Source organism: Lutjanus erythropterus, chromosome 2 (genome assembly GCF_056507025.1).
Source record: "Lutjanus erythropterus isolate fLutEry1 chromosome 2, fLutEry1.hap2, whole genome shotgun sequence".
NCBI lineage: Eukaryota > Metazoa > Chordata > Actinopteri > Lutjaniformes > Lutjanidae > Lutjanus > Lutjanus erythropterus.
This window is the reverse complement of record NC_139318.1, coordinates 25557663-25696032: the sequence shown is the minus strand read 5'-3', so window position 1 is coordinate 25696032 and position 138370 is coordinate 25557663. Positions and strand designations below refer to the sequence as shown.

Here is a 138370-nt window from a genome sequence, read left to right as displayed (position 1 = left end):
TCTGACTGGGTGCTGTGCATTATTAATCATCTCAAGAGCCGCTGCTCTTTAATCCAAACCCTGTGCTTCCTTTTCCAATGCCTACAAGTGTATTTCGTGTAAGTTTTTAAGTTATTAAGTGTAAGTCATAGGTGATACATGTTTCAGCAATAAAGACAAAAAAAATTAAAGATTAAAGGAGAAAGGTAGCAACATTTGAAGGAGCTACCAGTCTGGATATAATATGTCCTTCATGTACAGAGCAACAATAATGTTCAACATGACATCGGTGGGTGCCTCAAAGGCTAAATTCAAGTTCCTCTAAACTCCAACATATTTGCAGGGTAATGCCTTCTGTTGGTCTGGTACCTCTTTAGTCTTTGCTCTCCATCTTGTCCATGTGCTTCTACTTGACTCCCTCCCTGTCCCTTCCACAGAGAGCTCAGTCAGGAGAGCCTGTTGCTGAGAGGGCAGCTGGAACAGCAGCAGCCCCTGAAGAGGCTCTGGTAGACTCCTGTCACTGTGTGGCTCAAATGTCACCAGCAGAAAACGTTCTCCAGCTCTGCCCAGCTGCTGGTCCGCCTGGATGAGGCACAGAGATGCCATGAACACATCGGAGTAAGGGGACCCCATCTGAGGGAGGCCCCTGTCTTCTCCCTTCATTTTGATGACCTCCTTGTGCTGATGAGCCCACTCCTCCGCTCTCTCCAACGCTTTGTGGTTTAAGACAAGCACAACTCGGCCTCCCTGGCTGTTCAGCCCCAGCAGCTGGGAGTGCAGCCACGGCAGAGGCCCAAGAGTGCACTGCTCCTTCCTGCTCCACTGGTCCACAGACACACTGAAGCCCCGGTTAGAGAGCGAGGAACCGAGCCGACATACCGACTCTGAGACAGCGTCATCCACATCTGGGGGGCTCAGCAACACCACATGAGGTCTTCTGCAAACTTTAGAGGGGAAAAACAAAGGGATGAATGTCAAACAGTTGGCTTGTTCCATCATGAATTCATGAATTTTTTATTATAAGAAGAAAACACTCACTCTTTACAAATCCGCCATGATTCCAGCTCCACACCCATTCTATGAAGTAAAAATGTCAGAAAATTAGATTTAATACACACAAGTTCACTCAAAGCAGCATCTTTTGCTCATTAAACTTAACATTGCTATTAAGTTGCTATTTACTTAAGTTAAGAAAACTTAAATTATTACATTTGAAATGAAGTGGAAAAGTGGATGTTCTTACAGATTGAAAACATACATCAAAATTACTTCCTAAAAATTTCACTAACACTGTATACATATGGTATATATATGTGTGTGTGTGTGTGTGTGACGTATAAGCTTTGGATATTGATCTGAGACATACACTAACTTATCCTGTACGATGTAACTAAAAAAGAACATCTGTTAATCAAATGTAATCATTTTAATTTCTTCTAACTTCAGTACATAAGTAAATCTTGACAGTAATGCTATGTTAAGTAAGACAAACTTAAAATAGCACTTTGAGTTAACGTGAGTACATGCATGAGCAGATTTAAATAGTAATGTGACAAATATAAGACAGCACTGTAAGTAAACTAAAGTACATGTGTAGATCTGAGCAGTAATGTTATGTTTGACAAACTTATGAAAGCACTTTGAGTGAACTTCTTACTCCAAGTTGACACAACAAATTGGGCCTTTTAGGGAAGTAAACACAAAAAGGCTTGTGGCTGATTGCTTTACTTTTTAAAGTTTCTCAGCTTTTGTTTTTTATGGTGAACCAAAAGTACATAGCAGAAATACACTACAGGGATATTTATCATTTTAGTGACACAAATAATTGATTGATCAAATCGTATGTGGGAGTGCAGACGTTATGAATAATTCCCAGATCTAGTAAACAAGATTTGGTCTTTGAGGCAAATGAAAGGCGCCCTTGTGGGAAGTGCCTGACGAAATTCTCCAGACGCTCAAGTTGGACAATGCATATTTTATCATGGGTTGATTACAGTACAAATTCCAGAGCAGAGAAATTAGACACTGCTCTGTCTTCTTCATTTACAATGTGGTTTCTTCTGGTATTCTATATAACACTGGTAATACAAAGAGGAAAACTTACTCTTGACAAAGTTATGAAGAAGACAGAATATGAGCACAGTCAGGAAGACCAGCAGCAAAACACCAACAACCAGGAGACTCCAGCGATACCTGTCAGCTGCAAGTAGAACAAAACAACACCACATTTATTACAAGCCCAAGAAACAGGTGCTGTATGTTATTTTAGCTACACATATCATGTTCCAACCAGCATCACTTTCTGTTATTATAAGGTGTGTCAGACTCACTGTTATTAAAACAGAATGGACCCAGCTCATATCCCATTCCATTTAGTTTCACCTGCACAAATGAATAAACATAAATGCCTCAATTTCACCAAGTACACTTTTGAGTTTGAATGTTAAATGCATATAATACAACTTTTTTGCCTCGACAGTTTGTGGTGTGGTTCATCCTATGGTGTGCAAACAAGAATCCCAATCATTTCAGTAGATTTATAACAGGATTCCCCAGAATTAATCTAAAATATATTATAAGATTCAGTACAGATGTATTACTTTGTGCAATGATTCTAGAATTGAATTTGCACAGGGAAATGCTGAATATAGAAATAATGAAGAATTGTGATAAAGTTAGTTACTTGAGAAAAGGATATTCATTTAAATATAATAACTTTCATGTCACCCCATATAACATTTTTTTTTTCTAATTCAACAAACTGGTGAGTAAATTCAGATTTCAATGGAAAATCTTGAAGATCACATATATTTTTGGAAATCTAAGAGTCACTGCAAAAAAAGGTAAATCAATAACTTTCATGCCTTAGATTTGAAGCTTAAAACATATATATATGTCAAACATCTGTGATGCTCAGGAGGACGACTGCGGATACTTTACCATCACACATGGTGAGAGCTGAAGGTTGATGTCTTCAAACACCCCTAAATGTTCCTATAAGACACAATTATAAATCTCGGGTCAGTCAATAAAAAGTCAGGCATCACTAAATCCCACAGCAACTGCTTAAAAATTGTAGCAGAGATCCAAAAGATTGCAACGAAATCAAACATGTCTCAAGACATCTCAAATATTTCCATTTGATTTAATGGTGCAGCCATAAAAACATGGATAGTTCACTCAGTGTCAGAAAATGTATGTGACAGTGTGGTAGAACATATCTTTTAAAAATTAAAGTGTGATAAAATATTTGATGTTAACAGGCTTAAACTGAGGGTTTTTCTTACCCAGTGGTCTTTGCTGTTTTGTCTCCATGTAACATTTGTCAGCTGTTGCCTGAAGCCCTTCATCTCCGTGCAGCCGCTCACTCTGTGACAGAGCCAGGCTTCACCCTGCAGCCTGCAGGGGGCAGACAGGTTCCACCAAAGCATTGAGCGGTGGTTCATTTGGCCCTGGATTACAGACACTGACACGTTCTGCCACACGTTCCTTTGGAACAAATCTGGAACGGATAATAAGAAACATCAGCACACCATAGTTGAAATGCCCAGCCTTCAATTTCATTGAGACCAGAGAGAAAGTGATGACTTGTTTAGTCACCTGCGTTGCTGAAGGGGCAGCTGGGAGAGCGTGTTGAAACCTGATCATCCTCGTACCACATCTGAAAGAATACACATGTCAGTCATATAGGCCTTTATAGACACAGTGCTGCTGGTCATATGCAGTCATGACGTTAAAGTAATAGTACCTGGAAACACATGCAGGGGGTCACAGAGTACAGCGGGATATTCGTCCTGTTCAGACTCTATAAAGTAAAATATAACACATCATGGCATTAGAGCAACAAACTAGTACTGGGAAGTAACTCACAACATTTACTGAAGTACTAAGTTTTGGATACAATTTTGAAGTAGTTGTCCTTTGCTTCAGTATTTCTATATGCTGTGCTATACGCTTTCAGATTATTACTACGAAATATAATCAGCAAGTTCATTGTAACATAAGCTGTATAAAGTAGTTAAAATTAGTCCCTCCTTTGCAAAATGAATGTATCAATAATTATGATTAAATGATATATTCTAAAATGGGTGATGATTCTGCTCAGTGGGTGAGATACTGCTGGGTACTGCTCTATCAAACTACCCAGTATACTACAGTTAAAGCTGCACCTCCACCAGCTACAACTTAAAATCCTGCTTAGCCTATATAATAATTGATTTGTAATAGTAATGAAATAAGTATAACAAGTAAAAGGGGCGTTCGGCATAATGAGCACTTTTTGCTGATAACTGCTGCTGTACTTCACCTTACGTAACATTTTGACTGCATGACTTTTTTAAATCGCTGTATTGCTACTTTTACTTCTGAACATTTTATTTCAGAACAAACAAACAAACAAAAACAGTAACAATGACAAAAGCAAAACACAGTGGCTGCTACCTAATTTTGGCACTAATAAACAACACTGACCCGACATCTTCCATCCTCCTGATTCTGGACACACACAGAGGGAAGGCTCTCATTGCTGTCAGCAAACTGCAGCTCTATCTGATTCCTCTTTTCATTAATCACCCAGTCACACAGTCTGGGAACTGAAGGGCCAGAACAAAAAAAAAAAAACTGGTTTATTTAATTACATGTATTCTCCATACAGGCACAAAACAGCACAAAGAAAACCAACACATTAATCATGTGTGGATTATTTACCTTTACAGTCTTCTATACGTTCCCGCAGCTCGCTGTGGCAAACTGAAAACACATAGTACAGTGTGTGTGAAGCACTGTTGCTTTAATGTGTAGTAAAACTCATGACTTCAACTGGTGCTTTGCAGTTAAAACTCTGATAGACCAAACTTTACCATCTTTTAGAGAAGGAGCAGAAACTTGTCGCAGATGTGATGGTTTAGAATGACAGAATACACGATCACTGAAGGCCACCCTTACTGGATTGATCACCATGGAGAGCTAAGACACAAACAAACACACGGTTTATAAGACAAGATGATGTGAAGAAGAGAGCATACAGTAAAGCATTTGAGTTAACTGAAACAATACCATCTACTAAATGAAACTATACATGACTCTGAGTCAGTGGCCTTCACAAAGTGTCTGTCTATTCTGAACTTCTTAAATCTTGCCCCTGTCAAATATGCCTTTAGTATAATAATAAAAAAAACTAAAACTAATAAAAACTAACCTAAACTAATAAATTTTAAACAATAAAACTAAACTGAGCAAACCCACTCTGGAGACTACATGAAACTAAATTAAACTCAACTAAAATCAAAAAACTAATGAAGAATACAAAACTGTACTATTTCTGACTGACAGTATAGTGCAGCACACGCAGTCTACTGTACCTTGGCTCGGTTTTGCTGAGTAAGAGCTGTGTGATTAACCGTAAACTCCACCTTCTTGCATGTGGGAATGGTTGGTACTGTATTGTAACACACCGTCACAGACGCTGTTGCAACAGAGAGAGGACAACAAGGGCGTGGCTGAGAAATCACTGAAACGGTAACAGAAAACTGTAAGACAAGCAGTAAAAAGACCAGACCAGTGGTGTAGTGTTTTTATGTTTTAACCCATTACAGACACTATGTATACTTCAAATTGTTCTCAGTAAAAATTTGTCCATGTTTGTGGATCAACAGTGACAGTGAAGCTAACTATCATGCGTCCATAGTAGTCTGTAAGTTACATTGTTGTTGTGCTTTCAAAGAAAAGCATTGACATGAGAGCAGTACATCGACCGTTTATACAAAAAACACCAGACAACCATTAATTTCACACAAACCTTTTAGCAACTTCCATGTTTGCTCATTCACTCTTCCAGCAATGATTTCCCAACATCCCACAGCGCACTGCTCAGCAGCTGTCTGTCAAATCTTGGATGTTGTTCAGAACAGTTTCCAGTTGCCATGTAAGGGAATAATGTGCAGTGAGCAGGCCATTATTGCAAAACCCGACAGGGTGGTACAGGATCTTGTGTCTTGTATCACCCTGACGCGATTTATTTTGCAATAATGACCTGCTCACTGTGCATCATCCACTCCTTACTTTAAAAAAACACTAATTTGACACAAAGTATTAATTTTAAATGTGATTTTAAAGTGACTGATTGATTTAAAAATGGCTTTACTGATCATCCAGAGTCTATGATGAGAGACGTAACAGTCTGTTTTTCATAGCAACAGCCTGCTATACAAAAATAACAGACCTTATAATGCTGTAATTAACCAATCAGAGTATTTAACAAAGCTGTGTTATAAGTGATGATAATATTACTTATTTAAAGGGATAGTTTGGATTTTTTTTAAGTGGGGTTCTGTCCATCACGCCCCCAGTTTGGAAAACCAGCAGGAGTAGCAGTGTATGAAACAATGCACCGCTGTGAACAGGGTCACCAGTAAATGTATTTAAGTCATATAAAAAAATCAATATCAGGTGAAGAGTATGTTATTTATTTAGAAAATTTTCACCGCTTTTACTCTGCTGTCAGACAGCCTTTTCCAAGCGGAAACTGCTGTTATATAAGCCAAATACCACTCTTTCTAAAAAAACCAGACCGCTTTGCCAAAACCAATAATTTTACCTTGCAGAACTGGTCTACCACTTCCTCAGTCTATTAGTTGTTTGTGTTATTGTGGGACTCACTCGAGGGAGCAGTGATTCAGCAACTTTTGTGTTCTGTGAGGTAAAATAATCAATTTAGCCAATGGAGGCTGGTTGCTCTGAAGAGAGCAATATCTGGCTTATATTACAGCGGTTACCCGTCGGAAAAGGCTGTCTGATAGCAAGGTAAATCAGTGAAAACTGTATACACATGATATTAATTGTTTTAGGTGGCTAAAATATCCTGTCTACATCAGGCCATTGTTTAGCTTTCCACATCACTACTCCTCTTATCTGACTCTGGATAAGTACATCATACAACCCATCTTCAAATAATCTGAACTGACCCTTTAAAAACTTGTGGTACACTTTGTGGGACTGTAATGTCAAGGTAAATTGGCAGGCTGGTGAATGGATTTAAACATGCAAAACAGCTGGTATGGTCCTTTAATAATAAGGAATAATCAGTGGGTTGCATGTAGTTCATACCTTTAGGCTTCCTCGTCTCCTCGCCATAATCCTCCTCATCAAGCCCAGAGGAGCCGTCATCTGCCACATTTGTATCTGGGTAGATGTTGATTTCTGTGTCGATCACCAGACATAATGTACACGGCGCTTTGTCCTTACAGCAGAGCTGGAAATTCGGCGTCATGTTACGGATATCCACAGTGTCGTCTTTTGCTACAGTGAGAGGCATCTCATCCATCATGGTGCAGTCAGAGAGACCCTAAAAGGAGCAAAATTTGAAATGGTAACTAAGAAAGACATGTTTCTAATGTGTATTATCTGGATGGTAAATATTTTCTGAGGCCATTGTGATTCACGTACATACAGGAGCTCCATATTGTGACAAACAGGCAGATGGTTATAACCATTTGTCTGATTTTAATTGAATATTTGAGAATGAAACACTTCATCAGTGAAAAAGGAAATTAAAATGTCAGAGCAGGCTACAGCAGCACTAAAAGGAAATTAAAAGTGTAACCTGTCAACAAAAGACTGTATGTTTGTACTGCAGCACAGGAAATGTCTGCCTCAGTGTGTCCAAGCAGTGAATCTTACAGCAGTGATTCCCAACCAGGGTACTTCTGCTCGTACATGGAAAGATTATATAGTAGATCAACTAATTTGAAATCAATTAATTATTTGATTAAAAGAAGACAAAAGAAAAAAAAAGTCAAAGAACATCCTCATACATACAGTAGTGTTACTGCAGTTAAGAGTGTGTGAATACTAGTTAGTAGGCAAGCAGAGAAGATGGAAAAGTCAGCTAAAAGTAATGGACAAACTGTTGAAATAGATCACTTATATATAGTAATGGATAAATAATTGACATAGCCAACAAAATGCATCGTCGCTACTACTGTATGTATATGTGCATCATGCACTTTGTACAGGGCACGGCCTCTCGCATCTCGTCTTCTGCTGACATTACTGTGTTTCAGTGGCTGTAGCAGCTGTTTTAAAGGTAGACTGAGATACTACTGTTATATGAAACTAGATGACCAAAGACGTCCATTGGTACCAGCCAATGTCATGCCAGTTTATAGTGAAGGCGGGGGGGAATAACACTTCAAAGTGAGGCTAAATTTCAGGCATGAAGTGTGGGGTCCCTTGACCTAGGGAGCCCAAGAGTCTCCCCTTTACACACATGCCCACTTTTTGTTAATCCCATGCAGTTGTGGGCAAAAACTATTTTTTTTATGTGCGCAGTATAAATATGTTATTTTCACCCAATCCAGAAATTGCATCACCATATTTTCCGCATGCTGGTGTCCCTAAATAGTGCTGGAATTGCATAAATTGGGTCTGACTGGAAAGCAGAGACGCTTATGGATTCAGTTTTCCCAACTGTATTCATGCATGATGATATTAGTCCCCAGAGCAGCCACTTTATTGTAGTGAGACCAGTTTTTGAAACTTGATCACACTTTTCTGTATAAAATGATGTTATATAACTTCTAGTCTCATGAAATTGAAACTGCAAAGTTGAGTCATCAGGCATTCAGAGGACATATCTGCCTTATTTTTCTGTTTTTTTCTGAAATATTGACAATAAGAGGGTCTCTGAGCAATTCCCAAAACAGAAAAAAGTGAAATTCTTAGAAGTCTCCAAATGTCAAAAGTTTCTGACACTAAATCACAGCATGAATGTGTTACGGTGTTCCTTGAGGTCTTGGTGTCTTAATACAGTAGCTTTCAAAATTTGAATAGACACCAAAACAAAAAACAATGTATATTACAGATGTTTGTTGGGAGGCACAAAGCAATTACTCTTACAGCACCCAAATACCACCAGCAGCCCTGAAAGTAAAGAAAAAAAGGTTGGAACGTTCAGATTTTGCCACTCCATATGGTTGTAGTGCGAAGGCAAACTTGACAAAACCAAACTAAATATCGACAGTTCAATTATATGTCCTGTATGTCCACTTGTTAATGATTAATGATTAAATAACGCACAGTTTGAAATTAGTTCTAATGAACACATTTGGAACATAAGTGGTGGTGCTGATGAAAGGGTACTTGAGTTGATCAGACGGGGCAGTAGAGGTACATCTGAAAAAAAAAAAAAGATTTGGAACCGGTGTCCTACACAGTACCTGTGAGCAGATGACTTCATCACTGCCATATTGAGAGATCTCCAAACCGCAGGCTGACACAGGTAGAGTCAGTAAAACACACCAGATGGACAATCCAGAGAGGAACATTTTGCCCGAGGACACTTTGATTGAAAGCTCTCAGTCCTACTGCGTGTTTCTCCAGATTTCTCTCTCCAGGAGGGACATGAAGACCTTGTGAAACCAGTCCAGTGTCTTCTTCCTCATTATGACTGTAAGTTGGAGATTAACTTGATGTCCTGACTGAAACTGCACTCTGGCATTGAAGGCAGTGACCCAAGACCAAACTGTTTGAGCAGAGCCGTGGGTGATTCACATTTGTTATGACCTGGGAAGGAAGGAGACGAGGCAGAAATGAATGCAGGTATAGATGTTTATCTTTTTCATACAAACTCAAAATAACAACAGGAAACAGGATTATACTTTCTTATAACACCTTCAGTCATTCAACCAACAAACAGTGCTAAGACACAAGGTAAGTGTACATATAATTAACATTAGAAGTTATATCAAATTACACTAATAATCTCAAACATCTGGGTCACTTACAGTGTAAGTAGTCCACTCAGAGTTATCCAAATGATCCTCTCAGAGGTGTGTTTTCCCCTCCTCTGATTCTTCGACTGCACACCTTCCCAAAGCTACCAAGAAATGTTTGAGTCACTGAACAACGTCACTGCCTTGACTCAGGAGTCGTCCCTCCCCCCCTTCCTCCCACTGCCTCTGTCTGTCTCACTCTGTCTCTCTCTCTGTTTGTCTCTGATTCACTCTCTCCATGGTGACTTGCATGTCAAAATGCACATAATCCTGATGCTTCTTGCACTGTTAAAATAGAGAAGTTGTTTCAACTTAAGTTACTGCAAGGAACTTTAATATTGTACTGATTTTGGAGCTCTCTGAGGAGAAAAATGGTGGTGTTTGCACCATAATAACCACAAAATATGATGTAAGAGATACAATTATCTGAATAAAAATCTCCTCCTGCCTCTTTTTAACTGGCTAATGCACAACTCACTGTAACATTGGCTGGGAAAATGTAAACACAGGCTTATTTCAGCTGATTTCAAAAATGAATCTAATTTCTGTGGCAGGCACTAAGAACAACTAAATAAAAACAGCCAATCTTCTCACTGATGGTCTCTTTTGTTTATGTAGGCCAGATAGAGGCATCAGTATTAAATTAAGAATGTTTTATAACCATTAACCAACAGGTCTTCAGCCACACTGACATCAACTTCATTACACATAAAGATTTTAAAGTTGTCTAAATATTTAACCATTTTGCCAGGTTTGGGACACACACAGTTATACCACTAGGAGGAGCTTGATTTATATTCATTTTTATACTGAAGTGGTGTAGCAATGGGTCAGATTAAATTATTATCTCATATACTGTTGAGATGTGGTGTGGCAGGATCCACACATTTTGAGTATTTACATTGCTCTTCTCTCATTGTGTTGTATATAGTGTCTGTTATATTCTGTTTAGTGTGTTTTTGATGGTATGAGCTGTCCCATTTAATCAAGAAGGATGTGTTATCCTTGATAATTCTTTGAAATCAATCACTTTAAATTTCTCTTGTTTCTGTTGGAGTTACTTTCAGTTTCAGTATTAGCACAAAGACAGTATATGAAACTGCTCCCAGTGATTTTATTACATTTTAAGGACAGGGGGACTGAATTAAGTTCAAATCTTCATTGAAGTGAAATTTTCATTACCGTGAAAGCAAGCAACTATGACTTATCTTACAACGTATCAGACAGCACATTTTCATCATATATGTTTTGAACAACTATAAAACAGAAGGGTCTCAGGAGAGTTTTAACTCCCACACAGTACATGCTTAGTAATCTGATAATATGCTGATCATATTTCTTAAGAAACCTAATTTAATGTGTGGATTGAACTCTATACAATATATTCATTTAACACATCATTTCAAGTCAAAAGACCTCAAGTTAAAGGAACTCATGTTTAGTCAAGTTCTGAAATGTTCTGAAAGTCTGAATATATAAATATATAAATCTTGTATATTTATGTTAAGTTAATGAGAAAAGATTAGTCGATTACACTAAATGCCAGTACGATTTTTACAGTGTGCTGAGATTTCCTCGTTACAGTGTAACCAGCATGATCTCAATAGGTCGAAGTCTATTAAACTATAAACTTAATGTCTACTAAACTATAAACCATTTTTAGTCAAAACCAGACTCAACCTTGAACACTGGCGTTGTACAAAGAGCTGCATTTAAAACACAGTTAACACCTCTTAACTGATGTGTTTGTTCTTTGACTTGTTATGTGGATTTGGCAGAGATCCTTTCTCTCACAGTTCTAAGTAAACTGTGCCTTGACAAACAAGTTTTATCACCTCCGCTCATAAGAATGCGCATACCTTTGACCCACACTAATGATGCTGTTCATTGAGAGAGGACAATCGCACGCAACACAAAGACACATGGCTGACACAGCAGCTCAACTGGTTTGACCACATTATGTTGAACTAAATTCAAAACGTTGGCCTGACTGTCACTCTCTGGAGATATGTAAATCAAAGTAAGAACAACAACCACCTGTCGTGTACTTTTTAAAGTGACGCAGATAAACGAGATATTTTGACAGTAAATTTACTCAGGTTTATTTACTGCAACTCTGACTGATCCTTTTATAAGGGTTTATTCATTTATTCTGCAATATTTCAGACTGAAATGTCTCTCTCCACAACACTTATCTGCTTGCTGCATTTGTTAGTTTACAGATTCAGATAAGATCACCTTTGTTTTAACTTCCAGTAAATGAGCTGTAAGCGCCACCCATTTGAACCAGATCTGTTGTAGAAAATTTACCCCATATATTGTTAATTTTATTTAAATAAAGTTTTGATTGCAGGACATTTTATCGCTCCTGTTTTTATGTAGTGATTTTTGCCAGTACTATAGCCCACTTTTCACAACTCTATATATCTTTTTTTCTTTTTTTGAGGGGTTATGGGTTTCCTATCCATATTCAGTGTAGTAGCTACAGTAGATTGCGGTCAGCAGTTTGGAAAAGCAGCAAACACATCAGCACAGAAGCTAAGCAATGATTTAACTTAAGTGATTTAACTTCAGTTTCCTGTCAGAAAAAGCTGTCTGACATTGTAAATACAACATACACTTTGAATGATATTGACTTTTTCTTCTTCTTTTTTTTGTTTTACATTTTGCTGCTGACACTCTTGACAAGTACCTCATACAACCCCCACTTCAAATAATCAGAACTATCCCTTTAAATCAACTTCTATTTGCTTTCAAGTGGAAAACACCACTGTCAGCCAGGTTGCTGAAATGACATGGGACGTGTAAACAAAAGAAAAATAGATCAATTTGAAGTCTGACTGTTTCTCCTGTACAAATATTAGGTTATATAAACAGTGGAGTGCTTTCACTTTAGGATTTACAGTGAGGATGAACAGAGATATGCAAGGTTACAGGTTAATATTGATGAATTCTTTGCCTATGATGTACTAGTGCGCTTAGCAGAAGTACGAGCTAGGTCAACAAGACACTGTGGGACTGTGGCAGTAAGCTTTTAACTAGGCTGTTACAAACCCTGTGGCAATGTTTCAGTGTTTGACCATGAGTCTGTTCTTCTCTACTGTCGGTGATTAGCAAACATGAAACAGTATACCTCTTCTTTAGCTACAACAACAGCATGTTTGGATTATCATGTTTAACAATGTAATTTGTAAATAAAGTCTGTTTTTAATTACATGACTTTAATCTTTTAATTTCATGTGATAATAAAAGTAGAATTGATGCTTATTAACAGCTCTGTACATTCAGGACATTTTGAAAGGTAATTCATTTCACGCAGGTCTGTTGTGCTGGTGAAAAACACCACTATAAAGTATTTTTAGAAGGAAATTCTTAGATTGACAAATTATGAAACATGTGACAGATCTGGTAAATATTAAATAATTAAGTTGATTCAAGACAACCAAAGATCTGAGATACTATTTATTTGTTTATATCAGAAACAGGTGGAAAGTCTTTTTCCACGATGTTTCCCAGTTAAAGTTGCGTGACGATGAAATTGTCAAGGGGACTCCGCAGGGCAGACTCAGCAGACATGAGCCAGCAGTCCAGAGTCGGAGAAGAGACAATACTGTAGTCAACAGCATTCGACCTAGAAAATTGAGACAAAAATAGTCATCAGTTGCCATAAACATTTTTGTGTATCAGAGTAATAATAATTATAGCACTAATGTGTACCTGGTAACATCAATCTCCTGGTTGTTGATCTTCAGTTTTGGTGAAGGAGTTTGCTGCACCTCCTCATAATCTGCAGGCTTTAGGGCTGGACACACAGAGGACAAACAAAATAGTAATGAGACTGAAAAGCTGGCATGTAAAGAGACACAGGTGGATGCAAACATTGCTTCAACATATTATTGACGTGATATTAAATCATACAAGCAAATCCAGCCCACCTAAAAGTCCTGTAACGTTGGGGTCCGATGGCTGCTGTCTTAAAACCGGCCAGAGGAACGATGCTGTACCTTTATCTTGAATTAAGATGACCATGCGCACATCTGCAGCTGCAACATCTACTTCCTTGTTCCGCCTTATCACTGTCATACTAGAAAAATATGCACATCATCATAACTTGCATAACTTTTGCACTCTTTTTAAAGGCCCTGCACACCTCTGCTAAGGTGATTTCACTTCTCTTGGCTTATTACACCCCTGCTCAGGCTGAAGAGATACACAGCTACACTGAGCATTACCTGAGTCCACCAATAAGAATGATGTTATTTATCCCACCTTGACAGGTGCAACAAAGCTAACAGGAGAGTGAGGAAGAAGATGGTCTGCACACTGATGTTGCAGAAAGATAAAGATGTTCCTTATGTTGAAATGTGGTTTGATAATCATCAGTTGTTGTTGTTGTTGTTGTTGGGTGTACCATGGGTGTGCAGGGCCTTAAATGTAAGCATCAGTTATGAATAGTATTTTACATTTATTTATACAAGAGATTTAATGACAAATTCAACATCATGAATATTATCAGTGACCTTTTTTCCCCTCAGTGCTGAAAGCCTCTTTTTTAGGGGGCACTTGTTTCAAAGGTTCAGTGTGTTAAGATTTATGCAAACCTCGTAGCAGAGTGTGGCAGAAATGGAATAAAATATTTATAAGGATGTTTTTATTAGTGTATAATCGCGTGAAAATAAGAATTGTTGCATTTTTGTTACCTTAGAACAGGGCTAAATAGCAAATAGATTAAACAGGAAAATCACTGAGGGTTTGTTAATTAATGGCTACAAATAGATTTTACTTTATAATGTTAACAGATAAAATTCAGCAAGTGGCAGAGGACCAGCCATGATTTGATTTGAAGTGTCTCATCATGTTGTATTCTTTCACCAGAGCTAGGCATTCATTGCACAATAAACACACCAGAATAAACTCTGTGCAAACAGTGCAGACTCACCTTCCAACAGTGATGAGATCCTGTCCAGTGTGCTGTGTCTCTGTCTGTCCCGTCCGTACAGTGATTCCCTGTGGGGAAACCTCAACGTGCTGGTTGGTTGCGAAATGGATGACAATCTTTTTGAAGCCTCCGCGCTCTACTGAATCAAGCTCACCGTTCACAGACAGTGCTGGACAAAACAAAACAAATGCAACCACACTTACACAAGTAAAACGATCATTTACAGAAGTAGAAATAGCAGTACAACAATGTAAAAAGATCTGATTACAAATGAAAGTACTTCATTCAAAATCCTACTTCAGTAAGTATACAGAAGCATCATAAGCAAATTCTACTATCCAAAGTATCAAAGATCATGCTGACAGGATGTTGTCAGAGGTGGCAGGTAACAAAGTACAAACAAAGTACAAATACTTTGTTATTCTACTTAAGTAGAGTATTCAGATATCTGTACTTCCAAAAGAATTCTATAAGAATGTTTTTTTCCTGACAAATTTTCACTTTTTCACCCTACATTTTAACAGAAAAATCTGTACTTTCTACTTCATATGTTCAAAACAGGCTTGTTACTTTAGGTTTTTTATGCATATACGGGGAACTATTGATTATTTTTATTTTTTATCATTATGCGCCACCTCCCCAACATCAAGACTGTTTAAACTCAGTGGATGGGAAAAAAACAGACATACAATGCCGCAGTGTTCATTACACACCACAGATGTAACAGGATGAAAACAACATAAAAGACATAACAAGAGGAAAATTACATAAAATATGCAATAAGACGAAAACAACATAAGACACGCAACAAGATAAAAAAAAGTAGAAGACATAACAAGAAACAACAAGATGTAACAAGACAAAACAAAAAAGACGTAACAAGATGTAAAAGATGCAACAAGAGATAAAAATGACAGATATGGTGTATTTGTATGTGGTAACAAGTCATAAATGTTGGGAATTAATCTTTAACAATGCATTGTGTTTAATATGCTAATCATATGCAGTAAGCGTAGGTGACAAATTATTATAGTGGAGTAAAAAGAAATAGTACGTCAGTCATGATTACTGTGGCCAAAAGAATTCATAACAGCAAATATATATTGGCAAATATATTTTTTACATTTTATAATCACATTTTTTTTTATTTATAACAACAATATTTTATTTTTAAATATTCACAGTTATTGTCAATATTGGTATATTGTTCCACCTCTATCTGAAATGTTAAAGCAGCATTACATTTTAATACCCAAGTAAAGTAGTAGTACTTCAAAACTGGACTCAAGTACAGAGTAAATGTACTGATTCAGGGCCTTCTTTCCACCAGTGTAATGTGGAGATATTTATGGATTGAAGCATACTATATAACTGACACAAAGATCCTGAGGAGAAAAGCAGAAAAACATCTATTTATTCTATTTTACTTTATTCCTTACATACGGAGAGCAAACGGCAAAATAGCAGGGGTTCACTGACTAGGCTGTTTAAGGGACTGAGGTGAAACAGCGATGGCACAAAGAGGAACATTACTGACCCCCGCTGGGATGGTGGAGTAGTTTAAGGAGGACATTTCCGGTGACATCGTAGCACAGTGGAAGAGACTGATTCTCAGCTTTCAGCAAAAACCTGTGGGAAAGAGGAGCTGCAGAGGGACAGAGTCACACACAGGAAAGGAAACACCTGGAAATAAACTTTGCTTTTGCTCTCAACACCGATTAAACAGAAGATGGATTGTAGCTTGTTTGATAATGACTTTGATGAAGATCATCTGAGATTTAGACATATTAACAAGGTAAAAGCATGGCTGTGATTGTGTGAGACTCATGTAAGAATTACAGAAATTTATTATTAAGTTTTGAGGAAAATTTCAGTCATTACAATATTATGTTCTTAAAATCAAATTGTGTTCACTATAATGTGCAATATCAGCATGGACAATGTTATGTTTAATGTTACGCACTATTACATAGCTTTGTTAAATACTTGATTTTGATTGGTCAGTTACAGCAGTCTAAGGTCTGTTATGTTTGTATAACTTTGCTTTGAAGAGCAGACTGTTGCTGAATTGTATGCAGCTCCGATCATAGACTCTGGATTAGCAATACAATCATTTTTATATCCATAAGATGTTTTTAAACTGTCAGTTTGTTTCAAAAATGTTTTTATTTATTTAGGTAGATAACCATGTAATAAGCAGGATAATTCGAGACCTGTCCACTTCACATTAAGGTATATTATTGTTTACCTAGTACATTCACTATCATGTGCAACATTATGTTCATTATCAGGTGCTATATTACATTACATTACTTTTCCATATCACCGCCAGTACTACTTTCAATGTCACTGCCAATACTACATTTCTATTTTTATTTGCTGTATTTTTTTACCTAACTATGTTGCTTCTATTGTCTATTGTCTTCTATTATTCTTGTTCTATTAGGCATTGTTGTTCTGCAATGACTCCTTACAGTTTATATTTTGTATTTCACTTTATATCTACTCTTTATCCTATTTTAATACTATTGTTTTCTATTTTTTCTTTATTGCTTTGGGAGTTACAGGCACACCTGTCTAAAAATGGAACATGTCCATGTTTTTATTTATTTGGTAACAATAGCATTATAAACATGTTTATTAGATCATAAGACATTTTTAGGCAGTCTTATAAACTTGTTAACAGTATATAGACTGCTTAAGAATGTTAATAGAAGCCTTATGACTTCCTTCCTGAGTTTAACTAACTTACCTACTATAGCATTGTTAATCCTTTTGTTGATTCTTTTTAAAGATTTCTACATACTTCATTATGCATTTATTAGCAGAAGGAAAAACCTAGTATAGATTTTAATTAGTAATGTAAAAAAGAATAAAAAATATAAATTAAAAAATAAATAGTAATACTAAAAAGACTGTTAAAAACTGTTAATAAGTGCATAATAAAGGATTAATTAACCTTAGTAAGCATTGTTCACACTTTAGAGCTGGTGCTTCCAAAATTTCCTAATTAACTGTTAATAAATGCATAATTAACTGCTGATAAAGGCATAATTTATTATGCAGGTATCTTAATAGAGCAATTACACAAGCTTAGTAAAGCTTTAACAATTACATATTGGAAGAAACTCATAAGACTTTTATTATCATTCTAAAGCACTCAATGAACTGTTAACAAGTTTCTTATGAAACTGCTTATAAATGTCTTATAATGTAACAATAAACATGTTTAATTCTTATATAGTCTTAGTAAGATATTAATGTTAATAAGCATCTTATATGGGTCTTTTTCCACTTATAACAAGCAACCTTAATATATAGTGATACCATTTTTTTTATTTTGGACCTAATTTGCTTATTTTACATGTGTTTTATTGTGTATTACTTAACGCATAAAGTGTTAATTAACTATGTCTGGAATGAGGGGAAAGACAGAAAACTAGCTTAGTATGTTTGTAATTAATTAATTAATGCAATAATGCCTGATACAATAAAAGACAGTGTAGCTTGGTTTTCAAATTGTTTCTCCCTGACCACAGGGCTTTTGTGTTGAACACAACATGGTGATAATGACAAGCAGTTAAAGTAAGGTCTTTACAGAACTACTTGCTTGTATATATACCACAACAAAATACTTTAAGTGTACTATGCACACGTGTGTTATAAACTCATTTATGATACTTTTTTGTACTTTTTGTGACGTTTTCTTATGCAACAGAAATAGACAGATTTCATAGAAATGATACCATTACATCGATGACGTAAATACTCACGATCAGTTGCAGCTTGTGGCCTATGGGTGGCTGGAAAATCGTCATAATCTGCTTCTACAGGATAATCGAACGCTAAATCAGGAAAATCTGTCAGTATGGTTACATAATGCCAGTTACACACACATATATTACAAAGCTTCAGAGGACATTGGATTAATTGACATCAATATTCTGACACCTAACTTCACCTTCAAAACACACCACTAAATATACATTATTCTAATCCTCACCAGTTAAAGTGAACCACAAGATTAAAGGGATAGTTCACCCAGAAATGAAAATTCAGTCATCAACTGCTCAACTTTATCCAGATTTGAAAACGGTGTTGCAGAATCTCCCAAACAATTAAAGTGATTAGTCACTTGTTTTCAAATGTTAAAAAAAAAAAACAACATAAAATGCCTTCATACTGCTTGTCTGGTGTAATCCAAGTGACCTAAAGCCCCAACATGCTGTTCATTTACATACACACACACCGTCACACCACACACACAGTTCAGATCTGCAGTGGAGATTTAGTCTTTAAAAAACATGGTATAAATGGCATATTTTAAGTCAACTTGTAATTTTGGGGCTTTAGGAGACTTGGATTACACCAGATGAGCAGTATGGAGGCATTTTAGGTTTTTTGTTTTGTTTTTTGTTGTTGTTGTTTTTACATTTGAAAACTGGTTGCCATTAACTTAAATTGTTTGGGAAATTCTGCAGTGCTAATTTTCTGTGAAACTCAGTGTTTTGTGGACTGAAAAACTAAACCCAAACTTCAGTCAGCATGAGGGTGAGTAGATAATAATTTTAATTTTTGGATGAACTATCCCTTTAATCTAATACTGATTTAAACAACCACAAAAATATGATAAGAGCTGTAAACACTATGGAGGGTTCTATATTTAAGATTTATCATAGATATCAGATTATTGTTATAAAACAGTGTGTGCACACTGATGAATTGTCTGACCTGTTGCATTTACTGTATTATGTGCAGAAAAAGGTTTAGGTACTAGGTACAGAAAATACATTTACCTGGAAATCGACCTGCATGTTGGACAGAACCGTCTGGCACCAGATAACCTGGAAAATGAACAGTCACATTTAAGAATTAAAAACTTGTTATTGTCGTTCATGTACATTTTCTGTTAAAAATATTCAAGTACCCAAAATAATTAGCCTCTGACTATTACACTTTTCAGGTTGCGAGTATCACTGAATTGCTTTGCATCCATCAAAGAAAACAGTTCAGAGATTATAACTTTAAGTTTTGTAATCACGAGAAAACATTTTAAAAATTACAAGACTTTTATTCTGAAATTGTAGGTAAACTATCTCATATCATTTAAGATAGTTTTATTGTAGCAATTTATTGTATCATTTAAGTCTTTTATAATCTGGGTTTTTTCTTTTCTGTTGATCAACAGAGTGACCTTTTTATGCAAGCTTAGGTGTAGGCAAAATAACTCCCTCAACATGTTAGCATACAATAGTTAGCCAGTTTTGATGACCTGTTTCTAAACAATGGCTAAAGAAAATCAGATTTTTTCTGTGTCTATGGTTACTCACTCTCCAGGACCACAAGTGTTACTTGAAAAATAATAATAATTAACCTGGTAGACCTGTACATGCTCACTCCATGGATGGACCATCTTTCTGCAGTTGCCACAGGGTTGGCTGACTGGATAGATATATTTGCTGTTTTTCAATTTACTGGGGGCAAGTTTTTGTGATTTTATTTTGCAAATTTAATTGTCTGCACAAGTGACAGGTGCCCCTCCATGACGGCACAGTACACATCCATTGGACTGGAGGATGAAGCCAGACCATTTTCACATCTATCGCAGTGAATTAAGGATTTATTTCGACCAAACCGGATTTGGTGATTGTTATAACAGTGGAAAGACTGAACAAGATGGTTTTGTGGAGTTTTATTTTGTTTCTGTCTGTCAAGTTTACAGAGTTAAGGGAAGAACTCAAATTCAGAGGGCACTGGGTTGTACTTTTGTGTTTAGTAAGGAATATAGGTGTGAGAACATTCCCTCTCTTGACACTTTCATTTTGTTTATTTTGTCATGGCTTGCACGTCTCCCAGCTTTCGTGTTTTGGGGTTTAACCATGGTTGTCTTTGTGTGTTTTTTTACTGGTCGAGACAAACTTCAATTTTTGAATTAAAAAGATTACAATTTTTTGTTTAGTTTTATTTAGTTCTTTATTTAGAATGATTTATAACTACTAAACAATCCCACATTAATGATGACTTTTCTAACATAAATGTGTATTTGTGTATGTAATTAAGTTTTTTTTTTTTTATGTATGAGGCAATTATTCTTTCGCCGGCTGTGGATTAAACTTTTGTCACACTTCAACAAACTGAGGTGTCAAAATGTGAACATGGCCAAAAAAAAATTGTATTTCAAAAATTGTTGTTAAACGCATTGAAGGGAAAGTGAATAATGGTTAATAATTTAATATTTTCAGTTGCAACTTTTAATTTCCAAGCATCCAAATAACGACATATCAGGTTCACAGCCTACTGGGAAGAATTTTTGAAATACAATATTTTTAGGGGGTTCTAAAAGTCAAAGATTCAAGTTTATCTAAAGAGCATAAGCAAATTATTTATTATTTATTTTTATTTCATTTTCATCTAGAATTATTTATAACTGCTAAACAATCCTGCATTGATAATAACATTTCCAGTATAAATGTGTATTTTTGTGTATATTTGTGTGTATGTGTGTACAGTATGAGGGAATAATTATCCTCTTGCCAGATGTGGATTCAACCTTAGTCATAGTTCAGCAAACTCAGATGTCAAAATATGAACCTTTCTTTTGAGCTGCAAAATCTCCACATATAGTTCAATAAATAACATTATTGACCAGTCATATCAAAAAAGTGATTATGCCATACCTGATGAAGAGGGACTGCCAAGAAGAGGATGTCTGTGTGCTGTTGACAAATCAAAAATGATATAAAGAAGAAATATAAATTATCACTGTAATATTAACTTAATGGCAAAACTTTTATTAAGTGAAGGCAGTTGCCTTGAGTTTTCTCAACTTTTTCTTCTTCTTCTTTTTTGACATTGTAGTAATGATGTTCTTGAACATGCTAAACCTTAGTCACACTTCAGCAAACTCAAGTGTCAAAATGTGAAATGTGAGACCATACTTTTAAGCTGCAAAATCTCCATATATAGTTAAATACATCTGGTGTGATCATTAGAACAGTGCATGAGTACCTAAATCATGGTAGGAGCCACCGACACGTCCTGCTGAAAAGAAAAAGATGATAACATGAAATTAAGACAGATAAATAAAAAAAGATTTTTGTATTTAGTTTTCAGTATTTTTTATTTTGTATGTACGAGGTATTCTGAATTTTGAGGCAAGTTAGGCAAAAATAGATTTTTGAGTTTTGTGCCCGACCCAAAATTTTGATAAAGTTTTACAACTAATAATCTTTTGTTGAGATGACATACATTTCTTCTTTAGAAAAACTTGAATCTTTGAGTTTTAGAAAAAAAAATTGTATTTCAAAAATTGTTGGTAAACGCATTGAAGGGAAAGTGAATAATGGTTAATAATTTAATATTTTCAGTTGCAACTTTTAATTTCCAAGCATCCAAATAATGACATATCAGGTTCACAGCCTGCTGGGAAGAATTTTTGAAATACAATATTTTTAGGGGGTTCTAAAAGTCAAAGATTCAAGTTTATCTAAAGAGCATAAGCAAATTATCTCTATTATTTATTTTTATTTCATTGTCATCTAGAATTATTTATAACTGCTAAACAATCCTGCATTGATAATAACATTTCCAGTATAAATGTGTATTTTTGTGTATATTTGTGTGTATGTGTGTACAGTATGAGGGAATAATTATCCTCTTGCCAGATGTGGATTCAACCTTAGTCATAGTTCAGCAAACTCAGATGTCAAAATATGAACCTTTCTTTTGAGCTGCAAAATCTCCACATATAGTTCAATAAATAACATTATTGACCAGTCATATCAAAAAAGTGATTATGCCATACCTGATTTAGGGTAACTGCCAAGAAGAGGAGGGCTGTGTGCTGTTGACAAATCAAAAATGATATAAAGAAGAAATATAAATTATCACTGTAATATTAACTTAATGGCAAAACTGTTATTAAGTGAAGGCAGTTGCCTTGAGTTTTCTCAACTTGTTCTTCTTCTTCTTTTTTTGACATTGTAGTAATGATGTTCTTGAACATGCTAAACCTTAGTCACACTTCAGCAAACTCAAGTGTCAAAATGTGAAATGTGAGACCATACTTTTAAGCTGCAAAATCTCCATATATAGTTAAATACATCTGGTGTGATCATTAGAACAGTGCATGAGTACCTAAATCATGGTAGAAGCCACCGAAACCACCTCCTGCTGAAAAGAAAAAGATGATAACATGAAATAAAAATATATTCGTTAATTCAAATAATTCATTTATAAATTAGCTTGCACCCTCCCAGGTGTGTCTCAGGGAGGCCCCCACCCCCCCCACCCCCCCAATCCCCCCCCCCCCATTTGATCCATTGAGGTCGGTAAAGCACAGTAAAAGTTGAATTGCCACTGAGCATCTAGATACACATGATGCAATTGATTATATTGAGAATAAATTTGGCTTTTTTTTTTTTTTTTTTTAGTTAAACGTATAAGTTTTATTAAAATCTTGCAAAGATGCAACATCTGTTTTCATATTATTTTTTGGTTGTGTTGCAAACTTATCTGATCCATCTTTGGATTTAAGAAGTTACAGTGTAAAAAAAATGTACAGGGAAAACAGTTCATTTTTGAATCGAAAGGATTCTATTTTTTATTTGACATGTATAAGGAAATAATTATCTTCTTGCAGATCTGTAATAAACCTTAGTCACACTTTGATCTGAACAAGGTCATTTTTTAAGCTTTTTAAATCTTCATATACTGTTGAATACATATACAGTGTAGTCATATTAATGCACGAGTACGTACTCGTCATACACCTACACTCTCATACCTTTTCTTCGGGAGCTTCTGCTAGTACTATCAAAACGACGACTTCCTGTCAAAAATAAAAAGATGTTAACATGAATTTAAGATGCAGTTGTTAACGTACTTTGAAATTCTCAAGGAGGTACCCCTGTGTCATAAAATAACATTTTGGCTAGGCAATGGCTTCGTAGTCTCGTATACTGGAATTAGGGGGGGGGGGGGGAGACTATTTCAACAAGACTTTTATTTTGTAAATGTGGGTAAACACACACTGTGAAAATGAAAAGGTTGAGAAAACTCAAAATTTCAAGGAAACTTATTTCAGTGGATTTTGAGTTTTGAGCCCAACTCAAACTTTTAAGTTGAATAGTTGAACCAACTAATAAAGTTTTGTTGAGATGATTTAATTTTATTTTTAGAAAAACTTTATTTCAAAACATTTTAAGTAAACTCAGTGAAGTGAAAGTGAATAATGGTTGATAATTTAACATTTTCAGCAGCGACTATTTAATTTTTAATCACCCAAATAATGACATATCAAGTTCACAGCTCACTGTGAACAGTTTTTGAAAATCTTTTTTTTTTTCTAAAACTAAAGGATTCAAGTTCATTTAAAAAAGAAAAGCAAATTACCTCAAGAAAAGAAAATAGGCCAGAGAAACTTTGTTTAATTTATTTCAAAATTTAGGAGTTTGAGTTTGATTCAAAACTCAAAAAGAGTTTTCTCAACTTTTTTTTTTTTTTTTTTTTTTTACAGTGCATAAATATATTGTTCAAGGCATTTTTTGTCATATTATATAAAAGTACCAAATTAAATTATTAAGGGCAGAATGGAGGATTTAGTAAGTCTCTGAAGCAAATTAATTACATTACTTTATATTGACTGTATGTTTTGCAGCTTTTCTTAAGAAAGAAAAGTATAGACTCATATAAAAAAAGAAATCCCTCTCAATCTTTGCCTATGAAGTGTATGGTGGTCTCTGTATCTGCATCGACCCTGCCTTTTGCCTGTTTTTTTTATCTCTACAAAGGAGGTTACATTTTCAGTTCCTATTATTTTGCTGTGTTTGGGATGTTTCTAGGTGTCAGCCTTTGGGCAGAACCTGTAGCCTCCCGTGAGGTTGTCTCACGAGGTTGAGACTCATAAAAACACTGCTGTCTCTGTCTTTCTTCTAATCTGTGTCTGTATTGTGGAAATATAATAAGCTGCAGGTTTGTGGTCTGTTGCATCTTTTTAAATAGTTTTGTTTATAGACTTTTGTATAAATTGTGATTTTTATTTATGTGCATAGCTTATTTTGACAGCTTCAGAGCAGACAAAGCCTTGGGGACCCTCTGTGATTCCTGGTGCTGCCACCAAAGGGTACCCGGGCCTCAGATTGCAAACCAGTGGTGTACACTATCAAACAGCAGGCTGCTGTCAGCTAGCAGGTGGTTGAAAGCTAACGCTAGTTGTTGTCTCAGTGTAGCTAATGTGTTATGAAATATGTTGTTTGAGCTTTAAATATGATCTACTGTCCTTCTGGATTTTCACTATCCATGTCTTTTCAGTTGCTGATCAGTCAGGAAGCAGTTTGTCAGATTCCCTATGTTTATATGACTTACAACCTGGAACACAACAGTATGACAACCCGAGTGTAACGTCAGATATGGTAATTTCAAGCAGTCCCAGTAGGAAGTCATCCTAAACAACACATAAAACAGTACACAAGTGTCATAAGGCTTCTCTATACTCTTATAATCAGACAGTTCCCCAGTACCCTTGCAAAAGGTTTTTAGCTCAGACTGTCAAGACCCCGGCCGTCACCTGCTGTCCAACTGCCAAGGCACCACACCCCCATACCTAAATCTTGCAGGTTGCAAGTGTGCATGACTGTAGCCTCATGATAATTCTTCTGGAGACAATGCATAGAGGCCTGGCTGCAAGGAGCTTGCAATATCACTCCTCCTCTATTTGATTCATTGAGATTAAACACTTTTGGTAAAACACGATAAAATTGCAAAACTGCCATTTAGCATTACGAGTGACCAGATTGTGACTGGTTAAATCTGGCAGATTTTTTTGTCGAGCATGAATTAGTCTTATTAAAATATAGCAAAGATGCAACTGTTTCATGTTATTTTTTGGTCGTAGTTAAAACTTATCTGATGCATCTTTGGATTTAAAGAGTTACAATATAAGTGTAAAAAAAAGGTATGGGGAAGCATCACAGAGAGAAGTGTGATGAAGTTTTTAATCCAAACAGTTTTTTATTCAGTTTGGTCTCAACAAAGGAGCCAATATTCTAAGCACAAAAACAACCACTCACTGTTACAAAGAGGATCGTTGAATTACCTTAGTGCATTTACCTCTATAAAATGTATAAAATACACTGATAAATTTTTCCTTAAGCGTCAGTTAGTTTAAATGCAAAGATGCACGTTTATTTTTGCGTTATTTTCTGGGTTGTATTTTAAACCTATGATGCATATTAGCATTTAAGATTTTATAATATGATATAATGTAATGTTTTATAATATCAATGTAAGAAAATTACTGCATTAATGCGTTTTCAAATCAAAAAGATTCTCGTTGTTTAGTTTTATTTAGAGTATTTTTCAGTTAGTTTATGAGGTAGTAATAATGTTCCTACAGATGTGGAATAAATTTTAGTCACACCTCAGGTTCCAGTCAGGAAACATGAACAAGGTCTATTATTTTAAGCTTCTAAGCTGTTTAGTTTAATACATTACTGTGTGGTCATGTCAGAATAGTGCACATGAGTATCTATGTCATACCTCTAGAGGGTGGTCCTGGAAGGGCTAAAAAGAAAAAGATGATAACGTTAAGAAGAAATTAAGGTACAGTTGTAAATTTACAATTGATATTGAGAATGAGAAGATTTACCCATGAGAAGGAATGTATACTGTCTGTATTCTACATGCCATACTATAAGCTATGTAGTGTAAAATAAAATATATTGTTAATTAATTAATAGTACATTGGTAATGTCAGAAAGATCCAGATGTGTGTATCATGCCTAGTAACACTCCTGCTGTCAGGATGAAAAACAAAGAAACAATAATTTATTTACTCTTACTCATGATGTTGACAAATTAGCTTGTATTGATGCAAAATTTTATGTCATGTCAGTGTTTAACCAGGACCATTAATCAGTTCTACAACTGCTCTACTGATGTTGCATGACACTTAGGTATTGGCAATTAATGTCAAGTGAATGTTAAAAAACTATTTGTTCTTAATTATCTAATTACAAACTGTGAATTTGTTTTTAATTTGTTTAGAAAAACAAATTAACCACTGTGTTGATTATTATCGATTAATTAACCATATCTCCATATTTATATATAGGAAAAAATGCAAATAAATAAATAAATAAAGTCCCACACTTGAAATTAGAAGTGCCACTGACAAATTTCAGACAGGGAATCTATAGTTATTATTAATGTAATAACTAAGTGAAAAAGGCTCCTAATTTCCCTGATATGAACATTCAATGGCTTTTTTGGGGGGTGAACTTTCCCTTAAACTTAATCTTAATCAGATTATGTTCATGTGGCCATTGTATAGATTTTATTTATTTTAGGCTGAGTATGCTTGCTTTGTAGTTTTGCTTCTGTTCCATGAATAGAACCTCATACTGTTATCATTCTGTGTGTGGGGACAGGATTCAATAAATTTAATGTTTCATCCCTGATCAGACGTCTGTGGCTATAATATAGTGAATCAGAACTTTTTTAATAAGCAGTCAGTACCTTATACAATCTCACAAACTACAGTGTAATTACACCATTAGCTTGCGCAGATGTGTCTTACCTGGAAAACTACGTGGCCTTGCTAAGAGAGAAATGATGACAAAGAGCTGCTGAACACTGATGATTTGACACTGTGTTTGTGTTTTGCTCAGATTTATGGTTCTTACCTCCTACACCAAACCGGGGTGGAGATTGTCCTACAGGAGGGTTCCTTGCAAGTGGTGTTTCACCTTCTTTGGGTTTATGGAGCACATCTGTATTCTCCCCCAGAGGTTTGGTGACCACCATGGATGTGAGTGGGGTCACAAAGTTGTACTTCAGCGACAGCCTCATGGCCTCCTCTTTCACATTCTGCTTCTCAGGTCCAGATAACTGCAGTCTGTGTCACAAATTGTTTATGCACATGTGTCCTGTCTTGTCCTTTACATGTGTTCTTAACCAGACAGTTGAAAAATGAACAAATCTGTTTGTTTGAGTGGTTCTTGCATGATACCTAATGAATCAAATACACAACACTGGTCTAAATATTACTTTTAACTTATTTTTAGACTTAGATTACTCATAATTTTCCGTTTTCAGTCATTGTTCGGTTAGGTTTAGGTACAAAAACTACTTGGCTACGTTTACAAAAAGATCATGGTTTATGGTTAAAATAGATCCTTTCACAACATTAAAAAGGGTCTATGGTAATCACATGGACACATCGTCAAGGCAACAAGAACTAGCCAATCACAGCTCAGTATCAGTAGCCAATCACAACACAGTAGGCTAGGAATAGGCAGAACAGTCTTGAGGGAAAAAATAATGCAGCAAGTTTCCTCTTAGATTGCCAATAGATTAGTGCTGAAATGATCAGATGATAAGTAATGGTTTTAGCATTAGCATTGACGTCATCTTAAGCTAACTAGCTATGGCTGATAAAATCTGTTAATCTGCTCAGGGACAGTTTTCTGCCACCAAAGTCAGTCGGTCATCAGCTCGAAATGAGAAGTCTCCATTGTTTACTTCTGTGTGAAATAAAAGATAAAAAAATAAATAAAGCAAAAATAAAGTACATAGAGAGTACAGATATTTGTGTTAAAATGTAAGGAATAAAAGTCAAAACTTTGTCTGACGAATAATCAAGTTAAGTACAGATACTTGAAATCTCTACTTAAGTACAGTAACAAAGTATTTGTACTTAGTTACTTTGGGGCTCACCTTTGATGTTTAGAGAATGATTTGTGGGTCAACTAGCTGGCTGATGTAGATTAGTCAGCCAGTTAGCTAGCATTTTGCTAACATTAGCTATCAGATGTAACTAGCTAGCTATTGATTGATGTAGCTAGCTAGTTAGCTAGTCTTCACAGAACACCCTAATGATACAATACAATGATACAATAGTTAGCTACTGTTTTGCTATAGTTGGTTAAGGGTCTATTGATTAAAACAGTTTAAGTCACAGTGAAACTGCTAAACATTCTCTGGTTCAAGCTTCTTGAATGTCAGTTTTTTAAAGAAAGCAATTTACAGACACCACCTTGGCCTCTGGAAAATGAATGAGCCTTTTCCACCTCTTGATTATATTTCCGCTCAACAATTAATTAATTAATTAATTAGAAAAATGAGTGCTGTGGCTCTTGAATTATTGATTGGAAACAAGAGGAAAGATATAATATGATTGACACCACACTCACTCTTTCTCCAGGAGCTGTTTGACTGTGAGGTAGGCCCAAACCCTCTGAATGCGGCTGTCAGACGCTGTTCCAGTGGTCTCCACGGTCTCATTTGTTTCAGAAAACACCATCTTTTTAGTGCTCTGCCATTGTCCAAACGAATTGTCATGTGAGTGTACACAGGGACTTTCAGAAGCCTTTCAGAATATTACGGCAGATGAGCAGTTTGGATCAACCCTTACCGAAATGGCCACAACTTGTGGAGTGAAGGTTTCAATGTCGTTGTCAGTGATCTGACCTGCCACCACAATCTCAGAGCCATTATAATACTGGCTGAAGTTGGTCTGGGTTAGGTTGGTCCCACCGATATAGATCATTGTCACGTCTGTCAACAGAGGAGTTGCCACCTCTTCATAGAAACCCTGCAGACAAACAATATGGATACTGTGTAAATGTTTAAAAGAGAAATATGTAAGACCCCAGACTGAGTACTGCAGTCCAAATTGTGAATTGGAGCCACAGTCCATATAATAAATAGGCTGAATCCTATTTAATACATGGTTTATGGTTGAAGGAGTTGTTTCCCTCCTCCTCCCCCACTCAAAGCCAGGCACGTGGTTATATTTTGACTATGACAAGTGATGACAAGTCCTACACTGTAAGTTGATCAGCTATTTATAACTGTCAATTGCCTGTCAATATAAAGCTACGCCTGTTATCCTGGAAACAAAAGCCCAATGCTCTGAAAATACACACAGTTTAGTGACTGCCTGCGAGGCTCCATTAACCTATTGTTTTTTGGGTTTTTTTTCTTTGTTTTTTTTAAAGATGATTTCTTTAGCTTTTTTGCCTTTAATCATAGTGACAGCTGAAGGTATGACAGGAAAGGGGAGTGAAGGACTCGTAACCGGTGGCCGCTGCAGAGGACTAACAGCCTCAATACATGGCGCGCACGCCCCACTAACCGAGCCACAGGGGTGCCCCTAACATATTGTTTAATTTAACCATTATAAGTTTAATAATGATTTCTTATGACTCATAAACAGAAACTTACTTATTTGGCGAACAGTTGGCATTAATCTTAACTCAAATAAATGGGAAACAAGTGATTTAAAATACCTTCAGCTGCAAATCAGCATCAGAGTCTTCATAAATCCGCCGTGCCGCGCCGTTGTTCTGCAGTGCCATCTTCTCAAGGAACTCAAAATTGACATCAAAACCAAAACCGAGACAGTAGAGTGGGAATTTATCCGCAATAGCCCGTCTTACATTTGAATGTATTCTTTCAAGATTTGTCTCTCCTGAAAAGACACAAGACGTGTGAATAAAAAAAAAAAATTAAGCTCAAATTCCTTTACACAATGCAATCAAACAACTATCCTGTGATCAGTAGAGGTTACAGTGAGTACATATACAAATTTTATAGACTTAACTGTAAATTTTGTTAAAGGTGTATTAATTTCAATGTCCATGCTCTTTGAAGTTCAAGAGGAGAAAGACTAATCCCATTTTTCTGGTGAAAAGTTATTCTTTAAACATTTGTGTATGTAATTTATAAAATGGTTTAGTTTGCTTTAAAAACACTTGTCCTAGACAAGAATTCACTTCAAACAGTTAAGAAATGTGTTAAAAGCCCTCTAAATCTAAACCTGTAATACAGTAATGCCTACTGATAACATAGGTGCCATTATAATCACTTTTGTTTTGTGAAATTGATTTTTATGAAAATGCTGGCCCTTTAAAGTTGTGTCCCAGATTTACTTCAACTCGGTCAGATTTTTACAAAAACATGATTTAATCAGACATAAAAATGTTTAGCTCTACCCCATGAACCCTTGTCTCACTTCCTGTTTTTAAAAAGGCATGAATTCTACTCAAGCACCAGTAAACTTTCTAAATTATTTGAGCACTTATAAATAAAAGCTGAAAAAGAATTTTTATTAGCATGTAGAAAACTCTGAGCAACTTCTAAATAAGTAAAACAAAATGGGTACTCGCTACAACTATGCCGTGAAATTCAATTATTTTGTTAGTTGTTGTATTTATTGTTGTTTGCCTATAAGCCATACAGATTCAGCTAAAAGACAGAAAAACTTGCTGGAACAGAAATAAAATCTTCAAAAAGTTTGTCCGGTTCTCAGTAATGACTAATGGTATTTGTGCACATGTTTGTGTGAATGTGTGTTGTCTCGTAACCTGTGGTTGGGTCTCCATCAGTGAGAAGTATAAGGATAGATGCTGAACCCTCTCGGGGATGTGCATTCAGCATACGTGCTCCTTCCAACACTGCTCTGTTAATGTCAGTGGCTGAAATGACCAAACGAAAAAATGTTTCTGTACTGCCTTTCTGCTGCCAGATCCTCACATGCCTTAATAAAATATTTACCAAAAATCTCACCTCCTCTATCCATAATTTGCCGTGCAAATTTCTTGGCACTGTCCAAGTTTTCCTGGTCGGCTTGAACAAGTTCTCGTTTCCAGTGAAAAATGTTACTATCAAAAGTGATGAGACCAAAGTGGTCATCTGCTGCCAGGTCATTCAAGATATGGATTAATGCTGTGCGGGTCTGGGCAAAAGCATCATTCACACATTAGAACTTTTATTCAAATAAGAAGCAATGTGATATTTGTGTTCCTACATTGTGTAGTTAATAAAATAGTCTGTGAAATAAATCAAGTGACAAAAATTAAAATGCAAACACTTCAGAAACTGTACCTGTTGGATTTTCTTGCCATGCATGGAGCCACTTTGATCAATAATGAAGACAACATTTTTTGGTATGCGGGGAAGACTGGATGGAGCAAAGTGATGAACAAAGTACCCATCTGATGTCTTGGAGGGAGTGAGAAGAAAGTGTGATTAGTTAACAAAGATTGCTGAAAAGACGAAATATACATTTCAGTAAATATTTTTTTGTTTTAGCTCTTATAGATTATTCATGTTCAGTGCTAAGAGACTATTCAAAAACAACAGCCTTGCTGTACCTTGATGTCCCCCAGTGAGGTGTCCCTTTTGACATCATAAACAATAACCAGATCTCCATTCATACCCTGCTCTCCACAGCTGTCACATGTTTTCTGTTGGTCCTCAGTTGGGTAGAAATACACCCACGCCTGGAAACAGGATGAATCATTTTTATAGACATGGAAGTCAATAAAAGAGTTGCATTGGTCAAAGGAAATGCACTAGAATAAGGAATAAACCAGAGTGAAAAATGTCCACTGTTAACGAATATAAATTTGGTATGCACATTGTAAACAGTCCAGTGTCCAGTGCCATATTGATGCCATTATGTGTAGTACAGGTGATCAGTTGCATATAGATGAGAATAAGGTTGCAACTGAGTTACATACAGATCATAACTTTGCACCACTGCATGCTGTACCTCTTTGTCTATATGTGTTTTGGTGATGGCATTAGCCAGGGCTTTGGTACTCAGTCCTCCTTTAACCTCCATGAAATTGATGCCAGCTTTCTCGTTAATGTACACATCAACCTGGCATTAAGGAGGAAATAAAAATAGAATAGTAGTTAGACTCTCTGACCATACAGGATGTTATTACCCAAATATTATTTTTTTCTGGATGATCAATGAATAGATTTTTTGAAAACAGGAAAGACTGACCTTGAAGTCTTTGACAGGCTGCATGGGTCGAGCGTGGATTTGCAGCTCGTACTTGCCAAGCGTACGTTTCAGCAGTTCCTCGTATGTGAGCTCAAAGGTGACTTTTTTGTGAGCAGCTATAGTCACAGAGGTCTTAAACTCCTCAAGGGTCCTCCCTACAGAACTGCAACAGAGAAGATCATTTGCTGGGTGATATGGATAACCCTTTAAAATGACCCCTCATTACCCTCAGTGTGGGTATGGGCAGTGAGTAGTTTGAACAAGGGTGACTTTTCCACCACAGATTCATTAACAGAACTGGGTTTTACAATCCCTGAAGATTCAGGCATTGTAACACCCAGATTGTTTCATCTGAAGGATTTTAAAGACCTGAGGATGTGAAAGTAGCCAGCATTGTGCAAGAAAATAAACAACATTTTGTGCAACAGAGAATTACAACATAAAAAACACTTATATAAGCCCTGGCAAGAAACTGATTCATTGATCGATGTACCTGACAATCCCAGCACTTTGGCCACGGGACACGGCCTCAGTGTACTGTTGCTGAGCTTGCTCCTTAGCTTTCACAACACCATCATACACTTGGCCGTCTATTGTCCTGAGGAAGACCACGGAAAAGTCTTTATTTATACACAAATACATGTGTACCCCATGATTTATTTTCCTTATTCTTTGATGTACAATTATTTATGTGCAAATTCCTGTAAATATTCCAAGATAATTCACACACATTGCAAATTTACTGATGAAGGCATTCTTGGGAATCCGGACATGGAATTCTATTTCCTTTGACGAGTCCATACGATTGGCCACTCGGCTTGTGATGACAGTGGTGGCATAACGACTGTTCACTGTGGAGTTGATGTGAAAGCTGTAGATGTCCCAGTCATCCTGAGCAAATACAAGAGGCAAATTTCACAATTAAAAATAAAGTTTGATCTCGCTGGCTCAAAACCAAACCTGACCAAAGATCAGATGATAGTGAAAAACAAAGTGTTGGTGGGTGGCATCAGTGAAATCTCATTGGTCTAACTGCAGAAACACCCCTTCCATAATCACATGGCAGTGACTTGCACACTCTCTATTCCCAAACCTTAACATCAAGTCTTGAAACTACTCCCTACAACATGGGTTATACACATTCAAATTCACAATGCTTTCTCACTTAGGAGTATATTGCATTGTTGACCTAAAGTGTAAAGCAGTGATAAATGTGTGTTACACCACAGAAAGTGGTATTAACCACCCAGTCAGATTTGTTATTAGTTGTTGGTTCCTGCATGTAAGTGCTCACAACAAGCTCTGTGTATTATCTTGATTAACTGGGTCATGGTTTCTGGAAAGAGACAGTGGTTTTGCATTTTTCAAATGACTTTTTGGTGCTTGGAGCAAAACAGGATTTGTGCCATTTAATCCCATTTTATTTGAGAGAAGGCAGAAATCTCTACAGCTGATGTCTCCAAAACTCAGCTACTCACATCGAAACTGTATGCCTTTAACAGTCTAACACCACAATTCAGTACTACATAGTTCTCAGTCTTTTCAAAAATTTCTAACTATTTCTTTAATGTGCTAAACTTTCCTTTCCTTTACACAGACTTTAAAATAATCCACTGGAATTTTCCATAAAGTAACCCTAACATTTACCAACACCGTCCAATTACTAAAATTTAATGTATTATCTTCAAGTGACTTTGTCCCCATGACAACATTAATCACACACAAAACAACACCAAAGGTAGAGAGCCAGCAGGTCCTTCAACCTGTTCTTTTTTATGTTTATCAGAGGCAAAGTTCAATGAATTGCAGCAGCTGGCGAAACTCAAGCACAATCCTCAATTATCTGTTAACTAACCAATGGTAAGATATAGATATATTCAATAAATCAACTTTTCTTGCAATGTAGTGCTCTGTCCTTTAGGTTCGGTGACCTTACCTTGTTTGGTAGTGTGGTAACCAAAGCCAGCAGCAGCCCAAAGAGGGTGATTTGCACCACAGTTCTCCCCATGATGGCTCCCACCAGAGTGCAACTCAGGCAGCTGAAACTGTCTTTTGAACTCAAACAGACAAGGACAGCATTAGTGTGTACATATTTCTTTAAAAGGGCAAACTCTTCTTTTTCTCTCTCTGCTCATGTGACAAAAACACACACACCCACACGTAAACATCACACTGCCATCCACCAACCCACATGCCTACACGTACACACAGACTTTGCTGCCAAAAAATCACAGATTAAGTTAACAGGAATCATCATGACAGGAAGAAAAAAAACAGACACTTATCAGGAATTCAACTGCTTATTTGAGATTTACTGTTAACAATGTGGGTCCTGCAAGTCACAAGTCTCACGAGTCACAAGTTTGCACTCAAGTCTCAAGTCAAGTCCCAAGACTGATAAGTCCCAAGTCTTGAGTTTCGAGTCCTAAAAAGTAAAAATGTAACAGTGAGTTTCCAGCCTTGTTGATTTACAAATTATTTGGTTGTTAGCTAAATGTTAGTTGAGCACTAACTCACTAAATTTTGTTATTATTTGCCTCAACTTAACATTCTTTGTGCATCTTCAAATTTAAAAGTTGGAAGTCACTGCAACTTGTTTTACATTAGACCACAGACCTTCTTCATGTCAGCCATATTGATATGAAGTAATAGGAGGGGAAAATGATGGGTGTCACAATATGCAACTAAGGTCTGAAACCCAAAAACATTTGACTTGCCTCTCAAAGGATTAGTTTAGCATTTATAAATTTATATTGACAACCTCGATACTACCTGTAAATCTCAGTGTTCATTCGTTTTTTGTTGTCTTCCTGTGAGAGATGTTCCAACTGAATCTCTGGAGGTGAAATACTTTGATATTTACAACTATTCGATCAAATCACCAGCTAAAATCATCATTTAACCTAACAAAGTAAAACCAGGCCTTCTATAGCTTAGTTTGTTCAACTTCTACAGTTTGTCTGGACAAATTAGCGACTGTAACTGTCAGGATCCCACAGTTTTCCCATTCATCCTGATGATGCCTCATATCTGTATCAACTTTTACCTTCTTAAATGCTCAGTTTTTCAACAAAATTATCTTTTGCATCATTTTTTCAGTTCAGTAACGTAATATTAGTACTTCATGGTTCTGTCCTGTGATTTGACTGGATGCTGCTGAGATGGAAGCATCAACTTGCTGGGACTGGATATGGTTAATGTTAGTCAATTCAGGAAATAAAGAGAAATTAATTGATTCATGGCACCCTTTTAAATAACATACTTTTACATCTTGGGGGCTTGGGGGAAAGTATCAAGAATTTTTAAGTCAAAAGGCTCAAGTCCAGGTGAAGTCAAGAGTCAATGGTGTTGTCCAAGTCATGAAATTTGTGACTCAAGTCCAAGTCATGTGACTCAAGTCCACACCTCTGAAAGCTTTTCATGCAAACAGCCAGTCTTGGTTTGAAAACGTAAAGAGATACACAGAGACAATTTGGCTTTGTATGTTCAGAGCGCACCGTTAATGAAACACATACATGACTAATATTGTATGGTGTCAAGCAAAAATGAATTTATTATTTCTGTCTTCAAGTATGTACAGCTTTTGTGAAAGAGTACCGATTGGACGAGGTCAGGAAATGGCGGGAAAACAGGTGGTACAGCAGGCAAAAGCAATCATACACCTAGCTTTCATTGCAAGCGTTAAAGAGGTCAAAGACAGGAGTTACTGTGTAAAGCACAAAGTAAATAGCTGCATAGGAAATGATCTCAAGAAAAGAAAATCTATATCATGGTAGAATCTTTTAAGACAAATATTTAAAATATTGTCACATTGTGCAAACATGGAAAGATTTTAAAGGGGCACTCCACCGATTTTACACATAAAGTTCAGTTTACTCATCACAAGGAGCACTACCTCGCCTGTTAAGACTGTTATAATTAATGTATAATGTCTTCTGTGGCTCTGCAAAGAGCTTAAATATATATATCATTGTGGGAAATGTAGGTCCCAGTTTTTCTGGAGCTTGACCAATACTTGGCCTCTGCTATATACTTTTGAGCATTCCTTTTAAAATCTGCCACATGTGCTTCACCAGCAGTGTGGAAGTGCAATATTAATCGTTGGATTACCCTTTTAACCGTAATGAGCATGTTAGAATTGAAGCCGTTACGAGTTAAGAAACAGGCCACGAAGAGACTGATATAGCTGTTTCAGTAACTTCAGTCTGCAGTCAGTGCAAACTGCACTAAGATGTTTGTCTATAATAGCTCTCTCAGTTTTGAACATCTGTCTCCTCACACCCACCCGTCTACAGCTTTGTTTTTGCAGAATACATAAAACATTAGCCGTGTTTCCATCCAAAACTATCACAAATTTCAAGTAAATCCACTAAAGAAAATGTGAATGAATGTTTCCATCCACTACCATTATGCAATTATTTGGAGTTTGTTCATCAAAATCAGCAGTAGATGGTGCCAATGTTTCACTCAGAAAACCATTGTATTGCAGAACGAGAGGGCACAAGAAGACATTGTAATTGAGCCTCCTCAAGTCCCGCCCCATTTCGCTCAGTGCCCCAGTGACAGTTGAGCAAGCTTGGTACATCAGTCAGCTTTGTCCTTCCCTGCTTTGTGTTAGGGTCGTCTACATTGACAAGTAAACACAATTTTGAAGATGATTGAATGACGTTTCTGGAGAAGCTTTAAAAGTGACATACCACGTTTTAACTTAGCTAATATTAGCAAAATACTAGCTAACAAACCAGCTAGCTAATCTACATCTGTCATTAGGTAACAAGTTGGCTTGAGTTTTGTTAACATTATCTAGCTAGTTAGCTAGTGTTTTGCTAACATTAGCTAACTTAAGATGTGACCCTATATATTGCTTTTACAGGAACAGGAGAAAGTCGACTTAAGTACCAAGTTTGCTGAATTGTATTTCGCTGTCAGAACTGTCTTCATTTCCCATTAGGGGAATTAACTCAACGACTTCAAGCAAGAGTACAAACTTTTTTTTGCAAAATTTTGAATTTTCCTCCCCAGATGTTGCTGTTTATGTCAATCTTTTCTAATGCACATAAAAATATGTTAATGGAAGCACGGCTATTGATGCATTCAACAAACTATTCCTCAGAGAGAATTGTAGAAGTTACAAAAGAGGAGAAGTATTGAAAGTTAAGGTGTTGTTTTTGAGTCCGCACTATTGATATAACTGAAACCGTGTTAGACGGTTAGACCTTTGATTTAAGCCATAATACACACAATTAGCTGCATGACGATCTAGTGAAGCCAGCATCTAATAAACATAATTTAGAAAAACCTACGCATTGTACAAATACTGTGTCAAACAGTTGTGGCTTCTCAATAATTCACATTCTGCCTGTGCCTCTAACATCATCATATCATCAACATTTATCAAACAACAAACCAACCACACAGTAATCTCTTTAAAAACCACAAAGGCAACAATATGTAAAGCTACAGATTGCATTAGTAGAGGTATGATTATGATTATGATTTTGACTCGTACGTCGAGTCCTTCAGCCCTCCTGGTCGTACGTATGGTATTCTGAACTATATCCTCCTGTGACCCACCACGTCAACCTGTGCACATTCAGAATATCAGTGTATTCATGCAGGCGGTGGTGCAGGTGGCAGAGCAATCCCACAAGAAAACTTCAGTGAACAAGATTTCTTCTTACAATCTGTGATATTTTATGAACTGCAACATGACCAGATTATTGTTTAGTTGTGTTTTTGTTGCTAAATTAAATATGTTTTAATCCACATTCATTATTCAAATCACATAATTTACCTTTAAAGGTGAAAGCATATATAGAATATCTAGTGTTTGCTTTGAACCTAAATGCTTTTCTTCATAAAATTGAAACTGCAATTCAAGGCACTCTCACAGGTGTTTTTTCCACCTGAAGATAAAGTTCAAGTTCATTCAAATCTCTTAAGGATATTTCAAGCGCTTGTGCTGGAAGCATTTCATCGATGATGAATGAAACCTATCCTTGGACTGAGAGAGAGCAGAGTAAAGCAACCGGTCCTAGTGACCAGGATGTCAAGTCTTCACAGTGACGGCATGATGGTGGCTAATAAGGTGTTGCATTAAGACACATATCTGCAGCACCAACCTATGGATCATCTAATGTTAACTGTACAAACACAGGAGCTATGTACAGACTAACAAGAATTCATATATACACACGGCAGCTTATATATATATAGGGGTGATATGAGCAACACAAACATGAAATATTTATAGAAACACAGCATGAATGAACAGTGCATTATGTACATTCAATGGGTGGTAAGGTACATACATAAGCAATGACAAAAATCTGCACTTTTGAGCCTGGTTGGGCTAATTATACATCTTTTAATGTACTACTACCATTACACTGCACTCGAGGATTATGTACTGCAAAATGGACATGAGGTATGTTGATGCAAATGAAACAAATAACACGAAACTCAAGAAGAATGGAGACGAGTATGTACATATGGTTAAATTCATGCTGGTTAAATATATACAGTATATGCACATAAGATTGACTAGACCTATCATGAGTTTTCTTTTTGGTAACAGAATTGGAAGACACAATGCTACTCAGATTAGAGAGTCCTAGCTTTGGGGTCCGGCGGCTGATATGATGGAGCTGTGATGGGGCTGGGGGTGTCCTGGGCTGAGGGCACAGCAGGAAAGGCAAAGACTCCTGTGGTAAAGGGGAAGAGGAACCCAGGCCACTGGCTAACAGAGAGAGGGGAGGAGGACAAGGCCCTGAAGGGAGCGTGTGGCTGATAAGTGGGATGGGGCCCTGTGGAGGGGGTGCTCATCATTGTTGACCCGGGGCTGTCAGGCCACGATATGGGAAGACCACAGGCCTCTGGACCTGGGGCTGTCCATGATGATACCTAGAAAGGTTATATAACAGGCAGATTATAAACTCCACAACAATCATTAACTGCATTTATACAACACAATAAATAAACAGGGGAAATATACAAGATATATGTACTCTGTGGTGTGGAACTGCTGCCAGATAGCCTGTAGCACACTCAAAAATACTTTTTTTTATTTTTTTTATTGTTTGTTGCCATTTATTTATAATTTATTTGGATCTCCATTAGCTGTTATAAGGCAACAGCCACTCCTCCTGAGGTCCATGCAGTATTGTGCACTTTGCACAAGTTAAGTTCACCCTTAAAAAGAGCTAGCTCATAGTTCAGTTCACAGACCCACAGATGAACTAGCTCATGTTTGTTTCTTCCATTTTTTTTCATTGGTTTTAGTTATTTTAGCTAGAGCCTCCTCTTACAAGGGACCCTGGAGCGTCTATATAATGACATCTTACTAAATGGTGTGCAATATTCATGTTTTTGTAATGAATATTGAATGGCCATTTGAATATGTTCAGATATTAAATAAAATTAACAACAATTTCAGAATGTTTTACACTACAGCAGACAGCAAAGTTAGAACACCAACATACTATTGAAATTTTCAGCTGGCATGTCGAAATTTTGACTTTCAAGTTCAAACTGAACACACCATGATGCATGAGAACTGCAGGGAGATGAAGACGGAGGAGACAAGCTGATATGATGTGGATCTATCTGTCCTTTTCTTATTGTATCACAAACTCCATTCTGCAGTGTAGTCTATACACTTCATGCTTTTTATTAGCTGATAACGTGAGCGCAGTTGAACGCCGCCCACGTTCATTGATTGCAAATTGATCCGCACTGTTCACCAAAAATATGAGCATGCTCGATGAATGCTGCACTTTTAGTGCAAACATAGAACATAATGTATATGCATGCTTTCGTTTACATGGATCATTGTTGCCCTTGTGTGTTTGTGTCTTTATCTGTGTTTGTGGTTTATGTCTGTAAAGTGGATGAACTGTAGGTATTAGGGGTGTAACAATTTCAATATTACATCAAAAATCTATCAAAATGAGCTTTCAATTTCAATAATCGAGATCAATGCCACCCCTCCTTACTTGAGGTGTCTGGCACACGTTGGAAAAATACATTTCAAGAACGACACAGTGTACCTCACCACCCATAATATCACTCTTGATAACATTGTCTGACTGTCATTTTACAGGAGGACTGGAAAATATAAATGGCAGTGGTCAAGGCATAAAACCAATACCAATACAATCTCCAACTGGGAATGCAACTTCTGACAGAAAAAAACAGCAAAAAACTGTATTTCTGCTGGCAGCTGTCATCTGACAGGGTATATGATATGATATGAATGTAATTTAAGACAGGTGTGTAATCTTAATTCATTCTATTTTTTAAAATTTGCAATCTGGCTTAATTCTAGGCAAATAAAAGGGTTTTTGTTTTCTCCTGATTTGAAGGCTTTGCAAGCCCACAAACCTCCACTTCAGATCGCATTATTTAAGCACTGTGGGTGTATGCAGTAGGTGATTTGTTAATTTTTAACAGGGGGACGGACGCAGTTTGTTTCATTTAGCTGCAACTAGCAAACCAACCGATGAAAAACCCTTTTGGTTCTGTATTTTTAAATATCACACTTTGGCACCACAGACAGCACCACAGATTTATCAATAAACAACACAGTTAGGCTACTGATATTTCAGAGCCATGGTCGGGGCCATAGATTCTAACTCACACAAACTTCAGTCAGATAAAAGATCAATGAGCCGATTAGACTTACATATTCAACTAAGCTATCCCTCTGTTCCCTTGAATTGCCTACTGGGTATGTGTAAGACTTCCACTCATTTTGTTTCTTATGATCACAGGGTTAATTTAACACAAACTAATAATAACCACCATGACAGTCACAACCGAAGCACTCACCTGTTGTCCGTGTGTTCGAGGCACAACCTGATTCCAGAACTGCTGCCCACTGATGCTCAGAGAGTTGGTGCGCGGCCTTTGGGTGACAATAAGAACCTCCTGGGCCCAGTCGTCCATCAGCCGCTGCAAGTCTTCAGGCAGGTTGTTTTCATTAGATGTGCCAGTGTATGTGCCTCTCTTGTTGTTGCTGTTATTGGCCTGAGCCTGGGCCAGTCCCATCACAGGCTGATGAGAGGGAGGTGTGGCGCTAGCAGGCGGCTGCTGTGATGGATTGACAATCCCTGGCCCGGCTCCAGACCCTGAGAGGACACACATAACGTGAGACCATGACTAGAGTTATATAATAATGACATGATTTTGAATAAATTCATTTTTAGTGAGATTCTACGTACTGCTGCCACGCTCTTTCCCAAGACACAGTCGTTTCAGTGTTGACCCTGTAAGACAAAAAAGACTTAATACAAATAATCATTCCTATTAGCTGGTAATAATGTTCAATAACAAGATGCAGTGCAAAAAATCTGCTGAATACAGCCACAAAACAAAGAAACAAACTAAAAACAAACATAATGAAACATCAGTTCCCTGAAACAAGACATTGTTTACTTATTAGCAAAATCATGCAAGCAGTCCATGTCCAAGTGCAGTGTTAGAGTGTTAGTGTTAGAGAGACAGAGAAAAGACAGAGGAGAAAGAGAAGTTAGGAGAAGATGAGAGATTAGAAGTATTATAGCAGACTGGAGTGCATGTGGCATGCAGAAGCCCACTGCCTATTAATGCAGGATGGATAAATTACAAAAACCACAAGGTGGATAAATAGCATGAAAATCAGTAGGAGACACTTGAAATGTAAGATAATGGTTGTTACTATTAAAATTAACCTTGATTATTCAAACCTTAAACTTCTGAAACAATGCCATTTTGTTCCAATAAACAAGAAGAAGTAAAAATGGTTAAATAACATACTGAGCCAAATTTGTGGTCTTTCTTTGTTTAGAGAAAAATGTAGAAACAGAAAATAGAAATAGAAAAAAAACCCATTTGAATCAAATTTCACAGGGGTTTGAATAAGCAATATATTTCTGTGTGAGCAAAAATACAAGCTAAAGTGATGAGGATGAGGACAAAGCAAAAGAAAACCCTACAGCGCTGCAGAAAGGTTTGGAAAAGAGAAAAAAACAATACCAGTGAGCTGAAAGTGGAGAAATACAAAATATGGAAAACAAAAAAGTGAAGCTATGCCGGAAGAGAGGAGATACAAACAGATAGACAAAGACACAGGCCCACTGAGAAATCTAGCTCGTGGCTTGCTACTCGATTTATAGGTCACTCTCTCAGATGTTTGAGGGTAATTAGACCAGCCTGTAGAGGAGTATAATCAAAGAGGAAAGAAGGGTAAGAAGAGCACACGTTGAAATATCCAACCTTATTTATCAAAATACCACAAACAGTGTTAGCTATTAAATGGATAGTTTAGATTAGTTGAAGTGGGGTTTTATAAGGTACTTGTCAATAGTGTATTACCTGGGCTTATAAAGGTATTATGGTATATCAAGGTATTAAAGGGATAGTTCACCCAAAAATGAAATTCAGTCATTATCTTCTCACCCTCATGTTGACTGAAGGTTGAGTCTAGTTTTTCAGTTCACAAAATACTCCAGCATACAGCATTGCAGAATAACCCAAACCGTTTCAGTGAATAGTGACTGGTTTTTAAATGTAAAAAAAAAATAAAATAACTCGTCTGGTGTAATCCAAGTCTCCTCAAGCCCCAACATGCCAAGTTGACTGGAAAAATGTTATTCACACCATGTTATTAGCATGAATTATCACTGCAGATCCTTGGCTTGGAGCCATGTTCATGTGCTCCTGCACACTGTCTGAACTGGGTGTGTGAGGTGTGACTGTGTGAAAACAGCATGTCCGGACTTTGTATGAGGTGATGTACTGTAGTCTGCAGTATGTGCCACCAGAGGTCAGTCTGTCTCTTGGTGGACAAGGTGGCGCAGCTGAGCCAAGAAACATGGCGTCTGGGGGATAAAATTGCAAGACTAATTAGTAAGAAAGAGACATGCCTTTGTCCCTGTTTGGGAGTATTTTGGAGTCTAGATGATAAGGGAAAACCAGAAACCACTGCAGACCACTGACTGGTCAGTGTAGTGTAGTGTTTGCAACAAGTGGCAGAGAGTGACAGGGAATGAGCGCCAAATTGAGAAAAGGGTAAGCAGTGAAGTTGTCCATCTGGCAGCAAATATACCGTTAAGGTTTGACTTGACTTGTCAGTGAATGAAGGCTGCAGCTTCTCAAAACCAACTGTGAGAATATTGTTGCTATGATGATCCGCTCTGCCTAAATGGCGTTACTACTTTCTGCAGTCGAGATATTTGGTTTATATAATGGTGGTTTCCCATCATAACAGGCTATCTAACAGCAAAGTGGTGAAATATTCTAAATATAGCGTACATGTACTGTAAACTGATCTCTTTTTTTGGTGAACCTTTTCTAAGTGGCTAAAACACATTTGTTTTGTTTTTTGAATTAATTAATTGTATTTTTGATTTTATTTTATTTCTTTAATTAATTTTAAACATTATTTTTTCAAGCTTTTTTGCCTTTATTTTGACAAGTTAGCTGCAGAGCAGAAAGAAAACTGGGTAGAGAGAGCGGGGATGACACACAGCAAATAACACAAACTATCCAATAGAGGCAGCAATAGACCAGCAACTCCCATGTTCTGTGAGGTAAAATTACTGTTTTTGCAAACAGGATCTGGTTGAGTGAGAGAAATAAATATTACTCTTTCAGAAAAGGGTGTGTGACAGCAAGGTAAAATGTGAGAATATTTTGAATATAGCATAGACTTAAGCTCATATAGATTTGTTTTTTGCTGGACCTTTTGTAAGTGGCTAAAACACATTTTTCCGATGACCCTGTCCACAGCAGCAGTTCATTGCTTAGCTTCCTTGCTGGTACTCCTCTCTGTTTCTCCAAACTGGGAGTGTGCTGGCCTCCATCTACTGTAGGTAAAATACTGACTATCGATAAGTACCTCATACAACCCCAATTCAAATAATTCAAAAACTGTTCAGCTAAGATCTCCTGTTGTGAGTTGAAGGTGGTCACCTTGTCCGGGTGGGGCATGTGTGCCAGTGCCATCTCCATGTAGTCCAGCGTAAATATTATCAGAGGACAAAGAGCCTTTGAGTGAACAGGGCTGCTGAGTTTGCACGGGCTCCGAGGTCGAGCTGGGAAGGTGGCTCGTGCAAGATCGAGCCCTGCCGTGAGTGGGGAAAGACCTTTTGGCTGGAGAGCCATTTAAACTCACTGTGGGCTCACCTGTACCTGTAGCAGCACCTGAACACAAACACACACACAAAAGCCTCAGAATGGTACACTCCCTGCTTTTGCTGTAAATATTCAACCTATAATACCGGAGACTGTGAACAGGTACTCACTGGATCTGCTGGAGTCACTGCTTTTGGTTGTGACATTTCTGAACTGTTGAACCAGGGGGCTGAGGAGTTTTCCAGGCTTCAGTCTGTGCTTGCTGGAGCGCTTTCTGCGGCCGGCGTGTGGTGCAGTGTGTGAGAGACCCAGGCCAGGAGGAGGGGCTTTGCCAAGACGGCGATACAGCAGCTCCACTTCCCCTCGCTGACTGGCCTGCAGCTCAGAGATCTCCCTCAGATGTCTGGGGGAGGATGGAGGCATTTTTAATGCAATGTAAACACACTAAATAAAGAAATAATAGTATTGTTTCTACAAGCTGAGGAACATTGCTTAACTCAGGCCCTTTACTTTTAATATTTTCTAGTTTATTTCACTTTGTTTTAGTTTACTTATTTTACTTAATCAGTCTTATTTGTGTTGTTATTACGTCGGTACTGTGGCATTTACTCCTTATACATTTTATGTTTATTACTCTATTATCTATTGTCTATCTATCTATTGTTTTTATTATGTTTCTATAATTTTTGAGAAATCTCTGGCAGAAGAATTTCATTCAGGATTAATAAAGTTCTATCTTATCTTTTCTTTGATCTCTTGAGTCCATAGCTGAGGTGATGATTATATGTGTGTTCATTTCCTTGATTACTGCAATTCCCTCTCACCTATCTTAGCAAGACATTCCTAAATTGCTCACAAGTGGTCCAAAATGCGGCTGCCAAGCTTTTCACCAAGTCCTCTAAACATATTTTTTTGTACTGTTTAGCTGAAATATGGCAAAGATTGCAGTGGCGGTCTGCCATTGTTTCCTGCTGCTTGGACGAGCCAAAATCAAGTCACAGTATGTCACCGACCAGCTACACACTGTTGTTGGCTTTGCACGTGTCTGGTTGTAAAGAACCAAGATGACAAACCCAGTAAAGCCAAACTTGAGGTTTCAAAACAGTAGTCCAACAGTAGTAAACCATTGGGTGATGTCACAGGTGGTTCACACTTGCGTCTGTTCTGAGAGGTGCTATATAAACCAGTGTCTATACTTACTTCTCCCTGAGTCTCTGTAGTTCCCTCTTCATATCTGAGTCCTCCATCTCAGAGTCATTGTCACTGCTGCCATAGGCTGAGCCGTGCACGCCTCCATGCCTGCTTGGTGAGTCAGAGCTCTGCACACTGCTACTGCGCCCTGAGCGACGCAGGAAAGCCACTGCCCTCTTCATGAGGTCACTTCCTCTGCGCTCAGAGCGAGTGTGTTGAGACGGCGTGGCGGGAGTCAGCTTTGCAGGGCTGCTCTCAGCCCCCGAGTCCGAGGAGAGGAAACGAGCATGGACTGTGACATCCACGGGAACAGAGGGTGAGGTCAGGGTGCGAGGCAAGGAGCCGCGTTTGGCCATGGAGGGAGGTGTGTCCAGGTAGAAATCAGGCGGGGCAGAGTAGCGGCTGCAGCGTGTCCTCTGTGTGATGTCATCTTCAGTGCTCACCACAGAGAAACGCCCAATCGTGGTGGACGTGACCATGGCCTCAGCCTGCACGTGGTCACTGTATCCTCCGGGGTGTGCCGGTGAGGCAGCGCTGCTCCAGCTCCTCTGCTTCACATCTCGTCTGTTGGCTACTTCAGGAGGAACAGAAATTATCTGCCAGAAGCAAAGAACAAACTGGTCATATGCGAGGCATCAGGTAAAAGCAAATACTGTTTGCAGAGATTTTAGACATTTCTTTTTCAAAAATGACTCAAAAAGATTAACTGATTATCAAAATAGTTGGCGATTAATTTAATAGTTGAGAACTAACCGATCAATCAACTAATGATTACAGCTCTAATTAAAGGCTCATTCTAAGGTAGCAAACACATGATTCTTATTTAGTTAATAAAACAATGAAAACGTATTGAACTAGAGAGGATAATGATTAATCATTAATTGATTAATCAGCAATAAGAATTCCAGCAATAAGATATTCATTAATTCGTGGTTCCAACTGAATAAAGACAGATGGAGAAGAGCAGCTGATCCGAGCAAGGGCCTTGTTGTTTTACTATTCTATCCATTTAAATTGTTTGTATTTCATGAATTAATGTTTCACATAATTAATATACTACTACTATTAGTAAAATGAAACTTAAAATGAGAAAAAGACGTATCTTTTTAAGTATTAATGATTAATCAATAATTGATTGTTAATATCTTCAACTATGGAACTGTGCAACGAGGAAAATGCACAAAATTGTATGGTCCTGACCATGGCTCTGAAATATCAGTAGCCTGGCTGTGCTGTGTGTAGCTGTCTGTGGTGTGGAAGTAGCAGATAGATTTGTAATTTGTAATTTTTCCTGCCCTTCTGTCACTTTTGTCTTGGATCTATAATAATCTCTAAACTAAACAGCTACAAGTTCAGGAGTCGGTCCACTAGTTCTCACAATTTCCCTGTTAAAAATTAATTAAACCTCCCACTGCTCATGAATATTATATTACATTTCCGCCATACTCTGCCAATAGATCCCCCTAAATCTTACACACTGGTCCTTCAAATGGGGGGCCGTACCTTAAATCGACCTCTTGTTCCAGAGCACGAAGCAGAGTGAGGAACGTGTCTCCTCGACAGGGAAGCTGCAAATATTTACACAACAATGAACACTGTGGCACTGAGTCAATCATCTCACAATGAAACACAAGTTTAGTTAGAAGTTAATGATGCCAGTCTTGTTAGATTGATTAGTGTCTGCTGTACATACCACACACGGCTGAGTCACTCAGTGTGCTCAAACTATCCATTCTCTCTGGAATTTGAGGCTAATAGAGGTGACAGGATGAGAGATGAACAAAACAGAGACATGGGAAATCTACAATACAAACCATTAGTCATTGTCCTGTTATATAACTGTTAATATTGTCTCAAAGGTTGAGGAATGTTGATGACGACGTCTAACTAAATATATCTCAAGAAACTGCAGTTTTTCTTCAAATCCCTTATTCAACAAAATGTATTTCCGTCCAAACGGCAGGAATATAGTTAATCATATTTGGAATGTATCTGGTAATATATCAAACACCGTATTTAAAACCAGCATTAATTGGCAGACTATCTCAATGAATGCTGCTGATATGTATTACAAATAGTATTTATTTTTATTTATATAAATCTCAATATGAGAAAAACTGGTGATAAAAATGCATGAAAAATCCAATTTATAGGCAAGATATGTTAAGTATAGTATCTGAGGAGTCCTTCCCTAGATGCAGTTCATTTTAAGATACTCCATTATAGTTTTTCGATATATGCAATTCAAATACAGTCTAACATTAGACAACATGGAAATCTGAATAATTCACATTTTCTGATGCTGTAAAGTGTTTGCTTGCACCAGTAATACCTGTAAAACAAGAATGTAGCATGTCTGTTTTCAAAAAACAATTAGAAATATACACAATTCACAAAATTCAACATAATACACAAAATACACACAAAACAATCCAATCTCAAGGTCAATTTATTTGCTGTTCTGGAGCACTAGATCTTATCACACCATCAGCAGATTAATACTAAATACCAAATATGCTCTTAATGTCAAAATGGAAACACATCCTCATCCTATTCCATGACAACTGGGCAAACCAGCTCCTGCTGAGGAACACCATATGATTTGATTATATGAACCAACACCAGGAGAGAGGAGCACATTACACCAGTGCTTAAATCACTGCACTGGCTTCTTGTGTGTCAAAGGATAGACTTTAAAATCTTGTTACTTGTCTATAAAGCACTAAATGGTCTCGGGTCTGATTTACTTGTACGTTATGAAGCACCAAGACCCCTCAGATCATCTGGAACAGGTTCACTCAGTGTTCCCAGGATCAGAACCAAACAAGGTGAGGCAGCCTTTATTTTCTCTGCTCCTCACCTGTGGAACAAACCTCCAGAACACCTGAGATCAGCTGTTGGCTCATTCAAATCAGGGCTTAAAACATTACTATTTACTGCAGCTTACCAGTGAAGTAGATACGTTACATATTTTTAGGATAATCTGTAGCTATTGTTTTTACATTTGTCTGCTGTTGCTTTTGTTTTATGTTTGCTCTTTAAATGCATTTTCTGTAATGTTTTAAACTATTTATTGTCCTGCGTTTAGCTTTTGTTTTTAATGATCTCAAACGCAACTTTAATGTTCATTTAATGTTTTTATTTTAATGTATTTTCAAGTTCTGTAAAGCACCTTGAATTGCCTTGCGTATGAATGGTGCTATATAAATAAAATTGCCTTGCCTTGATTCAAAAGCTCCAGAACAGTTACTAATGGGCCTTGCGGTGAGATTGTTGTGTCAGCTGCTGTTTCCAATGTCAAGAATAAACTTTCACTTTCACCTGTATGAAAATTAGGGCTACAACAAATGATTATTTTCATTAATCTCTTCCACGAAAATTATGAAAGATGTTCATCACAATTTCTCAGACCACTTTTCCCAGAGTGATGTCTTCAAATTGCTTCTTTTGTCCAACCAACAATCCAAAAACCAAAGACTCGTCATTCATTATCATAAATGACAAAGAAAAGCAGCATTTGTAATTTATGAAATATAAAGTTGAAAAAGTTACTGATTAATGTACTTACCAGCTGTTCTCCTGCCCTGTAGCGTCCCTCACCCATAGGCCCTGGCGTGCTGTTTCCTGACCCTCCTGTGGCACTGTCTGGACCAGGAGGAGACTGGATGTACTCAGTGCCGGAGCCTGGTGTCTCTGCAGCACTGCCGGATGGATACATGGGAGCATATTCCTGGTACAGCAAGTTCCTCAGTTTCTCATCCAGTGTTTTAATGGTGCTGTCCACAAAGCCCCCTCGGCCCAGCCGTCCTTCGCCATCTGACTCACCGGGCCCTGCGCCATGCTGGGACGGTGCTGGGCTCTGGGGTAGTGAGGGCTGTTTGGTCCCTCCCACGCTGGAAAATGGCTGGTGGAGCACCACAGGCTGCTGTGGGCGCTCGCTCCGCGCTGCAGAGGCGTAAGAGACAGACAGCGGCTCTTTGGCTGAACCTGGCTCCTGGAGTGGAAGAGGAGTGAGAGGAGATCCCCCCTGTAAACCGCTCACATCCAGAGACAGGGGCATGACAAGAGGGCAGCAGGGCACCTCGTCAGCCATGGAGACGGGACAGGTCATGTCTGTCATCTGCTGAGCTGCATGGACCGGGGAAATGGAGCCCAGAGGGGACCCTTGTGACTCATCGACTGGGAAAGACGTGTGTGGAGATGACGGGGGCAAAGTTTGAGCTCTGGCAGGCTGAGCTTGTTGAACACTGGGCTGCACTGAGCTGCCTGCAGGCTCCACTGATGACACCGACTGAAGGGTCGGGGGAGCAGACACAGGTGGAGACAGAGTAGCTAATAGCAGAGGGTCTGTGTTGGACATTATCGGAGGGCTACAGAAGCCATACACATCGTAGGTGAAGCCTCCACTTCCACCGGACATGGTGGAGGATGACCCCTCTTCTGCAAGAGGAAAAAACATGAAGATGAGAGAAGTTCTATGTTTAAATGAATAGTTTGGATTTTTTTGATGATCGATGCCAGTCAGCATGCTGAGGCAGACGGGGTACCAGCATGGAAGCTAAGTAATGTCCTGCTGTGGTCAGGGTGAGCAACAAATGTATTAACCACTTAACAAATGTCAACTCAAAAAGAATCAATATCAGTTTAAGTGTACACTGTATTTAGAATATCTTCATCATTTTACTTTGCCGTCAGACAGACTTTTCTGACGGGAAACCACCATTATATAAGCCAAATATAACTCTCTCCAAACCAAACAAATTCCACAGGCAAAATCAGTAATTTTACCTCATAGAAAAACCAGAAGTAACCAGAAGTTGCTGGTCTACCACTGCCTCAACCTGTTAGCTTACTTGAGTTATTGTGTGACTTTGGTGAATCAAAATGATTGTTTTAAAACATCAAAGTCACACAATAACACACATAAACTAACAGATCGAGGCAGTAGGAGACCAGCAACTCCTCAAATAATCGCACAAGAGCAGTAAGATGTCTTTCATTCAGCTGCCACCAGGCAGTGCTGTTGTTCCGTGAAGCTGTCAAATTTTGTGCTGAAATTGCTCTGTAGAAACAACAATGTCACCTCTGGATGTGGAAGGCCTTGCAGTGCCACTGTCAGCAGGCTGGGTGGTGGCTGAACTCCCAGGAGACTGCGTAGTTGTGCCATCAGACGGGGTCTCCTGACTGGATGTGGGCGTCTCCTCTACAGGGCAGATTATGAACCATCTCTTCCCTGTATGAAGAACTGCAATGCAAGAGTTCAGACAATTACCATCCTTTGTTTTTTGTTTTAAAAGTGAATATGCAAAAAGGCTTTACTAGGAATGCAGATGAATACATTTTGAGAGCGGTAATTGTTTTACCATTCTGCTGATAGACAGGCTGAGCTGCTCCAGCCTGCTGACTCTGTGGAACGATAAGATACGAGTTAAGTCAATGGCTGAGTTGCAAGGGTTTATTTTTAAACCCAACTGAATCATGGTTTAAGTTTAAATTATGTTGCACCAAACTTTTGAACCAGCTAAAAATTTTAAATATTTAAATGTAAACTCTAAATCTAGATTAAATTTACTCCTGTTGCATCAAAGCTCCAACTTAAACTGTGACCCAGTATTAACTTTAAGCTCACACATTTAACTTTTAAAATGGCTGCCTTTTAGACATGGATTGAACAAAATAATCAAGTTCTTTGAAGAAAGTTAAGGGACAATCTCAACCCCATTGAGTTTTATGATCTGTCTCTTCTGCCTTTTACTCCAGTTGATCCGTTAAAACAGTCTGCCAGTTGCTGTCAGGCAGTCTCTTTTTTTCACTACTGTGCTGCACATTTTTTCTGTTTTTCGGTCATATTGGTCCATTAATTCGACCAACAAGTTTTTCTCGAAAGAGGAGAAATTAAAGCTACTTTATTTTTTTCTTTTAAAGCTACTATTAAAGCTACTTGCTACTCTGTTTTTATTGGTCTATCTATGTATAAACATGCGTAGTGTATCTGTACAGAATATACTCATATTTATATCTGCCCTGTCTTACCTCTCCTACCAGCCCCTCAGAAAGTTGTCCTTGCTGAGGACTACAACTCAGGGCGGAGGCCCTTTCACCCTCTGTGTCTTCATTTAGCATGTCTTCAGCTTTATCCACAATGTCCTTTAGCTGGTCAATGAAGATCTCCTTCTCTAACAGCAGGATAAAGCCATTCTCTACCTGTAGACATAAAGTTTTAAACCATGTTGTAAATATAACCAAATAGATGACAAAAATGTAAAACTGTTAAAGGTTGAACTCACCATGTAAGTAGCAATTTCCTCTGGAGCATCTCCATCCAGATCAAATTTAAATGTCACCATTTTGTGGTTGTGAGTCTCCAGCTGGCATTCAACCATTTTATCACCAGTGTTGCAAACCTGCGAGGGCAGCGGTCTCACTTTACTATCAGACACATTACACTTTCAAGAAAAATGTAACTTGAATTGTCACAAATCACACCATGACTCACATTGAGCATGCTCAGTTTGGGTTTGCTGGTCTTCTCTTGCCGGGATCGTGTGCGGGCAGACTTGCGGTGGTGTTTCCTGGGTTTTCCATCCCCCTTCCCTCCACTAGCCAGGCTGTCATACCCGTCACTTGTTTCCTTACCAGATGCCACATCAGAGTTGAGACTATGAAACGAAAAGTTTATAACACTTCATCAGCTCTTGGTTGGTCACACAAAGTTATAAAGAGAATCTGTAAAGAGCTTAGAGTCAGTGAAAAATGTGACACACACCTGTCATAGGCATAGCTGGGTAAAGATACCGGCTTGTCTTGAAGCACGTCCTGAAGACAGAAAAATGAACAGTTAGAAGAGCTTTATAAACGTTTTATTTTATACAGAATGAATCATTGCAAGGTTATTTAGCACTAGTATTAATTTTAATGTGTGGTATTAGCTTTTGACCTTGCAAGGTTATCTTAGTCTCAGGTGGGGAGGCTGGTTTCAAGATGGGATGGATGCATAAAACTGCCTGTGGTTGTAACATGCTTTTTGAGTAATAATCAGACGTCACTGATCCAGGTAGATGTAATTTTTTAAGAATATCCATATGATTATAGATCAATTAGTAAAGATGCGCCTATGGATGGGCTGCTGACCAGAATCAGCCAGTTTTCAGCTTCATAGGGTGTGACCTGTGACAGGCCGAACAGTGTAAGATATATCTGACTCTGCGCCATTCAAATTTAAACAAATGTGTTTTGCAATGCTTCATGTGATGCACAGAGCAACACAGGTGGTGTCTGTGTCGGCTATAACTGATCACATGATCAAATATTAGACTGACTGAAGAAACCTGGTGAACTGGTGAATAGTTTCATTGTGTTGAGAATATTACGTCGCAGTCAGTCCACACGAGTGCTCTCTCTCTCTGTCTCTCTGCTGCAACTACCGTAGACGTCTGCATCACAGTTTTCACCTCAATTAAATGTCAACATGACAACCACTTTATTATTGACTCTCTAATACGAGATATGCCTTAGTGATTACTGGATCTTCAGTGCAAATATTCAATTTCCTCACTTGGAGAACAAAGTGGTGGTGGATTATTCTGGAGCACCCCGGCAGCACTACACCTATCACAACCACACACAAGCACGTCCTGTCATGTCATTACTGATAAGAGGAGTGACACACTCCAAGAACAGGATAAAGAGAAGAGTAAAGGATAGAAGGGTGGGAGAAATAGACGAGAGGGCATGAGTAGAGAGAGGTGGGGAGAAAAAAGGTAAGAAAAAGGAAAAGGTAGAGAGGGACAGAGAAAAGAGGACAGGGACTGGCAATCTGACTAATCTGGAACACTTTAGGAGAAAATTTAAACGTTTTTTAATAGTCAGTGTTTTATTATGAACATGCAATTTATTTTCCCATTAAAGAAATGTTATAAAAAAGTTATGTATGCTGCCATTTATAGTTCTTAGAAATAAAGAAAATCAGAGTGAAGAGCCTGAATCAGCAGGCCAGACTTTAAAAAACTGTAAAATAGAATCAGTGCATCTCTATCAGTCTTACACTTGAAAATGTGCAAACTTTGGCTCTATCCCTACCTCTACACAGGCCTCTTGTTGAAGGGTGCTGGATGCAGATGCCGACTCAAGGTTTTGCTGAGTTGTGGCCAGGCTGGCACACTCAGACACTGGGACTGCTGAATGGATGCCAGCAGGCTGCAGAACTGGAGCTGGAGCCGGGACTGAAGCTGCGACAGGAGCAGGAGCTTGAGCAGGGGCTGCAGACTGAACCGAAGCTGGCAGCGAGACAGAGACTGGGGCTGAGGCTAAACCCGGGACTGGGAGTTTGGGTTCACCAATTGCAGAAGATGTGTCTGAACTCGTAGATGCACTTTTTGGTGGTTCAAAAGTGGGACCTGATACAGAGACTGGTGCTTGAACTGGAGCTGAGATGGGGGCTTGCACTGCTGTTGGAAGTTGGATTGGGGCTGAAGTTTGGACTTTAACAAGGGTTGGAGTTGGAGTTTGAGGCATGGCTGCAGCTTGAGCTGATACTGGGACTGGCGGTTGGTTTTGTGCTGGGACTAGAGCTGGAGTTTGTGCTGGGGCTTGAGTTTCAACTTGGGCTGTAGCCGAGACTGGGATTGAGGCTGGGGCTGGGACTGGAGCTGGAATTTTGGGAGCTACAGTTAGGTCTATGCCAGCTGCAGTAGTTTCTGTATCTACTCCACCTCCCCAGAGAGCAGTCTGAAGAGCAGGTAAGACCGGAGCCAAAAGGTGAACATCTCCCAAGTTCCCCTGTGGTGCGACTGTCTGTACCTAGAAAAAGATAGCACATTTAGGGAACTGTTGAACAATCAGTACAAATATTGTTCACCTCCAAATCCTAAAACGCATGCCCGGCATGCACTACGCCAATGATTAAGGGCGGGTTCACACCAGCCTCTTTTAGTCCTGGATCCCTTAACCCCTTGGTATGGTTCGTTAAGCTTAGTGTGAACGTCATACTCGAATTCTAGTGCAGACCAAACAACTGCTCTCTGGACTGCCTCAAAGTGGTTCATTTCTGGTGTGAACACCATTAAGCATGCCATAGTATGAGTAATTTCATTGGTCAAAAAAACATTTTCTCTTCTTGTTTTGGTGACTTGTAAACTTTCAGCGAGTTTACAACCAAAATATGGACTGACAGGTGACAAACCTGGACTCACAACAAGGTGAGAGATGCCTGGATTACTTAATTATTCAATACCTGCTGTCTTACGAGACGTTCATTTGTGCAGTCCTCTAAAGTCTATTGTGTGCTCCACACGTACACTGGAATTAGTGGACAGAGCCAACGCAACGTCATCCATTTTTTGAGGCCTCGAGTTTGGCATTACAAGGATTGCCATCTTGGATTTTTGCAACGAGAACACAGTACCGTGCGGTACCAATGACCTGGTAGACGATGTACTACTTCTATTTGCAACCAGCGTATTTGTCTCTTGCTGGCCAATAGAAAGAATGCAGGTTTCAAGAGCTTACGCATTGCCTTCACTCCATCCTTCACTCGCTCCATCCTCTTCTTCATCTTCTACTGTCTATGACTCGAGATAAACACCAACATGAACACAACCTGCCAGTGCTCCATGATGTATAATATCCAGGTAGAAACTGGACCATAATGGAACATTTCCACCACATGACTTGTGTTGTTTTTTGTTTCTGAATCGAATTTTGCCCTTGACAACACAAGCCAGACCAGTTGGAAAACTGAAACAATGCATCACCCTCACAATGGTTTAATTCAGGAACCAGACCTTTAGGTGTGAACCCGCCCTGAGACACATTGCTACCTTAGCACTACAGATTTTTTCATGACCCAACCATTACAGTGAAAACTGAGTCACATATTCACCTGGACAGGCTGCTCAGCCAGTTCCTGCTCAGGATGGGGGGCGGGGTATGGGGTGGGTTGTACCTGGGAGAGAGGTAAGGGATGGGTGGTATGGAAACTACCGAGGTTTGTCTGAGATGTGAAAGGGCCGCCCTGTTGCTGCGGGGGCACTGCAGGGGACATGGCCATGGCGAGAAGGGGAATAGGGAGTGCCACATTAGGCACGTGCTGAGGTGTGGACAGAGGGGTCTGAGGGGTGCCAAGACTGGGTACAGAAGGAAAGGCAACATGAGGGGTCAGAGGAAGGGAGGGATGGTGGGGTGAAGGTGAGAAGTGGGAACTAGACATAGGAGGACCACTGCTGCTGTAGGCACATGGCAGAGTTTGAACACTGGGATATGGTGAGGGAAACTGGGAAAGAAAAAGGGAAAATGATAGAAAATGAACAAAGACAACCAGTCGATATAGCATCCACACAGGCCCTTTATGTATGACTCAACCCTGTAATCTTTTATTAACTCGTGCAGATGTTGTTGATGTTTGTACCAAATTCTGTCTCTACTTTAGTCTGACCTTGTGTTTCTAACGCTACCACAACGCACCTGTGTGCTGATCTGCAGTGGCAGGAGTGGGGGAGGAGCACTGGAGACTGACTGTGGAAAACTGGTAGATATGTCAGGGGGACTCAGGTGAGATGTGGGCTGGTCAGCAGATAACAGCTAAGGAAGGAAATCAAAGATATGTTTTTCACTTTGACTGGAGAATATAGATTTTGTGATGAAAATAAAATGTAATTCTTAATGCAAATGACAAGATATCCTGGTCTAAAAGCTCCACTTTAATAAAAGTGAGCTACAGGGCAGGTAGATTTAATGTGATTCAATTAGTCTGTGTGGTTTGTGCTGTACCCTGCAGTAAGTTATAAGAGATGATGGCTCTACCTGGGGCAGGACAGCAGCTGGTTGGAGATGGCACTAAAGGGAGGAAAGACAAATGGGAAGGAGACAAACCACATGAAAAGCCATTCACAAACATGCACATACATATACAGATATAGAGTACATGATGATGTATTTAAAAGGGGACATCAGATGCACTTTTAACCCACCTCACGCACAGATGCTCTACAAATACTATGTTTTCAGATGGCTGGTGCTACTAAATTGCACGTAAAATTCACATACGTTTGCATTTTAACTATAATGAACTACACTTAAAGGCTCACACTGAATGCCCACATAAGAATGAGTAAATTTGGAGATCAAACAACTATTAAGACCCACTAACCATTCCTAACCCACAAACATTTTTGCTCTGTGACCCAGTAACAGTTGAGCAAGCTTGGTACACAGTGGAACTGGGTCAGCTCTCTCGTTTTCTATATTTAGATATACTAAGTGCTATAGGCTTGTATATGTTTACAAAAAATTGAAGATGCTTAAAAATGTTGCTGAGGGTCCAGTAAAAGGCATATATAATCACATCTTAAGTTAGCTAATTTTGGTAAAATGCTAGCTAACTAGTTAGGTAATCTACATCAGTCTAGCTATTTATATCATATACATGTAATCAGCAAAGTGCGACAGATGACAACTGTTAAAACCAGAGTGGACTGGCACTGATCTGAAAATTGAAAATAAGGTTGTATGAAGGCTATGAAGGTGTGTAGATGTTAACCTGTAAGGAGAGCAGGCTGCTCCAGCTTGCACTGCTTATGTTAGCCACACTGTTTGGCAGCTAACATGACATTGTTTACCCACAGAGGCTGTCATCCTGCTTGCTCTGAAAGGCTGACTCATTTAATGAGTTGTCATGTTTTGTCATGCTACTTTGCAACAGTGGAATATATAATACAGTTTGGTTCCTACAGAGTGTTATTATGGTTGGTTTAACTTATCCTAAATTTAAATTTCCATTTAATCAACAGGGAAATTAGTGGGCAGGAACATCCATACTGAGTTATTTAGCAAGCATTTTGCAACATTAACCCCCATCCCCCCAAGCAATATCTTTTAACCTTTTTTTAAACATAGACAGCTAACAGTAAAGGTGAAATATGGCCGCTGTTCCACTGATTACCAAGCTTGATCAACTATTATTGCAGCACAGAGTGAAAAGTGCCAGGAAACAACATGGACACATGGAAACGAAAAGCTACTTCTTAGTTTAGATCAACCAGCAATCCAGACACACTCAATTAAAATGACCTTGCCCTGAAGTTCTGAGTGGGTTGCAAGGGGTGATTTTCAATATTTTGACAGCTGTTTCTGTTTTTTGTGTCTCCCTACAGCTGTTGCCCGGGTCTGTCGCAGTTAAATGCAAGCAGTACCTGCTCCTGGCTGGGCTGGGCAGTGAGCTGTGGCTGTAGAGTCGGGACTGCAGCTGGGAAGCTCTGTGCTGTCTGTCTACTCTGGTGCACAATAGGGGCTGGCGTAGCTGGAGCAGAAACTGTCTGTCAGACACACATACAAAAGATCATGTTAACTGGACCCTGGTTTTCGGAATGACAAGAGAGACTTTCTTTAAAATTTTGAATGAGCATATTTGTATATTTGCTTTAACAAATCAAGCTCAAGGTTAACGCAAGGATGTAAAGAGGTTGGCAAGGGTCAATAAGTAAAGCTAGGGAAGGTACAGCATTATTATATCACCAACCACGCTGTGCTAGCACATCATTTTGTACGCTGCCACGCTCTTCTTCTATGTTACAACCCATCTTATTGAAAGCAGAGTCCAGAATTTAAACCCTTATTTTGGATTAAGCAGGAGCAGAGATTGGGTATTGGGCTGGTTTTGCTACCATCATGGAAAGGCCAGAGGAGCGAAGCAGCAAGCATAATCATGAAAGATACAGCAGGATGCTGCTATGGCAGGATTTAGCCTCCATGAAACCTCCTTCTCTAACGTACCAGTACATCTGGTCTGCCGTCACTGTCATGTGTTGATGATAGCAGAGTCTTGTCCACATTTGGGCCACAGAAGAGTGGGACATCCAGGCTATGCCTCTTGTCTATGTGATCAAATACTGAGGAGGTACTGCCCCCAACCTCCCCATGGCTGTACGCTAGATGATTAGCGGAGAGGGTTGGTGAACTGGTTCTGCGATTAATGATGTGATTGAGACAGTGGTTGAGGAGGATGAGATCTCCACCGTCGTATAAACTCCGTGGGAATGCAACTTGCGAGGATGGGGAGAGATGTGAAGGGGAAGTCGCCCGGGTCATTTGACTGTTTGATGACGGGGGAGAGGGTGATGAGGGTGAGGCCAGAAGAGGAGAGAGAGTGACTGGAGGAGACCTTCTCAGATGAGAAGATTTGGGTGAGCCTGGCTTAGAGGCAGGGGTAAACTGGACGGATGCGGAGTGAGAGCGCATATGTGTGTGTCCAAGAGATCCACCTCCCCTCCGATCCCTCAGGGCGAGAGACATGCAAGCCTTGCAGTGGTGGTGGTGCTGTGGGCTGCGTGGGACACTCAGACGGAGCTCCGAGGGAGGTTGTAAATTGAGGGGAAGGAGAGGTGAACTGAAATGGCTTGCTGAGTCATGATGAGAGTGTTGATTTGGGGATAAGACAGGAGATAATAATGGCTGATTCTGGGCGGAGGTAGAGGATCGGTAGATGTCTGTACAATTTGTTGAAGCCACATCCTGTGACGGACACAGACAGGGGCTGGCATTCATTGTCTTAGGGAGAGAGTGTGTCCTACACCTTAACATCTCAACCAGGGAGCTGCTTCCACGCCTAAAACACACTGTGCTGTCAGTGACGAGCAGGTTGTCATGGCATACAAAGGGATCACTGTAGTGACGCTGATCAGGTATCGTTCCAAAAAAGAAAATAAAAATGTTATTTCAGAAAATAACTCAAAAAAATTAAGGATTTAACAGGATTGTTCGGATTATTTGAAGCAGGATTGGGTGAGGTTTTTATGCAAGGTAAAATGACTCTTTATCCTCGAGTCTGTGGCTTCAGAGAGAGCAATATTTGGCTCACATAACTGCGGTTTCCTATCGGACTGTAAGGTAAAGTGGTGAAAATATTCTAAATATAACATGCATTTTTAGGGATATTGATTTTTAAGACTGAGTTGCACCAACAAAATCTAGTCCCAATCAGAGTTCAGCAAAACTAGGTTTTAAAATGAGTAAATCCCGATTTAAAATTAAGCAGTGTTGCTCTGTTGCACAATTAAAGACTAATCTTCATTTAGTAAATCCAAGTTTATTGATTGATTTATTTATTGAACTCGAGTGCTTTTGGGACTTAGTAAGTATAAAAGAAGCAGGAAAACTGTTAACTCTTGGCTGCTCTGTATTCCTTAACAAAATGAAAATAAAAACATCATATTGTTTACTAGCTACTTAAAAACACAAAAAGTTAAATTGTTTGTTAGCTGGCTAAAAATGGATATTGTGTGCTGCCCAGCTAAAAAAAAAACAACAAAAACAAACAAACACTATATTGTTTACTAGCTAGCTAAAAACAGTGACATTATTAGCCAGCTAAGAAAAAAACACATATTCTTTGCTAGCTACCTAAAAAGTTTAAAAATTATATTGTTTGCTAGCTAAACCTAGTTAGCGAACTAATGGACTTTGGTCTATCCATCTAACAAAACAGCCATTTTAAATGTAAACCTCTTTGAGAGTAAGTTTTGAATTAATATAGAAAGAGAATTGAATTTAATCTAGGATTAGAGTAAAAACTAAACTGAGCTTTAAAGAGAGATTTAAATTAAATCTTTTTTCATTTTAAGCTAGTTTTAAAACTTTAAAGTTAAACCGCGATTCATCAATCAATCAGGTAACTCAGAGACTCTAAAATATGTTTTGTTGCTGATCTTATCCACAGCAGTTCATAGCTTCCAGGATGTTACTCCTCTCTGCTTCTCCAGCAGGGGGCATGATGACGGCCATAAACTGTAGCTGATACATTGATTATCAATAAGCACCACATACAAAGCCACTTCGAATAATCTGAACTATCCCTTTTAAGAAAGCTTCCACAGAAATAAGAAATGCTTTCACTCACTGTTTGAGACTGATAAGGCCCCTGGTGCAGTTGTGCAGCAGGCTGTTGATAGGCCCCAGGGTGCAGCTGACCTGTGGTATGCTGGTAGGGTCCCTGGTGTAATTGAGCGGATGACTGTGTGTAGTTTTCATGTGAGGCCTGTGCTGTGGGTTGCTGGTAGGGCCCCTGATGTAGTTGAGGGTCAACCTGTGCGGGAGGACTGTAGACCATCTGAGCTGTGGAGATGGGCTCTGGGAGAGACTGGTAGGGGCCATTTTGCTGATTGTTTAGATCATCTAATTGCATGGTCGAGCCCACTCCACTGTCAGCTGTAAAAACAGAGTGAATAAAACATTATAATTCACCACGACGCCCTGCAGGAAGGACAGACACCAAGGAAGGGCAGGGGGAGAAGTGGAGAAGCATCTCATTAAAATTCAAAGCTGGGCGATGATGTTTCATTGATGACTAATAGGTGTTACTCAGACACTGCAGTCGCCTTTTCTCTGTTTCTCTCTTAAAATCACAATTACCATTTTAACCGTTTTCAGTCCTAGTCAGTCTAATTTCCTGTTAATGGCTGAGTGAGTCCTACCAGTGATCACATTTACACTAGGAACTGGTTATAGTGAGCATGGTTACAAAACCAAGTGCTTATATGGATCAAAAAGCTTGTGGAAGAATCACTCCTATACAAATGCTGTTTAAATAAATTGCTTATAGTAAGTGAGCTTACAGTGTTCATTTTGGGTTTTTAATACATAGCAACATGGAGGGAAAAATTCAAGCCCAGATTAAATGAAAAATGCATTTTTAACCCTTCTAGATTACAAACACAGTCACAATGTACACCTATTCTACAATATGCCTCAACCAAAATACAAAAAAAATCAATTTCTTTGCATTTGTATAAGAAAATCCAAATCCATGTTTTCTGCATGTTAAACAAAATGATGCATGCTAGAAGCTAGAACTAATTTTAGCCAATAATATCAGGACACACAGCCCTCAATTGATCTTCAACTTTGAACAGAGCAGAGCTGTGGCTAAGATTGATTTGTTAGCTAGATAGCAAGAGTATGTTGGCATATCTTCGGGTGTTTGCTGCCTCAAGCCATGCTCTGTTTCCCCAAAATAACACTGTTACAGGCCCTCTGGCTAGAATTTATTCACTTTCAGAAAAGTGGTATTTATATTTTCCATGAGGCAGCTACATGGAGCATACGATGGGCTGGGGGCAGAGTCTCACTGACTATCATTACTGTAAGTTTACAGAAACATAACTGACTCTATTCACTGATTTGAGTGGACCTGGATCAGATTTTATGGAGAAAATGCTTTCCGGTTTTCTCTCTAATGCCAGCTTTAAGTCTGGGTCACAGTTTCTGTGAACTTAGCTGCCGTTAGCTGTAAACAGAACTGTATGTAACTTTAATGGTCATTTGGCACATTTGACTACTGTAAACACCAATTGATTTCAGTGATAAGTCATTCCCCTGCTGCCTTTTTTTGTTTGTTTGTTTGTTTGTTTACAGGAAACATGTAAATATGCGGAAGCAAATAGACCTCATATTTCGTATTTTATGAGGACTTTAAAGCTAAAGTAATTCTATTTTTATTACTTTACTCCTGTGATTCTTTGCCTCACAGTAACCTGTCTGCTTCTGGTTAGCTACCTGAGCACTAAAAGGAGCATTTTGCTTAATGTCCAATTACACAGTGGTTCGGTGTTGGGTGGTTTCTACCGATAGTAAACAAAAGGGCTACTTAAATCACACAACTGGAAAGTAAATGTTTTTTGAGTGGGTTCACTTGTAGAGTGCTCCAGTGTTCAGAGCAGAGAGGATTTTAATAGTCCAGACATATTGTTTCATTAAGTCTTACTGCCCCCTACTGGACTGGGGAGCAGAACGATAGACAAAGAAAAAGAAAAAAGGATCGTTTATATTATTATCCAGCTAGAATGATCAATATGACCCAGAAAGATGTGATCACTATGAGCGGTTTACACTGTACTACCAGAGGTAGTCATGTGTTGCAGGCTCTCACATGTGGTAGACGTGGTAGTTGGCACGGTGCAGATCAGGGTCTGCTGCTCCACCTCTTGGTCCTCATAATCTGTCGTAGTTAATGTGGCTGCCTGTGGTACACCGGTGCCAGGCACCTGCAGCAGGTTCTGCTGCGTCTTCTTCACAACCGCCTCGCCGTTTCCTGGTGAGACAGTCCGCTCCCTCCTCCATTTGATGAGAGCCACGCGGTCCCGGATGGACTTCCCAACTATCTTCACATCACAGTCGAGGAAAAACCCTGATTCCACCTACAGGACAGGACACAGGTAAGAGGCTCGCTGCGGCTCAGCACGAACTCCATCATAGTTGGAACTTAACACTTCATGTAATAAATCAACAAATCTATATTCAATTCTTCCCCTCAGCTGCAAATAAATGCCTCTCCATAACTTCTTGTAAGTTTTGCTTGGAAGAGCAGAGATCAGCTGATCGGTTTCTCTACTTTCAATCAATACAGTGCAGTACATCAATCAAGCCTATCATTACAGACATGACCACTAACCCATTCCCAGTTACATTACACCTAGTTACCAGGACCTGCGGTTTTGTTCCAAAGTAAAGACGACTGCATTATTGCATGTAGTCTATATACAGGAACCTCCAGTATCTAGGGGAATGATAGTGCAAAGCTAATAATCCAAAACAAGTTGTCCTGATATATCAAAAGTACCTCATTGTATTACCTCTGCTACCTCAGTCAATCACCCTTTAAACAATTGTTCAGTCTTGTTTTACCCAGTTACGCAGAATCTCTAAGATCTGGTCCTTTCTGTGTCCCAGGAACCTGGAAATTGTCTCTGTTCATGCATTCATTACATCCCATCTAGATTACTATAATTCACTCTGCTCATGCTTAAGCAAACACAATTTAAATCAAAGCTAGACTCTTCACTAATTCCCACAAATGAGTACACATAACCACCATCACCGTCCTTTTTTTCAAAGCTTGTTTGCAACCAGTTGGTTTGGCCTGTTTTATCAATGAGAGTAAACTGGGGACAGAGCACAAAGCAGCAGTATTGTTGCCATGGTTACAGCACTTTAATATTTTCCCTTATGCACTGAATTAGAACTATTTTTGAAGTGTCGATGGATTTTGACATCACACCTGACAATGTTTTCCAAGGCTATGGCTGAGCTGACAAATGAAGCCAGCTTCTTGAACACAAAGGGTAGTCTGGCCAGTAACAAAAAAACATCCAAGGTCATCATAGAGCAGAGACATTCAGACCAGACTGAAGAAAAAGGGACTGACTCATATCCACTTTGTAACACATAATAACAATAAGATAATTTGTACAAAGTCTTGAAGGTTTAGAAATGCTTGATTTTAACCGTTATCTTTCAAAGGTTAGGAATATACTGTGCTTGATTTTCTGACGTTTCATCTACACAATGACTAATGTGTGATTTTAATATTGGAAATGAAACAACCCGGTTATCTTGTCGCTCATAGCTAGATAAGTCCTCCATTGAGCCCTTACTCTAGAAATTGGCAAGCATTAAATTATCAAGATCATAACAAGTTTATTTGAACAGCTGTTAAAATAAACAAAGTGACACTACATTGATTTCTGTGGGTGTAAAGGAATTCTGTAAATGCACTTTTTTGCAATTGTATTTATAGAAACAATTTAGAAGATAAAGGCTGCAAGAGTCTTGAACTTTTTGGTTTAGCTCCCTTAAATGTGTATGAAAAATGCTAAAATTTTACTCTCAAAAAGCTGTACTGTAACAATTTTAACACCTGACGGCGTAAAGAAAGAGTCAAACTCTACAACTAGTGTGTGTTCATATTTACCATTTCTTGGGCAACGACCTCTGGGACCTCGCTCACCAGGTCAAAGGTAAACTCAATGGCACCAGTGTCCTTGTACTTCCCCTTCAGCTTTTTAGGATCCTCCACCCACAGCTTCAGAGCAATGGATGATTTCTTCCCATCATCCTCTTCATTGAGCTCCACCCTCACGCCTGTATCCTCTGCAAAGAATGCATGATTCAGGAGGTCCTTGATGGAGTACCTGCAGGAAATACACAAACACCAGCTCCTGACCTATAAACCTAATGATGCACAACACACACAAACATCAGCTGTGCCGGAGCCAAATACTGGCACTAACGTCACAGTGCAGGAACAGAAACAAAAACAACACGGTAAGGGTAACCTCTGTCTACATATAAAATGCATCACAAGCCTAGAGACACCGTCAGAGGTCCTGGTCTACTTACCTCTCCTCCCATCTGTGACAGATACACTCCCCGATTATTTCCTTAACTTCTGGGTCACTGACTTTACTGTAGCTGGCAGGTTTCACCCCCTGCAAAACAAACCAGCATTAGCATGTCTCATCTCACCAACTGACACGCTCAAAACAGCAGGACTTGGCACTGGGCTGTATAACAGAGGAGGTTAGCACTGTCTGCAGTGTCAAGAAACATTAATTATAGACTGTCCAAAACACATTTTCTCCTAGACATGTCAGCTCTGGGGATTAAGGAGCTACGGTTGTATAAGAGGACTTTTGGGTTGCTGGAACTGTTAGCTGAGCGATTCACAGTCAGTTCACAATGAAAACGATGATGACTGATTCATTGTAAGAGTCATTTATTAATTAAAAATATTAAACATTTGCTGGTGGGGTTGGAAATTAGCGCCATCCGCCAGCCAAATGCTGGAAAAATGGGGGTCTTTGGGGGCTGACTCACTTTTTTTAGCCAGCCTCAAGTGGCCGTTCAAGAAACTGCAGCTTTTGGCACTTCCATTCATTCATGTTTCAGCTTTATCAGCTCAGAGTTACTATAGGGGGTTGCCAAAGGCTAACCATGAATCCTCACTATGCAGCGCCAATCCATAATGGCAAACCAGTTACACATATTATTGTAAAACATAGGCCAATTAGCCGTATTATTATGATCCCAGTCTTGTGAGTCACAGTGGATCGTTCAGTAACCAGTAACCAGTGAAAGTGCAGAGGATGAAGCTAAGACACCTAACCTCAGTCACGCTACATCAGCTTCTGATTTAACAGCTACAGGTAAATGCAAACGATAGAAGACCTGAAAATATTCAATGGAATATTTGTAGTAGTTGCTACTGCAACATTTATCATTTTAGCTGAATGTTAAACAGTTGTTTAGATGTAATTTGGCACAAGTATTATTCCATCACTTTCACTTTGTAGCAACAGTGGTTGATGTCCAGCAAAACTTTATATAGTCTTGCTTTAAAGTTGTCCTCTTCAGCACGAAGAATATATAAAAATGTTTTGGCTGCTGGTCAGACTAAAGAGATTTTAAGACTTGCTTTTACTTTCTCTACAGAGGTAGGCATCAGTTATCAGTTATAGTGAAAATAATCTCTGCGCATTTCTTCCAGACCCACACACTAATACTAACAACTGTTTAATTAGCCTAAAAACAATTAATCCTGCTTTTAAAATGATAATACCACTTACTTTGTTGTCACAAGAAATATGAATTAAGAAGAAATGTGTGTAAACACGTGGCTGGGTCTTGAAATAGTTGTAATAGCAGAGCTTAAAAGCTTTAAATGTGAACTCACACTGGTGACTTTGCGGTAGATCTGAGCAGCGTTCTGACACTCAGAGTAGGGGTATTCTGAGGTGGCCATCTCCAGCATACACATCCCGAAGGCGTAGACATCCACTGCCTCATCATAGTGCTCCTCATACATCTCTGGGGCCATGAACTCTGGAGTGCCTGGAGAATTAATGCGAGAGACGGAGAAGAATTATAAACTCGCATTCAGCTCATTTCATCCTATTTCAGTGGGATCAATGCCAGTGTCAAGGACTGAAATCCAACACAGCTGCTTGATCACGACTTACAAGAATTGTGTAATCACTCAAATGACAGACAAGAGATAATTAAGTGAAAAGTATAAAATGCAAATATTGGATATTAGGTGCAACTTTAAAAGTAGAATAAGTAGGATTTGTCAGTTGCTGTTTGTAAACATACCAGAAAAATAGTTGAATGTTGAGATTCATTCAGGACGTCAAATACTGATGTGCTGGGTTGGTAAAGTCTCCCAAGCACAACAAAATAATAAGAAAATATGAGGGTACAGGTGGAGGGCAGGGCCTTTACTGTGCTGCCACACACTTCTGGATGATTGAGAGGGATTATTTTTGTATAAGTCTAGGCATTGTTTTTTGTTAAACTCCTACTTAATTTGCCTCTAATTAAATAATATGATGTTACTATTTATGAAAATATCTGTTTTATAATTCTTTATAGCATTAAACAATTTGACCAAAGTTACTGAAATTCTGTTAGATTCTTGGGTCGAGATGATGAGTTCATGCCAGCTTCTGAAAAACTTGCTTTGTCCTCCCCAATAAATTATTTCTAAATAAATTATGTAATTTGAAATATATATATTTAAGAGAAAATCACTCCACTTTTGACATAATTCTCACATGAACACAACACTTTTTGAATATTTTGTTTATGTCCCCCATATGTTTACTGCTCAGTGGTAAGAACCACACACATTGCTTTCACGTGCTGTAGTGCTGGGCCAGTCAATGCATGTCTGTGGCAAACACTTCATGACAAGTTAATTAATGATGTTACTGAGTAAATGACACGTGTGCCGACTGGGCCTGTAGATTGAAGCAAATCTAAAAAGAGTCTTAGTGATGGCGTAACTAAAGTTTCACTGTGAAAAAATATGACCCTACAATAAAATACATTATTTTAGAATGGAGTATGTCTGCTTGAAAGAAAACAGAGGGTTTGTTAATGTTAATAATTCATTATTTTCTAATAATGAACCTTGCAATCAGCATTAAGTAATGTAGGAAGTGGGGCTAAAACCAACCTGTTTTATATTTCTGTCAGCTCAGTGGAAATAGTACCGAGGCACCAGCAAGCATTTGAGTTGAGAGCTAAATATCTCCACCGTTGAGATCTGTATCCTTCATTAAACACTGTGTAAAATATATGCTATTGGCTGTCCTCAAGTGCACTTATTTCCCATTAAACAAAACAGTTACCAAGATTGTGTGAAGAATCAAGTCATGTTGTCTGTAACATTTAATAAAATAACATATAGGTTAGTAGTTTACTAAAAATATGAGCTGATACGATTTCACATGGCCTATAGTAAAGTATTTTTAATCATGATTTACAGTTTAAAGCAGCTATAATCAATATTTCTGTATTAACAATTGATCTTGTATGTACTTGTATGTGAAAGGAGGAACTCACACAGAAATATGAGTTTACTCTGCCTTTAGAGCTCCGCAGAGCTTTACAGGGTCTTTCAGGTTTTTGTTTTACAGCCCATGACTTTATCATTGTTATGTCTCTCGTCACTGTTGGTTTTGGACACAGCAGGCAGCTGTTTTCAGTGAAAAAGCCCCCAGATTCCACTCTTCACTACCTGCCAGCACCAAACAGCAGACACCTTGCACAGTCATTGACTAGCTGGTGAACATATTGTAACATTTAGCACATAAAGAGTCAGGAGGTGGTGGAGACCAAAACCTAGCTAAAAGGAGAGTGCAGTTACCAGAACCACAATTATAAACTCGTGTTAATATCTGCTGGATGTGTAAATAAGCTATAAACAGTTTGCCTTAAAAAGTAATATGTCGGTGTTGTGTTCACAGCTTGTTTCCACTGCCCCCGAGTGCCCAGAAAATCACTTACTGCAGGATTAAAATAAATATCCTGTTAGTCACAATTCAGTAAAGTCTTGCCAACTAGCTGATGACTAACCAATAACACTTTTGGCAAAGGAGGCTCTCTTCAGTGTTGCCAGGCCCAGATCTCCTATTTTGACAGAGCCCGTAGGACCGGTGATGAAGATGTTGTCACACTTGAGGTCTCTGTGGATGATTGGAGGAGTCCTCGTGTGGAGAAAGTGGAGGCCTTTGAGAATCTGCCTGCACCAGCTCCGAAGAACTTTGGGCTTCATCACCTTAAAACGCTTCAGATACCTGTGAGGGGATAAACACAGCACAACAGAGATGTTCAAGCTGACATGTGCTTTTTCAAGACACATTGAAAGGTAAAAGACACATTGACATATTATGGTCCGTCCCCACTAGTCACCGTGTTGATAAAGCTGCGTCTGTGCTGGGGATTGTTATTGCTTTCATTAAGCATCAGCTGCAAACACACAGTCAATATGAATCTCTGATGACTAATGCTCAAACTAATCTCCTCATATTGATTGCCTAAAAACTTTGTTTGCCCATATTGTGTGTTAGATGAATTTGTTTTGTTGATTAATTAAGTTTTGAGAAAGAAAAGTATTCTAAACTCACAGTTATTATTTTTTTTAATATGAACATCAGTCTCTCTAACGCTCTAGCATAGTGGTTCCCACTTTTTTTCTGCCATGCCCTCCTTCAGAAGCCATTTATTTTGAATTTTAGTGAAATAAAGGTCAGCATTAGTTTTACAGTAATGCTGTCATTCAGTTGGTATGAAACCTGATACAAATGATGTAGACCGTCTAATGGTCATTACTGTAAGGTTGTTTTAAACAGACTAATAGACGCAGCAATAAGAGACTAATATTTGTGTCTTATGATGAGTAATTTACAGTCAAGCATGAGGTTGAAAAGGAACAACCCGTTCTCGTCCCAGGTCATAAAACACTGATGCTGCTTTGTCATGCTCCTCAGTGTCTCATACTGATGCACAAGGTACCCTTCAGCATCTGTATGAGAGGATGCCAGAAACCCTCTTTTACAGGAACAGTTCACCCCAAAACCAAAAATACATATTTATCCAACTAGATTGTTTTGGTGTGAGCGCCTTTAATATAGTGGACCAGGATGGCTCTCAGTTTGTGGTGCTCAAAATGCCAAAAAAAAAAAGAGAAAATATTTAAAAAAGTCAACAGCAGTGACTCTTTCCAGAAAATATGACCCTGTTACTCAAAATACTCCACAGACCTTGTTGTGAGCAGTTTCATGTTGGAACTATTTTCTTTCTGGTAGGAACTAGACTTGCCAACTGTATCACTGTAATTTTACAGATCAGCTAAGGAGGATGTAATGTCATCCATAAGTAGATGCACGCTTCTTCTTGCGTGGTGATACAGTCGGCAGGTGTAGAAAATAGTTTCTACATGAAACTGCTCACAAAAGGAAAACAGAGGAAATATATGTACTTTGGATTTTGAGGTGAAGTTCCTTTAACACATGACTAACATTGTGAAATGTTTGTGGCTTGGTTACTTTTAGGCACCAAATCTACTTCCTTAGGTTTGGGAAAAGGTATGTCACGTGAAGTACGTAAAGTAAGTCACATGATGCATGCTCTTTACACTATGTCACCTAATGCAGGTGGGTTTACTTTGAAATTACTTGAAAGCCTGATGTGCACAAGCTACCCTTAAGCGTTTCTATGCATCATCATCAAAAAAAAATCCCTTTTTGACGACCTGGGATTGAAAATGGAATGAAAGGACACATATGAGATAAGATGGGAAGCATACCAAGACATCTAAAGCATACTAATAAAGATAATTATAGAAAATGCTTTGCTTTTCTATTTTCAAATGGACTCTCACGTTTTTAGTGTCCCTGAGGTCATTAGCTCCGTCACCAGAACGATGCACTTCTTCCCTTTAACCGGTGATTCCCAGAAGTCATAAAATCGTACAATGTTGGGATGCTGGAGAGCTTTTAACATCTCTGCCTCCTCTTTGAACCTCTGCCTCTCCGCTTTGGACAGTTTCCGTTCCTGGGGAAAATGGAGAAAGACAATTAATTTTTAAAAATGAGAAATAATGAATTCCATGTTCGCCCACTCATTTTTCTTCTCCACTATTCTGGAGCCTTATCAGAGGAGCAGCTCCAGCAGTGGTCAATTTGTCCAAATGTAACAAGTTTGAGGGGTGGTGGAGGAGGAAGGAGGGGCTGAATCATCATCGTTTCCACTGTTTGTTTAATATAAAATGGTAATGGAAGAGATAAAATACATTTCTAATCTCCTTTAAAAAGTCTAGTGGAGCATCAGGAGTGAACTGCTGTTATAACTGCCTGTAGCTCATGTTTACAGTGAACACAGCTTTGGCATTTTGAGTGGGTAAACATGGGGGTCTGAACCATTTACTTAAACCGCTGTGTATAAAACACACAGAACACACACACACACACACCCCACAACTGCAAGGGGAATCCTGACTACATTTTCAGAGCAAGTAAAAGCCTCATTTAATCTGGTGTTGTGATACAGAGACGGACACATCTGTCATGACAGATAAACAAAGGATTACATAGTAGTTTTTAATCAGTAAATGTCAAATGTGCTGCTGGTAAAAAATGATACTAAAGAGACCATTAAGAATGAAATAAGATAAGAGAGATGTTATTTTTCATCACAGAGCCCAAAACATCAAGAAAAACTCTATTTTCTGATATATTTATTGTGTAATATTCTTTAGAGTCTAATGTGTAGAATTGAAAGGCATCTGATGGTGAGCTTGCAGATTGCAAACACCTTGTCTCACCCTCCCCTTCCAAGCTTGTAACATAGACTTGTCAGTATGGTGTCTGCCCTATAATAATAACAACAACAACAATAATAGTAATAATAGTCAGAAGCTTCTTGCTGTGAGGCAACGGTGCTAACCACTAATAATAATAATAATAATAATAATAATAATAATAATAATAATAATAATAATCATCATTGTCTTTAACTACCTTTTGCTTGCCTGATACAGACCATGCATATTAGGCAACAAAACTACTTGGTTAGGTTTGGGAAAATATCAAGATTTGGGTTAAAATGGCCTGGTAAATCACGTCACAAAGCCCTTTCTGGCAGACAGAGTTGAAGGCTAAGTGGTTCCCAAACTTTTTCTGGTATGCCTCCCTTCAGAAGTTGAAAAAGTTCAAGCTGTTTAGTCCTTGTGATACTTAATAAATTTAATTCAAAAATATATAACTATTGTAAAAAAAAGGTGTCAAGTGGCAAGGCTAATTGTGAAAATAGTCATTTAATATTCTGGGGTGACATATACTGTATCAAGATGTGGTGGTAATGACATTTGTTCATTAAGGGTCACAAAAAATGTCAAAAATGACCAAATTATCTTGTGATGACAGTGCATCCTCTGTTTAATCTTAAAATTAGACAAATTAGATAAATCCACAAGACTTTGGTAAGTGTGATCTGAACGAGGCCAAAACCTCGTTGAAGAAACGTCCATAAACAGCTCATCCTAAGATAAATAAAATACATCGATTCTTATTTTCAGGTGATTATACAGTGGTAAAATCATACTTATGAATATTATGTTCTATTTCTGCCATATTCTGCCAAAAAAATCCATCTAAATCTTACATACTGAACCTTTACATCTTACATCTTTTGGTGTACAAGCCTGAGTGAATCTGTGTATACTGGATCAATATTTTGGCCCCTGCCTTCCCTGGACTGTTGTATAAATAGTAAAAGAGCTGACAGCGAACATCCTCTACATTTCTGCTTCTCTCCAGTCAGCATGACAGATACAAGCCGACGGCTTCAGCCGCGACAAATGCTACATGACCTCCAGATTTTCTCTCCTGCTGTCATATAAACATTTTAACTGTAACGATGGAGGTGCACTGAGTGTTTTAAATGAACACAATAACTTACTGAGCGTCTCCTGGCATTGATTATTGACTGATGCTGGGGAATCAGATTTCATTTACAGTCCATAGTGACCTATGCAGTGTGCAGCCTAATGCATCTTAGATTACGTGCAGCCTTGTGAAGAATACGCCTCCTGCTTTGGCTGCACTCATAATGAGAACAAATATATTACAAATATCTCATATTTTTAAATTTTCCAAGGCATTTTACCTACAAATTATAAATGGTTCTTTGCAGAGAGGTGGTCTAAGCAGGGTGTGGCACTTACATCACAAAATCTGCTTTACTGAGACCTCATTTTGTACAAAAGGAAACTGAGTAATAATACTAATAGGTGTAGCTAATGGAGTGTGGAGGACACAACGCTGCAATTCATTTAAATAAAGAGCTCATATTTTGTTTTCTGCATCAGATACTTCACGTCTTCCACGCTGTCCTTAACTGAACCCACCCTTTCCCTCTTTCCTCCTCACTCCCTCCTCTCTTGGTGCAGAGGGCTGCATCAGCAGGATTCACTATCCAGACACATCTGTGTTGTAATACCACAGCCTGGGTATGCGTCCATGTTTAGTATTCATTACTAAGCATTCAAACAAGACAAATAATAATCTACAACAGTGAGACACAGAACTCAGACTGCATTTCACTAAATCATGTTGCATAAGTTGCTAATTTTTGTGTGCAAACAACATGCTCAGCAGATGTTTGATCATCATTTAGTGGTTAAATAAGTAACAAGATGAGCAGTCTGGTTTGCTCGATATCCTGGCACCGGCTCGTCTTCCTCAAATCGGATTTATAAATCTTTCTATGAGCTTATACAGTTGGTTTTTTCTGCTGTCTCACTCTTCCCCCCAAACACACACACAGGCAGTGAAGGCAGACGGTCTGAGTTACAGTGGCTTTTTGTGAGCAAGGCACACAGGCTCTGAAGGGCAAGGCCTCACCTCCAGAGACAGAATGGTTGAATCATCACTAGATCTCCCCTAAGAACCTGCTCAGATGCAAACACACATACACACACGCACGCTCACTTTCTTTAGAGAACACAAGGCGTGATAGGTGCCTTCCCTGATACACATTCAAAAAAGTACTCCTCTTCAAAATCCAGTTAATAATGTAGAAGTGTTTAAAAATATCAGTGGCTGGTTTATATCTTGTCAGATGACAAGAAATACTGAAAAAAGCTATAGGCAGACTTTAAATCCCTTTAAATCCCTAATGAAGACTTGAAAACTGAGGCTGCAGTCAGGTAGTCTTACTCCTATATGAGCAATACTGAGTATTACCTAATACTGCCTTATTAAATTCACGCTACAAGCGGAGGACCAACGCTGAAACGTGGGATGTAACCAGGAGACAAAGCATCACCTTGTGCACAATCAATCAGGAGCGCACTTTGTTGATTCCTGCAAGGATTGATTGCAGATTCACATCCAAATGAGCCTCATTACACATATATTATGGTGCTAACATGGAGTCGGTGATGTTTCCAGTAAGAGCTGTGAGATAAGTACAGCCTAACAGTGATTTAATTCTATGTCTGAACTGGACTGAGTGGGGCTGTAATTTTTCCTTCTTTCCCCTCGGGTTAGACAGGGTGAACCAGGATTCTGCAAGAGCAGGAAGACCAAAAAAAAAAAAAAAGCATCAGCTCTGAACCTGCACTAAGTCTATAAAATCATGCTGCAGGGCCGAGCCTCAAAGTTACAGAAGTTATTCTCATTATGATAATTTAATGTAAACTGAAGGATCATAAAATGATGTTGAGGTGCTGACTCAGCCTGAATCAGCTTGGTCCCTGCTAAACCCCAATATACAAGAACCAGACAGTGCATTGTTTAAAATAATGCAACATCAAGGCAGCTAATCAAAGTTTGGCAAAACAATTTTCTGGATAAAAAAGGACCGTGCTGCTGAAAAACACTTAATGGGTTTTATATATACTTAAGGATGCACAATAAACATGCCTTTTAAGGAGTTAATGAAAACAGAAATCATTTTATGAATTCCTGTGACAACAGCAATAGTAAAGCTACAGCAATAATGTAAACTAAGTGTTAAATATAGGCTGCTATGCATACCATAAATTCCCAAATAGTGAAAACATATGATGATCTTCTAGATCTCTGTTTCATGTCAATGTTTCATGGACACCCCCATTTGAGAGGATACTGTCTTAAGAAATCCCCTTTATTTTTATACCGTTTTAAGCTTCTTAGTTCTTTATAATCAACCAATGATAAAACTAGAATCTCTATAAATGATCAGTTAGTCAAAATGGCCATCCATTTTTGTTCTAACATCCAAAAAATGAGATAAAAGTAATGTTAATCAGCTGTAATATCAATCCAAAATCATCATATAAAACAGTAAATTACTAATAGGGACCATTTTATTGCATAATGACTACTTTATAGGGATGCACCGATCGACCAGCCAGAGACCAGAACTGGCCGGTTTTTAGCGTGACTGGCCCTGACCGGTGACCGGTCAGTGTCGCATATCCAATTCAGTGCCAGTCATTGTAACACGCGTGTTCTGCATGATGGTCACGTCATTCGAGATCCACTGATCTCATGAGATTGCATTCCCCCTATTCATAATGTTAATATAAAAATATAAGGCCTGGCTGTAACCTGTAGGACTTTGGAGAAAATGTAAAATAGTATTTAGTGAAGTGAAGTGAGTTTTATTATGAACATCCAATTTAATTTTTAACAGGAAAAGTTGTGAAAATGTTTGTGAATGCTGTCAATTGTAGTTCTCAGAGAGACAGAAAATCAGACCCTTAAAAAGAAAAACGGAATCGGCCAAGAAAATTGAAATCAGTGCATCTCTACTATTTTAAGTACATTTTCTGTAATACTTACTTACTTCTACTTACTTCTAATACTTACAGCTGGACAATATGGACAAAATCAAGGATCATGATATTTTTGACCAAATATCTTGATATTGATAACGCAACAACTTTCTATGACTGCTGGTGGTTTCACAGAATATTAACATAATGAGATCTTTGATATAAAATCATCAGCAGTGTGGATATAATAACTACATGGGTAAATGCAAATAATAGAACAGCTAGAACAGTCTGATAAATTCAGAAAAATTACATCACTTTACTGTAATGCAGCCTTTAAAAGCGGGAGAAGACGACACTATATCTCGATATAATGATATCCACCATCTAAGACGATATCTACTACTTAAATGATTCCAAAGACATTTTCCTCACATATCAGACCCATTAAAACACTGTTTTTGTTGAAAGCTAAGCATGAGCATGTATTCACGGTATATTCTGTTTAAAAACCAGGTGACCGTGCCTCTGCTGTATTAGAGAATACTGCATAAAGGTATGTATTTGCTCTGGACAGACACATTTTGAGCCTTGAAAGGACAACGGCTGTCTGCAGGTCTGTCTGCAGGATAATCTGTATATCACATGGATAGAATCTAAACTGATCATTAGATTACCACATACACAGATTAGTGATACAGTAAGCTCTTCCTGTTATGAAGCTTTGAGTTTATATTAGCGTCATGCTGAAATTCTGACTAATTAGAGTGTCTGCAATTAAATTGCTGAAACTGTGCATGAGGCCTGAACACTGTTTAAGTGCAAGAACAGAATGATTCAATTATAACTCAAGACAGGCTACAGAGGGAAAGGACAATATATATATTATTGATGCCTACAACTACAAGATTTAAGATGAGAATTGTGAGAGGGAAAGTTGGTATGAAGAGACAGAAAAAGTAAAAAGCCACATGACTGACGGACAGTCTCCTCCTCCTCCTCACTGTAACTGTAACAAAACTGTGAATGATACTTTTCCAGTTCCACAGTGAGAACGGATATTTAAATGTTGGCTCATTGACAAACACATTATGGAAAACAGAATGGGCGAACGCAGCTTCTCATCTGGGTGCTGTGCGGCATTATACCTAAGCAGTGTTACATTATAAAAGCAAAAGAACACAACAAATCTTTTGATAAAAAATCTTATCAATAAAAAAGTATGTAACAAAATGCCTTTTAATGCTGACTCAATTTTCCTGAATGACAAATAGCTGAACCCAGTGAGAGGAGAGGAACAAAAGAAAATCAATGACTATAATAATACACAGAATAATCTGACAATAATGCACACAGTAACTGCTGGATGTTAAGGCAACTATGAGCAGCTCTAAGGCTCCATGAGCCGTCATTATCAATATTTTAATAGTTTGTCAAATATGATCTTTGATATATGGCTAGCAGGTTAAATGATCTGAAAAGAAATGTCTACATCTCACTGTTTCAACTTAGGATGAATGAATTTACAGTGTAATTAAAGGGACAGTTCACCCCTCAAAAATACATACTTTAACTCTGCTATTTATCTATCTAAATTGTTTTGGTGTGAGTTGCCAAGTTTTGGAGTTATCGGCCGTAGACATGTCTGCTGCCAGAAATCATGATCCGGTTATTTAAGATCATCCACAGACCCTGTTGTGAACAGCTTCATGTAGGCATGACGCATGATTTCAGGAAAAAAAATTCAGTGCTGTTGAACTTTTCAAATGTATTTTTGCCACCTTGAGCACCACAAGCAGAGTTCCACCTAGTTCCATCATATTAGAGAGAAGGGAAACGCCTCTACGGCCGATATCTCCAAAACTCTGCAGCTCATACCAAAATAATAGCAGGAGAGAGCAGGGATGCATAACTTTTTTGTTTCCTTCTCTGCACAGAGATGCATTTATTAAGAGTAACCATATTTTATTGTGAACAACATACACATGTCCCCAACCAACTGTGATAACTGTGAGCTGCGATAAAACCAGAAATTGATGTTGCTCAGTGGTACTTTTGCCTCTCTCAGTCAAAATGAAAGTCAGTATTTTGATAAACTAACCATAAAACAAATCTGTACTCTATATTTCTAGCATGTAACACTTCTTAAGCCCTCTAAGCAAATAACCATGTTACTATCAAGATATCATGTTCAGTGTTGCAATTGTATAAAATCTGTCTAATGGATCAAACTCATCTTAGTGTACCTCTTATGGACTTTCCCCTCCCATAAAACAGCCTGACATCTGGCATACAACATTTGACTGAAGAGAACCCCGTTGGTCTTCCTCACACTAACCCTGGGCATTTCTTGCAAATATAATGAACTAATAAATATATCTTTAACAATAACAAGACAAAAGTAACACTACGTTATGTTCGCCCCTCCCCTGTCTCTGTCAACTTAACACTGGTTAGATTTTCAGCTGTGGACTCAGTGATGGGGTGTACTTAGTGTGGACCTCTTGGCATGATCCTGACATCTATATTACATACTTTTGTCCCTGCTCTCCCCCTCTACAGGTAAGAAGGAAAATATGCATTTTTGATTTTGGGGTGAAGTGTCCCTTTAAAGTAATCGTTTGTTTTCTGAGGAAACACTAACACATGTAGAAAGATGCAGATGTTCCCTGCACAATAAGGGTTTTTCTACACTACACACAGTGCTGTGGATCCCAGATAACAGGCCTATCACTGATAATTATTGATTGATTGCTGAGGGACAGTAATGATGAGTGAACCCACCTGGAGTTCACACCACGCCACCTCCACCCAGGTGTCGGTGTCCAGACCTTTGTAGACGGTCTTGAAGGAGCCTCTGCCCAGCTCAATGTCAAACTTGAGGAAGCGCCCCCCAGGTGAGGTGGACACCGCCTTCATCCCGGGCTCCTCTTCGTTCTCGTCACTTCCTGCTTTACCTGTGACATCCGAGGGCACCACCTCTGCCTTGCTGGGCTCGCTTTCACTCCTGTCCCCCTTGTCCTCGTCGGCGCTGACGCTCTCTGTGGCGCTGTCCTTCAGCCCCACCTGGCTCTCTGTGCTGGAGGTCTCTCCGAGGCCCAGCCGAGCTCCGGGGTGCAAAACCCGGGTCCGACTCCGGTCGACGATGGTCCGCAGGTCGATGGTGAGCACCGGGCTGGTGGTGACACACTCCTGCGCGTCCACTGACGGCTCCTCGGAGTCTGACACCCACACACTCCGGCGGACGAACCTCTGGCGGATGAGTCCCTGGTAGTCTGTGGACGGGTACGTGCTGGGGTCACTGGCTCCTCGCAGAGCTGCGTTTTGGATGTTGACATTGTGGTCCGTCCCGTTCTCATACACAGGCCTGCGGGCATTTGCGTTAATGTCCGAGTCTAGATTGGGTGCTGAGGAAAATGTGGACCCCAGCGGCGGATCTTTCCTTGACTCCTCCGCCGAATCCATCCCCGGTAACTTGTTAGACATTTACCGGAGACATTGTGCAGGGGTGATGGGGAGCATGCTGCTCAGCCTCCCGCTGCTGCTGCTGCTGCTGGAGGAGGTGTACGGAGAGTTTGCTGCCTACCTGCACCACACGCATGCAGTGACGCAGTTCTCCGGCTCGGGATCAGGACGGATGGCCTTACGCCTTGGATTTGTTAAGCATCCCCCACAAAACGTCCAGCTTGGAGGATGCCACCACCTCCCGCCCCGGTCGGTCCACCTTGCTGCTGCAGTACAGCACAGACAGACACGGCTATTCAAGTTAAGCCTGATGTCATTGCCAGTTCAGCCTATGAGCTCACGAACAACACTTTCCTCCACATTGCATAAGGTGCCCGCTCCAGCTCAAGCTCCGGCGCATACTATAAAAATGTGATTTGTTCCGCAGATGAAATCAGTGGCCTCCAGTGGACAGGCCGGGACACACTAATCCCCCCAAAGACACATCACGGGACGAACAAGTGCGCAGCTGTCATCCCCTGCAAAGACTCAAGCGAGCCGGACTCTGCTTCATGCAAATAAACCGCAGGTGTTCCGGGTTGGAAATCTGAATAAGTCCCGTGAAGTGTGACCTCAGCTTCTCTGCATTGCTCCTTTAAACTTCCCTCTCCTCTCTGTCTCCATACTGTAGTCCTGGAGCGGAGTGCGGGATGACAGAAGCGCTTATCAGATTATGCCCACTGCGGCACACTTTCCCCTCAGGCTGGAGCTCTCTCAGCGCACCTCTCCACTGTTGTCTTACAGATTTAAATCTATCTCAGGTTGGAGAAAACTCGAATATTTCACGGCACAGCCCACGCCCCTAGCAACAACACGCATCCAATAGATCTGCACGCTTTTAGGCGGCACCCTCAGCACCCTCTAACACAGGCGGTGCAGACCACACCACTGTCCGCCTTCATCGTGACGCGTTCAACCTCCAATGGGAAGATGTCTGTTAAAGCCTACCAAACAAGAGGGACGCTGCTAGGAATTATGGGCCACCGGATAAGACGCACAGGAGCCCATCTTAATATCATACTCATTCACATGGACCAGAGAGGCTGGGCAGTGACAGTCTCTCTGTGGTTATTAGGAATATTAAATGGCTTCTCTTCTCTTCTCTACACATTGTTTTAAATCACTCTCTGTTTTATTACAGAATAATTTAAATTTTGGAGGAATAGATTTTTGTATACTTTCCTTGAAGCCCTGTACACTTTAACTTCAGGTGTAAAAGTGTTGTGTGTCATGTGCCCCTATGTACTGTTTTACATAAGTCCGTATTAATTTCTATATTGTAAAATCTAATAAGTTGGATGTACTCAAAAAAATTATGCAAATTCATTGCCTCAAAAAACTCAGTAAAGTAAACTTAAGATTTTAAAGTAAAAATAACTTTATTTTGAGTCCACAATTAGACAACTTGTGTACTAGAAGTCCCAAATACTTAAACTAATTTGTTTACTTTGAGTCTACAATATATAGATTAATTTGTTTATTTTTAGCCCAAAATACTTAAACTAATCTGTTAATCATGAGTACACAAAAGTTAGACTAACTTGTTTACTTGAGTGTGCAAAACTACTATCAACACTTTATCTATAAACACACTGCACTCTTTGTTGATGGTGCTGCCAGATAATTACTTACATAAGATAATACTGAACGCCCTTCATCCCCAAACCCCCACCCAGTTTCTCATCAGATCCACACCAGTGTCTTTTTTGACTTTTTTTCTTGTTTTGAACTTAGAATGGCGAGTTTTGCCGAAAGGTGAGGAATTTACATAAAGTGTTTAAAGTCCTGGGCTGTAGATTTTTATCCTTGTTAGTCACGTTGCAGCAGTGTGACCACATGTTGTTGGTGATATAATGGATAAGCTAAGTTATCCCTAACCAGTAAGCACATAAACCTGGCATTGAATTTCTACAAGACAGCATAAAATTATTTACTCATCAAATTAGTGTAGCAAACACAAGAATCACAGTAATGCTGACAAGAATGGCCACCGCTGTTGAAACGACGTCCACCCGCAGTTGGGAGTGTCAAGGCGTCTTTCAGAGTAAGGTGATGCGCCAAGATCTGTGAGTGATCTGCACACGTCTGAATGTTGAAAAAAGTAGATCCTTCACCAGTCTCTTTCCTTAAAAGATGTCCACTGAAAACATTTAAAAACAAACCAAAGAAAACTAATAAACAAGACAGACCATTCATGTATAAAACATTGGTATTATAATACCTTAGAAAAAGTGGCATGATATTCACAATCAGTTTTTATTATTATTGTGCAAATTAAAGAGCAAAAGTAGATGCGAAATCTTTCTGATTAATTAATGAACTGGTCATTTAAGCCGCACTTAGTTTAGTTCATGCTGAAACATGATCATTTATAAGTTCTTACATTACTGTGCATACAAATTTTTTTATTTGTTAAAAACACTATTGCCTACATTTAGGCCTACTTAAAAATAAGATTTTCACATGAAATGTGGTGTAGTAGGCTACAAATAGAAAGTGACAAACACAACACTCATGTAAAGTGCCTCTAATTTGTGGGATACTGAGGTACAAGAGTAATGTACTCAGTTACATTTCACCACTGAAAAAGCATAACATCAAAGTACTTGGTTTGTTTAAGTGAACACAACTCAGGCACACTGAGTTTGGCAGCTTTTTTGACCTCAAAGTATGAGTAACTTATTTAAAATGAGTGTTAATAACAAGCTGATAAAAACTGAGTTAGGTGAATTCAGTGTTTGTAAGTAAAGTTGATGTTAGTATTTACAGTGTAGAGTTGTAGATGTAGAAATGTAATCTAATCTGAATATTTTTGGGTTACATCAAAATCAAACAAAAATATTGCATCTTACACCAAAAGTTGGACAATGCCACACAAATTTGAGTTCCACAAATGTTATTTTCTCTAAACGTCTCAACATTTTCTGTGCAAATAAATGAACTTTTGCGTAGGTCTTGACCTGCAACAACATCTGGTCCTCCAAAGAAATAGTCACAACAAAAGTGTGTATCTTCAACATAAAATCCATCCTTTTCTATGGATCAGAGGTGGAGAATAACATAAAGGATGCTGTGGAAAATCCAGAATAGAGGATTGTTATCATGAAAAAATATACATAATTTTAAAATTGCCACATTTTAAAATTTTGATAAAAAATGTAATCAAGTAATCCTTGAGAATGTATCTATAATCTAATTATATTTTGTTTCAACTGTAAACTGCACTAATTATAATTACATATTTTTTGTAATCTGATTACATAATCTTGATGCAACCCATGAAGGTGCTGAATGCAACATTCACTGACATTAGAGGTCACAGTAAAGCACCAGCATCTTAGACCAAAACAAATGTGCACTTCGTTTACTCAGTAAAGTGGACACTGCCCACAAAACTCAGATCAAAGTGTCAAACAGCAGTTTTGACCAAATGTGGATAAAGATTCTGTTACTGCACTGAGCGTTTCTTGCCTAATTTTTTTCAGAAACATATTTTAGAGTACTATTTGATAGAGTACTGTTAATATTAGAAAATTACTTACCAGGCCGCTATGTTGAAAACAGACGTGAGGAGGGCAGAGAGGGACCCACATGCACGAACACGTCGTTAGTGTTAGGCTGAATGTCATATATTGCACCTTTCATATAAGCACCTTAAGAGTTCAAACACTGAAGCTTTGTCATAAAGCCATTTCATGCAGCTTATCAAAAAATTATATTTTCTCTAATTCTTTTTTTCATTTTGTCTCTGCATGATTAATAAAATTAAGAGAATTGATTATTAAATCTATACATTTACACCTAAGGGTGTCATTGTAAAAAAATTGAGATTTAAGTGATTTTAAAAAGTTTTGTGCAACTTTGTATCACCTTTACAAATGTACTTTAGATAATAAACTAAATACATGGAATGAATAAAGTTGCTAATTTTTTATAATTGTAGATAACACAGGTGATCACAGGTGGAGGTTAGGTGGCCCCATTGTCATTCTCTGAATTATTTTAGGCTTGACACATTTTGTAATTTATGAGTTTGTTTTATACTACAGAATCACAAAATCTGAAGTGAACGACGCAAGATTCAAAGGACAAGAATCAGGAGGTCAGTACTCTCACTTAAGGCCTCAAAAGTATTATTTTACTCCACAAGGATCTGTCTAAACAGGCAGTTTTTAATTTTATGGGGTCAAGCCAGTGGGACAAAGCTGCCCAGATCACCAGGGAAACAGCGGACATAATAGGAACCAGCTGATGGGTGTCGTCCGGCCTTAGAGGGCTGGTTTACAATGTGACAATTGGTGTCTGGCCACCGTATTCACTGGGTCTTATTTTCTGGTGACACCAGACCACACATGTTTCACTGGAAAAGACTTTTTCAGTGACCATGCTGCTGTTTCTCCCTTTGTCAGCTTTGTTTAAAGCACATAGGATCTTTTTAGTAAGATTTAATAAGATTCTTGCAATACAATTACGACTTATACAAGATTTCTCTCTGAGGTATCATGCATGATACAGAAATAAAATGAACTCTGTTGGCAAAATAATCTATAAAGATCACCTGATTTTCAAGTAAGATGTATTCTGACTCATCATAAAGGGGAAGATAACAATCCAAAGCACAATCACAAACCCGAATGGTATGGGCCCTAATGGGGTTTTAAAGAGCTCTGTAACAAAATTTAATTCCTTTAAGAGTAATATGCAGGATTGGTTGTAAACACACCATTTGAAGCTGGGCCCTTATACCCAGCTCAATGAATGAGAGAGGTAGAGAATAAGTGAAGTGAGGGCCACGTTACTGAGAACAAAGCAGTGAATCAGACAAATAAAATGTGAATACAGCCAAAGTGAATCTTCATCCTGTGATGTGTCCTCTCAGTTTGCTCTGCTTGTTTGTGTGTATGTGTGTGGTAGATCTCTTTGCACAGCTCTCACAAAGATAGTGTAGAGGAAAGAGACAAAGACACTGATGTAATCGTTGGTCACTACGTAGAGGATAATGCGAGACCCCCATTTCATGTCGGGGTTCTACATCACCTTGTATTAAGTTTCACAATAATGACCGGCTCATTACATAGTTACTTAAAATAAATCAATCAATAATTTGATGCAAAATTTTTATGATTTTTATTTTCTAATTTTAAAGCAATTTAATTCCTCCTCCACAGTCTATGATCAGAGCTGCATCCATAGCAATGGCCTGTTCGTCATAGCAACAGTCTGTTATACTGACATAATGCTGTAATTGACCAGTCAGAATTGAGTGTTTAACAAAGCTGTGAGGTGAGAAAATAAGAAAATAATGAGAAAATAAGAAAATACAGGCAGAGTGCAGGGTCTGTGCAGATACAGACACCTTTGCACACTTCTAGTGGGTCATATTGACAGGGATGATTCTTATATGACTCCATACATTATTTTTCTTTAGTAAAATTCTGCAAAGTATAACTTTACATTTCAGTTGATATTATGTTTAAGACCATAGCATATCCAAAGTGGGGCCTGTGGGATAAGGTCGCCCATGAGGTTTCAATTTGGCCAGTGAGATGTTTCTAGAAAAATAAAATAAAATAAAATAAAAATTATATTGTGAAATAAATAAATTAAATTGAAAATAATTTAAAAGAATTATAATGTAAACTGTTTTGTGCAGGAATTCAGGACCATTTTGCATCTTAACAATACAATGGGTGTGTGCTTCAGGCACCCCTGCACTTCACGTATTTGCCATTTTCCCCTCCAACATGCAATACCAGCATTAATACGCAGGGTGGCAGTAACGATTCATGCTGTTTGTGGAGTCTGTCAATGAGTAGCTTAGTGCTGAATGTCTGCGATAACAGTCCAAATAAAAACACAGCATGACTCAAATACATGACATCAGGATTTCAGCTCAAATGTGGAAATAACTTCATTCTTAATATCTCTGGTGAGTCGGCTGTCCTGCTCTCACTTCTCCTAAAAGTCCCCAGTTTTGTCAGGAGGACAGCCGCCCCTGTTTGGAGGGGCGGTAGTCTCCCCTCTCGTCGTCACAGCAGTCTTTTATTATCAGTCTGTCCCTGTCTCCGCCGGCTGGACAACGGGGTTTTGTCAAGCCCACGTTACTTTTTAATCGACCCACTCGGGATATAACGCGGTTATTAACAAGATGCCCACGGAGAACTTGGAAATGAACGGTGATGCTGACCCAAACGGCGAGGCGGAGGTACGTAAAGGCAACACGGATGCCGAGAGTTTATCCTGGTCAGGCTCAGTCAGGGGTAAATCCTCCCAGAAACAGTTAACTAACATGAGATACTCGGTTAGGATACAAAGAAAATCGGTGTCTGACGGGTTTTCATCCATCTCTCTCATCCTTCAGACACCCTCCGGTTGATGTTAGCCAACACAAACGAACAAGTGTCCAGTATTATGACTTCATTAAGAGAATATATGAGCGGTTAGCGGCCGCAGCTTTGGATTAGCTCTCATTTCAGACCTAATTACAGCGTTTTTCACTTGTTCACAAAGGTTTCTTGTGTCCGCCTGCTGTTATCTTCAGAGGCTCGGTTTACACACATAATGAGCATGTGGCCTCTGTGGTGTATAATCACTTCTCAGTGAAGGAATCCAGGTGCATCAAACACTCACATGATGACCGAAATCAGGTTTATAATCTGACCGAAAATAGGTTAAACTGTGCTTGTTGTCATGTGGTCACATTCAAGACCGCAAATACATTTAAATCCTATCATATTCAACTATACAGCTTTGTATTGTGTTCGTAAAACCTGTTCAAAATCTGGTATTTTATATAGTTTATGCTAACCTCAACGCATAACATCTATGGACATGATTTAATATGAGCAGGTACATGATTTGGAATATTTTATTTTAAAGTTTTCAAATATGCAAGAACAGTACAACATATCCCCACTAAAAACTCAATAGGCTACTACTGTTACTACTACTACTACTACTACTACTAACAACAACAATAATAATAATAATAATAATAATAATAATAATAATTATGTAACAAAACACTACATTCTGTTTTTTATTTTATCAAAGCTTTCAATGGGAAGTGGTCTCAAGTTACAACTCGTATCACTGTGGATTAACAGCCTGTAACTTCTGTAAAACAGTGTAGAAAACTTTGCACCTTTTTTGATTCACCAATTAGTGCATACACACATAGACAATATAAACATTTTAACAATACAAAAAAAAGTAAGTAAGTAAAAGGAGATCTGTTTTGGTTTGGTGCATTTCAGATGACTTTTGCAGGTTACTTTGTTCTGTTCATATGTATATACATACATACATATGCTATATACATGTTTTCTTTTTCTCGTTTTCTTTATCTGCTTTCCCCTTTTTCTTCTTTTCTTCCTCCTCAGCAACATGCCAACAGCTAATCACTTGTGTTGTGGCATCAGCTGAGTGTAATACACTTTTGTGTTATTGCTGTGTGCTATGCTGTGTTTCATAGAGTTACCACGGTATAAGAATGTTAAACTTAGATATATTACCAGCGTTAAAAAAAACAAAACAATACACGATACCTCTTTCAATACCACAACAAGAAGAACAAAGTGTCCTTGGCACACAAAATAAAATCATTTTTTTCATTAATGGCCTGCACACATCGCCGGTACAGAAAAAGTCCCTCAACGCTGTCTAGTTGTGCTGCAAGCAGGACAAAAAGACTGAACTGAACTGAGGTGTTGAATGAGCACTTTGATCATTTATTCATAGCATCAGTACTCTTAGTACTATCTAATGTATAATTAACATGGATCATATTGTTTTAAAAATGTGGCATTGAAAATGAATCAAAATATCAATACTTTTGACAACCTTAGTGTTTAGGTTTTTCTGTTCTAATGATTATTTTAAAAATAATAATATAGGAATTTGGTTAAAGGTGCTTTGACCTGGTCAGTAATTATGCCAGTGTTTATTGGCTCAGGTTATTGTAGGGTCAGTGCACTGTACTTTGTATTACTCAGTTACTTAATTAGTCAGTTGACAAAATCAGTCTACAACTAATTGACTACATCTCTTTTTTATGTCATCTTAAATGGAATTTGACATTTTGACTGTTAGTTGGACAAAACTAACAGTTGTGTGATATGATCTTGGATTCTGGGAACTTGTGATTGAATTTCCCAAATTTATTTTAGTAGACAGTTAGCCAAAAAAATTATTGTGACAGATTAATCGATGATAAAGATAAACGCTTGTTGCAGACCTACTTGTTTCTCAGCTTCCATAACCTTCAGTTCAGAATAATGGTAATTGGAAAATTGGACTAGTTGTAGTTAGTGACACCAATCAAAGTATATTTTATAGGTCTACCCATTATCTGTAATTTCTATTTCCTTTGCAGACCCACAAGAGGCAACATTTCTCTAAGAAGACAAGACAAAACCTCATCCCAGAAACCACAGCACATGAGGAAAAACTTAAAAAGATCTTAAAAAAGGAAGTTCAAAGAGCGATCACCATTCCTTGGGTTCATAGGAAGCCGTGGGTGGAAAGAAGGCACTAATTAAAACTGAAAAAGAAGCTGTAACAGTACAAAAAGTGACAGTGAGAGATACAGTGACAGCTAGTGTCATCTGCTGGTGTACCACAGGAGCAGTTTTTTTCCTCTGTGGCCTGGCACATTTTTCAGAGGTGAAAAAAGAGAGACGCTGAGCTCAACCTCAGCGTGCGACGTTGCCAACCTGGGCACAAGGGTGGTATTGTTGGACCGCTGCACTCTACTCCACCCATATGAAACCCTGAGCTCTGAACTGATCTCATATGAGGAGAAACAGGGGTCGTTGCAGTGCTTTTCCAGATAATGTAATGTTTATAATAAGGTGTGTTTTTTTAATGAAGCCTTTAACCACATACTGATTTCACTTAAACTTCTTTCTTAGAGGTTCCACAAACAGGAAGGAAACTGATTCCTCAACATGATTAGAGTGTTAATGGCATGTTGGCAATTTTTTCTTCTCTATACATTTAACATTTTGTTTTATTTATTTAAAACGGCTACAAGGAGTTTTCATATCGTGTTGATTTTGGAGGACCCTGTTGCTGTGAAGATTTGTGGTCATTCAGCTTTTGGCAGCTATAGGAGCTATACGAAGGCAACTGCGACTTCAAGCAGGTCTGCCTTCGTATAGCTCCTTGAGAGGCCCCTGTTGACACAACCACCATCGCCACAACCACAAAATATAAGCTCAAAAATAAATTTAGCTTAAGAAAAATCTCCTCATGCTTCTTTGTAACTGTCTCACATACTACTTACTGTAACTTTGCCTGGGAGAATATAAATATAGGCTTTTTTGTTCTGCATGCCACAAATAATGTCTTCTACTTTGAAGGAGAAATTCGACCCGGTGGCAAACATTAAGAACAACTAGAAGGAGCCAGTTGTCTATCAGGTGGTCTTGTATACTTGTGTGGGTCGTATAGAGGTATCAGCATTACATTCAGAGTTTCATAAACAGTTTTGTCACATCTCTGTACGTGTCTTCACTCACTTTTTCCACCGTGTTTGGGTGGAGGCTACCACGACCTCTCGTGTTTCGGATGTGTGACCCGGTCAGCCTTTCTTTCAGGCAGTCAGTGTGACCAGGATGTTGCATGACAAATTATTTTTGACCTCTGGACTGAAACCAATTCACTGACCTCAATAAGTCATGGGTGTTCCTGTTTGCATTCTGCCACTTTCACTTCCATTAATATCTTCCATAGCAAACAGACTTACTATGATTGTGCAAATCTGGGTCTGACTTTGGCCTCAGCTGACCAGAACATCATGAAACATCTGAAATTAGTAATGCCAAGTGTAAGATTTGAGTAGATGCAAAAATCCCCCACATATCCAGTGCTGGTACGTGTTTCCTGGCAGAAGCAGAGTGCTTTCATTTTGTCCATGCTAAAGTAGTTTGAGGTCATCAGATAACACCCTCTCAGCTACTCCTCAGTAAAAGCTGAAGACCAGGAATATCAGGCTTTTACTGTTAGGGCTTCAAACCTTAACCCCACATCAGGAACTTAGAAAAGTCACTATCCTCTTAAAGATCATCTCTCAGGACTCACGTTTACCGTATTAATCATTTTATCTGTTACCTGTTTTATATGTTCTTTTCTGTGTACTGTGTACCGTCCGTGTTAATCAATGAGGGCAATGGTTTTCAAGCGTTTGTGGCCAAGGGACACTGAAGGGAAAGCCAACATCTCAAGGCACACCTGTATTCATATCAGTGCAAATAGCTTCTATAACATATGATATCACTCTTATCACTCTGTAAATATTCATTTTTATTTAGTATTGCCAAACAAAATGAAATACTGAATGAAATACTTATTTACAGTTTTACTTAGCAGATGCTTTTGTCCAAAGTGACGTACATCTGACAGCTGATACAATACAAGCAAGGGTCTAGTCAGGAGAGAACAACGTGAGTAAGTGCCCGAGAACAAAGTCCAGTCTGTCAGGACGTAGATGCCTCCAGGCTTAGCAAGAACCAATGCATAGGATGCATCTGATTTTTAATTTAAGTGTCTAGCTAGCGACCTTGAGTGACTTTGTATGAAGATACCTGAGACATTACAACACAAAATGACTAACTTACATGTGATGACTGTATTTCTATATTAATAGTGTCTACCATAATATCACCATTAATAAAGGAATATTAAAAATAAACCTGGCCTAGCTTGTTCAAGCATCACTTACTATTTGTGTACCACTGATATGAGAATTTGTATTTGTGTCCAGGTCCCACTGCATGGCCGCTTCAGGAGGCCAGACAGACCTCTGAACATGAACCATTACGCCAATAAGAAGAGTGCAGCAGAGAGCATGCTGGATGTGGCTCTACTGATGGCTAACGCCTCGCAGCTGAAGGCAGTGCTGGAGCAAGGACCAGACTTCACCTTCTATGTGCCCCTCATTACCCTCATTAGCATCTCCCTCATCCTGCAAATCGTGGTGGGAGTTCTGCTCATCTTTATAGGTATGTTTGCAGTTAGTCTCCGAGTTTCTATTTGGCAAACCCTGTTACTGGCTTGTTTGCATTCACAAGTGAAAAAGATTTATGCGAAGGCTGAAAGCTACAAACAGGATTTGGAATAACATGTGCTGCCATCCATACAGTGTCTTTTTCAGAGACATGGATGCTTCTTTAAGCAAGACAATGCCAAGACACATTCTGCGCATATTACAACAGCGTAGCGTGGCTTCATAGTAAAAGAGTTCAGGTCTGCCTGCAGTCCAGACCCATTGAAAATGTGTGGTGCATTATGAAGCACAAAATATGACTTTAGACACTCCGGATTGTTAAGCACCCGAAGTTGTATATCAAGTGAGAATTTCACTTTCAAAACTTCAACAATTAGTGTCCTCAGTTCTAAAACACCTACTGAGTGTTGTTAAAAGAAAAAGTGATGTATCACAGTGGTAAACATGACACATTCCAACTTTTTTGGAACATGTTTCAGGCACCAAATTCATATATATTTACAAAAAAAACCAATAAATTTAACTAGTTTAAACATTAAGTATCTTGTCTTTGTACTGTATTCAATTGTAATGTATTACATTATGTTGTTATTTATCTATTACACAGCATCACAACTTTTCAAGTCCCAGTCTGGTACAATCTCAAGACATTTTTGTCACGGTATTTTCAATATTTAATATATTGTCACATTCCTAGTAACAACATCAACGGTGAAGTTATACAAAGATTGTGTGCGATGCTGAAGTAACATATGCACATAGCCACATGCACATCAGGACTTCAAGTCCTGCTGTGCATTTCTAACAGTGTTTGCATATGTAACTTCATTGTCACGCATGTTGTGGGAACTTACCTAATACCTGTTTTCAGTTTGTACTCTCTGACCTACTTGGTAACTTCAGAAAATCTTTTTTTTTTCTTTGTGCAACCACACTGCTAATTAATGCTCAGATTTTATTCAGACATTATTTTGTTTTCTAGAACTACAAATCTTTTCTTCAGATTTACAAACTCATATAGAGGTTTTTTTATAGGTGTACAATCACAGGCTCAAAATCTTATTCACGCTTATTTGGGCACATACATCTGGGAGCACACAGTTATTTCTCATCGTATAAATTCCTCGTGACTAATGTATTGGATCTGTGAATTGGAATGACTGAGCCTCGCAGCACAAAACGTCCCATACGTTGTCGTACTCCTTCCTCCCCCTCATCTCATCTTAACAGAGAAAAGTATTGTGATAGAGAGCCACAACAGGAAGAAACATGCTCTCAGCTGTTTCCACTTTTAAAGAGTCACAGGAGATTTACCAGTACTAAGACGGTCTTCCCTTTTGTCTGAAAAAATATTCTCAGACCAGTGAGGCATGTAATGTCCTTATGGAGGCAGAAGCTAATTATTCACCTGCGGGTAGAGCTGTCAGATGCTGTTAATTTATATCATAGTGCTCAGTAATGATTACTTCACTGCTAATCTGACAGGGAACTCTGTGCTGCCCCCTTGTGGGGAAAACAGGTCACTCCTACTGACTCAGCAACGTCTCCGTTTTATCTCTTCTCTGGCAGTCAAATGGAACCTGAATGATCCAAACATGCACTACAAGCTGAACATCCTGGAGAATGTCGCCACAGCCTTTGTCTTCATCATAGTGGTGGTCAACGTCTTCATCACAGCTTTTGGAGTCCAGCGGCCCATGCCAAGTTCTTGATCACACTGTACATGACACTCCACGCTTGCTGATCATTTTAGTAAAGATGGACCTCCGCATGATTGGTGCACATGGACAGGATATTTATTTATTCACCAAACTAAATGGCATGTAGGTGTATTTGCCATTCTGCAATTCAACCCCCAAAGCTTGTCACTCGATACCATGTGGATCAGGTGACATAGTATGAGTGTGTTTCTGTGTGTGTGTGGGGTTGTGACTGTTAGAGGGGTTCCCTTCCTCTCTACTCTTGCTATGGACAGATGTGTGGTCCGTTTTTATTTCAATCAGCAATCCACCAGTTTATTACCTCTTATAATGCTCAGGTTACTGAAGCAAATAAACCATTGCCTTTACTTATCAAACAGACATATCAGGAGTAAAATACTGTATGACAGTTAGGGCTGGGTACATGATACCTTTAAAGTATTGTTTCAAATACCCCAATACAAACTTCTCCAGTCAGACCATACCTGCATTTGGTTCTGTCTGTACCAAGATCTACACAAAAAAAAAATATTTGGATGATTTTGCTCACTGCTAATCACCAGAAGGACCAATATAATATCACGTAATTGGCCAACTACTGCAGCAGCTAATGCCCTCACAGTTCAGTGTTCCAAGATGCCACTAAAACATTTGTATGTATGGTTATACTACAAGGCTGTGGCATCTGATAAAAAATAATGCATAAAATGCAGAAGGATTATTTCACAGAGATTCTGCACATCTCAAATTCAATGTAACACTTTTTAAGTCAAAGAATTTCCAGTCCAAAGCAGCTTTGCTTTTAATGTTGGCAAACAGATTCTATTTTGAGCGTTTTCTTGAACAAGTGGACTACAAATTTGTTATGTTGAGCAGGATTCAAACAACCACTAAATGTGCAGTTCTTGAGCACTTACCCATATTAGGTGAAAGTTAACAGAAACATTTTTTACGTATTACTTCTGTAAGTAGATGTTTTTCTGATGAGAGGAGATGCCACGTTAATTAGAACGTAAAGTTCAGATTATTGGATTTTAGACTTTTCAAGGACCTGCTGAAATCTGATTTCAGGAATGCTTCCATTTACATAATGGTTATCGAATGAAGGAAAAGAAAAATGGTATCATATGAAGAACTACTGGTATCAGTATCACTTTAAGGGTACTGCTATTAGTACCGGTATGATACCCAGCCCTAGTCACAACCATTGTGATTATTTCCTGAAAAAAAAAAAAAAAAATAGGTCACTTTACTGTTACTTTGAAGTTTGAAAGTTGTGTCAGTACTTTTCAATCTAAGCCTCATGCCTATATCTTTAGAAAAAAGAAAGAAACCTAATTACCACAGCAAAATCCAAATGAAATCATTAATCGTAAATGCATCAGGAGCAATCTTGGCCTCCAGCTGAGGCATTTCATGATATAACAGCTTTATCATTATGTTTACAGTATTATAAACCTCAACCAATAAATGAAGTGGGTCTTACATGCCTTGTTTCTTCAAGTGCTATGCAAACTCTACTGTGTGATGTTTAAACTGATTTACATGTGTGTCTTAGTTAATATCTACAAGTATTTGTGGATTCAACTATATAGTGTATGTCGTTATTTTTAGGCTTTTTTTTAAATGACTTTTTTTAAGAACAAAACTTTTCACAGCTTTTACTATATAATCTGGGATTACACACTGTGACTACAATTTTAAATGAAATTTATAAATAAAATACAAAACCAAGAAGATGTGTTTGTTGTCCTGTTTATTCTCATCATGCGTGTCTTTTTTTATTGTACAAAGACAAACAAATCCTGGCACTTCAAAATTTAAGGCATTTTTACACAACATAGTACACACAGACTGTGACAAACTGTCAGGCACTGCCTTCAATGAGTAGCCATTAATTGACAACCATCAGATATTAGGTATCAATATTCCTTTTAGAATAATGTTATAAAATTGTTGAGTAAGTTGCATAAATGTTTCCAGGTGTTTCTGGTATTGGCCTCTGATATCCTGAAGTTTAACCACTATATCATTGAGAAATACAGTTTAACAAAGCACCATCATTAAAGTTACTGTTATGTTCTCTGTTGTACATTTGAATGAAATACACCTTTTTCACAACAGCGATTGTGACATGAAAGACTAAACACAGGTGCTACCTTACCTTATGATAATAATTTAAGTTCTATTCATGTCAAACACAGTCAGAGGGCAGCAATTTTACATGCTGGCTCACTGGAAATGCTCTGCTGCACTAAATGGAATGGGACCATAACTAGTATCATTGATAGCGCCTGTGTTTACTCTTCTATTTCAAATCAGTATGGCTGGAGTGAAAAACATCTGTTGTTTACAAAAAGCCTGAGAAGTACTATAAAATGTCATTTTACGGTAAATTAATTTACTGTCATACTTTATATTTAAGAAAAAGGCACGATAAGAACAAACAAAAATATCCACACTATGGGATACAATGGCCGGGTGTGGAATTAATAAACATTTAAACAGTCTACTACTTCTGAGACAGACAGCAGACCGCTGCCAGCTACACGCCACAGGAAAAGTTAAATTTTCCATCCTGCCCAACCCAACGGAAACTGACATGGAAAAATTTTCAAGCACGCTTCCTGTCGTGAAACACGTGGTGTGGATTGCAACTTGATGGGAACCCCAGACTCGCGAGTGTTCATTTTAACCCAAATCATGACGTTTCCCCAACCCTAATCACGTGTTTTGTCTTTGAATCTAAACAGGTCATAAACACAGCGTTGTCGTATTATAAGCCACCGGTCGTTTGTATAACAAGAGCAATATAGAATAAACACGCACAAATCTCGCGAGAATTTCACAAATAGGGTTCCCGTCTAAACGCGACGGAGGCGGAGAACAGGAAACATGGTTTAAGATAAGTTCATCCTAAGTAAGGCATGTTGATAAAAAGTCATAAAGTAACAGATGTTAAAAAATATGGTTAGAGATGCCACGAAGTAGGTGGCAATGCCTTAACCGTATGTGTGTTGAAGGCCACAAGGGCCAATTCCATCCTTGTCAAGGGGAGTGCTAACCTTCTCTCCTTTCATACAACACAACCTTTCCGTATCATCCGCCACCTTATATAGGTGGAATTACGCAACTCATTTTCACTCACGGTGCAATTTCCGGTTTTATGATGATTTCATTTCTTAAATATGCTCACACACACTTAGTTTAAAAAACAGTTACGGGATGTTTATTCCTCATAATTACGTTTCCCCTTTCGGGATTTGTACAGTTTGTTCTGGCTGTTAACTCTACCCACAATGCATCGCGCTGGTAGAGCGGGATATCATTGGTAGAAGCAATCACGTGAATAACTGTCAGGATTAATTTGTGTAAATTCATCATATGGACACCGATACGCGTTATTTCTGGCTGCTCAACGAATAATCTATTTTCTTTTGTATAGATGTGCGGTGCAGATTGTCAGGGTGCTGTTATGAAATCACCACAAACCAGGCTACGATGGGTGATGTAGTTCTCTTTTGACCACAAGAGGGCGGCAATGTTCTACCAAGAGGTTGGCCTCATGGGCTGACTCAGTTTGGATAGCACATTCAAGTGTATTTTGTTCCACTCAAGTGGAAAAAGGATGCATAATTATTCATTATCCAAATAAATGTATACACACTGCAAAGCGATGCATAGACTGCTGACTGAACTAACACAAAACTTTTAAAAATAACACATGTGGCCTGAGCAAATAAAATGCAGGTTGTTTCTTAGTGCCTTCAAAGATATGGCTTCTAAATAAAATGATGAATTGGAGACTATTCTTTTTGTAGTGATGAAAAATGGGCTGAGTCTGTATAATTAGGAATGTACTGACCCATGTATAAAGTTTTTGTCCTGTTCTGTTTTTGTTTTGTTTTAATTTTCTTTGAATTGTATAGGCCTGCCTATATTGTGTTTGAAGATAATTATGGCTTGAACATGATACAATAAATGTTAACAAAAGTTTAGGCAAATATTAATATTTAGTATTTTAAAATGCCTTATTTTACACTAAAGCAGTCAGTGTTTTCCTTTTTAATCATTTTGTAAAGGGTGCTTTATGCCTCATTTGAAGATTGTAGTGAGAACAACTTGTTTAATCAGCTTGTTGTGAATTCACTGTGATCATCCCTCCAGTGTATTCAATCCCTTTAACCCATTTAAATAAGTAAAATAACATACACTGATCAGCCACAACTTTAAAACCACCGAAAGTGAATAACATTGATCATATTGTTTCATTGGCAGCTATCAAGTGGTGGATGCATTAGGCAGCAGGTGAACAGTCAGCTCTGTACGTTGTTGGAAGCAGGAAAAATGAGCAGCATAAGGATCTGAGCAACTTTGACAAGAGCCCGAGTTACTGTGGTGAGAATAAAGCAAGTCAAGTCCTTTCTATAAGACAAGCAGGTTTGTATCCCAGAAATCATGTTTCAAAAACAAAATGTAACTTCTCAATATCTAGAAAAAAGCAAACATTTAATAAAAAATGTCACATCCATTCAAGTCATCTGTCTCAAGTCCAAGTTAAGACTCGAGTCATGAATACCAAGTCAAAGTTGGGTCTTTTATTAATGTAAGTCAAGCAAGTCTCAAGTGCTCAACTTAAGTTTGACTCGAGTCAAATTGTGACTCAAGTGCCCCGCCTCTGGGATCAACTGCTCAAGTGTTTCAGAGGTCTTGTGGAGTCCATGCTTCAACGAATCAGAGCTGTTTTGGTGTCATGAGGAGGAACTGCATAACATTACAATATCAGGCAGGTGGTTTAAATGTTGTGGCTGATTGGTGTACGTGAAAATAAGAGCAAAATGCCAAATGTAGCTCTGAATTTGACCATCTTTCTCATTTTAGATCATAAACAAAATATTATAAATAACTACGGAAAAAATTAGTATTCCAACTCAAAAGTCAAGAAAAGATAAATCGTGCTGTGCCTTGGTGCAAGCGGCATTCATAAAAGCAGCACAGCTGAAGCACCTGGTGTGAAGGAGTCACCCTTTACTTCATGAGGCTCTCTTCAGTGTACCAAATGAGGACCTCATGAGCTTTCTTTTTCAAACCCAGAGCTGCCATCCCGAGGGCTCGGCTCCCTCCCGACAATTTAGCCTCTGCAGAACAAAGACACCTTCATGTTAACGCTGAATTAACTGCACTAAGAGCAATTATATTTTCAAAAGCATGCACAAAAGTTAATATATATACATTTACTAGCCCAGTATCACAACTGCAATGTCAGGTGACTTTAAAAAACTGAAAAGCTTCTTACCACTGTAGTAATAGAGTAAAGCCATTCCCACTGCGACGCTGAAACAGCCCAGAAAGAAGAGAGGGCCTGGAAAGACGTAAACAAACGTAAATGTAATTCATTATCTGGTGTCCTTGTCAGTGCTAAATAATTATCTGACACACTTTTAGCCTGGCAAAAAGTTTGAATCATCACTAAATCATCTGAATTATTTTATATAATTCTACTGTTGAACATTTAAGAATTGCAGTTTAAACATTGGGTTTGGATGCAAGATTGAACTCACACTGATACACATTCCTCTATATTAATATTTTACCTCTGTCGTTCAGAACATATTTCTGCGGGTAGAGTCGTCGATATGTGAGTGGATCTGAGAAGTCTGGATACAGGAATGACATTTTAGACAACATGTAGCACATACGAGAATACACAACTAAATATGTATTAACCAAACTGTTAAATGCAAAAAAAGGATAAATATCTCACTGGGATCACACATGCTAAAGAGAGGCAGTTTTTGGGGCACTAACCTCTGAGGCGGAGCCGCGTGGGCAGGCTGTAGTAAACCTCCTCTACATGAAGGTGAAGAGCTCTATAAAACTCCCTGCATGCTTCCTCTCCTTTCCTCTGCAGGTGTGTCAGGAGCTCACCCACTCGAACACTTGTGGGCACGTCCAAGTTTCTGAACTGGATAACAACGACGGTTATTTAGATATTTTCCATCCTCAAATGCAAATATTCCTTTCCTTGTTTGTGCTTGCTGACACAGCTTGCTCAGGTTAAAATGAAGCATCTCCACTGGAATTATTTTAGAGATTATTTTATTAATTTACATAGCAGTGTTGTTTCATCAGGTTTTCATATAATCTGTACTTAACTCAACGATTTCAGTGATTTAGTTACAGTTTAATCTAATCCTCATTCACTGGTGCAACTCTTTCCCCACAAACACAAAACAGTTTATAAAGATAAATGTCAATTTCCGCTCTGATCAGAACTAATGCTGGAGCACCTAAAGGCTGCATAAAATCACCTGTGTTGTTTACATTGTACACTGCAGACTGCACAGCCAGTTTCTTTTAAAATATTCTGATGATTCCACCTCAGTTTCTCTGCTGCCTGACATCTTTAACCAGACAGACTGTACCAGTATAATGTGGACTGGCTAACTGAATGGTGTGAAAAAACAAACAAACAACGCTCTTATTATCAAAACTATCAGGAAATTATTTTTAGCCTTCCTCCTGATTGTCCGCTGCATTCAGTGACTATTCACAACATAAAAGTTATAATGGACTCCTCATATAGTATTTAATTTTGTTAGATTCAGCAGCACATTTACTGTCTCTGTAGTCTCAGATCTTTTGGAGCTAGTAGCCAGATTATTTTTTATTTTTATTAATCAGTGATTCAGAGTGTCATGCTGTGCTACAGCCTGGTTCAGCAGCCTAGCTGTAAAACTAAATTATAAATTAAAAAAAGTTATATCGTATCATATATTATAATATAGTACATTTACTCAAGTACTCAAGTAAATGTACTACCTCTATTTTTATTTGTACTTGGGTATTTTCATTCTGTGCCATATTATTCTTTTACTCCAATTTAGGGGGAAAATACTATATTTCTAACTATATTACATTTACCTCACAACTATAGTTGTTAATTACTTTTAAGATCAGGAGTTTGTATAAAAAGCCTGCAGTAAGTTACAATATGATGCATCATAGACTGAACTACACCACATATACAGTATACAGTTACAGCATCAAACATGGCTCACAAATGACCAGTAATAAGGTTATATGATCATATAATATGTGGTAATATAATATTGACAGGGGTCGTTCTGCTGCATGATGAATACATTTGATAAACAGTCATGTCAACACAAAATCAAAAACATATATTTCACCTCTGGCCTGTAGGGGAATTTATCCATCTAGATTGTTTTGGTGTGATTTGCAGAGTTTTGGAGATATTTGCCATGAAGATGTCTGACTTTTTTTTGAAGATAATGGAACTAGATGGCTTGTGGTCCTGTTTTCTTTCTATCATCCACCTACTATAATACCAAGCAGAAGGAAGTGTTCATCGTTCATGGATGAGAGGCTCATACTTGTGACAGCATGGAATAATGGTGTCATCTTTGGTTCATGCGTAGATGTGCGCTTTCTTCTGCGCAGTTATACGGTTGGCAGATGTAGTTTGGTAGAAAGAAAATAGTTCCTACATGAAACTGCACACAAGGTCTGTGGTTTGCCTTGAGTAACTGGGTCATGGTTGTTGAGTTTTTGTCAATATTTTTTGGTGACCTGAGCACAACAAGCCATATGTCATCTAGTTCCATTATGCGACTCACAACAAAACAACCTGGAGTGATAAATAGCACTACAGACCAGAGGAACAATATGTATTTTTGATTTTTATGTTAACTGTCCCTATCAGAACATTTTGCAAACACAACTTTTTTTTTTTTTTTTTTTTTTTTTTTTAAAGACAGTATATTCTCTTGTCCACCACCACTGCCTGCACATGCCCAGGACAGTGAAGCACTGTGGGTACGAGGACTTACTTTGGTGGCCTCCTTGTCTGTGAGGATCTGTGGGTAGATTCTGTTGAGCTGCAGGATGAGTTTGTCCACCAGCTCTGTGTCCAGTCTGCGGTCAGCTTTGAGGAAGGCGCTGTCCTCTAGCAGCTGATCATGAAAACTGTCTATAAACAGAGACGAGTTTTAGAACAGGACTTAAAACATTAGCTTTAGACTCTTCATACACTGTCTGATAACAGCTTAGCTTTTTCATTGGAATGGGATGGCAGTTCGCAGTAGCATATCCATACAGGCTGCTGAGCGGAAAATTGACATTACGTCCAGTCTTTCCTGGTAACTGTGACAGGAGAGGAGCATGGAAGATCGGGAATGTTGCGAGAAAAAAGCACGTTAACTTGCATGTTGACCGTGAATTGAAAAGCGAAGCTCTTTTTAGTGTCAGACGTGTTAAGAAACTTCAGAAAGCTCAACAGGACTTGAGACGTTAAACTGTCATTGACAAATAGAGACAACTTTTCAGCTCGTTAGCGCGAGGAAATGTTCGTTATCTGGACCTGCTATGAAAACATGTAAGAAGTGAAACAGAATATGAACTTTATGGTAAAAATGAGCGTTATTTCTTTTGGTGAAAGAAAGACACGAACCTCCCATTGTGGAGTCCCCTCTTGTCCTTTGTTTGGACACGCCCTCTTACGTCACCCCGCAGGGAGGGAGTGGCTTACGTCAACGTCTTCCAAAAAGGGAAAAAAAACTTTCCTTTTTCAGTGAAACATGGAAAAGGATGTAGCAAAGCTCTTTTAAGATAAAAGAGGACATAGTTACTTTACATCTTATTTTATTTCATGCACTTTACTTTCTATGAATGTAATTGCTCTGCTCTTGCTTAACTATGCCAGCCTCATGTAAATAAACATATAAGTGAATTATTTAAATTAAATACAATGGCATCATAATTTAAATATATTAAATTTAAACACTGACCTTTACACAGATATACTGGAATTATTTTAAATAGTAAAATAAGTAAGTAAAATTACGAGTGTTGATATTAAATTATGCTTAAAGCACAAAAAGTACTCATCGTTATGCAGAACAGCCCATTTTAGAATAATAATATAACTGGATTATAAGTGAAGCATTAATGTGTTAATCTCCTTCATGTTGCAGCTGGTAAAGGTGGAGCTTATTTAAATTATTTTATACACTGCTGGGTGGATGAATATATAATAATAAACCATGTTTTATTAGTTGATTTATATTTTGTATAAATAATCCAGTTATGCACAGTAACTAGTCACTTATGTTGTCAGATAAATTAAGTGGAATAAAAAGTACAATACTGTCTTCCACAGTGTTAAAGTATAAAGTAGCATACAATGGAAATACTCAAATACAAGTACATCAAAATGCACTTAAAAACATTATTTGTGTAAATGTAATTAGTTACTTTCCACCACTGTACAAGTACTATAGGATACATCCACATACCTCAAAGTTTTATACATCTTAAAAGTAAAGGAATAAATCTTTCTGTAAAAATTATTGTGGAATGGTAGTGAAAAAATGAACAAAAACATCAATATTGTGAAAGTTAGATTTATTTCTTCACCAGCTGTAACTGTTAGCAGAGACAACAGCAGCTCACAGTCATGACTCTTGCTAGTGTTTCATCACAAGTTCAGTCTTATCCATGTTCTGACCAGCCACCTCCACTCGAGCTCCCTTATGAAACAAAAAGGACGATGACATCCTGCAGTCTGAACACTGTCAAATAAATACAATTGCAGTTATAGTAAAAACGTATATAAAATCAATTAGGACCAAGTATGTGAGCAAAAAAGTGTAAAATATTTTCACATAGCATAAACATTTAGTTTTTTTCTTGTCATGTTTGCAAATTGCACTTGTATAAACAAAACACAAAATGGCACCACAGGCTTACTGTTTGCAGACAACTGACTCAAAAGGTTTACAAAAAAAGTTGTATTAAAACAATTACATTAAAAACTCTCCTTCATGAATAAAGTTTATGAATACTATTAACATCTGACCTTAACTTAGAAATCTTTAAATAAGCTTTGCATTAATACTTTTCCTTAGTTCGTATCAAGCATATATGAATTTGTAACAGCTCTGCCATGTCTACAAAGGAGGAGCCCAGTGAAACAAAATCTAGTGAAGACCCTGAATTTGAAGCTCCGTATCTGCAGGATCATAATAGTGAAAATAAACAGAAGAAATGGTGATCAAAAAACTGGTCATGTCTAGATGGGAACCCCAGAATTGTGAAACATCTCTTAAGAGTGATCATTTTAACCCAATCCAGAATCTTTCCCTCACCATAAACAAGTGTTTTTTGTCCCTAAACACAGGCGTTGACATTTATTAAATGTAACTGTGCAACATGCAAAATGAAAAACTGAGTACAAATCTCACAAGAGTTTTACAAATCCACAGTTCACATAGTCATAAACCAAAAATCTTGATAACACTGCCAGCTTGAGGGAGGTCATAAAGGCACCTTTAAATCTAAGGCCAAAAGGAAAACAACTAAGGCAGAAAAGATCACTTGTCTCTTATGTTTGTTTCGACCAATGTGTGAGTTGAAAGTTCTGGTTTCAAAAGAACTGCCACATAATTTCTGGTTTTGTTGCTATGAAATAAATAGGGATACGAAAAACACGTTCAGTCAATTGAAAATGTCGTCCAGAATCGGGCAGATAAACATGCACATCCTTGTGAACACATTGTATAATACTTGAAACGATTAGTAGGATTCTAGAAAGAAAGAGGAATCACTTAAGAGCAAATAAGTAAAACAAAAAGTGCTCAGTCAGGGTAACACAGGCAGAAATTAATCAGCAAACACCCATCTTGATTCTTCCTCTGGTTCAGTAATGATAGTGGTGCATATTGTTGGAAGACTGAAGGACTGCAGCGGTCAGCCGATGTGATGAGTCATTCTTTCTGCAGTCAGTATGTTCAAATTCAACATATTCTGGCACTCTATAACAAGGCCCTTCTCAAATACTGTTGGATATGATCTCTTGGTAGCGATGACATGATTTGGACCATGATTAGAGAGTGAAGGAACCAGGAGCACAGGTGACTGCCAACTGTCATACACACTCTGATGGACCTCCTTAAGGACACTTGGCATAATCAATTTACTGCAAATGGAAAGAAAAAAACAGAAGGAAATCACATTCAATTGATTGCTTATTGGAATTTCTATTTCCACTTCATTGGTGAGACAGAGTTCATTAATGACATTAGCAGTTAGGAAAGTTAGATTCTTTTAGGAAGCGGAAGACTGAGGCGTGTTACGCATGCAGGCATCAATAATGAGTCATTGATAGTCAGGGGAAAATTATTAAAGAGTTGTACCATAATTTATTTTTTTACTTTTTATCTCACAAGTTCTTTTAAACCAGTAAGAGAAAAAGACACCTGTACTATGGCCTAAGATTATATATAAAATAATTTTTCTAATGCCAAAAGGAGGTAGATAACATTTATAGTACTACTCACTAAAGATTGTCAGATTTCTGTTTTAATATATCATAAACAATGGTGTGTTATCAGTACTTAGTTGATCAACAGACGCTACAATTACAAACTGAGAGTGTCTGCTCTGTACAGCAGCAGAGTCACAGCAGAGAAGCAGGGGTCAGATTTCAAACAGGAGTAATCACAGCCTGACATGAGCTTTCTTGACAACTGGATATGGTTGCATTGCAACCGGTGTGTAATTAACATCAGCATTACTTTACAACTTGCCTGTGGACATCAGCTACAGTTGCTGAGGTCAGTGTGGGGGATGTGTGATAGACCTGGCATCCTGAAACTTAATGATGAACAACCTTCCTAAGTTTTGCTCAAAGTAGGGGAAGTTATAAAAATCGAACATTAAAGATCAAAGTAAGTGCCCTAACGATATATAACTATTGATTGTTGGTGACTTATTTTTCTTTTTTAAAATATATTTTCTTGTTAAATTGTCTGGTGTAGTTGGTAAAACTGGCCATGAGTTTATTAACCAGTGAGAAAATTCTCTCACTATGACATCCCTATTAGTATGATTCTCCCCCTGTGACCTCCACCCACAAAACAACTCACCAGCACACCAAACTATCACTGAACCCACACATGGCTGAGAGTTTGGTACTTTCCATTACAAATTATACCTGCTTATTTTTATCAGTGAATTTGAATGGGATGCAGCTGGAAGCCAGTGTTAGTTCAATTAAAATTAGCATGTAGTTTCCAGTTTCATGTGGTTCTCAGGCCAAATAATGATATAAATATAACACAGAAAACAATGCTTGGGAGATTTGTTCTTTCTGTGTGCTAACTGCTATAGATTCTATATAATACTTTTACCATGAAAACAACAACTATACAAAGTGTAATTGCTTTCATGCTACAAAAATGACCAGGTACAGCAGAAAAGTCTTACACTGTAAACAACACATTACAGTACAGAAAGGGTATTAAAGGGACAGTTGGCTCCAAAATCAATAATGCATATTCTTCCTCTTACCTGTAGAAATATTGGCCAGAAAATTAGTTTTAGTGGCTGAATGTTATGCTTGATTAATTTCTGACTTCTCAGAGAAGCCCAGTGAGATGGCTCAAATTTGGGTATAAAAAGGTGAATTCAGTTTGAAATTCCTCCTTCCTGTTCAAAATGGTAAAACATCGAGAGCTCACTGATAATGAAAAAGGCTGCATTAAAACACTTCATGATGCTGGATGGTCTCTGAGACAAACAGGGAAAGACAAAGTGTTCTCACAGTGTGGTCAAGTATGGTTTGGAGTCAATTGCAGAGACTCGTACTTTCAAAATTCGCCAAGGAAGAGGCAGGAAACGAAAGCTAACTGAAGCAGATGTCAGACACCTCAAGGTTTTAAGTACTAGAGACAGAAGGAAGACCACTGCTGATCTTCAGGCAGAGATAAATGTTTCTAGATCAGAGTGTGACACAGTCTCCAGAATGACCATAAGCAGACAACTAATGAAACAAGGCTTAAAGGGAAGACTAGCTGCTAAGAAGCCATTATTGAGGCCTGCAAACATCCAGAAATGCCTCAGATTTGCCAGGGAGCAAAAACACTGGACTGTTGATGACTGGAAGAAGGTACTCTGGACGGACGAGTCCAAGTTTGAACTCTTCAGTCAGCATTGTCGTGTCTATGTCCACAGAAAAGCTGGAAAACGTTTTGATGCCAGATGCATTGCACCCACAGTGAAACACGGTGGAGATTCCACTGTGGTATGAGATTTGTGGAAATGGTGTGGGCAAATTAGTGAAAATCAACAGCATCATGAACAAGAACGTCTACCACAACATCTTAGTGCATCATGGAATCCCTTCTGGACTGAATCTGATTGGTCGTGGGTTCATATACCAACAAAACAATGACCCCAAGCACACTTCAAAGCTGTGCAAAGACTATTTGACCAAAAAAAAAGGGAACACATTTGGGATTTAGTAGGTTCAAAGACTGATCGCACAAAAGTTTCATCTAAAGCAAGTCTGTGGGAACAACTAGAAACTATTTGGAACTCCATAACAAAAGAGACTAAAAACAATGCCAGCAAGAATGCAAGATGTTTTCAAGGCCAAAGGAGACCATACAAAATATTAAGTTTTTTGGTTATTATGCGTGGAAAAAGGTATATTTAGTTGTTCCAGTTTTTTATTAAATAACAAATAAATAACAATAACATTTTTAGTTTTAAACAAGTTTTTGAAAGATTTCTAAAATATTTCTGTTTTCATGTTTTTATGACAGGTGGTCTAATAAATTTGTTAAGCACTGTACGTATGAAAGCTACAAAAACAGAGAGCTTAGTGTTAGGAAAACTGAGTGTATGCAAAGCTTTAATGAGATGCAAATCTTAAAAAAATATAGATATAGAAGTTTGAAAAGGACAAATACAACCCTGCAGAAGAACCCAGGGCTTCTGTTGATGCTTTGTGACTCAGAATTAATTCTGCAGCACAGCCTCTGACTTACATGATGGCTGGAGGAGGCTCCCTTGCCCTTTGCTTTGCCCTTCCCTCCCGCTGCTGTGGCACTGTTGCGACGCGCCTGCTCGTGGTCAAACTCCAAGTCCTCCAGGCGCTGCGTTAAGGCCAGCTTCTGCTGAATGGCCATGCGCAACAGAGAGTTCAGGGTCTTCTTCTCATCCTCAGCAGCAGCCAGCTGCCTCTGCATGTCGTCCAGCTGGGTCACGTACTCGTCACACCTGAGAGAGAGACGGGGGGGGGGGGGGGTGGAGAAAAGAGCAGGAGAGGGGAGATGGAGGAAGAGATGCACATTACTTCCAGCAGAGGGAGCAATTTGCCTTGAAGAGCTGCTGCTGTCACATGTTTTCTCCATTCCCCAGACAGCATTTTCCAGATGGGAGGATGAGGACTCTGCTAGCTGACTAGCACAAGTATTACATCAGACTGTTCCCACAATGCCTTGTGTCTTTCTCACAAACATATACAGACACTCACACTAAACAACTGAGAAGAATAAGCACTGAAGTTTTTAAATTTTCTTTTTTATTACTAGTAGAGCTGCAATGATTTATCATTTAATTGATTATTAATAGACTATAAAATGAATTGCCAACTATTTTGATAATCAATTTTGAGTGTTTTTCATTGAAACATTCAAAAGGTTTCAATTAACCTTTTGAGTCTTTCTGAGTGTTAAAATTCTATTATTTCAGCTTCTCACATGTGAATATTTTCTAGTTTCTTCACTCCTTCATAACAGTAAACTAAGTAATTTGGGTTGTAAATAAAACAAGGCATTTGAGGACGTCACCTTGGGCTTGGAGAAACACTGATCAACATTTTTCACCATTTTCTGACGTTTTATAGATGCAACAACTAATCGATTAATTGAGAGAATTATCAACAAATTCATCAATAACGAAAATGATCATTAGTTGCAGCCCTAATTACTCGGAAAAGATGCTGAAAAGAGGATAGATACGTACAGTATATGATATATATTTTCTGTAACAGATATAGTACAATAGATGTCAGGCATTATGGTTTGAGCCCCAGAGCACCAGGGTGCCATGTAATGCTTCACTGCCTGTTTGTTAGGAATGAAAAGTAAACCAGTGATCATGTATAATCATACCTTGTAGCAAACATGGCTCGAAGAGAGGAGAACGTAGCAGCATCCTCTTTCAGAGCCTTCAGTTCATTGCGGAGCTTCATCATCGTCTCAGTCACCATGGCCTTCTCACTGTCGTATTTACTCTTCAGGTTGGCCAGAGCAACCTCGGCCGTCTAAAAGGAATCAGATCTTATATTATGTACCCAGCTATGCAAGGATGGAATTTACTTCTTATAGATATCACATAAGAAAATGGTAGAATTAAATTCAAAATGTCACTACGGCAGCATCTTTTGGCTTAAAACCATGAATCAAGGTAGATTTTGGTTGTCTAACTTCTAGTCAGTTAGTAGAAAATGGAATACATACAAAAGTAAGTTTGTGGCTGTGACCGCCTATTTTGTGTTAGAATCATAAATCTTTTTCATTACTTGGTAAATTATGTGGATGCAAATATTGCAAACTTGTAGTCAGATAAGTAGTAGATACCACATATTAATTAAGTAATTGAATATTATCTATTTGGACTTTGTACTGTCAGGAGCTTGTCTTGTCTGTGTGTGTGTTCTAGTCTTTGTCCAGTGTATTTTGTTATGCTAAATGCTATGATGTAAATTGTGGTACATTGTCACAGTGTAAGCCTTTTGTGGGCCCCAGGAAGAATTACTGCTGTGGTGCTATACTTAATGGGGAACATAATTAACTAAACTAAACATATTATTATCTATTTATTGCACATTTGTATGTCACGGTTATTTTTAGCTGAAGCAAATTATCCTTATCTGTTGTACATGTACAGCTTGAGAAACAATGAACATCCTTCCTGCGAGAAACATGCACAGCAGGCATGCATACACACATGTAGACACAGACACAGACACAGACACACACAGACAGACACACACACAGCAGTCTTCTGACCTGTTTGTTAGCCTTGAGCACAGCTCTGAGAGTGGCGATCTGTTCCCTTTTGGTGCTGAGCAGGGACTTCAGTTTGAGGATCTCCTCCATGCAGGCCTCTTTGTCCTTGTCTGCCACCGTACTCAGCTCCAGATTGGCGAGTCTCTGACGCGACAGCTCTGTGGTGCGGTCCACTGCCTGCTGCAGGTGGCGGATCTGGTCCCTGATGATGGCTACAAGGTTATAGATGTTCATGGGTTCTGGCCGGTGCTCTGGAGCAGGAGCTGGGGTTTCTGTAGTGGCGTCGGACTTTTTAAGTTCAGACTCAGTGATGAGCCCATTTGTGAGAAGCACAGAAGACTCCTTCCCTTCTTGTCCCTTTCTTACGATGGCCTTGCCCTGCTTGTAGTAGTCAAGCATAACGCGGTTCGGGGTCTCATTGTTGCACATACACACGTGGTTGTAGAGATTGGCCAGCTCTTCGCTGAAAGCTATGAGCTCGTCCTGGGCCACATTGAGGCTGCCAAGTGATTCTCCTGCCGCTGCACTGACCAGACGGAGCTCCTTCTCTAGACGAGCCACTTCAGCTTTATCTGCTTGGCTGATCTTCTCCAGCGATGCTAGGCTTGACCTCAGCTCCTGCACGTCACTCTCCAGCCGCGCTCGCTCGTCTTCATACTGGGTTTGACACTCCTCATACTTTGCCCTCAGAGTCTTCAGCTCCTGCCTCAGCTCGCCTGCTTCCGACACGGCCACGGTGTATTTACACTGCAGGATCTCAGGTCCGTTGATGTCCAGCTCGTAGTAGTCCCCGTCGTCATGGCTGTCCCTGTCTTTTTCACTGTCAAGGGCAGACTGACGCTCCTTACTGGCCTGAAGTTTCCTCATTGCACTGAGGTTCTCGGTCAGCCTGTTGACAGTTTCTTTTTGCTCAGACACAGTCCCATAGGCCTGTTCCAGCTGCTTCTGGCTCTCCTGAAGGGAGTTGATCAGGGCCACTTTCTCCCGTTCCACCTAACATACAAACAAACACATTTTCAGTTAGTTGATCAACTTCACACCACTGATATTTTGATATAAGATGATATTTTCCCTTGGTTGTATGGTCTACTACTCTGACATGATCCATGTTTGCCTCTAGTTTTCCTTTGTTTTGCCAACACTTAACATTGTGATGTAATCATGATGTCGGCATTAAAATGGTCTGTTTTCTGAACTTACCAGACTGTTCTACCTGTTCATTATTTGCTTTTACCCACTTAGTCATTATATCCACATTACTGTTGATTATTTATCAAAAATCTCATTGTGTTAATGTTTTCTGAAAATACTAATCTACTAATCTCTACCATATTGTTGCAATATCTGTAAACATCTATATCAAGGTACTTGGCCAAAAATATTGTTATAGTTGATTTTGTCCATATTGGCCAGCCCTAATTCAAGAACATTAAAATCAACACATATCTAAATAAATACATAATAATAATAATAAAAAATGTCCACATTTACTTCATGAGAAAATGCATAAAAAATGGGCATGACCATAGATGATCAATAACCATTGAGACTGTGTTAACTGTATACAATCACTGAAGCCATTTTTCAAATACAATGTGTGGTCAGTCAATAATAAAATCTACTTTTCAAACCTTACGTATTCTCTTCACATTCATCTGTCAGTGTTTAGAGAATGAGCATTGTACATTTTATTAACTTACTCTAGAGGTTTTCAAGGTGTGAGGCAAATGTTTAAAAAAATGTTTGCGATATATGTAGAGGTTGTGGTCTTAAAGATATATACAGTATGCTATTTAGTGTGTTTTAGCTGACAGCTGAATCTATTTTTGAGTGAGTGTGTTGAAAACATGGGAACAGGCAATACACTGCAGTAATTCAACCGGTCAAAGAGCATCTTACAGACATCATACCTGCATCAGCTGTTGTTTAAGCTTCTGGATCTCGGAGATGTTGAGCTCACTCAACAGGTCATCCACCAGGCTGGGAGCTGGCTTGAAAGTCTCTCCCTTCTTGTTCATAGCGGCTCTGTTGTCTTCATCACCTTCACCTGCCTTGACCAAACCATTTTCAAAGCCTCTGATGAGATCATCATTGTCCGGCTCGGAGGTGGCAGAGGGATCGTCATGGAGTTTAAGGTTGTCGATGGAGATGTTGAAAGAGCCGTTGTACACAGAGCCACCAATGGTCATGTAGTGGGAGAGCTCCTTGCGCAGGGTGGCCTTCTGCTCACGCTCTGTTTTAATCGTTTCCAAGGCCTCTGTCAGCTGTCGCTCAGCGATTTCTCTCAGACGCATGGCTTCCTCCAGCTGGCTGTGTAGGCACTGGGAGTCCTCCTCCAGACGGCGGATCTCGTGCTTTAGACCTTCATATTCCACCTTAGCAGATGGTCAAAAATATAAATAAGGAAGTCAGTAATTTTATTCAGTTGATTTTTGTCTACTTTAGTATTGCTACTGAGCCAAAGAGACTCATTTATTGTTCAGTTACCAATAAACAAAGTCTTTAATGCAAATTTTAGAGTGAATAATAGATAAAAAGATCATTTGTGAGTACCATTTTAAACTCTAGCGAACTTCAGACATGTTGGGAAGGTGACAAGTTTTTTAAAGGAATAGTTCAGATTATTTGATAATTAAGAAGCAACAGGGGGACCAGTACAGAAGCTAAGCAATGAACTGATGTATATGTGTCAGCAACAGGCATTTTAGCCATTTAAAAATGGTCCACCTAAAAGAAAAGAAAAACTGTATCAGTTCAAGTGTACAGTATATTTAGAGTATTTTCACTGGTTTACCTTGCCATCAGCTAGCCTTTTCTGACAGAAAACCATTGTTATATAAGTCAAATATCGCCAGCCAGACCCCACAGGCAAAATCAGTGACTTTACCTTGCAGAGCACAGGAGTTGCTGGTCTACTGCTGCCCAGATTGGTTAGTTTGTTTGTGTTATTGTGTGACTTCACTGAGTCTGAACTATAATTTTACAACAGCAAAGACACTCAATAACACAAACAAACTCATGATCGAGGAAGCAGTACACCAGCACCGCATGTGTGTTCTGTGAGATAAAATTACTGATTTCGCCAATGGAGTTTGGTTGGTTTGGAGAGAGCGAAGATTTGGCTTTTATAACATTGGATTCCCATTGGTAAAGGCTGTCTGACAGCAAAGTGAAGCTGTGGAAATATTTTTAATGTAGCATACTCTTTAACTGATATAAAAAAATTTTAGGCAGGACTTTTTTAGGCGGCTGAAAAATGTTTATTTTGCTGATCCTGTCCATTTCAATACTTTGCTTAGTGTCTGTTTTGGCACTCCTCTCTGCTTCTCCAAGCTGAGGGTGTGCCGACCGGCATCAACTGTGGCTAATACTCTGACAATAGATAACTATCCCTTTAATGTCTTGCTTTGTCCCTATCTTGCATGCTCAAATGACTATGTGGTCATATTAGAACCAAAAACCAATAATGTGTCTTGTTTGAGTCATAAAAAGGTGATTATTTTTCCATCCAGTTCAAGATGTGTAACAAAAGTAATATCGAGCTCCATCTTCTTCATCTCACCTGGTTCTGTCTGAGGACAGACACTTGTTTCTGAAGAGAGATGTTCTCCTCCTCAAGCTCGCTGTAGTCCTGCAGCAGACGAGCCTCTCGCACCTTGTACTCTCTGATGTCATCTCGCAGCTGACCCCGCTGCAGCTCTGCCAGCTCTGAATTCTGCAGAAGAGCAGAAGAGACGCTGTTACAGCAGGTTGCATGAGAATAAACTCTGATTAGAATAAATGTTCACTATCACTAATTGAGTGAAAAATCACCCAGCCAGTGCAAACTACATCTTTTCAACTGTCTGGTCAGTCTGAGTGAAATGAGGATCAGCGTGTCAGCATGTTTCACATACCACAGGGGCAAGACTTTGGCAGGCGACTGTAATGACGGAAGGAGGACATGGTCCACTTACCAATCCATGCTACAGAGAGCCCTGGCGGAGGACATCCTTTGTGTCACTCACAGTGGACCATGACATCATCTTTCCTGCTGGTTTGACTGCACTCTTGCTAACTGACAGACCCTCCCCCACTACAAGCACAAACTCTCACAACTCACCATGACAACTTGTGGTGGTCTGGTCTTCATGTGTCCAGCTCAGCTTCCGTTGGCTTTACCAACCTCACCTTTCACCCTATTTTTGATTGTAACTGAGGCTTACAATGAATCTTTCAAACACAAAAGTAGTGGCTCTCATTTACAACTGTGAGATAAACTAATCCAGATTTTGGCACTAAACATCTACATCTAAACATCTGATTTAGGGAAAACGTTTGAAGTTTCCACATTAAAGGCTAGAAAAACATAAAACACCACAGATGTAAATGGTGGGTCTCTGTGTCTCCCATGTCCAGAAAGCAATTTCAGATCACATAGTTGTAACATATTAGATGTAAACAAAAAAAAGATGTGGCTGGAGAGATCCAGTTTCCAGCAACATATGCTGAATGTTGTGTAATGTTGTGTAAAGATTATCAGATTTTATATTTGCACCATCTTGACTAAAATCAGATCATAATCAAATCAAAATAACATTTCTAACTTTTAACATTTGTATAATTCAGTGATCACCTCTCTCATCTCCAGGGCAATGGACGTCAGACGTTCATTTTCAGCTTGTATGCTGGTGTAGGAGGCTTTGGCCTGTCGGAGCTCATTCTGCAGCTCTAGGACCTTCTGCTGGTAGAGAGCCTCTTTACTGGCAGACTCAAGGATCAGTGACTCTTCCCTGCTCTCCCCATCTGCTGCCACCTTCTTGTGTGTGGAGTAAGCATGTCCAAAGGCCTGAGGACAGACAGAAAGAAAAAAAACATCAGGGCTAAACTACTTTGATCAAACTTGTTTTAAGATGCACACACAGAACCACAAGTATGACCAGAATAACCGCTGGCGATAAGATAAGAGCTCTCTACAGACAGGGTTTATTCAAAAAAAAAAAAAGAAAGAAAGAAAGAAACAGGGGCCTGTCATTCTCTGCCTTTATTACTGGTTGTCTGTTTGCCTCTTATGTTACAAAGGACCATTCACTCGCAAATTCTGTGTCAGCCTCCTGCTATGTTTTGGTGTCAGTTCATGATATTCATAGTGCACACTAACAAAGCATGGAAGGAGATAATTGAAAGCAGTGATTACATTTGAATTTGTCATGCTCATATGAGAAGCTAGAGGCAACTGGTGGCTGCTGTCTTCTAATCAGACAACAAAAATCTCAATCAGTTTGATCTCTCTTGGAAATCTGACTTGAAACAACCCAATATTCAAGTTAAAGGTTGAAAACATCCATATTTAAGATATTTAAATGTTAACATTTTCATGCAGCACAGACTTTTATGCGCTTTTGCAATGACATCCCTTTTCCACATACAGTACTTCAATAGGAATCACTGTTACAAGCCCCTGTCAAATAAAATTAAACCCAACAAAATATCTCTATCTTTCCAAACATTTTCAGACTACAGCACTCTGTCACAAGATATGCACCACTTCCGTATCTCACACCCAAACTTTACCTTTACTTAAAATTTACCCGTTTGGAATGGTACACAGCCTGGGAGCGAGGGCTTGCTGGCATGTCAGTTCAGGGCAAATTAAAAACAAACAAACGACAAGACAAAAAACAAACAAACAAAGAACACTGTAATGCTGACATTCAACAACCGCAACCTTGTCAAATTTATACAGTACTTTAAATAACTAACAATTGATCCCACTAAATTATAGTTTCCAAACATGACTACAATATATTGCACAATAAAGCAAAAAGCAAAACAAAGGTTAGCTGCTGACATTTAAGCTTTAGTAATTTTAGACCACAATAACTTTGACAAAACTCCACAAGTTACTGGGGAAACTGATACCAACCACATTTACTCTCAGGTCTGCTAGGGGTCTCTCCACAGCAGAGAGCTGCGCATAATGGAGATGACTGCTAGTGTGGTTGTGAATGCACTAATACGTAGGTAACAAGCAACATCTATATGCTTAAGTCAACAGTACTAACAGAATGAGGACAACACATTAAGACTTCATAGCATGAACAGGCCCACAGTCCACTGACTTGAAGGCAAAAAGCACTGACACTGAGATAACAGATGATGTAACAACTACAGTCCAAGACACCCACCACAGAGCTGAGACTCTCCTTCCCACCAGCATCAAACCCCACCTTTTCTTTCTTAACAGTTTTCAGTCAAACAAATTGGTATGTGTGACATGCAGCGGTCAGTCGTGATGTGCACTGATCTGTGATGCCTAAAGCTCAGTGGGTGTTCATGAATGATTCCTTTTCCAATATCAGTCACAGTGACATACAAAGTTTTAAAGCATTAATGTATTATATTATACATGCCTATATTCTTTTTATATAACATTTTGTTCCTATATTTTAACCTCTGCCCTATTTGTGCCTTTGACAGATCTCTTTGCCTCACTTCTCATTTATATTTCTTTTGTACATAGTATTTGAAGGTTGTTGAAGGAAGATTCATTGCCAATCTCTGCATCACTCCAATTGTTGGCATATGACCAACAGAGAACTTAAACTTAATCAGAATCATGAGATACCAAGAGAATGACTACAACAGTGATTCACTTAGTGACTAGACTGTGTTCTACGCATGGAATAATGTCATTTGGACAAAAATCACCACCAGCATACGACTAAGAATAAGTCACTGAATGATGTGTGAACACTTCTCCAGTGAGGACACATGTTAGTTCCTCATCTTGACTGGACATGAAATTTACTGATTGAAAATAGAGCTGCAACAATTTCTCTCTTCATAGATTAGTCAATTGGGGAATGGATGCAAAAAATTAATCTGCAACCATTTCAATAATCATTTAATTGTTTCAGTAATTTCTCAAGCAGAAATTCACTTGGTAATAGCTGCAAAGGTTAATCAATGATTACATTAATTGCCAACTATGTTGATAACTTCTGACAACTTCTCAAATGTGAATATTTTCAGGTTTCTATACTTCTTTATAACACTGAACTGAATAACTTTAGGTTGTGGGCAAAACAAAACATTTGAGGACTTTATCTTGGGCTTTGTGAAACACCGATCAACATTTCTCACAATTTTCTGACATTTTATTGACCAAACAAAACCAAACAATTGAGAAAATTATTGACAGATTAATGGACAGTGAAGAATAATCATTAGTTGCATCCCTAGACTTGTAGCCTCCTGTCTACCAATTAATGAAATATCCCAATGAATTATTAAGAGTGAGTCATGGATGTATAGTCAATAACAAGAGGTGACCACAAAAGCTGAATGTTAAAGTCAATGTGGAAGTGCCTTAAGATGCAGTTCCTCTAAAGGTTGAAAGAAAACTCTGATTAAACTGGACAGAGGGGGGAAAACCCAACTTCTCTCTTGAGAAGTCAAAATCCCCCACAAGTTGAGATCTCAGTAGCTAATGTTGCCTCTGCAGTTGTGGGAATTTACAAATCACTGGTTTTATATCAAGGAAAATGTTATGGCATTCAATGCTTTGCGCCATGTTTTCTTGCCTGACATTGACATAAGCTCAGATTTGCCCAGACTCTTCTTCATTTAGCAAGTTTGCAATTTTTAGGTCCATTGTCAAAGATGGCCATAAACAATAAACCCAAGCTTCAAATGATGCCTTCAGAAATCACTTTGTGATGTCACAGAGTACCATGTTAAAAGAGAGAACATGACATTTGCTCAAGTGAGAATTATATTACTCCACAGGTGTAGGGAAGATACTGGATGTGAAGAGAGATTTGTTAAGAACAGCTTGGCTTACAGTCATAACATCTTAATGTTGAAATGAGTAGGTTAAACTTGTCTCGAACAGCTGAATTCAGTGATGATGACAGATGAAAACCTCCTTGCTCCCTGCCATGAGAACCAAGTTCCCTTTTGACTTAACCATACTGACAAATCCAACAAAGGTGGTGGTGGGTAATTCAGATTCCAGAAAACAAGAGGCTCTTCAAAGAGCTAATGAGGACGTCAGGACAGTGTTTATAAAAAAAAAATCAACAGAGCGACATTAGCACTGCAGCTTAAGGTTCTTTTCATTATTGATTAATCTGTCAATCATTTTCAAGATTAGTTGTTTGGCCTATAAAATGTCATACAAACATGAAAAATGCTGCTCCCATATACCAAGGGTATGTCCTCAAATGTCTTATTTTGTCCATGAAGACACTCAATTTATTAACACAGAGGACTAAAGAAAACAGAAAATATTCATAATTTGGAAGATAAAAAGTGAACTTCATTTTGTTAGGAAACAAAAAAAATATACTCAAACTTATATCATCAAATAGTCAGAGTGGGAAATTAACCTTTCAAAATGTGAATGTCTACCTGCCACTGAGACAAATGTTCAAATTCACCAGTAACTCAATAGTAGATCATGATTATTATGTGTCTGAAATCCAATCTTTTTCATATTTTAAGCAACAGAAATTTGGCTGGTGCCAATTTCCCAATCTGAAAACAGCTGGCAATTAATTTAATAGTGGACAACCAATCAATTAGTTGTTGCAGTTCTATTCTTGAGATTCACTTTTGACAGAACTGCAAACCAAAGCAAGTCTGAAACATATTTCTTTTCTACTACAGTTTGCACTCCCAGTTACTTTTAGACCCATTACACTAACACAAGGTTAGCCACAGAAGCATGTAAATATAACATACTACTGCAACTGCAGATGTCTGATTTGAAGGCCTCAACCTCACATACCAAGAGTGAGTATGGGCAAGTGACCACAAAGTAATATCAACTTTTATCCTTCAATATGACTTAAGACTGTAACAATATATGGAATATTGCAATAAAAAAATTGAATTTATCAGACTCTTCTAGCTGTTCTATTATTTGCTTTTACCCACATAGTCACTGTATCCACCTTACTTGTGATTAATTATCAAAGTTTTGATTGTCGTAATGTTTTATGAGAGCACCACTAATCATCCTTATGGATAACCCATCCACATATAGATATTGAGTTGCTGATTTCATAAAAAAAAAAAAATGTGACATTTGATTTTGTCAATATCGCTCAGTCATACTGTCAGGGTTTTACTACTATAAATAATATATTTTGATTATTTTGCTTCTGTATTAAAGCGTATGTTGCATTTTTCGGTAGTTCAAGCTAATCTACAAGCATCATAATCTATAAACTCATCATATATTTGCACCACTTGAGAAAAATTGTGTGTGATACTTGGGAGCAGATAACAAAAATAATGTATATCGACTTATATATCGTTGGATAGCCTAAAAATACCGAATGTTATTTAAGATAATCTACAAGATCACCACATGTTTGCACTATTAAAGAATTTACATTACATTACTCTGGAGAAAATGTGTATATTAAGTTATTTATCGCTGATTGGCCTAAAAAATATCAGGATTAGAGTTATATCTATGTCATATCGCCCAGCCCTACTTTTATCCTTCAATATGAAGAGAACAGTGAGTCATATGACTTGTATTCTGATTAGAAAACAGTGAATAGCATTTGGCTTGCCACATAACAATCCGTCATATCTTCACAGGCTGACCTCAGCTAATTAATTTATACTTTATGGCAGCTTGCAGTTATAACTGAGCTTCAGTGTTGAGCTTCAAGTGAACAAGGCCCGTGTTTGACACTTAACGTGATTTATGATGGTTCTGATTACAGACTGTGGTTCTGACTGACACGTTGAAACCCGTTAGTAAACAGACTGTTGACCGCCGCTGCACCAAACAGTAAACCGTTAACGTGCTGCCAACGGAATACTCGCAGTTACATGCAGAGTTCACACACCGATATATTTTTAAAGGTGTCTGTCTGCGTGGCTATGACCTCAGGTTACCTCCTTCAGCTGATCCAGCTCATGTCGGACCGTCTCGTACTCCGTCTCCAACTCATCGAATCGCTGCTTGAGCTGCTGTTTCTCCTCCAGCACCGCCAGCCCGTACTCCGCCGCCTGGATCTTCTCTTGGGTCGTTTCACGGAGCTCCCGGGTGAGACGCTCGACCTCGGCTCGGAGCCACTGCGGCCCGGCCTCTGTCACCAGAACAGCATCGGCATATTCCTGCTCCTCCATAGACATCTTGGTGAGCCGCCGACTGACTCACAACTGTAACGAGACCCAGCCCTGGCTAGCAGGAGCACCGCAGAAAACCACCAAGACTTCAAATCACTGCCTTCTTTGTTTGAACCGCATTGTCGAGACTTAAACGGCGTTTGGACCTCTTTGACTTTTCCCGCCGCAGACTTCGACGAAGCTCAACCTAGACGACACTTTTGTCATTCTTCAGGAGTTTCTGCAGCCTCCTCATGAAGCTGACAGAGGAAACTTCAGTTGAGATCATCGATTGGAAAAAGCTACCCCTGAACGGCATTCAAATCTCTGGAAGTGGGAAGGGAAATGTAGTTTTAAGTATAACGCCACCGTTTCAACGACAAGATAGTTCAGCCGCTATATTGACTTCAAGTACCAGTATGCATTGCGTGAGTTTGGACGGATTCGGTAAGTTACTGACATACCAGTACAACACTGCCATCTAGCGACGATCCCATGAAACTACAAGTACGATTATTTACATTATTAATTATCAATAGAAAATCTTCTGAACATTACACTGATTATTTGTTTAAGACAACAGAAACTTTATCCCGCAATTTACCTGTTTCAGCTGCTCGAGGACAAAATTATATATTCATATGAATTCACAGGATGAGTGCCCAGTAGTATATATTAATGAAAAAAAAAAAACTCACCACAAGCCACCAAAGCATAGGGTATGGGTTTTTTTTTGTCTCATATCCCTTTAAAAGGATCGAAAATGCTGAAAAACATACTTGAAACCATCTAATATGTGGGATTTTTTTAACAACTTGGCAACATTCATGTTTCTTCCTTTATTTCAGTACTGTCTTTTCAGTTGTCATGGACATTAGTAATACCGAACAAAAAATTTGATTTCTCATCTAGTTGTCAGACCTTTCCACTAAATATATGATTGAACATGTAAAGAATACTGACAGGTCTCTTTTCTGTCTCTCCTGTTAAAAGTCTCGAGAACGATTGTAAAACCATTTGAATGTGAAAGCAAAACACTATTATCTGTAACTTCCCTTCTGTCTTGGCACAATACTTGCAGACTGGTTTATCTGGTTACGGAAGTTGTCTCCTTGATGTTTCACTCTTCTGCAACACCGGCCAAGAGAATTTGCCTGAAGCTGATCGTAAATGGTGAGTACACCTGTGTTTCTGTGTTTCAGGGTCTTCCGCCTGTAGGAATGCTAATGCGTTTTCTCTCAATATATTTATATTTATATTACTATATTAACATATGTTCTCTTTGCCGCTCTCCCTCTCCTGCTTTCTCTCTATTTTCAGTCTCCCTCTCTATTGTTTGTCTAACAACAGCCTACTTTGAGTTGATCCATAAAGCTTTAGTATTTATGTTAATCTGTTTTTGCCAAGAGATCATGATAAAGTTTCTTTTTCAGGCACATGGAAGGGACTTCATGTTTGATTTTTACCAACACTGTATGTACATTATAATCTACAGTAAAAGGTTGTGGTACTTCATAAAAGAAAATAACATTTCATTTAAAAGATATTTGTTAATTTTATTCTATTCCTCTGAACACTTTCAGACAAATACTACCATTTTTATGCAGTCTGCTTTGGTCTTGGATGTGGGACAGCACTCTATAGGCCATTTCGTCGTAAGTACGCATTCAGTATCCTTCAAGGTTTTTGACTGTCATGAAGAATAATTTACACTTTAACCCACCTAATTTATTTTTTGGTACATTTCATAACATTCAACTGAAATCACTTTATTTGCCACTGAGAGACAGTTGCAGAGGTGCATAGAGGAGTCATTAGCAAGTTACAAATTTATAAGAAAAAAGAAAACAAGGATGAGGAGCACACATCTGTTGGGTATTTTATGGCATATAATGCAAAACAGGCTATACAGATTGTGTTATAATAACATAATACTGATTATTGTACAATAATTCTGTAGCGTAGTATAAACAATATTACATATTGATGGTAGGTCTATAATGTACAGATGCAAGGTATTACAATTAGATAGTATGTTTATGACATGTTATTTGTGACTCTTTATGTTTGTGTTGCATTTCCAGCACTCATTCTTCCAGCAGTTTTGGCTGTGGTTTTCACTATAGTGTTTGAGGTTTTGGGCATAGTCTCTGGTAAGCTGAAACACTTTTCTTTTTTTTTTTTTTTTTACCACAAAGTATTCCTTTTTTGAAATGCTAAACACTTTTTAGATGAATGCTTACTCTTAATGCTTTGCTGGACAATGACGATGACAATATCACTTTTGTATGTTTCCTGTCAGACCTGCCAGCCCATACTAGGAGATGTAAAGGCCGTCCCTATGACATAAGAGGTAAACACACACACTTCATAAATGAGTCGGTCTTGATTTGTATCAGAAATGTATTGTTAACTCACAATGGATTAATAACAGCAACTAAACGCGTATTCATTGCAAACGAATGTGTTGAAATTATATTTAATGATCGGTCCATTAATATCCAATAACTTATGCGTGATTCATGGATGATCAATAATGTTATGGTATTTTTTGAAATGTGAATATTAATTTAAATAATTAGCCACTGGAGTGAGGGGTGCTACAATTACTATGAATACACACTATATGATAAAACACTGACCTTGAATTCTTATTATAAATCACTATCCACATTCAGACTGGTTCTTGATAAAAAAAAAAATAAATAAATAAAAAAAACCCTAACCTTTCCCTCTCACTATCTTCAGATGTCTACTGGGGATTTGGTTTTGCACTTTTTGTTGCTATTTTAAACCTCAACTCATATCATGGTAAAGCCACACGACTACACAGCACACGAAACATGCAGACACCTCAGGAAAATACTATTTTACTGATGACATGTTGTGCTTTCTTCCAGTCTACACACTGTCATATGGATGTGGAATCATTGTGTTTGCTCTTAGAGGAGCAAAACGGAAATACAGCTCTCTGAGGTAGGCCTACAGAAGATGATTTAAATTTTGCACATTGTTCTGATGCATTTACTGTATTTGTAACTTCATCGTGAGTTGAATTGAGTGCTTTAAATCACTGTAAAAGTAAAAGTGATGGTATTTGTATGATCTAAGAATGTTATTTGTCTTTTAATTGGACAGGAACTTGAGAGAGAGACGACGGCGCTGGTGGTAAAGAGAGTGTAGGATCTCAGGGTGAATTTACAAGAAGTGAAATTCCCTCAGTACAATGTAAAAGAGCAGAGTGTATGAACTTTAGACTCAGGGATGTTAATTTCTTCCAGGAAGTCATGTATGTATCTCCACATACACAGGCACAAGCAACTTTATGACCAGACATTTAGTTGATTATTTACAGGTTAAACACATGTATTAGGAATAACAGGGATGTACAGTTTTTAAATACATATATTTTGTAAAGTATTAAATTAAAGCAATGGATTGCTAAATTCCATTGCTAATGTACAAAATAAATATGTTTGCTGAGAAGTCAGTCTCTTCTGGGTCACTGTGCATGACAGGAAATGAGGCATATATAGATAAGAGTGTATCCAGCAATTATAACCAAAATGTTTCAGAGATACCACATTAATCACTATAGTTACTTGATCAATAATGAAAAACACCTATTTATTTTATTGCAAATAATAATAATAATAATAATAATAATAATAATAATAATAATAATAATAATAATGATAATAATAATAATAATAATAATAATAATAATAATAATAATAATAATAATAACAACAATAATAATAATAATAATAATAATAATACATTATGCTTATACAGCGCTTTTCAGGACACTCAAAGACGCTTTACAAAAAAGAGAGAAATAAATAAAAGAACAAATAAGGGATGAGGAGATTTTTGAATATGGAGAGAGAGGGGGAGTCTTGGATAGCTTTGGGGAGTGAGCTCCAGAGGGTGGGAGCAGCGATGGAGGCTCTGTCCACCCAGGGTTTGTGCTTAGTCCGGATGGGGGTGGGGGGTTATTTCTTATTTTAAAAGGCATATTATGTATTATTTAGTTTAAAGACATATCAGGCCTATGTACTGTAGTTTTATGCAACTTCCTTGAAATTGTGGAACTTTATTCCTTTGTCTTGAACATGCCATTTTTACTGGGTGTAGAAACCTTGCCTCTGTCTGGCTACCCCATACCCAGGAGTAAAAGAAATTACAATCTGAACAGTACAGTACAGTTTCATCTATGTGTTAGGACTGACATTATTTCCTAAATAATTACTGTTACATTCAAAATGCATTAAAATGCATAGACTTATAATATAGTCTTCACTTCTTGGTAGGCATGCCCTCAAACCCCACTAGAGGGACCAGGACTCACATCCTTACAGCCCTGTCGGTATTGTGTTATATTGTTGTATGTTATGTTGTGTTGTATGTTGACATTGATCAAGGTTTTGTATAGGGAGGCATTCAAATCTGAATCCATTATTCAGGAAAGCACAAATAATACAATGGAATCAGATATTTCTTCTATCCATTGTAGCTCATTATTATTCAGATAAAGTCAGCTCTCTGATTTCCTCGGCATAGTTTAAAAAGGTCACATCTACCGTAATCAATCACTGATTCAATGCACTAACATTATTCCTTCCAACTGAAGTATATTTTTTATATACTTGAATATTTTTACTGCAGAGTTTCTATTTCCAGTGCACAACAGAATCTTCAGATTAAGAAAGCACTTTGTGGAAATATATTTCATAATTCATTAAATTAAACAATTGCCTTGCAAATTAGTATTAGGACAGAAAATAAAACATTTGCCCGATTTAATGTGACTTCTAGTATAAACCACACTTCTATCTAAATGCAGATACAGAGATAGATAATTTTGTAAGTTGAACACATACAGATCCAAATATTGACATGTCTGCGCACCTCTACTGTTCATGTAGAGATTCCTGTATTTATTTAACTACAAATGGAAATGGAAACATGCGTCTAGAGAAAAAGAATAAATCATTGTAAACACTCAAAGTCAAATGCAGAGGGCTTTATTACATGAAAGTAAGGTACATACAAAATTTCAAGTAACAAAGAAAGTGTTTGTTCTTGGGTTCACAAGTCAGATGTAACTCTACCTTCATCGTCACAATCAGCCATATTCTCCATTCTCAAGCACTCGAAGAGCCGTCAGCTCTCCACCTTATGTAAAAAAAAAAAAAAGATGATGCCACTGACCATATAATGATTATCATCACACTGCTGGTATGGTCCAGTTGTACAGCTAAAGCACAAATGAACATTGAGGTGTGTAGGTTGATGGTAACTAAAATAATACAGTGCTGTTGAAAGAGAAACGATACAACTTTTGAAACCACAACAGTTTAAATTGTCTGAAGATGTGATTTGTGGTTTTGAGTGACTGCTCTTTATGACCTGCATACATTTGTTTGATTTTTTTCTCCACTACCTTCTACAAACAACAACTCAGCTTCTTTCTGACACTGCTGTCATGATGAACACTTACTGCAAAACGATGCCCCACCCAGTTTATTAAGAGCTACATCAGAACAATATAAAAACATTTCCAGAAGTTAATCAAAGAGCATTTAAAAAACATGAGAGCATCACATGGTACTCCTGTCAAACATGTAGTAATGGATTATTTTGTATGATGAGCATACAAAGTCAGTTATGGTCACATTTTAATGACTGAGAGCTATGAGTTTACATATGAGGATATGTGTGTTTGAATCTGTCCGTGTGTGCGATGTGATGGATGCATGAAAGAAAGGTAAACGTGGAACTCTACTTCAAAGTGTACAGCACAAAATCACATTACTTCAGTACACACATAGGGGCTTTCACAGTGAGGGGAATTTAAAGAGCTGGGTGTTAAGTGAATCAAAAACAGACTTGACTGTTAATCTTCATCTGCAGGGGCGTGATCAGACAGGTGGGTGGGGCAGGGAGGAAGTTACTTGGCGTTGGTAGAGGTGCTGAGCATCTTACGGATGGCCTGGGCAATGGCGTCACGGTCAATGCCGTAGATCTTGAGCAGCTCATGAGGTTTGCCACTGCGAGGAACGTGGGACACGGCCAGGCGATGCAGGCTGAAGCCAGACTCATTGACCATTGCTGAGGACACCGCCTCCCCGAGGCCGCCTGTGGAACAACAAGTCATCACATGAGAGAGATGTAAGTAACACACTAAATAAAAAAAATTATTGCACCTTTCAAAGCCTAGCTTAACAAGGGGATAAAGGGTTAAGGAAAACAAAAGATGAAAAAAAAACCACCCTCAAATACCCAAATACATAATAATACTCCATGAATTTCTGTAACATCTACATGTAGAAGCTGATAAAGAACACAACAAATTTTCTCAAAATATCAAAAGTGAAATTACTCATCATGTAGAAAAATTAAATGATCCCCTGTCAGTGTATTATATCTGATGTCTCTGGATTAACATTACTGTGTATGTTACATTTTACTGCTGCAGATGTTAAAGGTTGTTCAAATTGAAAATCACCAAATCTTGACATACATGGTTCTCATTGGACAAAGGTGGAATGAAAAATTGTCATCTGAAAAAGCAACTAGTGACTAAAGCCTTCAGAAAAGTATAGTGGATTGGATAGTACAATATTTGCCTCTTGATATTGACAGTTAAAATAAGGCTGTGTACAGTATACACATGGTGTCTTCACATGCAGTACATATATGCAGTACAGTAAACAGAGTTATAGGTTAATCCTGGACATGTCCCCTTGACCACTATACCACAATCCTTCTTGGTCCAGATGTAAAATGAATGAGACCCCCTGGCATCAGGCTGATTACAGTTGCCAAATATCCTTTGTCTAACTAAGTCCATGCCATCACCCATCCCCTTTCTCTTAACAGGCACAGGGCATGGCTGTCTGCGCTATCTAGGTCACAGAGAGCCCCATGGGCACATGCTCGGTTAAAGAAATCTGACAGCACTCTGCCTCTCTGCCTCTCACACTTACAAAATGCACCACAACACCAATACCTTGTCTGAAATGAGGGCACACAGCAGTGAACCTCCCCTAAGCCAATGAACACATGCCACCACATTGCGTCTCTGTTGCTGAACCAATGGAAACATGCCACCGCAACACACCCGAGAATATGGACCAATGACCAATGCCTCAGCTGCATTATGTTGAGCTGCTTCTTGCTGTTAGGTTCATAGTGGTCATGCAATATGCAGAAGCTGAGCAGTATGAGTATTTTTTTTAAGGAAACCTACCTTCATAGTAGTGGTCTTCCACCGTTAGGATCCGTCCTCTGGTGGCACGTGTGTGGTCGATAATGACTTTGATATCCAGTGGTTTGATTGTGAAGGGGTCAATGACCCTGACGGAGATCCTCTCTGGAAATTCAGTTAATTCCGTTTAGGGAACATAATATTATTAATGACATTTCTGCAATTGAGACATGCAATCTATATAGTGGTTCTAAGGCCATGTAGATCCTAGTTTGAACAGAAAATCACAAATCTATCTACTATAGGTGTAGGGAGCAGGCATTTTGAGGGGCCAGTAGGAGGGATGCCCCCCTCCCTTTTTAGCAAAACAACAAAAATCCATTCCCCTTGTTAACCTGCCATCCGCTCTTTCCATCCCCGAGTTAGAAGGCAGAGAGGTTGTTTAGTTGCATATGTTAGATGAGTCTGCCAGACTCATTGATAATTTATCTGGCTGAGCCTATGGCCCCGACCATGGCTCTGAAATATCAGTGGCCTGACTGTGCTGCTATTGATAAATTCATGGTCTGTGGTGCTGAATTAGAAGACAGATTTGTATATGCACTTTGTCGGTTTCATCTTTGATCTGCAATATTCTCTAAACTACATATTCAATTCTACACCATACTGTAGCCTATTTACTCTGAGTAGTGTCATCTTCATGATCAAAATGACAAGTAGCAATGTGTAGTCAATCGTAGACTCACTGTTGTCTGTAGTATTCCCATGATATTTTTATAAATTTTTTATGACTTTCTATGGCCATTCAGTAGTGTCTGTGCTGCTGACTATACATCCCTAAACCCACGGGGGTTAACCCTAACCCTTAAAACTGGGTCAACCCCCAAAATCACCAACTGGTGTAGGTATTTTCCCATTTCAAGTAAACAAAAGCAAAGAAAAATATAAGGATGCATGTTGAGGAAAAACAGATTTATCAAAATCACATCTAAGTATGGAAAGCGGGTCCATTAGCTTTTTTTAAAATCATACTGTAACATCCCAGTTGTGTTCTTTTATGTATTCAAAGCCAAACAATCTAAGTTCGTACGTTGGTATGTATGTTTTACCGCCAAATGTAATTTCCCCAAGCCCTCTTAAAATCGTTTCCCCACGTGACCTGACGTAGGTTTCTGCATGATGATGTTTCCACACATAAACTCCCTGGGCTGGGGGAGGGGAAGGGATCAGTGCTCTAACCTACATCAGAGCTTTTTGCCAGTGGCTGAGAGGGAGTTTCCATTTGAAAAAACCCAGAAAAGACCACAGATGGAGGTGCCATTTTAACAAATACAATATTCTGCCCTTGTCGTGATCAGGAGCAATGTTAATGTACTGTACCTTTCTTTAGATGTTCTGCTGCAGCCAGGGCCTCGTGCAAAGTCACTCCAGCTGCCACCACAGTCACCTGGTCCTCTTTGCTCTGGTACACCACCTGGCAAAGGGAAGAATAACCTATTATTTTCTATTCCAGGTTACAGTATTGACAGTGACAGATGTGTTCATTTTGTAGCAATAGTTTCCTGTTTTTTCATTTTCCTAACACTGTCTTAATAGCTATCAAGCACCAGTCTCACCTTTGCCTGTCCAACATGGAAGTCCTCGTTGCTGTTATAGATGATGGGACTGTCTTGGCGGCTGGTTCGGATGTAGCAAACACCCTGTATGAGGAGAAACATGAAAATCAGCAGACAGCAAATAGAAGGATAAACTAATGAATGTTCCACAGATGCTGTAGGGAAGCCAGAACACTACATTTAGCTTTTATGTACCTTTGTGGTTGCAGCCAGTTCCACAGCCTTCTCTGTAGACACACCATCACTGGGGTAAAAAATGGTTGCGGTGGGAAGAGCCCGGAACATAGCCATGTCCTCTAGACCCATCAGAGAGGGGCCTTCTTCTCCTGTAATATATACATTTATAGTTGATTTCATGCATCCAACATTCAGAACATCTTCAAAACTTGTTGACAGGTCAGGTGAGCTGACACATGCAGACATAGAGGCAGACTTTGCATGCAGTGTACCTGCACTAACAGAGGGACACCTGGTTCCCTGCTGACAGCGTCCAAGGCAGACAGGAAGGGTGAAAAGGGGAGGATTGAGTACTAGCTGCAAGGCCAAGGAGGCAAACGGTAGGGAAAACACAGGATTAGAGGGAAAGAGATAGAGGACTGCAACAACTGCACATTGACAAACGCACACAAATCATTCTTTTATATATTCATCACCAGTATAATCTATTTGCCAGCCAATGGAGCCCCATTGTGAACCCAGAAATGTTGAGTACCCTAAAATTTTTACGTTAGAAAAAACAGTATGGGTCCCAAGCATTTTCATACTGCCCAGTCCTAGCTTGCATATGTTGGGCAATTTGCATAATTACCATTAAATAGCATAATCACATATGTAGAGATTATGACCACCAATTTGATTTGAGGAACAAATGTGATTTGCCTGCAGTCTGAACATTAGTGATTTAAAATATTAAAATAGGTAAGTTATCTGTCCAGTCCAATCCATAAGAAATTGATTCAGCATCCTCAATAATCCCAAATAATTAGCACCAACTGATCTAATTATGCAAACTGTCCAACATATGTATATTTGCACCTAACAGTTTCTAAATACTGGGGGCCCATACATTACACTTTTAACATAACACTTTGGACTACTCAACATTTCTGGGTTCATATCGCTGGAAAGCAGACTATTAGTGATAATTTGGTGTGAGAAAATGGGTCTGGTGACACGTCTGGCTTCAGTGTGAGGGAATATACAGTAGGTGAATTTTGTGAATGTGTGGGTGGATAAAGGTCAGGTGTGTGAGAGGGGTTGTGGTGTGCATGATGGCTCATTAATAGATGTTTACTAACCGGTGGACAGGCCGCAGTGAGAGCCACACAGGTTGATGTTGCTCTCAGAGATGGCGGCCATGCGGAGCTGGTCGTAGGCGCGAGTGAAAAAGGAAGCGAGAGTGCTGGCAAACACAACATTCCTCTCACGGGCAGCACATCCCATGGCAACACTGACCTGGAAAAAGAGTTCATAGTTCTTAGCACCTATAAAAGAGCACAAGAGATATAACCTATGCAAAATGAAAATTAACTATTTGTTTTTACTTAAAAAAAAGTTAGCATCTGGGCTGCCTTAAAATTTTAAATTGACTTTATTTGAAAAGACAAGTTGAAGTAAAATTATAATAAAACAAATAAACTTTTCTGGTAAAAATAAACTTGATATTAATTCAGTTGCATTTGAGAAACCATGTTCAGTAAGCTTAAGATATTAAGTTCAACCAACAAATCTTCACTCACACAAACATTTTACATTTTCTCAGTCTGAAGAGTCAGTTCTTTATTTCACACAACTTACAGCTGCAGCTGCCACTGGTGGAGGACAAAGACAATAAGAGACACTGCTCACAGTCAGTTCATTAAAATTTAAGTGTGATGGTAATTTCATTAGATGATTTAATCTGTACTGTGCATTCATTGAACTCATCCTTTCAAGTCAAAGATTTCAAGTTAGAATAACTCATGTTCATAATTTCTGAAGTGCCCTGAAAATAAATACTATAAATTTTAAGTCTAATCAACTTGAATAAATAACCCCTGTGTATTTATGTTAAGTTAACAAGAAAAGATTAATTGATTCCACCACATTCCTGTATGAGTTTTTACAAAGTAGACACATGTTACATGTGCTTGATTCCAAAAAGATCACCCAGATGGTCAAATATCTGTGGCACAAACCACATTTTGAAGCTTCTTTGAACCAAAGACCACAGTAAGTAGAGAGTCAGTGAGCCAAAGCTCAGGAGCTTATTTTCCCATATGGTTGGAATCAGTGGAATGCCTTCTCTTACAAATAATTTCCTTTATCCTGTCTCCAAATATCTCCCCAGTGCCACAACTTCTTTACTTGCTTTGTCAAAAGCAACAACTAAGCATCCATGAAAGTGCAACTGTCTTATCAGATAGATTCTTTTAGTTATAATCGAAGAAAACAAATAACTTCTTTAACAGGGTTTATGCAGGGTTCAGAAAGTTACATTTTTATGGTCTTTTTTAAAAGATTTATTATGCAACTTAAGACATATTTCATGACTGTACTTAAAAAAAGTTTAAATTAATGTCTTACTATCTCATGAATTCATATCAGTTCATCTCTTAATGAAATCAGCCAACCAAAATCATGTAAAGTAACATACCTTGTATTTTCCTCTTGAAGGTCATTTGTGGTTACTGGTTCCATGATGGTTAACATTTTGTAGCTGTTTCAGTGGGATCAGTACAAATTTCCCCCCAGAACACATTTAAGAGCAAGACTGAGGTGAACACTGCTTTTTAGAAGTAATTCTAACTTCATAATCCAATCAATTTTTAAGACCTGTCAAAATCATCTTTAAGACATTTTAAGGCCTAAAATTCAGATTATTGGATTTTAGACTCTTTTTATGAACCTGTGAACACCCCATTTAAAGGCTCTAACTAGCAGCTGTTTCATCCAAGCCAGGAAAAAGAGGTCATTAATAATAAACGTATACAATTAAAGTACATTTATCTGTGTTTATAGCAAATCAAATGTTTGATTTTAGTGTTTAATCTCCTTATTTAAAATGCAATGGATTTTTATCTAATTTCTCTGAGCAAAAATATGTTCCCATTAAACTTTTGACTTTTTTCTCATGCATTCAGCCAGATGGCCCCACCCACTGCACTGATTAATATTTTACCTCTGAATACACTTGTCATGACTACTCATCATCATACACATGCCTGACCTACATCAGAACTGGCTGCTGCAGGAGTCATAACAGCACAAGAAATTAATGTCTGATCATCTCACTCCAAATTATTCGTCTAAAATCAGATTAAACAATGACAAAGATGCAGTAGAAGGATGCTCAGTGAATGCTGGTGTCAGCAGCAACCACAGTGGCCATAAGGAGGCAAATGGTTGGTGGTGTTTGCCCTCCTTACATTATAGATAGAGCGTCATTTATAATTAAATGACACTCAGACGCACAGCTGTGAGATGCACAGTAAGGTTACTCATATCCAATCAGAGCTAAGAGAGAACTATTTACTCAGCAAAACCACTACATTTAAAAGAAAAAAGTTTTTTTTGTGTTTTCAGTAAGCTTGAGAAAATAAGAACGTTAGACCAAAAACACCATAAATACTGTACAGATGGCTTTGTTAATAAATATGTCTTCCAACGTATATTCTCTCCAGCTTTCAAACTGATGAGGGATGATCGTACCATGTTCTGCTGAGCGATGTAGCACTCCACGAAGCGGTTGGGGTGCTCATTCTTAAAGATCTCTGAGTAGGTGAGGTTGTTGGTGTCTCCATCAAGGGCCACGACACGCTCATTGTAGCGGCCTAACTTGGCCAACGCCATCCCATAGGCCTTTCGCGTGGAAATCTGTAAAGAAAGAATAACATTCATCTTTATTCAGCATTCAGTAATTTGTAGACAGTAGACGTTGTGTGAACATACTCAAAAACACAGGATGAGGATGTGAATGAAGTCTGTGCATGTGTACAGGTGACAGACCTTTTCTCCAGGCTTGTAGGTCGGCGCACTCGGCATCCTGATGTTCCTCAGGCTGACTGGTGGGGAGTCTTCGACGGGACCAGAAGGGTACAAGAGCTTGCTGCTGTTAATGATGCGGCTCTGCAGATCCTTCATGACCATCTCGGCCATGTCTTTGGGCAGAGTTTTGGCGTGCCACCCCAGCTTATCCTCCGCAGCTGAAACCACACACACACGACATCACATTGGAGGATTTCAACACCGTTTGGCAAAGGTGTGGACATGAAGGACTAACGTTACGTTACTGAGCTCCTGTTGGAAAAATACCAGATAATTTTGTTTGTGTACAAAAACTATACGGTGGTTAACACGGATGCAACAACTCTGTTGACAATGTAAATTGCACAAAGAATGATAAGTAAATATTAACAAAGTTAGCGAGCTCACATTTAGCTAATATTAGCTTAACAGCTAAAAACCTAAGGCTGGAAAATTACTGTGACTTTACGACATGTTTAGGACTCAAAACTCAACAACAAGGATTCACTTTTGAACATAAATAAATCAATTAACTTTAAATTATGCTCCACCAAACTTTTAGTGTAGTTTTTATTCTAACTCTAGATTAAAGTGAATTCCATGAGGAGGTTGAATGGTTGCCCTTTTGTGATGGGTTGAGCAAAATAATTATCTGCTCAGTCATTCTGAGTAGGTTCACTAGGCTAACCAACTGTTTAGCTAGCTAGTTAACTTTTTAGCTAGCTGACAAACAATGCAACATTTTGCATCAGCTGGTTTTCCTCCTTCTTTTATACTCAGTAGGTCTCACCAGCACACAAACTCATTTTTCTTGTATGTATTTATTTTAAATTCCATATCGATTGAACTATCTTGGTTTACATCATTAAACTTGGATTCTGGCATACTAAACAGCGATTGTTCTTTAAATGTACAACAGAGCTCTGCTTAATCTTTCATTTGTATGCTATTTACTCATTTTAAACACGGTTTTGCTAAACCCTGATTAGAACTAATCTTAGATTAAATTAATATTTTTTGCTGCAACCCAGTTTAAGACTTTAGACTTGACATGGAACTTGTCATACATGACTTTGGACTTGACTTGGGACATGTTTGTCTTGACTTGGGACATGACTTGAGACTTACTTTTGATTTGTAAAATAACTTGGTCTCTCTTCCCGCTTCTGCTGTTTGTTGTGTTACACATTTGGATTACACATTTAAGCTGTAAAACTGATGCTGTGTGCTTTTGCATAATATACAACAGAGTGAGACTGATGCATTTGCAGATGAGGAGTGGACAGTGACAGACAGTTACCTGGAATGCCTTTGCCCTTGATGGTTTTAGCAATGATGGCGGTGGGTTGATGACGTGGCTGGCTCAGAGCTTTGCAAAGCTCCTCCACGCTGTGTCCATCCACAATGATGGCATGCCAGCTACACACATACACACATCAAAGCCACACATTAAAGCACATGTGGCTTAATATACTTTTCATAGGTAAATGGCATAGACATACACCAAGGAAATATTCACTAGATAATGCATGTTACACAAGTGCTACTGGTATTACTACCATCTTCTACATAATCTTCCAGCATGTACAGAACACTGATACTATCAGTCTCTACTACAATAAGAGTTTTATGTTTTATTACCCAAAAGCTTCACAGCGTTTCTGATATTTCTCTACATGATGTTGCAGGGGCGCAGGGTCACTCTGGCCCAGACGGTTGATGTCCATGATGGCCACCAGGTTGTCAAGCTGGTAGTAGGAGGCGAAGGACATTGCCTCCCAGACAGCACCCTCCGACATCTCACCATCCCCCAGCAGGCAGTAGACGCGATAACTGAGGTGAAGAACAGGGTGACATGAGGGTGGGGCAGATCTCACACAAATGTTCTCTGACACTTTTCCAGTCAGATTGATTCTTTTTTCATTATCTGACAGTTGGGTTGGTAACCAGCTGTGACATGATAAAAGCTTCCTGAGGCCCCTAAAGGCGTGGCTGCTGAGTTTCACACCTGCCTCTGAAACAAGTCTCCCATAAGAATCCCACGGAGTCATTTAAATGGGACTAATTATCATCTCATTTTATTAGAGAATGTGCTGCTGATATAAATGAACTGTGTCATATAGATCAAATATTACCAGATGAGTCAAAATCCTCTACAGTATGTGCTTCATTCAATGGATTTTTTTCGCTGCCATTTCAAAGGAAGCCAGTTTGTGATGCAAAATCAGAACAAAAGACTGAGAATGTATAGGGCTATATGGCTGAAAGCACACTTCCTGAATTTGATTCTGAGATTAAATCTGCTCGGATGGTAAAAATAACTGAGATGTGACTGCTGGGCCTGTGATTATTAGAGCAGAAGAATCATGAGAGCAGAGCACATAGCCGCAGCACACACCCACATAATCTGTAAAGAACACTCAAAAGAAGTATATTGCAGACCTAAAATCTAAATCAACAAAACCCAAGAATGCTTAGTACATGAGCAAACCGCAATGTTGTGAATATTGATACTGTATGTCAAATAAAGTAGAGTCATTGTCTGGATGTTTTAAATGCACGTGAGAAATCTAAAATGCATATAAACAAGAAAAAACAAATGCATTTAAAGCTGCAGTAGGCTGTAATATGTCATTCCAAATTTAGTTTAAAAACTAATTTTGACCATTGCTTTCCACTAATAATACTTAATTGAAGAGTTCGTGAAAATAATATGTCAGTGCCCGTCCCTTTGTGTTTTTTTTTTTTTTTTAAGTGGGGCACCTTAAATCTGAAAATGGTGAACACCATTTTGCTACAGTTTCAGGACTGAACATGTTTCCTCAAAATGGTGTGCAACGGTGCACAAAGATCTTTGAGGTATCACCGCACAACGGTTTCTGTTTAAATAAATGTTTTGCTGTATTTTGTCGGGGCTTAACAGCCTGGGCTCTACGTGTGTTGGTGTATTTCTCATCTCTGAGACGGACATAGCTGTGTAAAGCAGATGTTAGTTTGCTAGTTAGTTACAACAGTTGACAACCTTAACGTTCCACTTCAAGCCCAATCAAATGTATGTGCTTGTTTGGTGCGTCACTCGGTGGGAGGAGCTCAGCGGAGTGATAAGAGGCAGCAGAGTAGGAGGCGGAAGGTTTTGCATTGTGTGTTCAAATTGCTTACTGCAGCTTTAAAGCCACTAAAATGGTCAAACTAGATTATTTTTCGTGTGTGTGTTTGCCTCCACATTAATGAAAGGTTACCTGGACTTGTCAAAGTATTTCCCAGTGTAAGCCATTCCACAGGCCACACCGAGACCCTGACCCAAGGAGCCGGTGGCTACATCCACAAACTGCTGCCTCTGAAATGCACACAACACACAAACACAGTAAAGTGTTAATAAAAACAGTTGGTGCACTCTTGGTGCTCCATGAGATGATTCACAATGTGAGGGGACACTATATGAAAACATACTGGGGTTGGGTGGCCCTCCAGGGTGGATTCAGCGTGGCACAAACTGAGGAGCTCACTCTCCTTCAGGAAACCCGCTTCGACCCACATGGAGTACAGGGCCGGAGCAGCATGGCCCTGTGGAGTGTGGAAGAAAAAGCAATCACAAATCAACATTATAGTCATAAAAACATTGAGGAAAAGCTCAAATTCTGAACAGTATTTAGACTCAAACAGAAATATGAAAAGAACGCCTCCAGTCCAGATGAGTTGTACTGACTGAGTCTCACCTTGGACAGGATGAAGCGGTCATTGTTGAAGTTGCGCGGGTCATCATATCGGTATTTCATGGTGTGGAAGAAGAGCACCGACATGATTTCTGCCACACTGCAGCATGATGTGGGGTGTCTGCACGATATAGGAAATGGTGCTCTTAGCCATATGTCAGACACATGCACACAGGAATGTACAGTACCCATACTATAAAGACACACACAGACTGCTTCAATTTTCACACATTTATTATTATAACTATGCAGTTAAAAGGTTATTGAATGCTAGTATGCATAGAATTGCAGGTGAAAAGTGATGCTGCTGAGCGATAATGCTATATTATTATACAGAGTCCAGGTAATCATGTTGTGACATTATCCAGAAATGTTCAGATAAATTAAAGCATTTGAAAATAGTGCACGTTCACCCTTATGAGTATAATAATACAATTTTTTTAAATAAAGTTTAAAATGTCATAGTGCAGATATAAATGTGAAAATGCCACAGAAAGCCTCAGAAAACCAATACTGGAAACGCATTCAGATACACTGAAGACCTTAGAGCCAATCACAGAGCCACATGGACAACATGCTGTACAGCCTTCTGCATGCAAAGGCCATTATTACATTAGATACATAACTGCAATGCAATCATACAACTGAAATGAGAACATGTTTTGTTTTTATACGCAATACTCACATGGAGCCATTATATTCAACCACCACCAACTTCACATTTAACCACCAAGAGCTCCATTCAGTGCTATGATGCCCTTATATTAATACCTGGGTACTGGTCTTCAAAAGAGGGACCAAGTGTGTTCACATCTACACAAAAATATTCAGGTGCAAGGCAAAATATGTCACTGGAGGGTACAGAGGAGTAAATCTGCATGCTGTTAACTTCAAAATAAATACTTTAATTCTCTTTTAGGAACGGTAACGATTCAATCTAAAAGGTCTTCCTCAGGCCCAAGAAGGATGGAGCCCCACAGTGTGCAAACTTCCCCTTTGTACCCTCTGGTTATTAGTCTTTGTCTGTAAAGATATTATAGTATTTTACTCAATAATGTATATACATATATGACACATGCTAAAGATATCAGTCATTTTAACAGAGCAATTAGTCATTAATACTAATAAAGCTTAGAATATTTTAGGTTGTATAACATTTTTTCAAATATTCTTGAGTGTCTCTTTGTTCCTGTCGGTGTCTGTTACACACTGCAGAATGCAGGTTATTATGGTAGCTCTCTTCATTATTCAAATATAGAGACAATTTTGGGCATCGCATAGCTGTTCAAGAGAATTGTACTGAATAATCACTAAAGAGACATTCTTTAAAAAATAAATGTATTGTGATAACACACATTGAATCATTGACATAGCTATAAAGGGGCTTTAGATCACATTACATTTCAGTTTAGACTTCTAAATATTTACTTTGCAGTAACCATGCAATGATCAAGTCTGTTTGCAAAATACAGTCCACCCACCACTGCACATGGTCGTCCACTGTGCTCTATACTGCACAGGGGCATATTATACCTTTCCAAAGTCAGAAATCAAAAACAATATTTATTCTGCAAACATAACAAAAATAAATATAAAGTTTTAAAATAACCTTAATACACCAAAGACCATATACATTTTTAGCAATTCTCAGGAATATGAAAATCTGATCCTCTAAAAAGATTAAAATATGATCTTTTAATTTCAGTTGTGATTCAAGTGTCTTATAGCAGTATATGTTAACTTTACTACATTAAAATAGATGAATAGATGCACGGAAATTTCTTGCAAAATAGTGTCTATTTTTATTCAACAAAAAGTTCTATAAATCAGAATAAATCACATTAAGAAATGTAGATATTTTTATTTCATTAATTTAATTAATAAGAAATTCAGAGCATCATTTATTATATAACAGTTGTGGATGCTCAAATCATTCATTCAGTGGACCAGAGGAAGAGAACAAAGCCAGAACATGCTGTTCCTTTGGCCCTTCTGTGTCTGAGTGTGTGCATCTGTACAGGCATGTATGAAGCTCAGTGACTGCTGGTGCTCATTCATGCATACTGCACAGAAATATGAACTTTGCATGATCTTTTGCACTCATTTTATATTTTTGCATGTGTACTGCATTACACAGTTTTAAAGCTGTTGTTTTAGAGTCAGTGGAGTCACTCACCCGCTGCCCGCTGCAGTTGTTGCCTTGATGGAGTTGATTCGGAGGCGGGTGGCAATGTTTTTCAGCGCCTGCACTGTCTGCTGGTCAGGTTTGTGGTAATCCTCCATGAAGGCAAAATGTCAAGTTCCTCAGCAGCACCAGAAAAGTGGACCAAGAGAGATCCTGTCTTGGGTTTGTGTGTTTTAAATGTGTGTGTGTGAGAGAGAGTGAGGTTTTGCCAGAGAGCAGCACCTGTATGTGTGTGTGTGAGTGAGAGAAAGAGAGAGAGATGGAGGAGATGCTGGATTTATCCCATCAGACACATAGATGCACAAGGACACACTGTACACACACACACCCACACACACACACACACACACACACACACACACACACACACACACACACACACACACACACAGGAGGAGAGGAGGGGGAATCCAGTGACGTGAGTTGGGTGTTACTGCTAAAATCCAGCTGCACTCATTTCATTGGCTGCTGTGTGGCGGGGATGGTGGAGGTGTGTCACAGTTATGGATGTGCCTCTGTGTGTGTATGTGGGTGTTTGTGTCTGTAAGGCGGGGTTGTATAATTGGGGGGAGGAGGAAGGGGGACATTTGAAGCATCTCATCCTGATTCATTTTGGCGTTACTGTCTAAACAAATCATTCAGAGCTTGATGGTTTGTTGTGGATTGTTCTTTGTTATTGACTCACACCAAACACCCTGTTCTTATTGTCAAACCTGTGTTTGAACAGACCCTAATTTGTTTTTGTTGAAATGTAACAGGAGATAAAGAGAAGGGTTGTAGGTGACAAAAACTAATTAAAGAAATTAAGAAAAATACAAAAATAGGGACATCATATATCATAGAAGCTTTAAATTGCAGTTAACAATCAAAACGTTGGTGTTTAATTTAGATAACGGGTTATGTCCACATTTTCTTTTCAGGTTTCCTGGCAGAGATCTGGACTCTAGTTTTAATCAGTTTTTAGTCTAATGTTCACAATCCTGTTTAAAATTGTTTCAGCATCAAAATACAAACAGAGCAAAGAGTGAGAGAGACAGAGTTAAAGATGAACATTATCTCTCATCGTCATCATATCTGTATTCTTTGATTCTGTTAATGGTTTGTTTTCCTGTCATTGTAGTATACTATGAAGTAAACTAATCTAGTTGTAGTATAATGTACATTGTAGTATAGTACAGCATACTTTATTATATGTTGTACAGTATAGTGTAAGATCTATATATTGTTGTATAATATAGTGTGTATATAGATGTATTTTCAGTGTAATCTGCAGTGTTTTATTTCCTTCCTATCTTTTCCTCTTACATTTTGAATTCTGAATTTCTTTACATTCTTAATAAACTTAGATTGTTAACTTTGTGTGAGCTGCTTTTGCAGTGCTGTACGTAATTATAGCCACGCCATTAAAACTGGAATCGAAACTGGAATACGAGAAAGGGAGACTGAGAGTATGTATGAGGGAAACAGAGAGACAAAGGAAATTTAAGAAAAAAAGAGAAGAGTGGTTATGTCCTTAAAGATTTACTTCTGAAGCAGTCAGAACTGCTCAATATCTCTCCTCAGCCCTGATGTCCTGTCTCATTGTCCATTTTCTTTTTGTCTTCTGTCTCACAACATGACGCTCAGTGGGCTTGATGACTCTACAGACTGAGGACACAGTGTTCTTTCCCCTAAACCCTCGACAGCAGCAGACCTCATGGAGCAGATGTACAGGCATGCCAGGAGCTCACCACTGAAAGCTTACGTTCTAAATTACCTGGAGGGTAAAATGTCTTTAGTACAGCACAGAAGCATTTAATACCCATTACAGCCATGAGGGCTGCTGCAAGGAAAATGACATAAAATATATGAGATCATTTTTCCATTCTCTAAAACGATTAATTTGAAAGTGAATTCGTGCAGATATATGCAGCATTATGCTTCACCAAATTTACAGTACACATTTACATTTCTACCACTTACCACAATATAATTTCATTATCTCCACCAGGCTGACGTTTGTGTGAGTGTATGTGTGTGTGTGCGTGACCCAGAGCTTTTCACAGCAGCAGCCACCCATATAGCAAAATAGGTCTGGCCAAGTGACAGTCCACAAAGCCCACTTCCTCTTGGCCCAAATGAATTATGGGTTACAGGTGGTCCAGATCTGGTAGCCATATGGCCCATGACAGAGCCATATCTCGGCCAAATCTATAACCATAGCTGGTCCTATTTGGGCTCAAAGTTTCAGCACTGTTTTTTTTTTTTTTTTTTTTTTTGTGTGTGTGT

General features: G+C 38.5%; 7 protein-coding genes, 1 non-coding gene and 1 pseudogene across 11 annotated transcripts; 2 read left to right on the top strand and 7 right to left on the bottom strand.

Annotated features, from left to right (window-relative positions):
* Positions 1-204: 204 nt before the first annotated feature.
* On the bottom strand, positions 205-10288 carry LOC146331727 (uncharacterized; annotated as a pseudogene). The gene is made up of 15 exons (XR_014772330.1): positions 9762-10288; positions 9195-9540; positions 7084-7321; positions 5340-5443; positions 4839-4944; positions 4687-4728; positions 4450-4571; positions 3728-3784; positions 3580-3640; positions 3267-3481; positions 2920-2973; positions 2310-2361; positions 2084-2179; positions 1018-1056; positions 205-923 (listed from the first exon to the last, which is right to left on the bottom strand). The product of XR_014772330.1 is annotated as an uncharacterized LOC146331727 (transcript).
* A 2910-nt stretch (positions 10289-13198) lies between these two features.
* Positions 13199-34508, bottom strand: LOC146331726 (inter-alpha-trypsin inhibitor heavy chain H3-like). The gene is made up of 26 exons (XM_084743156.1): positions 34422-34508; positions 33216-33376; positions 32979-33083; positions 32486-32648; positions 32246-32356; positions 31845-31973; positions 31576-31692; positions 31258-31426; positions 31056-31166; positions 29979-30160; positions 29102-29281; positions 28881-29002; positions 27372-27583; positions 27266-27286; positions 26227-26250; positions 23474-23518; positions 22825-22860; positions 22493-22531; positions 21366-21440; positions 19485-19532; positions 18462-18533; positions 16226-16333; positions 14689-14857; positions 13685-13833; positions 13467-13551; positions 13199-13380 (listed from the first exon to the last, which is right to left on the bottom strand). Exons 1-26 carry the CDS (start codon positions 34491-34493, stop codon positions 13266-13268), a joined length of 2820 nt encoding a protein of 939 aa, XP_084599282.1. The 5' UTR covers positions 34494-34508; the 3' UTR covers positions 13199-13265.
* A 4199-nt stretch (positions 34509-38707) lies between these two features.
* wnk2 (WNK lysine deficient protein kinase 2) lies at positions 38708-79712 on the bottom strand. The gene is made up of 30 exons (XM_084734812.1): positions 77949-79712; positions 70284-70456; positions 68477-68697; positions 66291-66448; positions 64958-65046; positions 64530-64749; positions 62709-62976; positions 60681-60988; positions 58559-59458; positions 57979-58101; positions 56591-56623; positions 56252-56368; positions 55671-56060; positions 53870-54589; positions 52557-52606; positions 52287-52449; positions 52078-52194; positions 51824-51994; positions 51154-51196; positions 50874-51035; positions 49359-50230; positions 47484-47541; positions 47294-47358; positions 45800-46386; positions 44770-45002; positions 44438-44668; positions 42578-42676; positions 41707-41751; positions 41315-41613; positions 38708-39388 (listed from the first exon to the last, which is right to left on the bottom strand). Exons 1-30 carry the CDS (start codon positions 78648-78650, stop codon positions 39089-39091), a joined length of 7917 nt encoding a protein of 2638 aa, XP_084590938.1. The 5' UTR covers positions 78651-79712; the 3' UTR covers positions 38708-39088.
* A 4904-nt stretch (positions 79713-84616) lies between these two features.
* Positions 84617-91804, top strand: ninj1 (ninjurin 1). The gene is made up of 3 exons (XM_084745011.1): positions 84617-84873; positions 89434-89671; positions 91246-91804. Exons 1-3 carry the CDS (start codon positions 84817-84819, stop codon positions 91386-91388), a joined length of 438 nt encoding a protein of 145 aa, XP_084601137.1. The 5' UTR covers positions 84617-84816; the 3' UTR covers positions 91389-91804.
* Positions 91805-94335: 2531 nt separating this feature from the next.
* Positions 94336-94463, bottom strand: LOC146331723 (U6atac minor spliceosomal RNA). The gene has a single exon (XR_014772653.1). It is a non-coding gene; the product is annotated as a U6atac minor spliceosomal RNA (small nuclear RNA).
* Positions 94464-96232: 1769 nt separating this feature from the next.
* On the bottom strand, positions 96233-99954 carry card19 (caspase recruitment domain family, member 19). Its single transcript, XM_084744998.1, has 6 exons — positions 99850-99954; positions 99230-99369; positions 97185-97341; positions 96971-97033; positions 96673-96738; positions 96233-96514 (listed from the first exon to the last, which is right to left on the bottom strand). The coding sequence occupies exons 1-6, from the start codon at positions 99854-99856 to the stop codon at positions 96405-96407; spliced, it is 543 nt and encodes a 180-aa protein (XP_084601124.1). The 5' UTR covers positions 99857-99954; the 3' UTR covers positions 96233-96404.
* Positions 99955-100785: 831 nt separating this feature from the next.
* On the bottom strand, positions 100786-117644 carry LOC146331721 (protein bicaudal D homolog 2-like). Its single transcript, XM_084734768.1, has 8 exons — positions 117158-117644; positions 111873-112085; positions 110820-110972; positions 109168-109632; positions 107258-108250; positions 106358-106509; positions 105230-105461; positions 100786-102375 (listed from the first exon to the last, which is right to left on the bottom strand). Exons 1-8 carry the CDS (start codon positions 117395-117397, stop codon positions 102373-102375), a joined length of 2451 nt encoding a protein of 816 aa, XP_084590894.1. The 5' UTR covers positions 117398-117644; the 3' UTR covers positions 100786-102372.
* Positions 117645-117683: 39 nt separating this feature from the next.
* On the top strand, positions 117684-120757 carry LOC146331720 (uncharacterized). Of its 3 annotated transcripts, XM_084734798.1 has the most exons (9): positions 117684-117817; positions 118452-118543; positions 118804-118843; positions 118954-119025; positions 119455-119523; positions 119673-119723; positions 120119-120181; positions 120271-120346; positions 120509-120757. In XM_084734798.1, exons 2-9 carry the CDS (start codon positions 118541-118543, stop codon positions 120540-120542), a joined length of 408 nt encoding a protein of 135 aa, XP_084590924.1. In that variant the 5' UTR covers positions 117684-117817; positions 118452-118540; the 3' UTR covers positions 120543-120757. The 3 variants fall into 3 exon arrangements, with proteins under 3 accessions (XP_084590924.1, XP_084590916.1, XP_084590906.1); XM_084734790.1 differs by lacking the exon at positions 118804-118843; XM_084734780.1 differs by lacking the exons at positions 117684-117817; positions 118452-118543 and having other exon boundaries at positions 118642-118843.
* A 1624-nt stretch (positions 120758-122381) lies between these two features.
* Positions 122382-136396, bottom strand: LOC146331719 (transketolase-like). The gene is made up of 14 exons (XM_084734755.1): positions 136094-136396; positions 133921-134038; positions 133655-133768; positions 133444-133541; positions 131846-132037; positions 131505-131623; positions 130187-130383; positions 129890-130054; positions 127498-127654; positions 126395-126525; positions 126200-126283; positions 125964-126057; positions 124626-124748; positions 122382-123511 (listed from the first exon to the last, which is right to left on the bottom strand). The coding sequence occupies exons 1-14, from the start codon at positions 136198-136200 to the stop codon at positions 123324-123326; spliced, it is 1887 nt and encodes a 628-aa protein (XP_084590881.1). The 5' UTR covers positions 136201-136396; the 3' UTR covers positions 122382-123323.
* Between the last annotated feature and the right edge of the window lie 1974 nt (positions 136397-138370).

What these genes read in the sequence shown, in the direction of transcription:
- LOC146331720 (XM_084734780.1), top strand. Translation starts at nt 118,756, where the DNA reads ATGTTAATCTGTTTTTGCCAAGAGATCATGATAAAGTTTCTTTTTCAG. An exon ending in ACTCTATAGGCCATTTCGTC is followed by an intron (nt 119,026 to 119,454) that starts GTAAGTACGCAT and finishes TTGCATTTCCAG; the next exon opens with CACTCATTCTTCCAGCAGTT. An exon ending in GGTTTTGGGCATAGTCTCTG is followed by an intron (nt 119,524 to 119,672) that starts GTAAGCTGAAAC and finishes GTTTCCTGTCAG; the next exon opens with ACCTGCCAGCCCATACTAGG.
- wnk2 (XM_084734812.1), bottom strand. Translation starts at nt 78,650, where the DNA reads ATGTCTAACAAGTTACCGGGGATGGATTCGGCGGAGGAGTCAAGGAAA. An exon ending in TGTCACAGATGGGAGGAGAG is followed by an intron (nt 64,750 to 64,957) that starts GTAAGTAGACCA and finishes TATTTCCTGCAG; the next exon opens with GTACTCCATCAAGGACCTCC. An exon ending in CAGCTGCTGTCCTGCCCCAG is followed by an intron (nt 56,369 to 56,590) that starts GTAGAGCCATCA and finishes TTCCTTCCTTAG; the next exon opens with CTGTTATCTGCTGACCAGCC.
- LOC146331726 (XM_084743156.1), bottom strand. Translation starts at nt 34,493, where the DNA reads ATGGGGAGAACTGTGGTGCAAATCACCCTCTTTGGGCTGCTGCTGGCT. An exon ending in GCAAATTATGGATAGAGGAG is followed by an intron (nt 31,167 to 31,257) that starts GTGAGATTTTTG and finishes TGGTCATTTCAG; the next exon opens with CCACTGACATTAACAGAGCA. An exon ending in AAACAGCTCCTGGAGAAAGA is followed by an intron (nt 27,584 to 28,880) that starts GTGAGTGTGGTG and finishes TTTGTGACACAG; the next exon opens with ACTGCAGTTATCTGGACCTG.
- LOC146331721 (XM_084734768.1), bottom strand. Translation starts at nt 117,397, where the DNA reads ATGTCTATGGAGGAGCAGGAATATGCCGATGCTGTTCTGGTGACAGAG. An exon ending in CTGTCCTCAGACAGAACCAG is followed by an intron (nt 109,633 to 110,819) that starts GTGAGATGAAGA and finishes CCATCTGCTAAG; the next exon opens with GTGGAATATGAAGGTCTAAA. An exon ending in TTAAACAACAGCTGATGCAG is followed by an intron (nt 108,251 to 109,167) that starts GTATGATGTCTG and finishes TTTGTATGTTAG; the next exon opens with GTGGAACGGGAGAAAGTGGC.
- card19 (XM_084744998.1), bottom strand. An exon ending in CAGACAAGGAGGCCACCAAA is followed by an intron (nt 97,342 to 99,229) that starts GTAAGTCCTCGT and finishes GTTGTTATCCAG; the next exon opens with TTCAGAAACTTGGACGTGCC. An exon ending in ATATGTTCTGAACGACAGAG is followed by an intron (nt 96,739 to 96,970) that starts GTAAAATATTAA and finishes ACGTCTTTCCAG; the next exon opens with GCCCTCTCTTCTTTCTGGGC.
- ninj1 (XM_084745011.1), top strand. Translation starts at nt 84,817, where the DNA reads ATGCCCACGGAGAACTTGGAAATGAACGGTGATGCTGACCCAAACGGC. An exon ending in ACCCAAACGGCGAGGCGGAG is followed by an intron (nt 84,874 to 89,433) that starts GTACGTAAAGGC and finishes ATTTGTGTCCAG; the next exon opens with GTCCCACTGCATGGCCGCTT. An exon ending in AGTTCTGCTCATCTTTATAG is followed by an intron (nt 89,672 to 91,245) that starts GTATGTTTGCAG and finishes CTTCTCTGGCAG; the next exon opens with TCAAATGGAACCTGAATGAT.
- LOC146331719 (XM_084734755.1), bottom strand. Translation starts at nt 136,200, where the DNA reads ATGGAGGATTACCACAAACCTGACCAGCAGACAGTGCAGGCGCTGAAA. An exon ending in ACATCGCTCAGCAGAACATG is followed by an intron (nt 127,655 to 129,889) that starts GTACGATCATCC and finishes CTCTTTTTCCAG; the next exon opens with GTCAGTGTTGCCATGGGATG. An exon ending in TCACTGCGGCCTGTCCACCG is followed by an intron (nt 126,526 to 127,497) that starts GTTAGTAAACAT and finishes TATATATTACAG; the next exon opens with GAGAAGAAGGCCCCTCTCTG.